At 42.1% G+C, this 121,896-nt stretch overlaps 3 protein-coding genes across 5 annotated transcripts; 1 reads left to right on the top strand and 2 right to left on the bottom strand.

Annotated features, from left to right (window-relative positions):
* Positions 1–236: 236 nt before the first annotated feature.
* On the top strand, positions 237–54,632 carry Cul2 (cullin 2). Of its 3 annotated transcripts, none has more exons than XM_060387414.1 (21): positions 237–399; positions 23,536–23,676; positions 26,926–27,028; positions 28,900–28,994; positions 32,403–32,508; positions 33,381–33,463; positions 34,260–34,356; positions 34,444–34,554; positions 36,636–36,798; positions 38,669–38,793; positions 39,740–39,847; positions 41,052–41,111; positions 41,526–41,750; positions 41,844–41,930; positions 42,243–42,395; positions 42,663–42,740; positions 45,939–46,005; positions 48,283–48,485; positions 48,815–48,916; positions 52,492–52,608; positions 53,356–54,632. In XM_060387414.1, the coding sequence occupies exons 2-21, from the start codon at positions 23,558–23,560 to the stop codon at positions 53,485–53,487; spliced, it is 2,334 nt and encodes a 777-aa protein (XP_060243397.1). In that variant the 5' UTR covers positions 237–399; positions 23,536–23,557; the 3' UTR covers positions 53,488–54,632. The 3 variants fall into 3 exon arrangements, with proteins under 3 accessions (XP_060243397.1, XP_060243396.1, XP_021508800.1); XM_060387413.1 differs by lacking the exon at positions 237–399 and adding an exon at positions 449–620; XM_021653125.2 differs by lacking the exon at positions 237–399 and adding an exon at positions 450–620 and having other exon boundaries at positions 41,622–41,750.
* A 16,037-nt stretch (positions 54,633–70,669) lies between these two features.
* LOC110544808 (ral guanine nucleotide dissociation stimulator-like) lies at positions 70,670–73,019 on the bottom strand. Its single transcript, XM_060388436.1, has 4 exons — positions 72,843–73,019; positions 72,500–72,696; positions 71,898–71,945; positions 70,670–71,449 (listed from the first exon to the last, which is right to left on the bottom strand). Exons 1-4 carry the CDS (start codon positions 73,017–73,019, stop codon positions 71,215–71,217), a joined length of 657 nt encoding a protein of 218 aa, XP_060244419.1. The 3' UTR covers positions 70,670–71,214.
* Positions 73,020–80,056: 7,037 nt separating this feature from the next.
* On the bottom strand, positions 80,057–85,420 carry LOC132655334 (ral guanine nucleotide dissociation stimulator-like). Its single transcript, XM_060388325.1, has 6 exons — positions 85,247–85,420; positions 84,905–85,101; positions 84,300–84,347; positions 83,630–83,838; positions 82,857–82,939; positions 80,057–80,302 (listed from the first exon to the last, which is right to left on the bottom strand). The coding sequence occupies exons 1-6, from the start codon at positions 85,418–85,420 to the stop codon at positions 80,057–80,059; spliced, it is 957 nt and encodes a 318-aa protein (XP_060244308.1).
* Positions 85,421–121,896: the final 36,476 nt, after the last annotated feature.

Raw genomic sequence — 121,896 nt, 5'->3', positions numbered from 1 at the left:
ATAAAACTATATACAAAAAAAACAAGAGACCTCTCATGGTTATTTGGATATCAATAGTTGCCAAATTTGGTGGGTTCTGCACCCCTTGATCTCAGGGAACTGCTGTTGCCTTATTGACAAATGTGCTGGGCTATGAATTACTTTGACAATTGATTGCAAGGCTTCGCTATTCTCGAAGCATGGCTCCCCACGCTTGCCGTAATCTGGACGGGACCATTGCATCCTGCGGGTGTGTTTTTGCAAGAGGCTGAGAGACGGGAGCGGAGGGTGTGTGTCGGGCAAAGCCCGGAGCCCTGGAGGACAGCTGGCTCCCCGAGCCCGCCACCTGCCCGTCCAACTCCCCTGATCCCGTCCCGCCCCGCGGTAGCAGCCTTGTCTCCACGGCTCCCTCGGGAGCAGGTGAGTGGCGGCGCCTTGCTCCGAGCACCCCCGTGGCCCTGGGGCGGTGGCGGTGGCCGGCCGGGGAGGTGGCCTCGGCGCACAGTAATGGCAGCGCTGTGAGCCGGGGAACGCGAGCTGACAGCCGCCGCCGCCCACCCTCCAAGCCGGGGGCTTCGTCCTTCACGCCTGCGGGTTGCCTCCCTCCCCGGGCCCCTGTCCTCGCCCTGCTTTTGCAGAAGGTAACCCCGCTGAAAGCTGGGGAGCCGGGCTGCGGGCTCAGGGAAACTTCCCTTCCCGGCGAATGGGTGGCGGGGATGGGGCGGAGGAACGGAGTTAGGGGCGACCTGGAGGAGGGGAGCGGGCTGAGAGCTGGAGGCGCGGCAAGATGGTGTCCTGTGAGTGACCTCGGCTCCCCGGACTGCTGACCCTTAAGCCAGGCAACCCCTGGACCAGATCCGAGGCCTCCGGATCCCCTGCCGGCCGCCCCTCCCTCGGCCTCATTTTCCTCCTAAGGAGGGAAGGTGAGAGCGTGCTCTCCGAGCTTATTTACGTGCGCACACGGAGACCAAAGTCTCTGTTGAAGGGGGTGGCTTCAGTCTCATACATCCTAGCCACGAGTATTTTCACTTTTGTTTCCGCAGACAGTGAAGATTGATAGCTTTGGGGAGGAGTATTCTACGTGCATGCTACACCTCCTGCCTCAACACTTATGGGCTGGTGAAATAAGAGCCTCAGAGTCTCTCCAGCACTTGTTTACACACTAGAGTCTAGACCCTTTCCTACCATTACGTGCATGCAAGTAGAACGTCTTTGAATTTGTATTGCTATCATAAGTTATCCCGTCCTCCTTGGCTAGTATTCCTGGCTGGATGGCAGTACCTTCTAACTTTCAAATTGAAGACAACTACTGAGTTGCAGATGTAGGTCAGTGCTACAATACTTGACTAGCATGCAAGAAGCCCTGGGTGCTACCCCAGCACTGCCTTCTGCAAAAAAAATGTGTGTGTGTGTATTGCTTATTGATTTTTCAATAGAAAACATCCATGCCCTATAACTTACTTCAAACCTACATTCATACACAATATGGGAGGTCACTTTATTTATTCTCTTCTCTCATCTCACAAAAGTGACCCAAGTCACCTAAAGTTTGGTTCTTTTGCCCATATACAGTATTTGGAAGTCCCTTCACAAGTGAGTTAATAGTAGTGCACAGCTTTTTTTGAATTACTGCCTCTCCCCTCATGGTATGTATGAGGTGTGGGAGGGTTTGGCGTGTGTGGCGGAAGGAGCACTGTCTGCTTATTTTGGTTTCTGAGGCAGTGTCTATTATAAAGCTCTGGCTGTATGGGACCCCCTGTGTAGATCAGGGTGGCTGCCTGAGCTGCCTGCCTCTGCTTCCCTACTACCGGGATTAAAAGCTATCACAACCAACTTTCTTTTGAGGGTCTTGTTGTGTAGCCCTGACTGGGCAGTTACTCAATGTGTAACCTAGCTAACTCCTTTCTTGGGAGTCCTACCTCAGCAGGTCCTGGGATTGCAGATTTATGCCACCAGGTCCTGCTTCCTTTACTTTTCTATATTTTATCAATATATTGTGTAAAGACATCCTTTATCCATGTCTTTTAATCTTTCACCATGTGTAATTGAGCACTAAATCTGTATACCATCTTTAAAGTTAGTTTTCCCTTAAAATGAACTGCTTTCTGTGCTCAATAGTATTGTAGCAGTATTGTAGGCCTTTTGTTGTTTTGTTTTAGAACTCTGCTTCCAGAGCACTAGGACTAATTGTGCACCACCCCCGTTTGCTTGCCTGCCTGTCCTTCCTTTCTTTCCTTCTTTCTTTTCTGGAGATAGGGTTTCTCTGTGTAGCCTTTGCTGTCCTGGACTTTGTAGAACTCAGAGACCAGCCTGCCTCTGTCTCCCTGAGGGATTATGAGAAATGGTTTCAGATACAGTGGTTAGGAAAGGCCAGTCTGAGGTGACCTTTGACATATTTGAAAAAGCCAGAAAGCAGGTCTTTGGAAGCTCTGAAGAAACTTTCTGGAAGAAATGCAAATGGAAAAGCCACGGGTAGGGTGGAACCAGAGTCCAGCCCAATAGAAGCAGCGCAGTGAGAGAGGTTGAGCCATAGCCAGGGGCAAGAGTTCGGTTTTTAAAACACATTTTAGATTTTGATTTACATTTTATTGATGTTAAAAGACCCTCCCCCTCCCTCCCTTGGGTCAGAATTGTGTCCTTGGAATATTAAAGGACAAGTATCAAGGTCTCAAGTTTTGAAGATACTTGTTGAACATCTTATGGTGTAGATAAGAGTAAAGTTGGTGGAGATAGGGTGTCGCTTAGGGCTCAACTGGGAGGATGATGGTACCATGTACAGGGACAAGGAAAGGGTTAGAGAATCATGAGTTTACATAGCATTGAGTTGGATTGTGTGTCTTGAGTTGACTCAGTTCAAGTGTTGTCCAAGTATGAAGTTTAGTGCCAAGGTTAAGGACTCATTCAGTTTGTTCTGTGATTTGAAGAGTTTTTTCAAACACCAACTCTAGAATTGGCAACTGGGATAGTGAAAAGTAAGACAAATCTGTGCCCTCATGAATAGTGGGAAGAGAAAGATGGATGCAGGGAGTTTTATCAGTCTTTAACTGATAGTCCATTGAATAAAAGTGAGACTCAGATTCAAGATTGGAAAGAGTCAATAGGGCATAGAATTAAAACCCTCTTGTGTCCCTGTTAGTTTTCCTTGGAGCCAAACAGGGTTAACTTTCTTACATGTTTCCAAAGATATATTTGTTTGCCTTAAGCAGGTGTGTAAAAATGGTAGCACATTTTATTCTGACACTTTGTATTTTTCACAATATTAAATATTATTTTAAAAGTTACAAACAGGACAAGGACACCTAAAGAAAGACTAGGGAGAAATGTAGGGAACTGCAGCATTCTCTAATCTGGTCTTTGCCCTCTTTGAGTATTTGACTTACAGATGGAAATTCTGAGAGAGAGCATGTGCTTAGTTAACCCAGGCAAACACATGTACCTTGTAGCTCAGACTGGCCTATTTCCTGCATCAGCCCCTTACCTGAATTAACAGGGATTACTGGTGTGTTCACATTGCCAGCTCAGATGTAGGTTTTTTGAAGAACATTTATTTATTTACAAGAAACTTGTACTTTTCTATATTGCCTGCCATTTCATGTGTGCCAGAAAATGTTCAGTAGTGATTAAGAGGACCCTTTTATGTGTACTATCTGCTACAGTAAATTTTTTATCACAGGACCAAACCCTGAGATTTAGTATTAAAAGGATTTAAAACTGGTAAAAATGAGGAAGATGCCTGGCCTGGTGGTTCAGGTAGGCCTGTGACTCATCCTAGCTGCTTGGGAAGCTTAAGTAGGAGTACAAGTTCAGGATCTGCCTCTGGTATGGAATAAGTTCAAGGTCAGTGGGAACTTGTTTTAAAATAAAGGGCAGTGGTGGCACACCCCAAATAAACAAGGAGTGAAAAAAGGGGTTTCTTTGTGTGTCAGCCCTCACTGTCCTGGCTGGCCTCGAACTCGCCGAGATCGCCTGCCTCTGCCTCTCCAGGGCTGGGTTAAAGGCTCCAGCCACCACCACCCAGCCTCATCTTACTTCTAAAGTGGTTATTTAGCATGCATGAGGCCCTGGGTTATACTCCTTAATACTGCACAAAAGCAAGGAAAGTTAAGAGCAGAATTTTGGAATGTTGGAAGTTGGGAATTAATTCAGTGGTATACTTACCTAGTCCTGTTGACTCGCCAGCATCAGAAAAATAATTGGAATATTAGGAAATAAAAGGTGACTGGTGTTTGAGGTGTGTGGCTGATTTATGTTTTGGGTATCCTTCCGTCCTTCCTCCTTCCTTTTTTCAGGCAAGGCCTTACTATGTAGCCCTGCCTAGCATGAAACTCTGAAGGAATCTCCTGCCTCAGCCTGTGATTAAAGGATGTGTGCCAGCACTCCTGGGCCTGAATTCATTCTTCTTAAATGACCTGTTCAGAGTGATCTACATAGATTGAAGTCTTAGTAATATATCATGTTAAATTGCAGAAGTTATAGCATAATTCTTGTGTTGCTGTATCTAAGAGTTTTGAAACCAGATGTGGGTAGCTTGCTTGTCTAGTGTGCATGAAGACCTGGCTTGGATCCCTAACACTGCTGGGCAGGCCTGTCTAATTCCAGCACTGGGGAGGTAGAGGCCTCAGAAATTGAAGGGCTGAGTTGTGTAAGACCTTACCTGAAAAAAGAAAAACAAAACATTTACATATAGTTTTTAATTGGGACAGACTTACTGGGTATTAGAACATAATGAGTCTTACTTACAGTTTTCGGACAGTTGTTGAGATTTTTTTTTTTTTTTTTTTTGAGACAGGGCATCTCTGTAGCCCTGGTTATCCTGAAACTCACTACATTAGACCATGTTGACCTCAAACTCAGATCTGTATGCCTCTAAAAGGTGACACCCACCTATGATTCTTTTAAAAAAAAATTGCTTGAATTATTTTTATTATTTAGTTTTTGGTGTTTAGAGATTGAGCTTCTAACACAACCTGATCTGGAAGTTACTAAGGGATGAAGAGTAGCCTTGAACTTTCCCCTTACCTCCACCTCTGATTGAGATTAAGGAGTGCTCTGCCACACCCTGTCTTGTTTCTCTTGTGTTTAGCTCTCTTGGAAAGTTGTTTACTGCTTTGAATTCTGTCAGCTGAAAATTTTAGAGGGGGGATAGAGTTTTTTTTTTTTTTTTTTTTAAGTTGCTTTATACTTTATCTATTTTAACTTGACCTGGTCTTGCTGCACTGCTCAGGCTTGCCTAGAATTTATCACTTCTCCCTGCCTGGGTTACAGGTGTGTGCAGCTAGATGCTTGCATTTTTACTATTCTGAAGAGCTAATTCATGCTCTTCTCTGCGTTGTATTTGTTCTTTATCTTTTTAACTTTCAGTTAGCCGTCTTAGGTGAGTCTGTATGAAAATAGTTTTTTTTTTTTTTCTTTTTTGAGACTGCTTATTCTTCCTCCCTCCAGAGTTGCCTGTAGTTTAGGCTGGCCTCAAACTCAGCCTCTTGAGTATTGTCACACATGGTTTTATAACCCATGGTTCCCACATGCCAGGCAGGCACTCTTACCAACTAGACTTCACCCTGCTCACAAGATGATTCCTGACTAAAAACTATTTAGTCCACATGGACTTTTTGTTGTTACTGCTGTTATTTTTGCCTCTTTGTTTTTAATTAATTTTTTAAATTAATTGCAATTTATTCATTTTGTATCCCAGCTGTAGCCCCCTCCCTCATCCCCTGCCTCTCTTTGTTTTATGAAGAAGATTAAACAGTCAATTTCTAGGTCAGAGAAACACAATTTTGAAAGAAAGTATTTAATACTTTTTGAAGTTATAGACAACAGTGACTATAAGACAGACATTAAATGTGTTGTATGTTATGCTTAAATCTCTTAAAAAATTAAGTGTGCAGGTGTTAATGTCCAGTTTGAAGGTTTTAGTTAAGCAAGGGACTTTCTTTAGACTTAAACATTGTTAGCCATTCTTAGTGTCATTAAATTATAGCTTCATTAGCATATGTCAGAATTTTCCATAAAACAGGTTGACAGTTTATCATTTATTTCTCTAATCTGCTATAAACTTAGACTTTGTAACATCTCCAGCATTCTAGAATACACTAAATATTTAATAGGTATCTACTAACTCAGTAAACTTTTTGTTCCAGTGTATTTGTTTTTAACTGGGTCTGTGGTGATGGGGAGCACTTGATAAAGCCTGCATTTATGTGTGAACCAGCAGTTTATACCCCATTATTTTTGCATTATCAAATTTTTTTTTACAAACTGAGTAGGTTGTATTTATGTATTTAGATATTAAGCAATGATTAACGAGTAGAAACACACAGACATACAACTGCAGCTCCAAAAAACTGTCATTAATTTGAAAGTGAGCAAAAGGATTTGGGGTATATGGAAGAGAGGAAAGGAATGGGTAATGATGTAATTATACTATAATCTCAAAAAAATTTAAAAGTTAAAAATAAAAAGATAGTCACTTCTTAATGCAGTATATAATGGTAGGGAGCCCTGCTCTTGTGTAAAGCCAATACAGCTTATTCCTAGTACTACCTGTACTACCTGACTCTATTTCTAGCAACATATGTAAACCTCTCCTTGCAGCAGCAGTTTTATTCTCATACTTTCTAGTGCAAGGCTAGCCTGCTTGCTAGCTAGTTATCTGTCCTATAGGGGCTGTCTGTGACATGAACTCAGTGGCCTGCTCTTTGATCACCTCTCCCTGGGGGGTGGTGCAGCCTTGCCAGGCCACAGAAGAATATGCAGCCATTCCTGATGAGACCTGATAAGGTAGGGTCAGGTAGTAGGGGAGGAGGACCTCCTAGGGAGAGAAGAGGGAAGGTGGGTGAGATTGGGAGGAGACAAGGGCGGAACCACAGTTGGATACAAAGTGAATAAACTGTAATAAATAAATGAATGGTTGAATGGATGAAAAAGTTTCTTTTGCATTATTATTTTAATGTAAGTTGCTTTTCAAAAGAAATGCCCAGCTTACCATATTTGTATATTTTGTGAGGAAGTGTATGGGCTACTTTTTAAAATCTTCTTATTTAATTATTTTTATTTTTATTAATAATTACAGTTTATTCATCTTGTACCCCCCTCCCCCGTACCTCCCTCACTCCTCCCCTCCCAATCCCACCCTCTCTCTTTCCCTCCTGAGTCCCTCTCCCAGTCCACTGATAAGGGAGGTCCTCCTCCCCTTCCCTCTGATCCTAGTATATCAGGTCTCATCAGGAGTGGCTGCATTGTCTTCTTCTGTGGCCTGGTAAGACTGCTCCCCCCCTCAGGGGGAGGTGATCAAAGAGCAGGCCAATCAGTTCATGTCAGAGACAGTCCCTGTCCCCATTATTATGGAAGCCATTTGGATACTGAACTGCCATAGGCTACCTCTGTGCAGGGGTTCCAGGCCATCTCCATGAGTCGTCTTTGGCTGGAGTATAAGTTTCAGAAAAGACCCCTGTGCCCAGACTTTTTGGATTTGTTGCTGTCCTTGTGGAACTCCTGTCCTCTCCAGGTCTTACTATCTCCCACTTCTTTCATAAGATTCCCTGCACTCTGCCCAAAGTTTGGCTATGAGTCTCAACATCTGCCTTGATACCCTGCAGGGTAGAGCCTTCTAGAGGCCCTAGTGGTAGGCTCCTGACCTGTTCCCTGTTTTCTCCCTCCTCCGATAGCCATCCTCTTTGCCTTTTTGAATGGGGATTGAACATCTTAGCCGGAGTCCTCCTTCCTAATTAGCTTCCTTAGATGTACAGATTTTAGTTTGTTTATCCTATATTATATGTCTAGTATCCACTTGTGAGTGAATATATACCCTGTGTGTCTTTCTGCTTCTGGGATACCTCACTCAGGATGATCTTTTCCAGTTCCCACCATTTGCCCGCAAATTTCATGATTTCCTTGTTTTATATCTCTTAGTAATATTCCATTGTGTAGTTGTACCACAATTTCTGTATCCATTCCTCAACTGAGGGGTATCTGGGCTGTTTACAGCTTCTGGCTATTACAAATAAAACTGCTACAAACATGATTGAGCAGATGTCCTTGTTGTATACTTGAGCATATTTTGGATATATGCCAAGGAGTGGTATAACTGGATCTTGAGGAAGCGCTATTCCTAATTTTCTGAGAAAGCGCCATATTGATTTCCAAAATGGTTGTATAAGTTTACATTCCTACCAGTAGTGGAGGAGGGTTCCCCTTTCTCCACATCCTCTTCAGCATGAGCTGTCATTTGAGTTATTCATATTAGCCATTCTGATGGGTGTAAGGTGAAATCTCAGGGTCGTTTTGATTTGCATTTCCCTGATGACTAAAGACGTCATGTTTCTCTGTCATTTGATATTCCTCTATAGAGAATTCTCTGTTTAGCTCTGTACCCCATTTTTTAATTGGATTACTTGATTTGTTGCTGTTTAACTTCTTGAGTTCTTTATATATTCTGGATATTAGCCCTCCCTTTCCCAATCTGTAGGCTGTCATTTTGTTTTGACGACCGTGTCTTTTGCTTTACAGAAGCTTTTCAGTTTCATGAGGTCCCATTTATTGATGATCCTAGAGCCTGTGCTGTTGTCTCCTGTTGTTCAGGAAGTTGTCTCTTGGGCCAATGAGTTCAAGGTTCTTTCCCGCTTTTTCTTCTAACTGACTTAATGTGTCTGGTTTTATGTTGAGGTCTTTGATCCACTTGGACTTTAGTTTTGTACAAGGTGATAAGTATGGATCTATTTGCATTTTTCTCCATGTAGACATCCAGTTAGACCAGCACCATTTGCTGAAGATGCAATCTTTTTTCCATTGTATGGTTTTGGCATCAAAAATCAGGTGTCCATAAGTGTGTGGGTTTATTTCTGGGTCTTTTATTGGGTTCCATTGATCCACCATTCTGTTTCTATGCCAGTACCATGTAGTTTTTATTACTGTTGCTCTATAGTACAGCTTGAGCTCAGGGATGGAGATACCTCCAGAAGAATCTTTTATTGTAGAGGATTGTTTTAGCAATTCTGGGTTTCTTGTTATTCCATATGAAGTGGAGAATTTTTCTTTCAAGATCTGTAAAGAACTGTGTTGGTAATTTGATGGGAATTGCATAGAATCTGTAGATTGCTTTTGGTAAGATGGCCATTTTTACTATGTTAATCCTGCCAAGCTATGAGCATGGGAGATATTTCCATCTTCTGATATCTTCTTTTAATTCTTTCTTCAGAGACTTGAAATTTTTTTCATACAAGTCTTTGACTTGCGTGGTTAAGGTTACACCAAGGTACTTTATGTCTTTTGTGACTATTGTGAAGGGTGTTGTTTCCCTTATTTCTTTCTCAGCCCATTTGTCTTTTGTGTACAGGAGGGCTACTGATTTTTTTTTTTTAGTTAATTTTGTATCCAGCCACTTTGCTGAAGGTTTTTGTCAGCCGTAGGAGTTTCCTGGTAGAGTTTTTGGGGTCACTCGGGTATACTATCATATCAGCTGCAAATAGTGATACTTTGACTTCTTCCTTTCTGGTATGTATCCCCTTGATCTCCTTCAGTTGTCTTATTGCTCTAGGAAGGACTTCCAGAACTATGTTGAGGAGATATGACAGAGTGGGCAGCCTTGCCTCGTCCCAGATTTCAGCAATTCCCAGGATTGCTTTAAGTTTCTCTCTGTTTAGTTTGATGTTGGCTATAGGCTTGCTGTATATTGCCTTTACTATGTTTAGGTATGTGCCTTGCATCCCTGATCTCTCCAATACTTTAAGCATGAATGGATGTTGGATTTTGTCAAATGCTTTTTTAGCATCTGAGGGCTTACTTCAAAAGTCTATATGCCACAAAATTTGAAAATCTAATTTTCTTGATCGATTCCACTTACCCAAACAGAATTAAGACTAGGTAAATCAATTAAATAGTCCTATATCCCCTAAGGAAATAGAAGCGGGCATCAAAAGTCTCCCATCCAACAAAAGCCCAGGACCACATGGTTTCAGCACAGAATTCTACCAGACCTTCAAAGAAGAGCTAACTCTAGTTCTCTTCAAACTATTCCACAAAATAGAAACAGAAGGAATACTACCTGACTCATTCTATGAAGCCACAGTCACCTTGGTACCTAAACCTCACAGACCCAACAAAGAAAGAGAATTTCAGGCCAATCTCCCTTATGAACAAAAATACTCAACAAAATACTTGCAAACCGAATAGAAGAACACATCAAAGATATCATCCACTATGACCAAGTAGGCTTCATCCCAGATATGCAGAGGTGGTTCAATATATGGAAATCCATCAATGTGATCCACCATATTAACATACTTTTTTTTTCTTAATTTGGAATGATTTTAGACAAATAGAAAACTTGCAAAAATAAGAGGCTTAAGTATCATCATTAACCAGCATTTGGTATTATCTGACAGCTTATCTGACCCAGGTCTGACATTGGTGGGATGATAAAAGGCATCTAATTTCTGCACTAGGAAGTTAGAAGAGATTCATTCCAAGCTGAAGGGACCCTAGCTACTTGTCTAGGCAGTTTTCAGCCACTCAACATGTGTGCTGGAAACTGAATTCAGGTCCTACTCCTTTTTGTTTGATTTACTTATTTTTACTCTGTTTTTGTCTGTATGCATGTATTTGCAACATGTGCATGCCTGTTGGATTCCCTGGAACTTGGCGTACAGATGGTTGTGAGCTACCCTGTGGATGTTGGGTCCTTTGCAAGAGCAACATTGGTAAACCATCTCTCCAGATTCAGGAAAATCTTAAATAGAAAGTACAAACCACAATAAAGTAAGAAAAAATTGAAGGTATACTGTTTTCAGCAGTAGTATAGTTTTTGTCTTTTAAAAAATGAATGCATGGATAGAAAAATAATATTGTGCTGGGTAGTGTTGGCCCACACCTTTAATCCCAGAACCAGATAGATCTCAGTTCAAGGCCAGCCGGGTCTACAGAGTGAGTTCCAGGATAGCCAAGGCTTTACAGAGAAACCCTGTCTCAAAAAAATAACTGAAACTGTGTGTATATATATATACATACACTTTGCTCAAGAAGAGCAAGAGGACACTACCTCAGCCCTGTATAGTATATTTGATGTGTACTTGTAAACATTGCTTTTTGTATTCATGCTGTTTAGATGTTATTACTTATATAACCACTGCTTATTTCTTAGACCAATACTTTCTTTTAACAGCTACATTTATGTGTATTCACATGTGTGTCACACTTCCTTTGGAAGTAAGAGGACAGCTTGAGTCACCTCTTTCATCACGTGGCAATGCAGGGATTGAACTCAGGTTGTTGGGCTCAGAGACAAGCAATCTTGCCCCCGATGAAGCAGCCCAAGACCTGCTTTTCTGATTTCTGAGGTCTAATAGACTCTCTCTTGTCCAGGCTAAGATTCTCCCTGTTGGCCTGGAGAGAGAGGAATTCTCTTCCTCTTTTTCTAAGATAGTTTTTACTCAGGAGCCTTGCCCTGAATTCACTATGTAGACTAACCCACCTCTCTCACCCTCCCAAGTGATAAGATTTCAAACATATAAGTGAGTATATATCACGTGTGTCTTTCTGCTTCTGGGATACCTCACACAGGATGGTTTTTTTTTTTTTCTAGTTCCTACCATTTGCTTGCACATTTTATGATTTCCTTGTTTTTAGTTGCTGAGTAGTATTCCATTGTGTAAATGTACCACAATTTCTGTATCCATTCCTCTGTTGAGGGACATCTGGGTTGTTGGCTATTATGAATAAAGCTGCTACAAACATGGTTGAACAAATGTCCTTGTTTTATACTTGAGCATTTTTTGGATATATGCCTAGGAGTGGTATAGCTGGATTTTGAGGTAGCATTATTTCTAATTTTCTGAGAAAGCACCAGATTGATTTCCAAAGCAGTTGTACAAGTTTACATTCCCACCAGCAATGGAGGAGGGTTCTCCTTTCTCTACATCCTCTCCAGACATAAAATATAGGATAAACACACTAAAATCTGTACACCTAAAGAAGTTATGCAAGAACAAGGACCCTGGGTAAAATGCTCAATTCTAATTCAGAAAGGCAAATGGAATAGACATTGGAAGAGGGAGAAAGCAGGAAACAGGACAGGAGCCTACCACAGAAGGCTTCTGAAAGACTCTACCCAGTGGGATATCAAAGCAGATGCTGAGACTCATAGCCAAACTTTGGGCAGAGTACAGGGAATCTTATGAATGGGGGTGGTAGAAAGACCTGGAGGGGACAGGAGCTCCACAGGGAGAGCCACAGAACCAAAAAAATCTGGGCCCAGGGGTCTTTTGTGAGACTGATACTCCAACCAAGGACCAGTCATGGAGATAACCTAGAACTCCTGCAGAGATGTGGAAGCTCAGTCTCCCAAGTGGATACCCTATTAAGGGGAACAGGGACTGTTTCTGACATCAGCTCAGTGGCTGGTTCTTTGCTTACTTCCCTTTGGTGGGGTGTGAGAGGCAGCCTTAACAGGCCACAGACAATGTAGCCAGTCCTCATGAAACCTGCTAGGTTAGAAGGGGAAGAGGGCCTCTCCTATCAGTGGACTTGGGGAGGATATGAGGGGAAAGAAGGGAGGGAGTGTGGGATTGAGTAGGGATGAGGGAGGGGGCTACAGCTGAGATACAAAGTGAATAAGTTGTAATAAATAATAAATTAATTAAAAACATGATTTCAAGCATGTATCACCATTTCTAGTTTCATAAGTGGCAAATGGAGAGGGCTGTTACTAAAAGGGCTCAGTGGAAGCCAGATAGATTTAAATTTTGTTTGCTAATTATGTGTAAATGCTTGTCTTTTTATCTTTGCTATGCTAGACTAGTGTGTTACTAATGATGGAACATACTCAGACAAGCCTGTTTATTTCTATTTATTAGCATTATTGGGTTTTTAGCATAGCACATGCAGATTTCTTTTTTTTTTAGAAAGAAAAAGTGTGAAAGAACTCCAGAGTGTGGAGAGTATGGAATTCAAGAATTATTTCTGGTGTTTGAAGACATGGTCTCATGGAGCCTAGGCTGTTTTCAGATTTACACTGCAGCTAAGGAGGGTGTTGAATTCCTAAAACTTCTGCTTCCACCTTCCAAGTGCTAAGATTGCAAGCAAACTCACTAGCTAGAATTTTATCCTTCAAAATGCAGAGAATAGTAGTATCAAATGAGGCTTATGAGGAATTGAGATAACGTATATTCAGAGCTATTATATATGTATATATAAATGTATATATATGTGTGTGTGTGTGTATCTGTATATTTACATATGTATATAGTAACAGTTTCTGAGATAGATGTGTTTGGTAACATTGTTGCTATAATTATTAATGGTGCTGTAATGGAAGCTGTTAAGCTGCTCCGTGTCCCTTGAAAACTGGTATGTGTGTGCACGTGCACCTGCATGTGTGTAAGTGTGTGTGTGTGCCTGCATATACATGCTGGCTTGTGTGTGCCTGTGTTGTCTGTGTGTGTGTTATTGAGGATGGTACTAAGAACCTTATGTTTGGTGGGAAGTACACTACCCCAGAGCTATACTTTTAGTTCATCAAATTTCTTTTTATAGCTGGTTATTAGTCCCACCATCCCTCCCTCTTCCCCCCTGTTCTCTTCTATTTCTCAGAAAGGGGGAGTCCTCCCCTCCCATCTGACCCCAGCCTATCAAATCTCATTAGGACTGCTCGTATCCTCTCCTCTGTAGCCTGGCAATGCCCCACAACCAGGGGGAAGTGATCAAAGAGCAGGCAACAGAGTCCATGTCTGAGACAGCCCCTGTTCCCCTTACTAGGGAACCCACATGGAGACTGAGCTGCCATGGGCTACATCTGAACAGGGAGTCTGGGTGCTGCCCATGCATGGTCCTTGCTTGGTACATCAGTACAGGAACTCATGGGCCCAGATTTGTTGGCTCTGTTTGGTCTTCTTATGGAGTTCCTGTCTGCTCTAGGCCCTCCTAGTCCTCCACTCTTTCCTCCGACTTCTTGTGCTCTGCCCAAAGTTTGACTGATTCTCTGCATCTACTTCGATCCCCTGTTGGGTAGAGTCTTTCAGAGGACATTTATGGTAGGCTCCCATCCTGTTCCCTCTCTTCAACCGCTTCCAGTGTGTCTATTCTGTTAGTCCTTCTGAATGAGAATTAAATATCCCTAGGGTCCTCCTTGTTTATCTTCTTAAGGTATGTAGATTGTAGTATGTTTATCCTATACTAAATGGCTAATATTCACTTATAAGTGAGTATATTCCATGTGTGTCTTTCTGCTTCTGGGTTACCTCACTCAGCATGATCTTTTCTAGTTCCCACCATTTGCCTACAAATTTCATGATTTCCTTATTTTTAATAGCTAAGTAGTATTCCATTGTGTAAATACAATTCCATTGTGTAGATACAATTTCTGTATTCTTTGATTGAGGGACATCTAGATTGTTTCAGTTTCTGTCTATTATGAAGAAATCTGCTATGAACATAGTTGAAGAAGTGTCCTATTTGAATGGTTGAGCATCTTTGGGGTATATGCTCAGGAGTAGTATAGGTAGGTCTTAAGTTAGCACTATTTCCAATTATCTGAGAAAGTGCCGTATTGATTTCTAAAGTGGTTATAGAAGGTTATATAATGTTTCACTACAAAAAGCAATGGAGGACTGTTCTTTGACTTGAGTTTTTAATCTTAGACATTCTGATGTGTGTAAGTTGGAATCTCAGAGTCATTTTGATTTGCATTTCCACCATTCAACATTCCTCTGAGAGTTCTTAGTTTATTTTAGTTTGTACCCCATTTTTAAATTGAGTTATTTAATTTCTTGAGTTCTTTATATATTTTGGATATTAGCCCTCTGTCAGATGTAGGATTGGTGAAGATCTTTTCCCAATTTATAGGCTGTCGTTTTGTTCTGTGGCAGTGTCCTTTGCTTTATAGAAGCTTTTCAGTTTCATGATGTCCCATTTATTAATTGTTGATTTTAAAGCCCAGGCTGTTGGTGTTCTGTTTAGGATTTATCTTCTTTTCCTATGAAATCAGGGCTCTTCCCCACTTTTTCTTCTAACCAATGTGTTTGGTTTTATGTTGAGGTCTTTGATCCACTTGGACTTTAATTTAGTGTAGGGAGGTAAATATGGATCTATTTGCATTTTTCTACATGTAGACATCCAGTTTGACCAGCACCATTTGTTGAAGATGCTGTGTTTTTTCCATTATTTGGTTTTGGTTCCTTTGTCAAAAACCAAGTGTCTATAGGTGTGTGGGTTTATTTTTCTGCGTCTTCAATTCTGGGTCCACTGTTCTGTTTCTGTGCCAGTACTATGCCATTTTTATTACTGTTGCTCTGTAGAACAGCTTGAGATCAGGGATGGAGATACCTCCAGAAGATCTTTTATTGTAGAGGACTGTTTTAGCTATTATGGGTTTTTTGTTTTTCCATATGACGTTGAGAATTTTTCTTTCAAGGTCAGTAAAGAATTGTGTTGGTAATTTAATGGGAATTGCATTGAATCTGGAAATTGCTTTTGGTAAGGTGGCCATTTTTACTATGTTGATCCTACCAATCCATGAGCATGGGAGATCTTTTCATCTTCTATCTTCTTCAATTTCTTTCTTTCTTCAGAGACTTGAAGTTTTTTCATACAAGTCTGTCACTTGCTTGGTTAGAGTTTTTATTTTTTATTTTTATTTTTATTTTTTTTGTGGCTATTATGAAGGGTGTAGTTTCCCTAATTTCTTTCTCAGCTCGTTTATGATATGTATACAGGAGAGCTACTGATTTGAGTTAATTTTGTATCCAGCCACTTTGCTGAAGGTGTTTTTCAGCCATAGGCGTTTCCTGGTAGAAATTTGGGGGTCATTTCTAATATACTTTGACTTATTCCTTTTAAATATGTGTCCCATTGATCTCCTTTAGTTGTCTTATTGCTCCAGCTAGGACTTGAAGTATTAGATACTGAGAGAGTGGTCAACCTTGTCTTGTCCCTGACTTTAATTCGATCGCTTTATGTTTCTGTCCCTTTAGTTTGATGTTAACTGTAGGCTTGCTGCATATTCCCTTTCCTATATTTATTTAGGTATGTGCCTTGTATCCCTGATCTTGCCAAGACTTTAAACTTGAATGAACATTGGATTTTTGTCAGATGCTTTTCATCATCTAAGGAGATGATCATGTGATTTTTTTTTCTTTCATTTTGTTTATATGGTTTATTACATTGATGGCTTTTCGTGCATTGAATCATGCCTGGGATGAAACCATGGTGATTGATAACTTTGTGTTCTTGGATTCGGTTACTGAGTACTTTATTGAGTATTTTTGCATCAATTTTCATAAGAGATTGGTCTGACGTTCTGTTTCTTTGTTGGGTCTTTGTGTGATTTAGTTATCAACGTGACTGGCCTCATAGAATGAGTTTGGTAATGTTCCTTCTGTTTTCTATTTTGTGGAATAGTTTGAAGAGTATTGGCATTAGCTCTTCTTTGAAGGTCTGGTAGAATTCTACATTGAAACCATCTGGCCCTGGGCTTTTTTTGGTTGGAAGAGTTTTGATGACTGATTCTATTTCCTTAGGGGATATAGTACTATTTAATTTGTTAACCTGATCTTTATTTGACTTTGGTAAGTGGTATCTATCAAGAAACTCCATTTCATTTGACTTTCAAATTTTGTGGCATATAGGCTATTGAAGTAAGACCTTTGGATTGCCTCAGTGTCTGTAGTTATGTGTCACTTGTCATTTCTGATTTTGTTGATTTAAGTAGTGTCTCTTGGCTGTTTAGTTTGGTTTTTCTCAAAGAACTAGCTCTTGGTTTCAATGATTCTTTTAATTGTTCTCCTTGTTTCTAATGTATCAATTTTAGCCCAGACTTTGATTATTTCCAGCTGTCTACTATTGGGTATGTCTCTTTTTTTTTCCCCCTAGGGTTTTCAGGTGTGCCATTAAGTTGCTTGTATGGGATGTCATCAATCTCTTTATGAAGGCACCTAGTGCTATGAACTTTCCTCTTAGCACTGCTTTCATTGTGTCCCATAAGTTTGGGAATTTTGTGCCTTCATTTTCGCTGAATTCTAGGGAGTCTTTAATTTCTTTTTTTCTTCCCTGACCCAGCTGTCATTGTGTAGAGAGTTGTTCAGTTTCCATGTGTGTAGGTTTTTGCTATTTTTGTTGTTGAGGCCCAGCTTTAGTCCATGGTGGTCTGATAGGATACAAGGTAATTATTTCAATCTTCTTGTATCTGTTGAGGCTTGCTTTGTAACCTACTATTTGGTCAGTTTTGGAGACAGTTCCCTGAGGTGCTGAGAAGAAGTATATTCGTTTTTGTTTGGGTGAAACGTTCTGTTAGGTCCATTTGATTCATGATACCTGTTAGTGTCATTTTGAGAGTGGGGTGTTGAAGTCTCCCACTGTTAATGTGTGGGGATCAAGGTGTGGTTTAAGCCTTATTTTTATTTTTTCCTTTCTGTTTTTCAAGATAGGGTTTCTCTGTGTAGACTTTGCTGTTCTGGACTCACTTTGTACACCAGGCTGGCCTGGAACTCAGACATCCCCGTGCCTCTGCTCCACAGTGCTGGGATTAAAGGTGTGTGCCACCACTGCCCAGAGGTTTAAGTTTTATTATTGTTTCTTTTACAAATGTGGGTGCTCTTGTATTTAGGGCTTTGCTGTTCAGAATTGAGATGTCATCTTGGTAGGTTTTTGTGGACATGTTTTCATATTTCTTAGCTATGTACAAAGCATTAGGCTTATGTAAAGGGGTAGCCATATTTATTCTACTTTTGTATATTGTAATTCATCATGTATATTTACATAGTGTTATAAATGGAATTTTGGTCTAGAAGTGTTTTCAAGTATAATATAATTTCTATATTTCTATATTTCTAAAAAATTTCTATACTTATGATTAGGGTTGGCTTTTTTTTGCAATAACTAAATATCTTTATTTTTTAAACTTCTTCCTTTTTTTCTTCTTTTTTAAATTTATTTCTTTTTGAGGGTTGTGCTCTGTGTGGCCAAATGTGGCTTAGAACTCATGATGCTCCTTTTTACCTTCCTCAATGGATATACTGGAAATTATGGATGTGCTGCAGGCATATGCTATCACACACTTGCCTTTTTGGTTTTTCGAGACAGGGTTTTTTTTTTCCCCCTGTGTAACCCTGACTGTCCTGGAACTCTGTAAAAAAGGCTCGCTTTGAACTCAGAGATCTGCCTGTCTCTGACCTAAGGGCTGGGATTACAGACTGGTGGTTCTTAATTTGAACACTAAGAAAACTGAGGCAGGAGAATTGGAAATTTTGGCTACACAGACACTTTCTCAGAAAAACAAAAAACAAAAAACAAAACCTTAGTTCATGGCCATACCACTCTAAATGCACTGCATTTTATCTGATCTCAGAAGCCAAGCAGGGTCCTCATTTTTAATCATTGGATAGGGAACCCCCTCCCCCAGAGTATCTGTGATCCTATGTTGTTAGTTATAATTATAATAAAATTGGATGATAATGTGGATTTAACATGGACCTCACCATGCTACTCAAGTCATATATATCTCACGGTCCATGTTCAATCTGTCTATTTCCTTTTTGGTTTTTTTTTTTTGTTTTGTTTTTTTGAGACAGGGTTTTTTTGTGTAGTACTGGCTGTCCTAGAATCGCCTTGTAGATCAGGTTGCCTTGAACTCACAGAGATCCACCTGCCTCTGCCTTTCCTTCCATGTTCCACTATGTCTAGCTTAAAAAATTTTTTTTTAAAAATGTTCATTGGTGTTTTGCCTGCATGTATATCTGTGTGAAGTTGTCAGAAGCCCTGGAATTGGAGTAACAAGACAGGTGTGAGCTGCCATGTGGGAGCTGGAAATTGAACTCTGGTCCTCTGGAAAAACAGTCAGTCCTCTCACCTGCTGAGCCATCCATCGTTGCAGCCCCTATGAGACCCATCTTAATATTTCCGAATTATTAAGAGAGTTGTTGCCAGGTGGTGGCGGCTCCTGGAGTTCAAGGCCAGCCTGGTCTACAGAGAGTTCCAGGGCAGCCGAGGCTACACAGAGAAAGCCAATATATTAAGCCGGCCTGGTGGCACACCTGTAATCCCAACACAGGGATTAAAGGGGAGGCAGAGGCAGGTGGATCTCTGTGAGTTTGAGGCCTAGTCTACAAAACAAATGAAAACAATCAAAAATTTAATAAATAGATTAATAAATAAAACAATGTGTCCCACACTGTAACTATGACTGGCTTGAAACTCATATCACTTAGACTATCTGTATTGTCTCAGCGTCCCGCCAGGATTATAGATAGGAATGTACTACCACATCTGGGTCTTTTATGGTTTTAGGGTTCATGGTGCTCATGAGGCCTCAGGTCATGTGTGTTAAACTCATGAAGTGGAGAATGAAACTCAGAAGAAATCTGAAAAAAAAAAAAAAAAAAAAAAAGAATTTTGCAGGAATTCAGTGGGACCCAATCTGATTGAGAACGGGAAGTGTGTTCTAGTATTTATTAAAGAACAAGAATGAACTCATGCATACATGTACTTAAACTGTGTTTCAGCCAGTGATGGACTGATAAGCAGTGGTGGTCCCTTGGATATTATATTGCCCCATGACATCATAGCCTTCTTAGTTTGTGTGAGTGTGCATTGTGATGTCCACCCTATAGAATAGACTAATAAGTACTTTGGAGTATCTCTCTTAAGTGATGCATGGTGGTATATGGAGATTGAGCCCAGGGCCTTTCACATGGTAGGTGGCTGTACAGCCTATATTTTTATGCACCTAGGAGGTGGGAAATAGGGTTGTGGTTGTGCTTCTGAGTGTTTCTTGGCCTGTTTTCTCATCCTTGTTTAAGTTTTCCATGAATAATCCATTTGAAGGCTTTGGAGAAAATGAAGCAATTAAAAAAAATGTTCTTTGAAGTTTTTAAAGGGTAAACAGATAGTCTAACATAATTTTTGCGTGTTCTTTATTGGATTAGCGATTGATGTTTCACTAGGTTGGTAAACCTTGGATGTTCTCTTGCCTTTGCTTCCACCTCTTCAAGCATGTATTATCACTATCACACACTTAGACCCATTCTCATCAGTAGTCTCATCGGGGAAGTGTTAGTCTGATTTTATAAAGACAGACTGCAGCCATTAAAATTACACACTAAGAATAATTTTCATGCATAGTATATGTCTCCCTTATCAAGAAAGTTTCTATGAAACAATTGGAAATTTTATTAAGTATATTCATATAGTCTTAAAAAGGAAGGTTAACAGAAAGAAAAAAGTGAGACACTTTAAATGTGAATGTGGACTCAAGGGAGAGTTACAGTCGAAAGTTTCTTAAAAGCATCTGAACATTGATACAGGCTGCATTTTATAGGAGTTCGGTGAATTATGTGGAGGGGAATGTTAAGGAAAAGAGCATTTTAGGTAGAGAAACAGGAAGGATTTATGATCCAGGTTAGTGAGTCAGTCAAGTGACCTCTAAGCAGAAAAGTGACAGGATTACTGTGTCAAAGAGCTTCCTCAGAGCAAGCTGTAATGCTAGCTGCCTCGCCTAAGCCTTCTCTGTATCCCTTCCTCCCTCCCTTCCTCCCTATCTTTATTATTATTATTTTACAGTTTATTTACTTTGTATCCTGGTTGTAGCACTGTTAATCTCTCTTCCTTTCCTATCCCTTTCCCCTAGTCCACTGATAGGGGAAGTCCTCCTCCCCTGTTGTCTGACCCTAGCCTATCAGGTCCCATCAGGACTGCCTGAATCCTCTTCTGCTAAGTCACCCCACAAGGGAGAAGTGATCAAGGAGCAGACAATCGAGTTTATGTCAGAGACCATCTCTTCTTCCCTTACTAGGGGATCCACATGGAGACCGAGCTGTCTATGGACTATGTCTAGGTCCTCTCCATGCATAATCTTTTGTTGATGCATCATTTTCTGCATTCCCCCCTGGGTTTAGATTTTTTTGTCTTTGTTGGTCTCCTATCCCCACTGGGTCCTCCTATCTCTCCTTCCATCAGACTCCCTATGCTCTGTCCAAAGTTTGGCTGGGTGCAGTCTTTTAGAGGCTGTCTGTGGTAGGCTCTCATCCTGTTCCCTCTCTTCTACTGCTTCCAATGTCAAGCCTGTTTTACCTTCTAGCATTCTCCCTAGGGTCCTCCTTGTTTATCTTCTTTAGGTCTTTAGGTTTTAGACGTTTATCCTATGTTATATGGCTAATACCCACTTATAAGTGAGGATATACCAGACGTGTCTTTCTGGTTCTGGGTTACCTCACTCAGGATGATCTTTTCTAGTTCTATCATCCATTTGCCTGCAAATTTCATTATTTCCTTGTTTTTAATAGCTAAGTAGTATTCCATTGTGTACATGTACCACAATTTCTGTATCCATTCTTTGGTTGAGGGACATCTAGGTTGTTTCCAGATTCTGGCTATTAGAAATAAAGCTGCTATGATCACGATTGAGCAAATGTCCATATTGAATGGTGGGCATCTTTTGGATATATTTCTAGGAGTGGTATAGGTGGATCATGAGGTAGCACTATTCCTAATTTTCTGAGAAAGCGCCAGATTGATTTCCAAAGTGGTTGTACAAGTTTACATTCCCACCAGCAGTGGAGGAGGGTTCCTCTTTCTCCACATCCTCTTCAGCATGAGCTGTCACTTGAATTTTTGATCTTAGCCATTCTGATTGGTGTGAGATTGAATCTCAGAGTTTTGATTTGCATTTCCTAGGTGACTAAGGATGTTGAACATTTCTTTAAGTGTTTCTCTGCCATTTGATATTCCCCTGTTGTGAATTTTTGGTTAGCTCTGTACTCCATTTTTAAAATTGGATTATTTGGTTTGTTGGTATTTAATTTCTTGAGTTCTTTATTTATTCTGGATATTAGCCCATTTTCAGATGTAGGGTTGGTGAAGATATTTTCCCAGTGTGTAGGCTGTTGTTTCGTTCTGATGACAGTGGCCTTTACTTTTCAGTTTCATGAGGTCCCATTTATTGATTGTTGCTCTTAGAGCCTGTGCTGTTGGTGTTCTGTTCAGGAAGTTGTCTCCTGTGCCAGTGAGTTCAAGGCTCTTCCCAACTTTTTCTTCTAACAAATTAAGTGTGTCTTGTTTTATGTTGAGGTCTTTGATCCACTTGGACTTTACTTTTGTGCAGGGTGATAGGTATGGATCTATTTGCATTTTTCTACATGTAGACATCCAGTTAGACCAGCACCATTTGTGAAAGATGCTGTCTTTTCCAATGTATGTTTTTGGCTTCTTTGTCCATAGGTGCTGAGGAAAAAAAAAAAATTAGGGAAACAGCTTTCACAATAGCCACAAATAAGATAAAGTACCTTGGTGTAACTAAACAAGCAAGTGAAAGATTTGTATGAAAAAAACAAAACAAAACAAAAAAACTTCAAATCTCTGAAGAAAGAAATTGAAGAAGATATCAGAAGATGGAAAGATCTCCCATATTCATGGATCAGGAATATTTGTGCTCAGCTCACTTACTCCAAAAAAAAATAAAGTGTTCTAAAAAGAGTGTGTTTGTGTGTATGTGTGCGTGCGCATGTGTAAGGGCACACTTATGGAGATCAGTCAACCTGTGGGAGTTGATTTCCCAGTACCAGGTATCAAGCTCAGGTTGGACTTCCTGGTGTGTTGTACACCATACTGTTTTTGTTTTCTTTGGAAAAGGTTTAGGTTAGGCTACTTTTCTGTAACATTGGTAGTTTTTTGTTCTAAAAATCAAATGACTCATACATGCAGCCTGTTTGCCAGTTTTAGAGCATTTTTTTTTTATCTTTAAATTTTTTGTTACAAAGTGTTTGCCTGGATATATGTATTCATACCATACATACATACATGCCTTGTACCCATGGATACCTGAAGAGCGTGTCACATCCCCTTGAATGGAATTACATGTGCTTGTGAGCAGCCATGTGGATACCGGAAACCAGGATCCTCTGCAAGAGCAGCCAGTGCCCTTAACTGCTGAGCCACCTATCTCTCCAGCCCCCTCTTAAAGTAAATGTAAATAAACTTTTTAAAGCATTCATTTTAGGAACATTTACCTTTCTGATGCTTTATATTCCCTTGTGTATAAATAATTTCCCACATGAAGAACCCAAATAACAGAATTTGTGGTCACAGTCTTCTTACTGCTTACTCATTGTCTTTGCATATTTTTTTATGTTGAGAATTTACTTAATTTTTTTCTGCAACATACTATATGAAGCGTATCAGTCTTTCAAACCACATACTGCTTATCAACAATTTGCTTAATGATTATAAAAAGGTGATAGCTAAATTTTGTGTTCCAGTGTTCATTTGTGATTCTAATTCTTTTATGTGTCATGTGACTCAATTATGTGGTACTTTAAATATTTATTTTTATTATTTTTAATTATGTGTATGTGTGTGTGAGTATGTGCACGTGTGCTGGTGCCTGTGGAGGTCAGAGGCATGGGGTCCCCTTGGAACTGGAGTTGCAGGCGCTGTGAGCCCTCCAACATGGGTGATGGGAATCCTGCTCTGGTCCTGGAAGAGTAGTAGTGCTCTTAACCTCTGAGCCACCTCCCCAGCCCCAATAAACATTACCATTCCTGTGGAATTCATGTTTACATTGTTTTTAATTAACAGGTTTCAACACTAACCTCGCACAATGTCTTTAAAACCAAGAGTAGTGGATTTTGATGAGACGTGGAACAAGCTCCTAACTACCATCAAAGCTGTTGTTATGTTGGAATACGTTGAGAGAGCAACGTGGAATGACCGATTCTCGTATCCTTTGGTTGAAGCCATAAGAAACAGTAAATTAAAGCTTGTTGAAAAATGAAAACAGTCCTCATTTAGAGAGGCAAATGGGATGGCCATCAGAAGAGGGAGAAAACAGGGAACAGGACAGGAGCCTACCACAGAGTGCCTCTGAAAGACTCTACCCAGCAGGGTATTAGAGCAGATGCTGAGACTCATAGCCAAACTTTGGGCAGAGTGCAGGGAATCTTAGGAAAGATAAAAGGGGAGATAAAAGACCTGGATGGGATAGGAGCTCCACAAGGAGAGAGAAAAAAGAAAAATCTGGGCACAGGGATCTTTTCTGAGACTGATACTCCAACCAAGGACCATACATGGAGATAACCTAACACCCTTGTTCAGATATAGCCCATGGCAGCTTAGTCCCCAAGTGGGTTTCCTTAGTAAGGGGAGCAAGGACTGTCTCTGACATGAACTCAGTGGCTGGCTCTTTGATCACCTCCACCTGAGGGGTGGTACAGCCTTACCAGGCTACAGAGAAAGACAATGTAGCCAGTCCTGATAAGACCTGATAGGCTATGGTCAGATGGAAGGAGAGGAAGACCTCCCCTCTCAGTGGACTGGGGGAGGGGCATGGATGGAGAAGAGGGAGGGAGGGAAGGTAGGATTGGAGGAGAGGAGAGAGGGGGCTACAGTTGGGATACAAAGTGAATAAACTAATTAAAAAAAAGAAGTATGAACACTAAAAAAAAAAAAAAAATGAAAGCAGGCTTAAAATGTTAGGTGTAATGGTTAAGATATATTTCTGTCAATTTTGTAGCCATCAGTTTATTGTAATCTTCCATCCAGCAGATCCCCAGCACCGAGTGTGTGTGTGTCACTACTGTGGTCTTTGAGGGTGTAGCAAACAAACCAAACTGCAGGCAGTTAACATAAACTGAGGGTGTAGCAAACAAACCAAACTGCAGGCAGTTAATATAAACGTAGGGTCTCTCTCTGGCTTTCACTATTTTCAAACTCACAGGTCTCACAAGTGCTGTTATTATAGATGTGAGATTCCATGCCGGGTTTTATCAACAACAATCTAGTGCCAGCACTTTTAGAAAGAAGATTTAGTGAAGAAAGATAACAGGGTAAAGTCATAGAGAAGTCTGGAGTACATAAAGGCTGCTGCAGGCGAGTGAAACTTCTCTGGGTTAGTCTTGGTTATTCTAACAAAGCTCATGAGAAAAAGTGAATTTGGGAGGTTCAATCTATGTCATTTGTCCCCTCTGCCTTGGCTGGTAGTAAGGTGCTCACAGCTTTGTGGAAACTTGTGACAGGAATCTGCTCATCTCGTGGTGGCCAGAAAGCAAAGAGGAAGGCCTTAGTAACCCAGTGTCTCCAGTGAACAGCTCTAACCAAAGTTCCCCCTCTGCTAGGCCCTACTTATTTAAGCCCCCACCACTTCCTAACAGCTTGGCAGAGAGGTAGACGTGGGTCTTTAGTAGGCATTTCTCAAATCCTAGGTGATAGTATTGTAGGTAGAGGGTAAAGAGCAAACTTGACTGGTGAAATTGTTTGCTAATTTGGTTGTGTCCATTTGTCAATTGGGAGTTTTATGTAAAAATGCAGCTTTATCCTGCACTCTTACGTGACTACAGTCTGCAGGACCTCACTAGTGTTCCCTGTTAATCTTTCTGGACTAAGTACTGCCCTTGTTATGTGGGACCTCTCTTCTTTAGAGAAGCTCTGATTTCATAAGACAAAACTGCTATTTAGCTGAACATTGATATAATAGAGAAATTCCTTTAGACTAATAAGAAATCACTTAATTTATTATAACTGTAGTTGTCAGTGAGAATCATTTGTTTGATGTTCTGTGTCCCAGAACATCAGAAAGTGCTGCTGCTGTTTCTGCAAGGCTTCTTTACAGCTTGCAGTGATCTAATGTTTGTCAGATAGTTAGGATAATGCTATTACTGTGGAGATTTGCTTGTATGTAGGCTGTGTACCTCCTGCATGCTTGGTACTGTTGATGGCCAGGAGAGAACATCAGATCACTGGGAACAGGTTTTGGATGGATGTGAGATGCCATGTGGGTCCTGGGAATTGAACCCGGGTCCTCAGGAAGAACATTCAGCACTCTTAACCACTGACACATCTCTCTAACCCTTATGAACTTTGCAGGCTCACAGTGGTAATTGGAACACAGACAAAAATTTAATTTTATCCAGCTTTTCTTTTGCAGCACAGTATATCTAGAGTATAGTATGCATTCCTCTGAATTCATCTTTTAGGTAGTTTTCTGTGAAACATTTTGAATCGTTTGGGGGACTCTAAAGAGAAAATAGATTTTGTTCTACATTTTACAGAAGTGCTGATTGGTCACTTATGAAAAGTGACTTTAAACACACAACTTACCTGGAAAATTACTCTCTAAATAACTCTTCATTTTGTCATATTTTCATGTGTGCATATATATGTGTGTATGTGTGTGTGTATACACATGCGTATGTAGGTGTATTTTTTTTTTCCCCTGTCTGGGCATTGTGGCTCACACCTTTAATCCTAATATTCTAAGAAGCAAATGCAGGCAAAACCCAGGTTTCTGAGTTCCTGGCCTGGCCCTATCTGGTCACAGATCAAGGTCTAGGCCATCCAGGGCTATATAGTAAGACCCTGATTTAAATCAATAAAAGTATTTACAGTTTAAAATTAGGGGACCACAAGCTACATTCAGAGGCTCAACATTTTATTTTGAAACACTTTTCCTATAAGTGCCTTGATTCCTGTCCCCTTTACCAAACATTGTTGGTTTTCCATAGAGAAAGTTTAAATTTTCAACTAATAGATATTCATATCCCTGTTTTCTTTAATATTGACTAATGCTTTGTAGTTTAAAGTTGTTGATGGTAAATAGTTCCAACATTTTGTATTCTTTAATAAGGTTTAATATTATGTATAATGTAGATCTGTGCAAAATGTATGGGTGCTTTCTGAGGCCAAAACATTGAATCCCTAGATCTTAAAGCAGTTATGAGGGGCCCAAAGTGGGAGCTGGAATTACATTTTGATCCTTTGCAAGAGCTGTACATTCTGTTAACAGCTGACCATCTCCCACCCCCCATACTGTATTCTTTTAAGTAGAATATTTAGTTTATAAAGGTTTATTGTACTACAGGGAACAAGTGTCCAGGTTACAGGGAACCACAGTATACAGCTTGTTGTTTCCTTTTCTTGATGCTGAATATAAGTATCATGTTTTGACTATGCAAACCTTAATAATCCATCTAGAGATATCTATGCTTTATGTGTGGCCTATCCTGAACCACTTGGAGAAAGACTTTATGTGGAAACAAAGATTTTTTTGGAAAATCACGTTCGGCATTTGTACAAGGTAAGGGATAATATAGCTGTGCTATGCATAGGTTACAGCTGCAGAGTTATTTAACCAGCTTACGGATTTCCAGTGTAAAATCAGATTCCAGGTTTTTTTTAATCTTTTTTTTAATTTTAAATTTCATTATAAGAAAAAAATGATACAAATTTTTAAGACACAAATTTCCCAGACCCAAATTTCCCAAACAATCCTAGCTGTATTTAAAATCTATGAACGAAGCATCATTACTTGCTTCACAGGGGAAATCAGTTTGGTTCTTTGGGGTTTATACCTGTTACCCAATGGAGCCATCATCACAGATCTCACTTATTTAAATGAACTGTTATATCCCTTACATGATCTTTAGATCATTGGAACTGGAAGAGGTAAATTTACAGCCTGAGCTGGAATCTTGCACGCTACCTTGATGGTGGGGCAACCATCAGATCTCACTTAATGGTCAAACAACACAGCCTCTGCCCTGAGAAGAAGGAAATACCCTTTTGACCCAGAAGGCTGACCACTGGCGGAAATATACTGATTCTAATGCATGTTTATTGTCCATTGTACATACTTTTTAGTGTTTTTTGTGTCTATGCATGTATCAGGTCATGACAGTGCTTTTGATAAGAACTTTAAAATTATTTCAGTGATTACTATGTTACATTGGGTCAAAGATTGACTATTATAAGCTGGTGAACTTGTCTATTTATAGCTAATAATCACATAAGACATTTATTAATGTTGGGATTTATTAAGTTAGGCTGTGATTGTTTTTGTTTTTTGAGACAAAATATCATGTTAACCAAGATGGCCTCAGCTATTAAGTAGCCTAAACTGGATGGCCTTGGAACTCCTGATCAGCCCTACCTCCCAGGTACTGAGAAGATGGGAAAGATATGTAGGTCTTTTGTTTGTTTTGTTAGTCTCACTTAGTATCCCTGGATAGCTTGGAAATCACAGAGATGTGGATTAAAGGTGCATGTCACCACGCCCAGCATAAAGTTTTTGAGAAATAGAACCTAAGCTGCTTACGGCTCAAGCCTATAATCCCATCACTAGAGAGGCTGAGATAGGATTGCTGTGAGTGCAAGGTAATCCTAGACTACACAGTGTTCTGGGCCAGCCAGAATACTGGCTATTCTGGAATACTACAAAGTCACATTATCTTTTCTGTTTTGTTTTGTTTTGTTTTTGAGACAAGGTTTTTCTTTGTAGCACTGACTGTCCTGGACTCGCTTTGTAGACCAGGCTGGCCTGGAACTCACAAAGATCTGCCTGCTTCTGTCTCCTGAGTGCCAGGATTAAAGGTGTACGCTACCACTTGGCAAAAGTCATATTCTTTTAAATAAGAGCTGAAAACTGGCTAACAGCTGGTAGATTGCTCACCTACTATGAAAACCAGGTCTGCTCCTTAGCAGTGCACAAACTGGTTGTATTGCTGCACAGCTGTAATCCCAGCAGGAGCACTGTTACAGGCCAATCTAAGCAACAAGAGGCCCTATCTCAAAAACTTTTAAAATAAGTTATGTGCAGAATATAATAGAATTTATTATTATTATTTTTGTGGTGCTGCAAATTGCACATAGGACTTTGCTCATGCTAGGTGGGCATGCTACCACTGAGCTACAATCTCAGCCCAGGTTTTCTATCACACTACAGTCGTTTGTCCTTTTATTTTGGAGAAATCTTTGAATAGTCACTTTCTATTCTAAGGCTCACATATTTTCCCAATTTCATTTGTACTAAATATAGTTAAAATATAATTTATGATTATGGGTGATAATGCTTGATTTGTGTAATTTTAAGGAGTTTGATTCCAACTATTTTATAATTTTACTATAATGAAAATGATTAGTACTTTCAAAAGCAAATGTTTTTCTATTTAGAGAGTTCTGGAGTCTGAAGAGCAAGTGCTTGTTATGTATCATAGGTATTGGGAGGAATACAGCAAGGGTGCCGATTATATGGACTGCTTATATAGGTGAGTGCTTTAACATCGACCACTTAGCAGGACTACCTGCATTCATAACTCATTTTAAGGTTTACTTTTATGTATATGGCTGTCTTACCTGCTTGTGTGTCTGTGTATCACTGGCATGCCTGATGTCCTCAGGCCAGAAGATGGCATTAGATCCGTTTGTACTGGAGTTACGGAGGGCTGTAGATGTTAGGAATTGAAAAGTGGTCCTGGAAGAACAGCCAGTGCTCTGGATCACTGGGCCTTCTCTCTACCCGAATATTATTTTTACTGTATATGATTCTAATGAGTTTAGGAATAAGTTATATTATCTTCCATTGGACTGTGGATTACTAGGGACAGGTACAGTCAGAGCATAGCCAGACAAGCAGGTGTGTAGCCCTAAGGAAAAGAAAAGCAAATGTTTGTGACTCTGTTTCTTCAAATTGTCTGGAACACATGTTAAAACTCCAGAGATGAGTGCAAAAGCTCAGATTGGATGACACTCAGTGGAGCATGTAAGCCATGTTTCTAAAAGATGAAGGTACATTTCAGGCTTTCTGAGGCCATTGCTAAAGTACTTGGCAGTTTTCTTTAAGGTCCCCATGGTATGTTAATTCAGCCATAGTCATGCTCCCTGCTCTCCTGTCGTTCTGTCTTTCCCCTTACTGCTCCATTCCCTGCACTTGCATTCCTTTCTCTGGATGAGTAGTTCTGATAGATTCTTTTTAAATTTTCCTCTTTCCTGCATGGTCTCAGGCTTAGGTCTTGTATTTCTGTGGTTCCTTGAACTGATCCTATTTGATTTAGTCTTGTAGACAGTTGCAATAAGAGGGGTTGACTGCTGCATAATGATGGAACTTAAATTTTAGGAAACACCATTGATTGTTTCAACAGCAAAGTTTGTATGTACAGAAGGTAGTACGGCTATGCCATCACTGAGCACTATAGTCTTAGGGAGCCGTGTGTAAGTAGTCCATCTTTGAAAATGTCTGTCCATGACTATTGCTGAGTAAAGCAGACATTTGTTTATTGATAGAGTAATATAAATAGCAAACACAGATATGAAGTTCCTGTTTCTCTTATTCTTGGGCCTAGGAGTCCTTTCTGGTAATCATTATGGCCTGATGGATGCAGCGTTTAATTTTGCCCTGTGCTTTGTGGCTTATGTCACAGATGTGCCCAAGTTTCAGTTTCTGACCATGGAGAAGCTGAAGACTCTCCACCCTGCTCTGTGGCAGTACCTACCATAGTATTGAAGCAGCCTCCAAGTCTCCTGGCTTTTTGCTACTCTTTGTCTTGCTGGTTATTAAGTATAGTTTACTTAATCTAAGTTGCCTTTGTAGAAACTGGACTTCATAATGGCACAGTGACTTTTACAAGGGCAAAAGACATAATTAAAGAATCGGTTTACCATAAAGTACAGGTTTATTGTGGCTTTAACTTTATTATGAAAGAGTGTTTCTTTTAAGTATCATGAGTTTTAATGAAGGTAACCCCCTGCTATATGGTAAGTATTGGAATTTGGAGAGTGAGTATGTACCATTGCTTATATGCATGAGCCTTTAGTGTAGACTGTGCACTATGCAATAGGAGTCTCCCTGTATGGTTTGGTAAAGAGCTGCTTTTGCCTTGTTAGTTTGCTTGCATGTAATTTGCTTGGTGGTCCTGTTCATCAAAATTAACTAAGAATTTAGTACTATTTTAATTATTATGCTAGTACTAGTTATGAGCACCTGCACATGTAAAACCAGATGAGATTGGTAGTGACTTTGACATCAGCCAGTTAGTTATGTCAGAACTGAAAAATCAGTCAGGCTTCAGGGCTTATTCATTATATTATAGTATAGTCTTTCTATATGCGTATCTTTTTAATTTTGAGACAAAGTCTTATGAGCCCAGGCTGACCTTGAACTCAATCTGTAATTGATTATCCTAGAATTACGATGTACACCACCCATGACTAGTTCGTGTTATCTTCCATGATTAACTAATCTGTCTGTAGCACTGAAGTAGAGCTGATGATGCCTGTGGGAGTCTCTGTCCTCTCTAGCACTGGCATTGTATAACTGATGAGGTCATTCTTTCTAATTGTATTGGAAGGGTGAATAGTAATGAGAGCCTTTTACAGATGACATAATTGACAGTATTAGGAGAAAACACCTATACAGTGTTTTTCTCCTGTCTTCTGGGTCTTGGTTTTTTGTTTTGTTTGTTTATTTTTTCGAGACAGGGTTTCTTTGTGTAGTTTTGGCTGTCCTGGAACTCTATAGACCAGGCTGGCCTCGTAAAGATCCACCTGCCTTTGCTCTCCAAGTGCAGGGACTACAACAGGCATGCTTCACCACCACCCTGCACTCATTCTTGTTTCTAGCCACAGTCTGGAGAAAGTGTATAGTGAAGTAGATGTAAAGAAAGAAATAACAGTTTCCTTAAATAGCTTTTGTTTTTCTGTTTTAGCTTTACCAGGTGCACAGTTATTTAAAAAGTTATATGAGATTATTTAATCTTCAAAATTATCATTGTTATTTGTTTTGAGACAGGGTCTTGCTCCCTGGCCTTGAACTTTGTCAGTTCCCTAATGCTGCGGCTGCTGATGTGTATACCAACTCTAGCAGCCGCTTATCTGTGGCATTCATGCCTTTTACAATCTGGCTCAGGCTGCCTGTTCAAATTTGTGTTCTAATGTTACCTTTTGCAGGCCGTGATGTTTAGTCTGTTTAAAAGGAATCTTCTTAGAACTTGATATTTTCCTGCTGCTATTTTTTGATTGGTACAAGAAAGGGTCCTTACTTTGCTACCCTTATATTTCAGAGAGGAACCAAACATTAAAAAAAAAAATTGTCAATGAAAGAAAAGGATTGTGCATGTGGTAGCAGATACTGCGTAGTTGGGAAAACATTGTGTTCTGTGTGGGAAGGTAGAATTAATTCAGGAGACCAAGGCAGGTCTGAAAGGGATGAGACCTGAATGAGAGCAGCCTGACATGATAATTCCAGCTGCAGGGCATTGCAGGCTATAGATTGGCTCTTGGTGTCTTTTATTCCCATCTCAGTCCTTTCCTTAGCTGGAAGGCATGGTTAGGAATACTGTGGGAAGCCATGAGCACTGCAGTGAGAATCAAGGCAGACTATACCATACCTTCTGTTTCCCAGTGCTGAAAGCTAAACCAGCGTAAATTCTTTTTGTCACTTTATTCCTGCTGTCTGAAATGCCAAATGGACTCTTGATGGTTTAGTAAGTCTTGTAGAAAGTCCAGGGTTAATAATTTACTGTTTCCATTTCTTTCTAACTTGTATATATTTTCTTTTGGAGTCATCACTGACTTAGTCTGTGAGTTTATGACCCTGTTAGATTACTGTTGTAGAGCTGTTATTTGTTTTCCTAACTGATTTTGACTTTACACCAGCGGTCCTTGCATTTGATTTTCAGGTATCTCAATACCCAGTATATTAAAAAGAATAAATTGACAGAAGCCGATTTACAGTACGGCTATGGTGGAGTAGATATGAATGAACCACTTATGGAAATAGGAGAGGTAAGAATTTGTTTAAATAACTGTGAACGTAAATTTGTATCTGTCCCATGGCATGATCAAAACCTGAGGATAACTTTGTGTCATCAGTCTGTCTCCCTTCCTCCCGTACAGGAGTTGCAGTAGTTGGGCCCTCTCTATCTAGTATTTAAACAATAAGGATTTTATAAAACCATTTTACTAAGATTTTTCAGTGACTGTTAAAGGCCTTGCACCAGTGAGAAGGCTGTGTGGGTAAAGTACTTGCCTGTTAACTGAGTAGGGCTGACAAGGTTTGATCCCTGGAACCCACCTAATGGTAGAAGGAGAGAGAAAATCAACTCCAGAAACTTTTGCTGACCTCCACATGTTCACCAACACACTAATAATATACAAGCACATATGCATATACACACAATAATAATAATGTTTTGCCGGGCAGTGGTGGTGCACACCTTTAATCCTAGCAACTCCGGAGGCAGAGGCAGTGGCCAGAGTGAGTTCCAGGACAGGCAGAGCTGTGACACCAAAAACAAAACAAAAACAAAAACAAAACAAAACCTTGTCTCAAAAACAAAAAATATTATCTGTCTTTAATATTATAATTTTGATGTGATGACTGCTTCTTTGAATGAGAAGTTATTTTTCCTTCAGATTTTTTTTTTTTTCCTTCAGATTTTTTTTAAGCCAAATTTGAACAAGCTTTCTTAAATACTGGCCAGGACCATAGGTTCGAAGACTCCCAGAATATGGCTTTTCTTCACTCAGTGTTTCCTTTATTTTAAAATATCAGCATTTCAGTTGATGGGTATTTTTATTTAAAAAGAAATCCTTGAACAGATGTTAAAGGGAAAGCTACCGAATTCAGCCTTGATGATGTGTGTTTTTCCTGGCAGCTAGCATTGGATATGTGGAGGAAGTTAATGGTTGAACCCCTTCAGAACATCCTCATCCGAATGCTGCTCCGAGAAATTAAAAAGTGAGTTTGGGTTTTTCTCCTCAGTGAGCTGATTTTAGTTTATTGACTATGATCTGTTAAGTTGATCTTTATTAGCATGTAGGGGTTTTTCTGTCAGTTCTGGTGAATTTTTAGTTCACTTTAATTTCTTTCATCAGTTTTTCACTTAAGGTTTTTCTGGTTATTTCTTGCAGCTAATACAAAATGGGATTGCTTTCTTGATTTCTGATTCAGGTAGTTGGCTATTAGCATACAGCAGCACTACTGATTTCTGTATGTTCTATATTCTGGAAATGAATACAGTTACTTTAATAGTGTTGTTTTTTGTACAAAATTTGAAGTATATTCTACGCCTCCCGCCCGTCAAGGCCATCTGTAAACAAATACTTTTTTGCTTTTGTTTTTCTAATTTGAATGCTATTTAATAGTTCTTTCTCCTGTCTGATTATTGAGGCTGGAATTTCTAGAGCTGTGATGAGGAAAAAGATCAGAGCAAGTCTGCGTCCTGTTTATCCCTTCCCCTGGAGGAAGGCTTTCTCTTCCACATTAAGCATAGTGTGATGCAGACTGAAGCCCAGATGCCTGGTGAGAGAGCTGAAGAACTGTCTCAGGATAGTCATAGCATATCATTCCCATCAAATCCCACGTGTGAGATGATTTCTAATTTATATTAGCAATAATAATGATAATGAAAAATTGTTTCAAGCTTCATGCATTTTTGACCTTATAATTTTAATCAGGGCATTAGGTTAGCAGCTGTACATCTGCAGATGTCTGTATTCTCAAGCATATTTTGTGTTATACTTTGTTGTTTTAGTGATCGTGGTGGAGAAGACCCAAACCAGAAAGTAATCCATGGGGTTATTAACTCCTTTGTTCATGTTGAACAGTATAAGAAAAAATTTCCCTTAAAGGTAAAAAGCCTATTTCAAAACATGATATGATCTCTAAGTTCTGAAATTGTTCTAGTTTTTACTAATACAATTTTAATTGATTTTCAGTTTTATCAGGGAATATTTGTGTCTCCTTTTCTGACTGAAACAGGAGAATATTACAAGCAAGAAGCTTCAAATTTATTACAAGAATCAAATTGCTCACAGTATATGGAAAAGGTAAAAGAAAAAACACCTCATCTGCATTTATGTGTTACACACTTGGCAATATTTTATTTAACAGTTATTATATTTAATATTGTAAATATTGTAGTGGAAAAGGTTCTGTTTATTCTTTCTCCTAAGGAAAAAAATGCTATTTTAGTTACAGCATTAAAATTAGTATAATATGGGCTGGGTAGATTGCTCAGTGAATAAGAGCACATATAGCTCTTGTAGAGAACCTGAGTTTTTAGTTCCCAGCACAATCACTTGTAACACTAGGTCCAGAGGATCTGATATTCTTTTCTGGACTCCATGGGCACCTGTAGTCTTATGTACATACCCATACAGAAATACATACAACACATATTTTTAAGAGAGTCTCTAAAAAGTTAATGTAAAGTAGATATTTTACTGCTGTTAAAGTGTGGTGACCAGGTGACAACTTGAGGGTCGGATTCACTCCTTCTATCTTGGGAGTTCTAGGAATCAAACTTAGGTCCTTAGACTTCTCTGTCAAGGTCCTGACTCACACTCACCATGAGGTTCAAGCACCAGAACTGCATAACTTAGCATGGTGATACATGCATGTAAGCCAGTATCTATAGACATAGGTGGGAAGATCAGGAGGTTAAGGTTTTCAGCTATAAAAGGAATTTCAGCCCAGCCCAGAATCCTATGACCCTGTTTCTAGTATAAGTAAATAAAATAAACAAAAAAGTGGAAAGAAAAAGTAGAGGGCAAATAAAATAATCTGATTAACTCTTGGTCTGCAGAGTTTTAAACACTCCAGGAGAAATTTGAAACCCTATTAATATTTTCATGGTAAGTAAGAAAGTGATAGTCATTTTATAAAGAGATATGAGAATTGTAAGTGGATTTTGCAGATTTCTGTTTCTTGATATTTCAAGGCCAAGTCTTGCTCTGTGAACTCTTCTGGTCTTCCAGTCACGGCCTCTTGCCTTCTCCTCCTGACTCCTGGGATTACAAATATGCTGTGTCTGCCTTAGCCAGATTTTGGGTTATAATGTTGAGGTTCAAACATTCTGCTTTTGGATAATTTCTCTTAGTTGGTTTAACTAAGAAGATAAAATATTCTAAGAGGACTAGCAAAAGAACACAGTGAAACACCTGTTGAAATCTAGAGATCTCTACTTTCTTGGCCAGGCAACAGTGGTGAACTTATTTAATTCCGGCACTTGGGAGGCAGAATTCAAGTTCTCTGAATTCAAGGCCAGCCTGATCTATAAACTGACCTCCAGGACAGCAAGGGATACACAGAGAAGCCCTGTCTCAAAACAACAACAACAATAATCTAGAGACTGTTATTTTCTCTAACTACTCATAACGCTCGGCCTTACAAGTAGCTGTCCCAGTAGAATAGGAATATGGTGTCCCTTCCCTGGGCTTGAGCCTCACTGACTGTTCAAATGAGATATCCAGATTTTCTTTTCTTTAGTTCCAGGCAGACCAACCAGCAATTTTTAAAAGGTCACATCTACATAATTTTCCTAGGGTCATTTAAGTCCAGAAACTTATTTCCTTAGCTTTACATCAGAGTGGTTTCCTAGTCCACACAAGCGCATTTATTCGTGCCTTGCTAGCATAATCTTCATATGTACAGTATTGTAATTTTGTTCTTTATTGACCTGCATTTTATTTGGATTTGGTTTCTTTTCATATGGGATAATCTTCAAAAATAAAAGGTCTTGGTTGACATATTGACTCTATAAAAGTCTTTAATGTGACAGTTAAGTATTAAACACTTAGCAGTATTGTTTAATACTTAACTGTAGTTCCTCTTTCATAAAAATAGAAACAAGGAAAAAGAATTTACTTCATGTAGTGATCTGTATTCTGTACTGTTTGGTGTTGGGTTCCCAGTATAGCAGATGATGTGGGCTCAGCGGTGAAGGTATTTCTTGTTGAGATGCAGTGGTGAAGACCTGAGGTGATTCATACATTTGAGTTGAAATTGGTTGTGTAAAGCTTTTCCATAACCTTAACTGCATTCTCCACGAGGCATCAAGATTTGGCTGATGTCAGACTTTGTAACATATTTCATGATATGATTCTAATATAAGGATGTATTTCTGTAGGTTCTAGGTAGATTAAAAGATGAAGAAATTAGATGTCGAAAATATTTGCATCCAAGCTCGTATACTAAAGTGATACATGAGTGCCAGCAGCGGATGGTGGCAGACCACTTACAGTTCTTACACGCGGAGTGCCACAACATCATTCGGCAAGAGAGAAAGAACGGTAAGTGTACCCAGGGGACTGGGAGTGGAAATTAAATGATAGACATGTCCATTTTTCTGCAGTTTTTGTCTTACCTTAGCACACATTAATACTCCCGGGTATGTTGTATATTCTTTTATGACTATAGGTTAAACTTTTGGAAAAGCATTTTCAATGTACAGTTTAAAGTAAAAGATGAGTTAGGAAGAAAAAAAGATTAATTAGGAAAATGTGTTTATGCTTTTATATTTCACAAGGGCTACTTTACTTAATGTGTTGAGAATTCCTTATATGCAATATGAAATAAAATCAGGAAGGATAAAACAGAAGTGTTCGATCTAACTCAGTTTAAAAAGCAAAAGTACACTGAGATACCAGCAATGAATGCTGAAAACATCTGTGGGCTTTGGATGTTGTTTTTGTGTGTGTGTGTTGTACTCATTTGCTGTGTACTCTAAAAGAATATAGGACATATTAGGAAGCATGAAGAATACCAGGAACTTCTTGTACCATGGGATGAGAGTATAAATTGATGCATTCATATTACAAAGCTAATTCTGATACTAAAGCAATATCTATGTATATTTCATGGTCCAGCGAGTCTCCTAGGCATGGGACTTCTTCCTCAGTGCAATGTATGAGTGTATAAAAACATATAAGGGTCTTCATAGCAATGTTTTTTAATGACTAGAAGCAACCCCCATGTCCAGTGATGCTTATACTAGGCACTATTACATCAGAGTAGAAATGAACACATGAAAACTAAACACAGCACAGGTGAACCTAATATCAGATAAAAGTTGGGAATTGTTTGGGAGCTCAGCCTGTGGCTCCGTTACCTTGCAGAGGAGCAGTAGAATTGATGGGTGAAGGGCATTTCTAGGTATAGGTAATGTCTGTCTTGTGGGTATTGTGTGTCATCTGTAATAATTCACAGAGCCGTATTATTAAGAATGTATAGTTGTCTGCATGTATGTTACACCTCAACATGTATACACTCAACACAGTATGCGGAGGCATCATTTCTCACCATTAAGTGTCACAGAAACATTTTTTCTTTTTCCTAAAGATTTTTTTATTTTTATTTTATATGCACTGGTGTTTTGCCTGCCTGAATGTCTATGAGAGGATGTCAAATCCCCTGGAAGTGGAGATACAGACAGTTGTTAGCTGCCATGTGGGTTCTGGGAATTGAATCCCGGTCCCCTGGAAGAACAGCCAGTGCTCTTAAACGCTCCAGCCCCTTCTTTCCTCTTAAAAATTTTTTATTTATTTATATTTTTTGTGCATTGATGTGCACCTGCATGTATGTGTATGTGTGTGAAAGTGTTAGAATTGGAGTTACCAAACAGTTGTGAGCCAATGTGTAGGTGCTGGAAATTGAACCTGGGTTCTCTGGAAAAGCAACCAGCTCTAACCGCTGAGCCATCTTTCCAGCTCTTGCTGCTTTGTTTTCTGTTTAGAAAAATCTGTTCACAAGATTGACACATCAAAGTACCTTTAGGGATTTATACTACAGATATTCTTGCCCATATTATTGATTACAACATAATTTCCCATTAAATTTTAAGTAATTGTAATAAAGTTGTGAAATATGTGGAATTGCTTTATGTACCAGTATAAAATACTTTTAAGATACTCTGCAGTTACCAGTAACACACATAATATACCATACCACTTGAGTAAAAAAGAAGAGGAAGATGTGTGCATTCTTGAAAGTTCATACATCATCATTACCTAGTAAGCCAGGATGTTGCTTTGGGCGGGGGAGGGGGGTAGTAGGTAGCTGGCACTGTGTGTGTTCAAGTGGTGATGGCATTCATCCTCAGCTTCCTATAACCCTAATTCCGTAAGAAGGTTGTTTGAGAACTTAATAAATTCTTCCTCTCAGACATGGCAAATATGTACGTCTTACTCCGAGCTGTGTCCACTGGCTTACCTCATATGATCCAGGAGCTGCAGAATCACATCCATGACGAGGGCCTTCGAGCTACCAGTAACCTTACTCAGGAACATGTGAGTCGGGGAGTTAGAGTGCTTTCTCGTAGCCAGGTTTATACAGGTTTTCTTTTGACCTTGTTTGGTTATAAAATAGGATTTTGTCATAAAAAACTAATAGATATTCTAATGTTTGAAATCTTGAACTTACTGAGCTCTCTTTAGGATTGTTGAATTGTGAAAAAAACCACTGTTGCTTCCTAACAACACTGATTACCAGTAGCATTTGTTAACCTTCCAAAAGGAAATTATTTGCAGTTTCTTTACAATTATGTTGCTTTGTAAGTGGCAGTTAAAATCTCCCCTGCTTCTATGTTTGCCATTCAAAATCATGCAGCCATGTGTCCTTACCTTCCCTAACCCTTATTTTTCTGAAAAGGCCTTTGCCAACCAATGACCTTGTATTGTTGCTGTTATTATGAGGCATGTTCAAAATTTTTTGCTCAGTTTGCAGATTAAGTGACACTGAACAAAAACTGAGCCTCATTTCAAGGTGGAGATGTAAAAATATGCAATTGCAGTGATCCTCAAATTCAGTCATTTTCTTTCAAGAGGGAAACTTTTGAAAGAGGTGGGGGAGTTGAGGGTCAGGGAGGGGTTAATTCTACCCAACTCCAGGATCTCATTCTCATTCTAGAAAGGTACAGGTTTTATAATCCTTCCTCTCAGAATCCAGTCTTTCTTTATGTAACTCTGTAGATTTAGGGATTCACCCTGTGACCCTTAAGGCATGGTATTCCAATGAGTGTGTGGGGTTATGTGGCAGAGGACCTGCTAGGCCTGGTGTTGGATGGCAGTTCCATTTTAGACAGAAGAGTCTTAGAATTTTAAGACCAGTGTAGCTAGAGATGCTAGGGAGTGGGGAGGCGTATAAGTATAATTTGAGGGTGTAAGCATTTATTCTTCAGCCAAATTTTATTCTTAAACATCTTAAAGCTTTATACTTTGTATTTTATGTTTTTAGATGCCAACACTATTTGTGGAATCAGTTTTGGAAGTACATGGTAAATTTGTTCAACTTATCAACACAGTTTTGAACGGTGATCAGCATTTTATGAGTGCTTTAGATAAGGTAACTTTTAAAAAATTTTTTATTTTTTTGTTTTTCAAGGCAGGGTTTTTCTGTATGTAGTTTTAGCTGTCCTGTAACTTGCTAGGTAGACCAGGCTGGCCTCTGAAATCCACTAGCATCTGCCTCCCAAGGGCTGGGATTAAAAGGAAGCACCACCACCGTCCAGCAATAAGGCAACTTTTAAACAAATAAATAACACATGCAGATGACATATGTACATGGGATTTTCTTTAAACTGTGATGTGGAGTTTCAACTGGGTATATTTATTAGGCATTTAAGTTTGAGGTCCTTAAGACACTGAAACCCAGGTTAAATTTGAGAGTTTTAAGGTGGTTACAGTGAACATCTATAGAGTTTCCTGTGTCATTATTACTCAGTTGTTGCTACACTGGTGTCCATGGTCTTAGTATCCTTTAGTACTGATAGTTTCCTTGTATAGTCTGACAGTGGCAAGGCTGGCATTTTACTTGGCATTTAGGCTGTATTCATTCTTGGTTTGAAAGACACCAGGAATTTGAGTTAGTATTTGACATTGGAGATTTCACTTATAGGTTGTGAGGTATTAAAATGTATTGATCACATGTCAGTAATGGGTAGCAAATAACATCTTATAATGGGGAAGGGCACAGAAAGTCTTACTTTATGATAATTTGGTTTGTGGAGTAGTCAGCTTTCCATCACTGTGACAAACACTGAGCTAAGCAGGAAGAGTTTTTTTAACTCTAGGTTTCGCAGGTTTCTGTCTAACTAATTGGCAGTGTTGCTTTGGGCTTCTTGTGGTAGGCCAAGATGTTCACCTTATGGTGACCCAAAGAAGCAGAGAGGGAAAAGAAGGATCCAGGGGAGCTACTGTCCCTTTTAACACGGAGCCTTATGAGTTCCTGGGGAGATAGCTCAGTCTCCAGCACCTATGTCAGAAGAGCAGTGTGATAGTGTAACCCCAGTGCTGGGGGTGGAAAGGGGTGCTGTTGAGCTAGCTCAGCCCAATGTGCCCTCTGTCCCAGGGACAGACGCTGCTTCAGAACACAAGGTACATCTTGCCTACACATGTGCATGCACATTAGGAGAACACTGCACATCCACACATGGACAGAGAGGGAGGTAGCTAATCCGTGCTGTGATAGACATGATTACACGATCCTCAGCCCTCTGTGTGCTCTTGCCTGCTCTGGTAACTAACCACTGCACTGTTTTCTTGTTTAGGCCCTTACATCTGTTGTAAATTACAGAGAACCCAAGTCTGTTTGCAAAGCACCTGAATTGGTAAGTTTAGTTGCCTAAAAGTAGTCTCATGCAAAGTCAGTAAAGGTTAGTAGACTGGCAAATCAATCTGTCTTGTATACTTTTTTTTTTAGACCACGACAATTGCCTGCACTACATATAGCTTCAATTTATGTATAGAATGCATTAGGCTATGTGCCCTTTCTTATTCAAAGGAGAATTCACAAAGAATAGCAAAAGAAAAAGAAATGCTTCTTATTATGATCATTAATTGCTGATTAGTTTTTTTGTTCTAGTATTTTGTATATTTAAAACTTACCTGAGCATGCATATTTTACATTCATAATTTTAAAGCATAACTTGAAGACATAACAGCTCACAGTATCTGTTGAGCCACTTTTGCCTTGTTTTTGTTTCATTGCTGGTAACTATTCACTGGCTTGTTTTCATGTTTAGGCTCTTACATCCTCTCTAAGTGACCTCTGTGTTGTCACCTTTGAAGTGTCTTTCCAAAGGGTCCTTTGTAAGAATTATTACCACTTTCTTTTTGAGCTTGCTAAGTACTGTGACAACTTGCTAAAGAAGTCAGCCAAGGGGATGACTGAGAATGAAGTAGAGGACAAGCTCACCAGCTTCATCACTGTTTTCAAATACATCGATGACAAAGACGTTTTTCAGAAGGTAAGCCAAACAGAGCTCAAATTACAGCTAGCAGCTTTGCTTTGCTTTGACTTTCAAGTCATAATTAAAGTAACCATTTACATTTTTCTGTAGTTCTATGCAAGAATGCTAGCAAAGCGTCTAATTCATGGGCTGTCTATGTCAATGGATTCTGAAGAGGCCATGATCAATAAATTAAAGGTAACAGAAATCTTTAGTATTATAATATCATAAAAATCATTATACCAACAGCCAAAGATGCTCACTGTATATAATGACTGCATCAATCAAAGCAGTCCAGTCATTAATGTGTGTGCATACAGTGGGCTGTGGAAGTGGTCAGACATAACTGTATTTGCATACAATGCTACATGTCAGCACAAAACTCAAAAGTCCAGAGATTCAGAATAATCTCCAAGTTCAGTATGATTAGAAGATAAGCTTCTGTTCTCCTAATTCACTCCTGGCTGATTATTCTCAGTTTAGGTTATATGCTTTGCAATTGTTTTCCAGCAAGCCTGTGGTTATGAGTTCACCAGCAAGCTGCATCGGATGTACACAGACATGAGTGTGAGTGCTGACCTCAACAACAAGTTCAACAATTTCATCAGAAATCAAGACACGGTGATAGACTTGGGGATTAGTTTCCAAATATATGTCCTTCAGGTATGATAGTACTTTGTTTAGTTTAAGAATCATTTTGACAATGTGATATAAAGGGTCAGCAAATGACTTCTGGTATGCTTTGTCAGCTAGTGAATTGTAGAATACCCATTATAGACTTGGAATAAAATGCGTCCTGATAGTAAGGGCCATAGCACTGTCAGCGTTCCGAGAAAAGAAAAAGGAGCTTCAGCAGCTTAGCATTTAAATGGTTGCCTGCATGGTAGATGTCTGTCTACTGAACTTATTATTTTGCTGTTCCTTTTCTAGGCTGGTGCATGGCCTCTCACTCAGGCTCCTTCATCCACATTTGCGATTCCCCAAGAGTTAGAAAAAAGTGTACAGATGGTAAGTGTGCAGGAAAGATACAGGTAAACAAAGGCATTATTGTAATGACTGTGTGTGTGTGTGTGTGTGTGTGAGAGAGAGAGAGAGAGAAAGAGAGAGAGAAAGAAAGAAAGAGAAAGAAAGAAAGAAAGAAAGAAAGAAAGAAAGAAAGAAAGAAAGGTGTATTTCAGTTTGGGGTCTATCTGTGATACATAGTAACCCTACCAGCTTCTAAGCACTCATGAAATTCATAAAAGTTTTTTTTTATTTTACGAAAGTCTTGGGCTAATCAGGTGGCTGTGTCACTGGATGATGGCACCTGCCACCAAGCCTTACACCTGATCGGGCTTCCAGACCCCACATGGTTGGACCCCACATGGCTGGCAGAGAACCAGCTCCCACAAGTTCTACTTTCACTTTTACACGTGACCCCTGGTACACACAACACTCAGTGTGCATTGTTTAGAGAAAAGAGAACACTTCATTGTCATTCTCTTTTTCCATTTGAAATTTGAGGCCATGTTTATGCTTCTTTTAATTCTGGTAACATTTTAATTTTCCTTTAATTGAGTGAGATACCAGAAAATAATATATCAAAGGTATGCGTTCAAGTGAAAAACCTCTTTAAAGTGGACAGAAATTCTAGAAGGCTGACCTTTTATAGGTTGTCCCCGACTCCATATATATGGACATGGCTGTGCACACACATACAAATACATAAATATAATTATGTAATAAACAAATAGATAAATATATATTTTAAAATAAAAAATAAAATGAAATATAAAATATGAACAGGGAATATAGCTCTTGCAAGAAGCTCTGAATTCCACCCAGCACAAAACCAAGTTTTCAGGAGGTGGGGCATCTATGTACCCAGCTAAAGGCTAGCCTGGAATACATGAGACCCTATGTCAAAAAAAGAAGAAAACATGAACAATTTGTTTTGGGACTGTTGTCTTTTACACATTCAAGGAAGGAGTTTTTTTTTTAATTTTAATTTTTTATATTAATTACAGTTTATTTACTTTGTATCCCAGCTATAGCACCCTCCCAGTCCCACCCTCCCTCCCTCATCTCCTCCCATGCCCCTCTCTAAGTCCACTGATGGGGGAGGTCCTCCTCCAATTCCATCTGACTCTAGCTTATCAGGTCTCTTCTGGACTGGCTGCAATATCCTCGAAGAGCTAGCCACTGAGTTCATGTCAGAGACAGTCCCTGTTCCCCTTACTAGGGAACCCATTTGGATACTGAGCTGTCATGGGCTATGTCTGACCAGGGGTTCTAAGTTATATATCTATGCATGGTCCTTGGTTGGAGATTCAGTCTCAGACAAACCCCTATGCCCAGACATATTTGGTCCTTGAGCTCCTGTCCTCTCCAGGTCTTACTAACTCCCTCTTCTTTGATAAGATTCCCTGTACTCTGCCCAAAGTTTGGCCGTGAGTCTCAGCATCTGCTTTGATACACTGCTAGGTAGAGTCTTTCAGAAGACCTCTGTGGTAGGCTCCTGTCCTGATTCTCAGGAAGGAGTTTTTAAAATTTCAAAGCTTTGATGAAAAAATTTTAAAGATTTATGTTCTATTTAATTGTGTTTGTGTGTTTAACTATATTGTCTGTTTGTAGTTTATAGACTTCAGAAAGGGCTGCAGACTAGCACCCACAGGCCAGTTCAGAGCTGACTATAATTCCACTTCCAGGGCATGTGATACTCTCTTCAGGCCTCCACAGGGACCAGGCAAACATGTTGTGCATACATAAAATGAAACACCTGAACACATAAAACTAAATTATGAACAACAATATAACCAAGTGGTAAAAGGAAATCTATCCCGCTACCATGACCTTTATTAGGAACCCCCTTTTACCTTAAAAAGGTTGCATCTCAGTACCTGTGTTACTTGCCTTTTACTTGCCTTTTGTTTAACTGTATTAGAATTCAGCTTATATTAATAGTTCTACACTGTTAGTGCAAGTTTATTGAATAAGTGAGGTGTTCTGACTTTTCTCCCTACTTGTGAAATATGTGCAGGTACCCACAGAGGTTGGGGGATCCCCTGAAATTGGAGTCATGTGCAGCTCTAAGCCATTTCTTGTAGGTGATGGGAACCAAAACATCATTTCCAAGAACAGTGTGCAAATAGTGGTTCATCTCTGTATGCTCCTGTCCATACAATTCTAAATGTAAATGTATGTCAACAAGACTATGGGTAGAGAAATACCTTGAGCCCCAAAGCTTTGTTCGTGTCATTGTTGACAAGAATGTTAAATCCTTAAAACTGTTAAATCCTTAACTGCACACATATGTTGGTTAAGCTTGTTCCTTTTGGGAGGCTTTGTGCTGGTAAATGTATGGTTTTCATGTTGAAATGTATATGATGGTATATTTGGTCTTTAAATAAGATCTTTAAAGTCCAGGTTAAGATTGTTAACAGTGATAAATTGCTATTGACATTATTTCTGATTTTATGCAAAGAAGTAAAGTGTGCAGATGCTGAGGTTTGGGGAAACTGGACAAGCTCTAAATAGAGAGCTGGGGTAGGACTGATGCTCAGTGGGCAAGGACTTGAGGACCTGAGTTAGGATTCCAGTGCCCCATGCTGGGCAGGGAGAAGACACAGGATACTGGGGATTCCTGCCTGGCAGTGCAGCTGAGATAGCTCCAGATTCAGTGAAGTCCCTGTCTCTAAATAATGTGGAAAAGCAATTGAGGAAGGCATACCTGTGGTCACTTCTATCCTTCACACACAGGGCTGGGATAACTAACATGCTGGCATGTCATAGCAGTTTAAATTATAGCAGAGAAATATTTTCAGAGATGTGTCTACCCTGCATGGCGGTCCGTTGCCTGAGTTATTCTGCCCTGTCTTGTTTACTGTTGTTTCCCATGGTGCTCTCAAACTCCTGGGCTCACACAAACGTGTCTCCGCTTTGCATGTCACTGGGACTGTTGGGTGCACATCACAGCACTTGGACACCCTGCATGGGTAGAACACTTTAAATGCACTAGTCTAGAGTGAGCAAGTCACTGCTGACCCTGCGCAGTCGCCAGAGCTTGGCACCAGTACACCTACATAGCAAGTGGGTTATTAAGGATCTGGAGCAGGTCCTTGGGACGAGGTATATCATTAGGTGGATTAAGATGCTTTTACCTTTTCAGTATTGTGATAAATAAGTTTCAGGACCTAAAAATAGCTTGGCATCTCTCTCTTTCAACAGTTTGAATTGTTTTATAGCCAGCATTTCAGTGGAAGGAAGCTGACGTGGTTACATTATCTCTGTACAGGTAAAGAATGTTTAATTACTTGTTTAATAATATTTACCTGATTGTGTTAATTTAGAACTACAATTACTGTATTCTAATTCTAGTTTTAAATCTAATCTACTTTGCACCATTTCCCTTTCTGGTATCATGTATAATGCTGATAATGATACTCATTTTAAGACATTCCTTGATTTTTATAATGAAAGTACATTTTTTTAGCCAGTCAATTTTAGATATTAAGGAATTTGTTTAGAAAAGCAGACTGATGGGTTAGATGGTTTTGAATACGTGTTCTCCAAAATTTTCTTAGCCTGATCCATTGATTTGCACTCTTGCCATGAAGTGTTAGAGTAGAAGCAGTTGTTGTAAGTCTCAGTGCTGAGTCCTGCCTTAGTCTCAGCTCCCTGGAGGAGGCCAGCACATACTCTCGTAGACTTGGAAGGCCGGCAGAGTAGCACCCACAGGCTGGTTCCCTACTCTGCTTCCAGGAGATCTGACACCTTCTTTAGGCCTCCACAGGGACCAGGCACACATACGCAGACATACATGCAAGGAAAAACACCCATGCACATAACACTAAGTTATAAACAGTGACAAAAAGGGAAATGATGAAAGGAAATCTTTCTACCATGACCTTTATCAGGAACACCTCCTTTTACCTTAAAAAGATTGTATGTCTCATTACCAGTGTAACTTGCCTTTTGTTTGGCTGGTTTAAGTCTTAGAATCCAGCTTATATTAACAGTACTGCACTGTTTGTCCACGTTTATTGGCTAAATCAGGTGCTATGATTTTCTCCCTACTTGTGGGATATGTTTGGTCTTTGCATTTTTATTTTAATTTCAAACTTATGTAGATGAAAATAAATATGATACACTTTGATTATATTTCTCTCTGTGCTCTATATCCTCCCTCTGAAATTCCCAAGAAGTTTCCTTCTTTTTTTGTTGTCTGAGTGTGCATATGTGTGACCCACTGCGTTTAATTTAATAAGAGTTGCAGAGTTGCAAGGATGAGCCCCTAGTTGACAGGGGCTATTATGAGCTCAGACACACGAAAGTCTGAAGCAGGTAGCTGCTGCAAGTTCATGGGTATATGTCATACCCAGAAGACAATATTCAGAACACTTTTCATCCTCCAGTTCTTATCCTATCAGTTTTGCTAGGATATAGATGTCCATTTAGGGCTGATCATTGGTAGTCCTTTATTCTCAAATTATTTTAATTGTAATTTGTGTTTGAGTTATACCTGGGTACGCATGTGAATGTGTTTACACTTGGTTTGCAATGGAGGTTAAGGGTCATCATTGGCTGACTTCTCCTTTTTTGCCCCTCTCTCATTATTTATTTCTTTATTTATTTATTTACTTACTTACTTTTGAGACATTATCTCTCACTAAATCCAAAACTCACCAGTTCAGTTAGACTGACAGCTAGGCAAAGCCAGCAGGCTTCGGGTATCTGCTTGTCCCGCCCAGTCATTGAGAATACAAACGTGTACCCTGGCCTACCTTTACATGACTGCTCGAGAGTCCAACTCAGGTCCTAATGCATTTGCAGCAAGCACTTTATCCTCTGATGGCTGTATTGTTTTGTTTCTAACTTTTAAAAAAATTGCCTGTTAATGGATGGTGGCACCTTGAATAATTCCAGCACTTAGGAGGCAGAATTAGTTGAATCTCAGTGAATTTGAGACCATGTTGCACGCTCTCTCTCTGTCTCTCTGTCTCTGTCTCTGTCTGTCTCTCTCTCTCTCTCTCTCTCGTGTGTGTGTGTCTGTCTGTCTGTCTGCCTGCCTGCCTGCCTGTCAGTGTCTGTGTGTGTGAAGTACACCCAGGCATGTCACATCAGCATGTGGACATCAGAGGAAAACTTTGAGAATCTGTTCTCTTCTTCCGCAGTGTGGGTACCAGGGTTGAACTCATGCCATCACACTTAGAGAATGCACATCCGTTGGTGGTAGTCCCTGGTTATCTTTCTGTCCTTTTCCTTCTTCAACCCAGTTTTGTTTTGCCTTGCCTCCCCTGCCAGTCCTCGTTAGCTTTCCTGTTGTTTTTTTATCTAGAGTCACTGCTTAAGCTCTGACAAAGTCAGAATAAGTGAGCTGTTACTACATGTTGTATCCAGTGCTCCAGCCTGACAACCCCCATGTCCTGCCAACAGGAATTAGAATGCCTGCACATTAATTTTAACATGTTTGCTCTTTTAGGGGAAATAGTCCAAAATATCAATTATGACAGCTTTGAAATGAAAGCAATTTGGATGATCATTGTACTGTCAATTTCTGTTTTAATTGTAGGTGAAGTTAAAATGAACTATTTGGGAAAACCATATGTAGCTATGGTTACAACTTACCAAATGGCAGTGCTTCTTGCCTTTAACAACAGTGAAACTGTCAGCTACAAAGAACTTCAAGACAGCACCCAGATGAATGAAAAGGAGCTAACCAAAACAATCAAATCATTGCTTGATGTGAAAATGATTAACCACGATTCAGAAAAGGTAATGTTCCCGAACCTCTAAGCTCTTTTCTGAGATATTGGCAGTTTTAAGGTTTGTGTCATACATGTGACTCTGTAAATTAGCTTAGTGACTTCACCACGAGGGCAGGCTTTGCCAAAAATGAACACAGTATGATTGGGGGGTCAGAGCCTCCGCGGCAACAGTTTCCTTTAGAAACAGCTCACTTGTCATAGTGTGCTTGCTGCAGCATTTTCAGACAGATAGTAGATATAATGGCTGCACCTGAAAGTAGCTTTTTTTCTAGATAGAAACTGATTTAAATTCTGGCAAATATGAAATCAGAAAAAAAAATTTTGTTTTAAATATAGGAAGATATCGATGCAGAATCGTCATTTTCATTAAATATGAGCTTCAGCAGTAAAAGAACAAAGTTTAAAATTACTACGTCGATGCAGAAAGATACACCACAAGTAAGTGCTTGTTTGAATGTCATTTCTTCTAAAAATACTTAAGCAGTGGATCGAATGAATCCATTTTATACTGAGATCAAGCAAACCTTTGCAGTATGATAAAGCTTTTCTGGCTTATTCTTGCTTGCATTTGTTGGCCTTACAATTAAGTGCCGGCTTAACCAGTATATTAGTATTTAGAATATAGACATTTTAGGTAATGGTTCTCTGGCTCAGTTATCTGTCCAGTATGAACACGTATCGATTGTAAATAGTGATAGGTTTTGTTGTGACAGTTTCGTGTGTGTGTGCAGTCTGTTTCTCTCATTCCTCCTACGGTGCTGCCACCCACCCTCTTCCCAAGCAGCTCCTTTACTTTGTTTTTCTTTTGATGACTCCATGAGTTTAATTAGGATTACTTAAAAGAACTTGGGCAACTTACCAGCATGTACACTATTGAGAAAAATACGTATTTCGTAGCAAACATGAACTGTTTATGAAGTAGAGATGGATGAATAAGGAAGAGAGAGTATATTAACATATGAGTGAGAGAATGAATGAATAAATAAATGCACGAATATAGGTATTGTATCAGAACCTTGGATGTGCTAAATGAATGCTCTGCAACTGAGCTGTATCCCCAGCCCCATATTTTATCTTAAAACATAGTTTGGGCTTGTGAGTGTAGGTCAAAGGTAGAGTACCCGCCTAGCTTATGGGTTGCTGAAAGATGGGAAGACAGGGACTTTCGGAGGGTTAGATTTTCTTTGCCTTTTCTCTAAAAATGCCTTTCCTGAAGTGATATGCTTTCAAGCTTGAAACTCATTTTTGTAAAATGTTAGGCAATGCTTACGAAATTTGTGCGTGGCGCGCAGCTTGCCCCGCAGTCTGCCTGGCGTGTGGTGCCAGCAGGAGGTGGGTTGAGGCTCTGACGAAGCACTGTGATTGGCTTTTTGACTGAATTCAGCAGTGATCATTGCTTTAGTCTGGAGTGGGCTTCATTCAAAGACTTTGCTCACTGTGGGATGAGAAGTAGCTCTCAGGCCCTTGGGATGAACTCCATGGCGAGGGCGGGGGCACGCATATTAATTGCCCTGAGTCTGAAACTCTAATGTGACCACAGTCTCCTTTTCTGTAGAATGAACAATCTCAGGGATTTGTCTTTAAAAGCTGTTGCCCAGTCCCTCGTCCTCCAGCACGGTCTGCCTCTGTATATGTCTCAAGCAAGCCCTTCTTATATTTCATTGGTGATCACCGTTTTCTGGCCTACCTTCCCTCTGTGCTCCGAATGAGCCAGAAGAACCCTCCTCTCAATCCCCAGCCCTAGCTATCTAGTTTGTGCACTTGTTGCTAATCACTGAACTCGTTACAGCCTCATCTGAAAGCATCTTGGCATAAAGGACAGCTAGCTACTAAAACAAGAGTCTTGTCCTTTTTCTGTTGCTTATTTTTATTACATTATAGTTCAGAATGGTGTAAACTTCAAAAGTAACCTAGCTTTATTCTTACAAACTATCTGTAACCTGCTAGAGGTGTTATAGGATGTCCTGTGATTTGGGCACAGCCCTAGCGTATGTTTTCTTGTTGTTGCTTTTTCCTAGTTTGTCTGGTACAGTATATATGTTTTCATGCATGTTTGGCAGTCAGGTCAATTTGGATGTGGTTTCTTGGAGCCATTCTCCCTCCCTCCCTCCCTTCCCTTCTCCTTCCTTCCTTCCTTCCTTCCTTCCTTCCTTCCTTCCTTCCATCCATCCATTTTATTATTATTATTTTTTTTTTTTTGAGACAGGATTTCTCTATGATAGCCTTTGTAGACTAGGCTGGCCTTGAACTTACAGAGATCCGCCTGCCTCTGTGTTGGAATTACAGTCATATACTACCACATTTGGCCGTCTTCCTTTTTATTTTTAGATAGCATTCCCCCCCGCCCCAACTGTAAAAGGCCAACTAGTTTAGGCTGACTGATATGCAATGGCATTATAACATGCCTGGGTGCATACAGAAAACATTTCACCTTCTAAGCTAACTCCCCAGCCCCTGAATTTTTTTATTTTATTTTATTTTATTTTATTTTATTTTATTTTATTTTATTTTATTGATTACACTTTATTCACTTTGTATCCCTCTATAAGCCTCTCCCTCCTCCCCTCCTGGTCCCACCCTCCCTCCCCCTTCTTCATGCATGCCCCTCCCCAAGTTCACTGATAGGGGAGGTCCTCTTCTCCTTCCTTCTGGATCTTAGTCTATCAGATCTCAGCAGGAATGGCTGCATTGTCCTCTACTGTGGCCTGGTAAGGCTGCTCCCCCATCATGGGGAGGTGAACAAAGAGCAGGCCAATCAGATTATGTCAGAGGCAGTCCCTCTTCCCATTATTATGTAACCCACTTGGACACTAAACTGCCATGGGCTACATCTGTGCAGGGGTTCTAGGTTATTTTCATGCCTGGTACTTGGTTGGAGTATGAGTCTCTGGGAAGACCCCTGTGTTCAAATCTTCTGGTTCTGTTGCTCTCCTTGTAGAGTTCCTGTCCTCTCCAGATCTTACTATTTCCCACTTCCTACATAAGATTCCATGCACTCTGCCCAACAGTTGGCCATAAGTCTCAGTGTCTGCTTTGATAGTCTGCAGGGCAGAGCCTTTCAGAGGCCCTCTGTGGCAGGTTCCTAGGTTGTTTCCTGTTTTCTTCTTCTTCTGATGTCCATCTTCTTTGCCTTTTGGGATGGGGATTGAGTGTTTTAGTGAGGGTACTCTCTCTTGATTAGTTTCTTTAGATGTACAGATTTTAGTAGGTTTATCCTATGTTATATGTCTATATGAGTGAGTATGTACCATGTGTGTCTTTCTGCTTCTGGGACAGCTCACTCAGGATAATCCTTTCCAGGTTCCACCATTTACCTGCAAATTTCATGATTTCCTTATTTTTCATTGTATTACAGTTTGTTTTCATTCCTTACTAATATCATGGGAATGAAGTGATCTCTCGTAGCTCTTGTGTGAATTTGACCAGTGCTCTGCTTTGGATTTTGAATGTACTTGGGAGATCACCTGTCACAAAGCTCCTGTCTGTGATTGTTTAAACATAGTATATCCTTTAGGAGGTGGAGGCCAGAGGAAGGTCTTTGAGTATCTACAAAAATTGTGGGACCAAAATAAGGGGACACTGATGATGGACTCTGACCACATACCAGAGTCAATAGCAACCGTTTTTAATATGTTGATGTTCTTAGGTATTTTATTATAGTTATGGAAAGCTGGATGAAAGCTGAATTTTTTTTTTTTAAGTTTGTTTGTCTCTGGGTGTTTTGCCTGCCTGCATGTTTGTTTATGCACCATATTCATGCTTTAGGAAAAGTCTGGAGGGACGGATTTGTCCACAGTGTGAGCAGCTGGGAACCAAGCCTGGGTCTTCTCAGAAAGCAGCAATGCTCTTAACTGCTAAACCATCTTTCCAGTTAATAGTTAGATAATTAGTTAATAATTAGAACCACTGATTGTAATATTAACTGGAATTTTAAAATTCACCAATAGGAATTTAAAACAAATTCAATGACAGTGTCCTATGTGGTGTCTCCCATCCATTTTTCATAAAAACAGGAACTGGAACAGACTAGAAGTGCTGTAGATGAGGACCGGAAAATGTATCTTCAAGCTGCTATTGTTCGTATCATGAAAGCGCGCAAGGTGCTTCGGCACAATGCCCTCATTCAAGAGGTAAAAGGGAAAAGCTCTTGGGATTTTATAGTGCACTGTATTAAAATTGAGACAGGACTAATACTGGCCAAATAGCATGAAGAAATATTTGTTTCTGTGTTAGGGCCAGCTTTGCTCTGTTTTGAACTAGAGAGCCTAAACTTGCCAATTTGTTAAATTGCCTGTCCATCTGGAGACAAGAACCAGTCCAGTGAGCGTTCGTTCATTTCCTTTACACACAAGTATTTGTGTGCAATGAGCATCCTAGGGCTATTCCTCAGTGCAAAGATCTCCATGTGCACACAAAGGAGGGTTGTGGTATTAAGTGCATCGGAGTAAAAGTAGACTGAGCATTTAAACAGACTTGGGGGCACATTGAATATGTAGGTGGTGATGCCATTGGTAATTTCACTTATGTGTCAGCTTTACTGTTTGGCCATACCTTACATTCTGCACTTTATTTCCTTTGTAATCCAAGCATTAGGATTTTACTTTAGCTTGCGCACAGGCTTACTTTTATCATCTTGTAGAAGCTGATAGCTCTGGCTAGTGCTCTCCCTGTGTGCTGCCTTGTTCTAGGCTAAAGCAAGTGTTGCAGAGTACTGTGTTCCTTCTTGCTAGTTAGGTCTGTCTGTTACAGAGCCAGGTGTTCAGTTCAGCATTCACACACCCACTGTTGAATCCTAAATGTGAGGTTCCATACAGCTGATTTGAAATGGATGCTTATGCTGATTAACTAGAATAGTCTGACTGCTGTCTCTCTCACAGGTGATCAGCCAGTCAAGGGCCAGGTTCAACCCCAGCATCAGCATGATTAAGAAGTGCATAGAAGTTCTGATAGACAAGCAGTACATTGAGCGCAGCCAAGCATCTGCAGATGAGTACAGTTATGTTGCGTGACACCCTCTCCTGGTGTGGGTGTGAGGTCATCGCCGTCACCATTCGGTGTGCTTCTGTGGGAAAAAGCAGGCCTGTGCCTCCATACTTTGGTCATTTGGCAGCCCCCGTTTTTCTGCTGTTTACAACATCACCAGTGCCACGTCATGAGCATCAAAGAAAATGCCTAGAGATATTTCAAGCTCATGTCATTATGACATTTCTTAAAACTTTATTAAAAGAATGAGTGAAGTATTGCTGAAATGTGGAATTTGGTTGGGTACCATGCTTTCTCCCCTTCACGTTTGCAGTTGATGTGTTTTTTTTTTTTTTTAATGTATCTTAAAAGGACATAAAATAAAAACTTAAATATTGTAATATGACAGATAACCTAATAATTGTATCTACATTAAAATGACAAACATGATGTTGCTGCTTGTCAAATAAAAAAAAAATAAAGAAACCATGCCTTTTCTATGTCATGGAATATCAGGTTGGACAGAAACAGGGCACTTGTAAATGCCTGTGAGTCATCTAAGCACCTACAGCATTCTGTCTCGACGATGAAGTTACACGGGCTCCTGTTTAACCATCAGTTAAAACTTCCAGGTTTTTGTTTTTGAATACGTAAAGTTGTATTTGGTGTAAAAAATGCTCTTTGTGAATTTGAGCTAAATGGCATAAGCAACTTTTGCATTTTGAGGATGTAATTCCATCAGTGGCTTTGGTGATGTGCAACACCACAGAAACGGAGCAGTGGCTACTGTGCAGTGACATCAGCCTGGCAGAGAAAGGACTGCATCGACATGATGGCTAATGCTTATCTCCCAGAGGTATGGGAGGCTGTGGTTACAGTGACTTCCTGCTCTCCCTGCCTGTTGCTGGCACCCCTTCTCCAATGCAGGTGACTCCCCATCAAAAGTTGATAGCGGTGCCCCTCAACACGCTGGTGTATTGTGCCAGGCACCTTGTATAGGGACATGAAATTTCATCCACTTGTTTATTGTAGATAACAGGGGCATCAACATACTCTGGTCTATCATATTATCCATCTGCCATCCCCATGTCATATTGCTGTTTTAAACCAGAGTGTTTATATCTCTAACAGATAAGGCCTTAAACCCACAATAATATAATATTCTGAACAAATAAACAGTACTTAATTTACATTCTCATGTGGTTCATATTTAAATTTGTTTAATGGTTGGTTGATTGCACCTTTTCATGTATCTCAAGCACTAAGAGAATCTACTGTATTTCTAATGACTTCTACTGTCTTTGTTATCTTGCCTTTCTACCTCTTGAGGATAATGGCAAAGCATGTACTATTGTACATTCATGGTCAAAAAACAAGGCCCCTGTTTTGATGACTTGTTGAGAATTTTCCAAATTTATAAGTATTAAATTAAATCGTAACCTGATGCTAATTGTCAAGAAATATTATATTGAAGAGTGGTCAGAATATTCGTGGCAAATTCAAGTTTTCTTCACATTTTCTCATTTACTGACAAGCAGAAGGAAGAAAGGAGCTCAGGTAAGTTGAGGTTCCATTGAAAAAAGTAGAAATGTATTCATTGAATTCTGTTCAGCCCATTCCCCCCTCAACAGGACCCCCAGGCAAGAGGGCCAGCTTGGCCTTGCTGACTGGAAAGATTACCTGTCAGGCTCTGCCCATAGCCACACCAGTGATTGTAGACAGAGTGAGTGGGTCATCTACTGGAAGGTAAGAGAACTGGGAAGGGGCTTGTTGCAAAGAAAAAAAGCCTTGTTACAAAGAAAGGTAATATAAGCAAATTTTTAAAATCACTTCTTACTCTATAAGATGATTCATGATACCATGCCTGAAGATGAGAGTTTGATTCCCAAGACCTATGTTGTATAGGGAGAAAAATAACTCCCATAAGCATTCTCTGACTTAACACACATGCATACATACATACCAATGCAGTACAAAGACTTTAAGTCAATACTGATATAATTACTGTCTTTGACAGTAGTTTACAAATAGCTCATCCATTCTTTTCTTTTTGAAATAACATTTTGATCACTGTGGGAATAAATTTATTCTGTAGCTTAGTCTAATTTGAAGATTTGCTTTGGTAAATTATCAGTGTCTTGTTTAACAATTGATCAGTTGTTTCACAATTGATACATTCTACAATGTTGTAACATCTGTATCTGCTTTTGAATACAAACTAGCAAGTGTTCCCAAAAAATTATCTTGTTTAAACTTCAGATAACCTTTAGAGGCAGACTGTTTCTTGTATATCTACATACAAACACTTTTTTTTTTTTTTTTTTTTTTGGTCCCTTCCTCCCTCTGGTTCTTTTCCGCAAGACAAGGTTTCTTCTGTTTAGCCTTCCACCTGTCTCTGCCTCCTTGAGTGCTGGGATTAAAGGTGTGCACGACCATGCCCATCTGGTCTATTTGTGATCTCTAAATGTAAGTAAATACTGATGGAGAGCCCCAGATACCACAGACTGGGACCTACAACGTTTCAGTCTCCATCTTCATTGAAGTTCTGATCAATTGATCAGTCTTTATATAATGGTCAGCATAAGCCATGGCTGTCTTCCTCTAAGAACTTTAATGAATTACCTGTTTTAGAGTGAATGGGTAGTGTGAAAGTTAAGTAGGCCTGGACACTAGTGGTAATGACAATGGCTGTTGCCAGAGGGACTTTCCCATGTTGTATTGGGTTGGGTGACCAGGCAAGAGACAAGTCAAAATGAAACCCAGGATTGGGGCTATGGGTATATTACTGAGCTCCAGCCAAAGAGAATTATGTTTTAGAATTGTTTTATATGAGTGTTTTGTCTGCAGGTATGTGTGGGTACCATGCATGTAGTTGGTGCCACAGAAGTCAGAAAAGGGCATGGGAACCCCTGGAACGAGTTACAGGCAGTCGTGAGCTACTGTGTGGGTGCTGGAAATCTAACCTAGATCGTTTGTAAGAGCAACAAATGCTCTTACTGCTGAGCTATCTCTCTAGCCTTAAGAATTCTTTTTTGTCCTCTTTAGTTCTATTTTGAGGAGAAGTGAAAAATTGCCTACCTAGCCTACTTAGGGAGACACTGAGTATTATTGGAGATAGAGAAGCGGAAACAGCAGCTCCATCACTATAGCCCACCCTACAAGAGCTGGAGATTTGGCATGTATTACGCAACTGACAGGCTGGTACTGGCTTCCAGATGTGGTCTGAGTCTCTTCTGGCTGGTTCTGCTCAAAGACTCAGCTTTTGTGTGGGGCGGGGGGGGGGAGGGGCGGTGAGAATCAGAATGGGCGGTGTCCATTCAGAATATCCAGCTGTAACCTCTTTGGAAATGCAGGTCCTATAGATATAGATTAAGGTAATCCTAATGTAAGAACTGTTATATCCTGGGATTTGACATCTAATGATACATTCTGGGATGATAAAGGCATGTGCTAAGTAATTCCAGGTGTTTCCAACATCTACTAGAATCTAGAAAAAAAAAAGTTATACAGGATCTTCCCCTGGAACCTTCAGCAGTAGCATGGTCCACCTCACAACTCGAATCAAGATTTCTGCTTTCCAGAATGGTGAGACAATCTGTTTATTGTTTGTCTTGTTTGAGACAAGCTTCACTGTGTAACCCTGACTGGTTTGTACTCACTATGTGACCAGGCTGGTCTCCAACTCAAATCCAACTGCCTCATGTCTCCCATGTGCTGGGCCTAAAATCTATGCTACCCTGCTAGGCTAATTCCACTCTCTCTGTCTCATTTTGTGCCTACGACTCTTGCCTGCATGAGTACTGCCTCCATGCAGTGTCTGCCCAGGCCAGGTGAGGGTGTTAGATCCTGGGATTAGAGTCTCATCTGGTTGTGAGCTGTAATGCAAATGCCGAGAATGTAACCTGTGTCCTCTACAAGAGCCACAGATTTCTCTTAACCACTGAGCCAGCTCTTTAGCCCCCAGTTTCAGTTGCTTTAAGGCACATTTATTGGGCCTGGAGGCTGGGCTGGGCCACATTTCCAGAGGAACAGCAGAAGGCCTCAGTGTGGAAGCCTGAGGTGCACCCAAAAGCAAACTGGCCTGCTGGTGATCTAGTGAGAACTGCCATACAGCCCTGCTTTGGTCAGCTCCAAACAAGGAGAGGCTCTAAAGACCTATGTCGTGGCCAGGCTTTTCCTAAGTCTTCTTGTCCTTGGGCCTATTGTCTTAAAGCTTAAACCCTCCCAGGCTCAGTCCGTGAGGCGCTTGCTACACGAGCTATAGAGAATGAATGAGGGCCCCACTCGACCTCCAGCCTCCACACGGAGGCTTGCAGTCACGTTAGTCGCGGCCTTTCCTGTTACCCACCCTCGCTCCCATGTAAATAACACAGAGGACTCTTAGATTTATTCAATAAGCCATAAGCTCTGTAACTGGGTAGATCGTCTTCTATTCTAAGCCAATTATGCTAGTCTAGCTATGTTCCAGCCATGTGTCCTTTTACTTACCATCTCAGTCTTGCCTTGGCCTTCTGCTGTAACTCTGTTCTCATGGTGACTTCTTCCGCCTCCTTCACCTCCTCTTCTCTCTTTTCTCTCTCTCCCTGAGACTGCCAGACTGAGAACAGAAGTCCTGCCTGTTCTCTTCTCTGCCCAGCCATTGGCTCATAAGCTTTATTAACCAGAGGTAATTGGGGAGAAATTTTTACACAACATTCAGCCAGATCTCAGAAATCAGCATCTGAATACACAAGACCACCCCCAACACACCAACCATATCACAGCGTACTTCCTGATACAAAAAGTTCAGCCAGCCATTCCAACACTGAAAAGGCTTAAGTCCTTGAACTTTGCAAAGCTTCCTGAATCTTGAATCGCTGTGTCCTTACATTGCCTCTCTAATCAGCTCTCACTGTGTTTTCGCTCCTGGCTTTCTAGGGACCCCAGCTGTGTGGACTGTCTCTATCCTGCATATCATCACACACACACTTTCACAGCCACTAGGTGCTAGGGTGTGAAATGATCTCAGTCCAAAGTGTTTCTCGTGTTTTCTCTCTTCCATCCATGTGGGAGGGACACCAACCTGGGCTCTAATGCACTCCCTCAGTTTCTGTCAAGTTGTCTAGCTACCTTCTGAGGCTGGAACTTAGTGCCCAGCCTGGGATATGAGCCACACCTTCTTTCCAGGGCACCTGCTCTCCACACTCCATTACCAACAGCTGTGTTTTTGGTGTCCCCAATGCCTAGACACTAGTTGAGTGACTTTCTGACTGGCATTGAATTTACTCTGACTCTGACACTAGGTCCTGAGTTGGCTGCAGGCCTTGCTGGAAGGAGATTTCAGGTATACTGATAGTATTCCAGTCCTGACTATGCTTGTCTCCAGACTGTCTTGCTCCTGTGTGCTTCATGCTCATTTGGGTCTCTGGTTCTCTGAAACAGCAGGACATGTGGTTCCTGCTGACTTGCATAGATTTTTTTAAAGAACTCTGCAAGCTGTGTTCCTCTTTGACAGTGGCTTCTCATCACTTTTTGCAGCAGGTAACAAACTCCTGGGAAGCACCTGCTCTTACAGACAAACTTACTGTCCACCAGCTTCCTCAAGAAGCACACGACTGCCTCTCAGTTGAGGATCACATATTAGTGGCAGGAGGCTGTGCTAAGATAGCTTTGGGCTGGGATGTGGTCCATGGCTTATGGCCTGGTACAAGTTCCATTTCTAGAAGAGTTTGTCTCTTTATCTTTCCCACCCTCTCCCTTCCTCCCATCCCTCTTCTACATCAGCTGGCCTCAGACTTTTAAGACCTCCTATCTTAGTTTACAAATTGCTGATGCTGCAATTATCCTGATACAGGGTTTTCTCACATGTGTGGCTAAAATGCACAAGTCATTGTGACCTCCAATATGAATGTTTTTCCCCCCCTAAACTGGCTTTAAGATTTTCTCTTTTCAGCCTGGCATAGAGGCTCGTATTTGTAATACCAGCACTTGGGAGGCCAGGGCATGTTGACTGCCATGAGTTCGAGGATAGCCTGGGCAATAGTGTGAGACCCTGCTTCAAAAAAGCTGATCAGGGCTGCAGAGATGGCTCCTGCAGAGAACTCGTGCTGGGTGTCTCACAACTGCCTGTAACTCCAGCTCCATCCAGGAAATCCAGTGTCCTCTTCTGAGTCCTCCTCCAGTCACCTGCATAGACCTAGTCATACATATACACACAGTTAAAAAAATTAGTCTTAAAAAAATTAATCATTTGGAGGCTGGAGATATGTTTGGAGATAAGGAGCCTGGTTCAGTTCCCAGCACCCACATGGCAGCTCACAACTATCTGTAATTAAAGTTCCAGGGGACCTGATACCTTTATACAGACATGTGCAGGCAGAATACCAATGTGCATAAAATAATTAATTAAAAGATTAATCTATTAATGAAGTAAATTTATTTTTTTCTTCCAGGACCTTTCAGGGTATAATAGTGGAACAAGGGCCTGGCTTCCAACCTCAGTTCAGAAAACAACAACAAAAGTTAAAAAACCAAAATAACTGCCCCCTAAATGGGTTTGGTGGTGCAAACCTGAAATCCCAGCACTCTGGGAGGCAGAGGCAGGCAGATCGATGTGAGTTCAAGGCCAATCTTATCTACAAAGTTAATCCAGGACAGTCAAGGCTATACAGAGAAAACAAAACAAAACAAAAAACAAAAAAAGAAAGAAAGAAAAGAAAAGAAAGTGAAAGAAAGAAAAGAAAAAGTGCCTAAAACATCATAGTTTTTGGTTATCATGAAAAGTGGCTTCCTGCAAGTACTCCTAAATCAGAAGGGTTGTCATTTCCTCAAGGCAAGGCATGTTTCAAATCAAGGCATGAGTTTGGTTCAAGCCTGGAGCTCTAGCTTAGAATTGTGTGTGAAGTATCCAGTAAGACAGAGATTATTGGAGGCTCTTGCAATGGCAGCCCAGAAGTGGGAGAGCCAGCAAAAACTGGCTCAAGAAGAAACTAGATTGGGAAGTCCTGTCATCACCTACCTGACCTGCACCAGGATGGAGATCTGTCTCCCTTTGGTGGCTGCAAGTAGAGTGTTGTGCTAGAGATATGAAATCGAATGGTAGTGTTTTTGTTATGTTGTTCTGGTAACCAATGCAGAACCAGACTACAGAGCCTTTCTTGTTCAAAAGGGCTGTAATTCCACATCCAGCCCACAGGGGCAACAATGCAAATGCAATGTGTTGAACGCGTCATCTCTACCTAGTACTTGACAAAAGTTGACTGAGAAAATGACTTAATATCACCCAGTGAGCAGAAACTATGGCACTGTGAAGAGCCTACATCAGTTTCCTGGCTCTGTGTCTAGCATTAGGGAAAGTTTGCCTTTGGTGGGCTGGTAGCCACAGGAAATATAACTGTGGTAGCCTGATATGGAGATGCACATGTGAATCTGGCACCTGGGAGGCTGACTCAGGATTGGTATCAAGGCCAGTAAGATTTGCTCTTGAATCCATTTCTATTTCCTTCCTCTTTTTCTCGTCTTTTTCCCTCTCTTCCCCAGGTCTTTCTATGTGGCTCAGCCTGGCCTCCTACTCACCAAGTATCCTAATAGGCAGGCCTCAGGAAGCAGTCTTCCTGGCACAGCCTCTCTGAGTTCTGGGATGAGATGTGCACACTACCACACCTGCCTTTAAAGGTATTTTAGTGAATATGGCACCAGAATACCCAAGAAGAAACCTCAAGGTTTTTGATAAAAATGTTTCAGAGCTTTCTTGTGACTGGAAAGAACTAAACGTCTAGAATTCAGGGAAGACCTTGATAAATCAAGAGTGAAGACAGGGATGTGGACAGGGGCTTGTGTTGCCAGTGGGACTGGAAATAAAAGTAACTTTTCTTCACCAGATTGTGGTTCTCTTCTAGGAAGCTCACTGCTGAGTGAACTCACCCTTTCCAGTTCTTTCTGAACTCTCCCTGGTTGGTTCAACTCAGCTCTTCTGGCTCAAACTCCTCTCCAAACTCACAGATACAATCTGGCTTCTCTTGGCTCCTCACTGAATTGCTCTGCTTGGCCTTAAACTAACTCTGGCAACTTTTCCTGATCTTCTGGCTCCTTCTTATTCTCTGGCTTCAACTGCCTCTGCATACACAAACTCCACTCCATTGCACCGCGCTACACTCAGCTGAGCTGACTGAACTGCCACGAACTCCACTGCCTTCCCACTGAGTGCCAACTGATGACCTCAGTCCAACGGACTGCCTCTCCCTAAAGCTGAGATGTGTCTGCCCAACACTAGGTCCAGCTGAGAACAATGCCATGTCCTTAGCCATTACTGCCACTGCCTGCGTACATGGCAGCAGGCCTCTATGCCTGGATCCTAAGCACCTTTCTCAGAATCCATTCTGAGCACTCATCTATATTTGTCCAGGCAGGAGTTTCCTCCTGCCTTCCTCTGGGATGGCCTGAATATAGTCTCCCACATGACCCATAATGTCTACCTGGGGCTTCAGGAGCACACAGACACTGCTAGGATCTGCAACATGGGCTAATGTGTTTTGTGTGTTTGCCCTTGAGTCAAATACTACAGCATAAATAAACATAGAGATTTTCTTAAAAATAGTATGACAAGAATTTAAAAGAACAACAACAACAACAAAAAAAAAACAAAACAAAAAAACCGAAAAAACCCCCACGTCCTCAGTAGGCAGATGCGCTACACAAAGGAGGGAGGTGAGAAAAGTGGCCTGTTTGCTGATGTGCGGGGAGACTCAAACACTCCCGCTGTGTGCTGTGAGCTGTGTCCTGTGAGCGACAGTACTGGCCAGGCTGCTACCGCACCTGGCATCTGGCATCTGGCATCTGGCACACACACTTGGTTCTGGCTCCAGAGTGGCTGGTTTCGCTGTTGTCAGAAAATTTGCCTCATGTTCGTGACCTGCTGATGTGTGGCTCTCCAGACCTAAGGATGGAGAAAGATGCAGTAAGGTTGGAGGCAGCTTGTGATGGGACGTGACAGTGAAGTTGCAGAAGGAGATAAGACTTCTAGAAGAGAGACTTGTCCAGAGATAGTGGAGACCCATGCCTGCTGGAGAATCTCAGAACCTGTCCTACAAAATGACATCTGCTCAGGCCAGGGTCAAGTGACAGCTCCTGCAAAGAGCAGCCTCTGGAACCTCCCAGAAGACCCTGTTCTGAACCTTCCTCACAGGGTCTCAGACACCTACTCCAGGCTTTCTCAACCTTGGGCTCTGGGGCTTCTTCATCCTTCCACTGGGTCAGAACCATATGGACATGAACTGCCAAACCTGAGAAGGGCATGTTCCAGAGTAAGTAGGCCACCAGCTGGCTCAGAGGGGTTAAGTCTGGGGGCTGGCAAAAATCCTCGGGGCGCATGTCCAGCCATGTCTCTAGGAAGGCACAGTATCACTAACTGAGTCAGAGGCCTGGTCTCTCTTTGCTTGTTCTCCCATGGGCCCTCAGGGAGGACTCCTATGCAGAGGATGCTCAGGCCATATGCACATGGGCACAGTGGGCAGAGATGTGAGGTCCAAGTGAGCAGGGTGTCTCTATACACCAGATGTCCAGGCTTTGATGGAGGACAGTTGGAAAAGCCTGCTTGGTATGGGCTAGGATGAAGATACAGTAGTGGTTTTCAACCTCTGGGTCGCGATCTCTTTCTGGTCCACTGACTCTTTCATAGCGATCACCTAAGACCATTGAAAAATGTAGATATTTATATTATGATTCATTTAAGTAGCATAATAGCAGTTATGAAGTAGTAACAAAATTAATGTTATGGCTGGGGGTCACTGTAACTTGAGAGCTGTATTAAGGGTTGCAGCATTAGGAATGGTAACAGCCACGGGTGCAGAGTCTCACAGGAGCCGTTCATAAGCTCCCCAGGGTCTCCTGTGCTCTCTTGTGAAGCTCCCCTGTGCTTGTGTGGACCTCACCTCCTGCAATTGTCCTCCCCTCGGAGGCAATGCCCCAGGCTTGGAACACGCTAATGGAAATCAGAAAGTGTATGAGACCCAAGCTTTGGCCAGTGCTTACCCTTGGCACCCAAATATCCTCAACTCTGGGAACTAAAGCTCTCCCTCTAGACACAAACCCTACTTACTTCTTTTTTCTGTCATCTACTTTATTAAAATGGCAAAAGAGTCCATAGCTAGAGGAGGCTAATAAGGTGTCAACTGCAAGATACTGTACTCACTCTCACACCCCCCAAACACTAAACTGAATGAAAGGCCAGGGCTCTGGAGGTTTGTTTGCTCTCTGAATTAAATACTAAGTGGCTGGGGATGTCCTTGCACACAGCAAGGGCTTTATTTGTGTTTGTGAATGAGTAAACTCCAAGCAGATCTTTCCCAGATATGTCATTCAAAAGGCAATTACTTTTAGGGAACCCTGATCTGGATACTTTAACGTTAGGACACACCAAAGGGGATCCAAAACCATTTTGCACATATGGGAATATTGTTTTGCCTGTGTTCTCAGATAATAGGGTTTCAGAGTAGCAACCTTGTTCATGACACCAGGGACAGTCAACACACGTGAGGACCTCAGCTCTGGTCAGCTTGTTATCCAGAGCCAGATCTGCAGTAAGTATTGCCTGCACTCATGCTGCTGGGCCCTAACAACTGGCTAGGAGACCACATAGGCTCAGATTCTGGCAGAGCACCCTGAAAACCTGCTAGGAGAGGATGAGACCTCTGTACTTGGTCAGTCACTTCCCAAACAGCAATTCTAGTACCTACTGGGCAGTGGCTAACCGTTGTTATGTGTACAGAAAGGCAGGGACAGAAAGAAGGGATTCCCACCCTACAGGGAAAGGAATTGAGTGGTCATCAAAATCTCTAGTTTATCAGCATTGATTTGTGGTACTTTGGCAGGCTCATCCAGGGTCAGGGCAAACTCATTATCACCCTGAGGAGGTTCATGGAGAGAAGTTCCAGACAGGGACACAGTAGTTACCTCCCAACAGACTCACAATCATATACGGAAGTTCTCTTCAATAGTGAAAGCTAAACATGCGTCCCGTATGGGGTCTCCAGTAGCCCAGGGGGCCTTTAGAGAGGTCACCTCCCCTGTATAGTTCTGCCCTGAGCTATGCTGTGTTACATTTGTATCCTCATAAGAAAATGACCAGAGAAGCAAGGTGCGCATGGTGGGCCTTTCTGAGGCCAGAGCCTTGTGTAGTCTGAATGCAGCAAGAGAACATCCTGCTCAAGACAAGACCTCCAGACGAGAGCTTGCTGGAACTGCCTCTAAGAAGTTGGCTGCTACATTTTTAGTTCTATGGTCAGATAAGTGAGATCATTTTTTGGGATCCCTTTTACCTGAACATCATCCTTAGACAAGATCTTCCCAAAGAATCCTTGAGATGCTGAGTGCTCCCCTCCCACTTGTCCAGAGTAGAAGTGTTACTTTACCCTCTCTCACCTCAACCTCCCAAGGCAGGACTAGGTGCATGCAGTGCCGTGGCTTCAAGGAAACATTTTAAAGGTGCCTACTGCTTAATTCTGTTTGTATCCTCAAACTTAACTCCCTATTACCCTAACCCTGTCTGTATTTCTTTTGCTCCTGTGTTGAGTGTGTGAGGAGGTAAGGCAGTGGGATGTCAGTGGCTCTGTGTGTATACATTCATGGGTATGCTTTGATCTCAAAACCATTTATTCCAGTGCTCTTATATAGGGACTGTCTTAACCAGATCAAATTCCTTTCCTCTTGTTCATTTTAGGTTCAATCCCAGAAGGTTGCTGTGGTGGTTTGAATAGGTTAGGCCCCATAGATTCGTGGGTTTGGCCACTATTAGGAGATGTGGCCTTGTTGGAGTAGGTGTGGCCTTGGAGAAAGTGTGTCACGGTGGTAGGTGCAGGCTTTGAGGTCTCCTACGCAAGCTCGTCCATTCTGCTGCCTGTGGATCAAGATGGAGAACTGGAGAGATGGCTCAGAGGTTAGGAGCACTGACTGTTCTTCCAAAGGTCCTGAGTTCAATTCCCAGCAACCACATGGTGGCTCACAGCCATCTGTAATGAGATCTGGTGCAGGTGTAGATGCAGGCAGAAGAATGTATACATAATGAATAAATAATAAAAAAAAAAAAAGGTGTAGAACTCTCAGCTCCTTCTCCAGCACCATATCTGCCTGCGTGCCACCATGCTTCCCATCATAATAATAATGGACTAAATCTCCAAAACTGTAAGCCAGCCCCTGTTAAATGTTTTCCTTTATAAGAGTTGCTGTGAAAAAAAAAAAAAAAAAAAAAAAGAGTTGCTGTGGTCATAGTGTCCCTCTCAGCAATAAAATCCTGCCTAAGACAGTTGGTGTTCTCAGTAAACAGCTGTCTCGGCCTGACTCGTCAGCTCAGCAGGTGGACGCTGGTCCTGGCACTGCTTTAGAATTGTCTCACAACAGACATGGTTCTGTCTCTTTCTATCTAGATAGTCCTTGAAGCATGTTTTTCAAATTGAAGTCTGATGTTTTTGTTTTCAAAGGATACCCAGAGCTAGCAGAGTAGAAACTCACAGTGACATGCCTGTTATTCAACAGTCCCTTGTGAACAGGTGATGAGAATGAATGGACTGCAGCAGACAGGCCAAGACAATGTCTAGCCCTGCAGCTTCTGTTGTTTGTGTATGCAGCTTCTGTATATGGATGTTCTGTCTGCAGGTATGTGTGCAATGCATGCTTGCACACCAGAAGAGGGCATTGATCCTGTAAATCACCATATGGTTTCTGGGAAGTGAACTCAGGACCTCTAGAGGAGCACAGTAGGGCAGCCAGTTCTCTTATCTGCTGAGCCATCTTTCCAGGCTCTGTCAGGCTTTTATTTTCCCCTCAAACAGGAATTCTCTGTATAGCCCTGGCTGTCCTGGAACTATCTCTGTAGATCAGGCTGGTCTTGATCTCTGATCTCCATGCCTCTGCCTCCCAAGTGCTGGAACTAAAGGTGTGCACTACCAAAGCCCAGCTCTGCCAGCTTCTTTAAAAGCAGTTTCTCTGCTTTTAAGATAAAGCACCGCAGGTACACTTCTTTCCCAGCAGCTGTGAGAGCAAAGTCGTGAGACTAGTTTACTCACTCTGAGGATAACCGAACCTGCCTGGGGCCTCAGCATCTGTGCACACTTCTTCAGAAGCAGTCTTTAGAGACCCCTTGGCTTTTCCTTTGGCAAATGAACTGGTAAAAAAGCAAACAGAAGTAAATGCTGACGTATCAGAGATGAGGTTGGTAACACTGGTGCCGTACAGCATGGAGAAGCACGCAATGAAGGCTGCCGTCAGCACCTACTGCGAACACAGTTCCTGACTTTCCCTGCATTTAAATGGCCATTATATGGGATTTTTATCCAGCCCATTGTCTCCGTATAGTTAGGAGGTGTTGGGGAAAATGTGACATGCTGAGATCCACTGCAGCGCCTCAAACATGCTAGGCAAATATCCTGTCACTGAGCTGCACTATGCCAGTAATCAAGGGTGTCATTTCTCGACACATGCCCCTCTTTAAAACATCCTGGATTTCCTTATAAATCATCTAGTTCTACTGTCCCTGTCAGCATCTGTGCGCCTTGATGCCCCTCCTCTTTTCTAATCCCCCATCTCCTTTCACTCTCCAGCATCCCATCTCTTCCTCTCTTCTCAGTGTTTATCTTTCCCTGTGTTCCCAGTGGTCCCTGCTGCAGAGTTACTCAGTGTTGATCGCCTTGTCAGCCTACCCTGAGATGACCTTGGCCAGTGATTAAGTGAGCCAGTGATCTTACAAGTTAACATTGTCTACAAATGTGTTGGGACCTCACAAGTAATTTACCACTTTAGACAGAAGACAATCATTAAATACTCCTAGGAAATCTGTGCCCTACAATTCTGTAGTCTTTCCTTGAAGTGTTTTAGTGGCTTTTGTTACAGAATTGCCCAGTTCTATGAACGTAGGGATCACAGACATCAGCAACTTTATTCTGAAAGTTTGCCAGAACAAAAAGCAGTGTAGGAAAAGACACTGGAAAGAGATCCAGAGAGACCTGAAATGGCTGTTGGGCCTCAGCACTGCCCCATGTGGAGGAAAATGACACAGTACAGAAAAGTGTCCAGTGCAGTAATTCGATTATGAAGGAGAGCATCTGAAGGCCAGATTTCACTGATACAGAGGCTAGGTTTGCATGTCTGTGCTTGCTGTACACCCGATAATGGCCTTTTTCAGTGACTGACTCTGAAGTGAGTCAGAGGAGGCTGCTTAGGGCTGCTGCTTCACTCGTCATCCTTGCGGGCACCATGGAGGCCCCTTGCTTCCCAGGACACAAGCCCTGTAGGAGCCCCAGACAGACAGGCAGGAGGAAGCACACGCTGTGAGAGAGGCTGGTGTCCTGAGCCTCCTTCTTGGGGAACTAGGGCTCTGATCCTGTCTCAGCCGGGGACCCTGCTGCCTCCAAATCTAGCTTAAAATAACCCCAAAGGCACGTTTAAGGCAGTGCGAAGACAGCAGTGTTAAGGATCCATGTTCAGTTTATCAAAGAGTGAACAGAGATCTATCCAACCATCCACACACAAAGTGAACTCAGAATGGACCATAGGTCCACATGTAAAACCCCAACCATAAAACTTCTAGAAAAGCTGGATGTGTTGATGCATTCTTTTAATTCAAGACCTTGAGAAGCAAAAGCAGAGACAAATCTCTTTCAGTAGGAGGTCAGACTGGTCTACATACAGAGTTGCAGCCCAGCCAGGGCTCAAATAAATAAATAAATAGCTAGATAGATAGATAAATAGATAGATAAATAAAATAATAAAATAAAATACCTTCTCTCCAAAACAAACTAATAAACAATCTTCTAGAACAAATCATAGATGTTAATCTCTGTAGCCTGGTAATGAACAGAGTTCTTAGTCTGACACAAAACATCCAACCTCATGAGTGAAGAAAGTGTCAAAATGATGGACCTACTAATACTTGTCCGCTGGTGCAGCAGTAAAAGGGGGTGCAGTGGAAAAGAGGGAACAGGATGGGGGCCAGCTAGAGAGGGTCCTCTGAAAGGGTCCACCCAAGAGGGAATCAAAACAGATGCTGAGACTTGCAGGCAAACTTTGGGCAGAGCTCAGGGAGTCTTATGGAAGAAGGGGTGGGGGATGTGAGGACCAAGAGGGGACAGGAACTCCACAAGGGGAATAACAAGGCTAAAAATATCTGACCCCAGGGGCTCCTGCAGAGACTGATGCACCAACCAAGGACCATGCATGGAGAGGACCTAGACCCACTGCTCAGATGTAGCCCATAGGCAGCTCAGTCTCCATGTAGGTTTCCGAGTAAGAGGAACAGGGGCTGCCTCTGTCATGAAGTCGGTTGCCTGCTTCTCGATCACTTCCCCCTGGCTATGTGGCCTTGCCAAGCCACAGAGAAAGATGATCCAGGCACTGCTGATGAGACTGGATAAGCTAAAGGTAGATGGCAGGGAAGGATAACTTCCCCTTTCAGTGGACTAGGAGAAGGGGAGAGGGAGGGACTGGGAGAAGTTAAGTGAGGTGGCTACAATCAGGATATACAATGAATAAATTGCAAAAAATAAAAAATGGAAAAAGAAAGGATACCCAAGGCTTGTTGTGGTATGTAGGTGGGCTCTGGTAGTGCCATATTGCCCAGGCTCTTGTTGATTGTGTTCTTATGCTGGCCTTTAGCCATCTGGTGTTGGCTCTGGTAGCTGTGCCTAGGTGAACCTGAATGTTTCTGGGGTCCTGAAGGCCTCTGCTGGCTATGCTGGGTGTGCCCCTCTGCTGCTCTGGGGTCTCTGGTGTCTCTGGGGGTTGTGCTCCAGGTGGCTCAGGCAGAGAGGAAGTAGGTGGATAGGGCTCTCAGCTGAGTGTTGCTCTCCTTGGGACGGCAGACGATGAGGTCGGAGACTGTGTACAGGTCAGCTCTGCTGGCTGTGTCTCCGGTGGGTCAGGCAGATCCTTATATTTCTTTATCTTGTCACAGTAACTCCACAGCTGCTACTGGTTCTGGCCCCTGCTGTGTTGAACTGGCATACTCTTGACTCCCTGTTTTATCTGCAAGCTGGATTCTAGCCTCAGTCAGGATGAGGGCCTACACAGTGGGCCCCAGCCCATCTCACCCTTCACAGACATCTCTTACTGAAGCTAAACTCCTATGCTATGAGGTAGACTTTATGAAGTATGGACAGTTGCCTCCAGAGAACTGAGACTTGTCTATTTTTTTCCAATAAAAACTGTCATGGTGACTGCTGGGTGGGGTCCCCTTCATTCCTAGGAGGCTATTCTGAGCAGATCTGTAACCCCATAGAGACCCTGCACAAGCTAGCTGGCCTCACTGGGGAGACAAGCACCTGGGCTGCCTAAAGTCACATGTAATGTACACCCACTGATGGCAGTCATCAATGCCATGACTAGCAGAGAGACACAAAAGCATGGGGGGGGGGTGCAGTTGGGTTGTTTCCAGGCCCTATCCAAAAACACAGGAGGAAATATAAAACCCTGACCATGTTACTCACTGTTTGTCCTCAACGTTGAAGAAAAGCTAAGCATTCCTTCCAGTCAATCAGCATGGTTTAAACAACATCAGTAGCATGAAACACCTCTGAAAACTCTGGCCACTCCTCTTCAAATTAAGTGCAGTATATGGGCAATGGTTTGTGTGTACCTGGTTTTGTGCTTGTGGGAAGCAGAGGTCTCATGACGCTGTGATTTGTCCTCGTCAGACCCTGACCCAGCACTGCTTTGTGGTTTCAGAGCCTGAAACTAAAGGAGAAACCCCTTTCAATGACACCTGGTCACACTGACTGCAAAGCTCATGACCTCAACTATTAGATCTCAGCTAACTGCAGTCAGCCTCAACTATCTGTATTTCTAGCACCACTCCCAGGCATAGACCGGTTTTTTTGTTTTGTTTTGTTTTGTTTTTCCCTCTTTTCCTCCAGGATGGTCTGTCTCCATGGAGCCTCTCAGAGAACCAGTGTCCTCTGCTTAGGTATACTGCATTATGGAAGCATGCTGAGTGAAAATCATAACCACAATTGAGAAAATGAGAAAGAAGCACCAAGAGTTTATTAAAGACAGTGTATTCACACAAAATTAAAAAGAACCAGAAGAGCAAAAAGGCTATTTCTCAAGGAGAAGCCAGCTGGATGTGGAGCTGGGAAAGCTGCTGGGTTGAAATGAGGTTGTGATTGTGTGTGTGTATGTGGGGGATGGGGGGTGGGGGGTGGGTGGTAGTGGGGGTGGGGACCAGAACTGGTGTTGTCTGCAGAACCAGTGTAAGGTAGACCCCCGTTGGTGACAGAGGGAGGCAGGGCCATTCTAAAGGGGTAGAAGGGTGGGATGTGGGAAAGGCACACTGTATCTGCCGACGTGGTGAGACACAGGTGCCAGAGCTGTATGGGGAGTGCTGCCTGGACTCTCCTGCCACATCTGGCTGCAACAGCAGAGGTGCCTCAGGAACCTTCTGGTGGTTTTTGTGCTCTCTGACTCTGGTGCACTAGCTGGTTCTGGCCCCAGAGTGCCTGGTTTCACTGCCGGCTAGCACACTTCAAGCTCTGGATCTTCGGATATGTGGCTCCACAGTTCTAAAGATGGAGACAGATGTGCTGCTGATGCAGTCATTGTGAAAGGAGGAAGTGGCACTGGGTTGCAGGAGGAGACAAGATCCCCAGGATGAGACCTCCTCTCAGCCTTTCCAAAGACAGAGGAGACCTATACTTGCAGGGAATCCAGACCCGGTCCTACAAAAGGACGTGTGCCCAGACCAGGGTCCAGTGACAGCTCCCACAAACAGGAGCCTCTAAGCCTCCCCCGGAGCACCAGGTGCTGAACCCTCCTCACACACAGGGTCTCAAGCACCTACCTGAGTCTATCTCATCTTTGGCCTCTGACTCACTAACCCCTTGTTCCTCCAAATAAGTTAGGAGCATATGGACACGAACAATAAGGTCTGAGTATGGCATGTTCACAATCAAGTAGGTTTTCATCTTTCTCAGAATGGACAGGCATGAGGAGTGGCAAAAGTCATCAGGATTCTTGTCCATCCATGTGTCTAGGAATATACAAATGGTCCTGGGAAAAGAGGAGAGACTCAATGTTAGTTGCCAGTCTTTCATTTTCCAACCCTCCCATGTCTGTATGTAGGGAAAACTACTGCATAGACGATATCTAGCCCTTATACATATGAGTATGGTGAGCAAGGCTGTGAGGTCTAAGTGAGCAGGGAGCTTCACAAACCCCTTTCTCAGCTTCCAATGGAGAACATCTGAGCAAGCCTGCCTGGCATGGGTTGGGATGAGGGTAGAGTTTCACAAGAGCACTTAAGGCCACATATTTCTCACCTGCTTCCCGATTGCAAGCACCCTGCCCATACAATATTTTCACCCTGCAAGCAATGCTTAGACATCCATATGTTACCAGAAAGAAGTAGTGTGACACCCATGCATAGGCCATCCCTTGGAATGCAAGGGACACCACATTGGAAACCCAAGCCTGTCCTCTTCTTCAAAAGCAAACTTACTTCTTTACTTGTTCATCTTCTTCACAATAAGGGTGGAAGTTATCATACCTAGAGGAGAACAGGATGAATGTCACCTGTAAAGTCCCAGGTCTGCCACCTAAAGAAATCTAGAAGGCAGATCGATTCCTGAAGAATAATCAAAACACAAAACCTGGAAGTTCTGTCTGGTCTCAGAATTATTAGTTTACCTGAATACAGTAGGTGTTTCAAATATGCTAGTGCAATGGGTGGACACAAATATCTCAACCCAGACATCTCAGTGGGCACAGCGTCCCTTGAGTTGCCTTCTATGGGTCTCCACTCTGGACACATCTCTACTCAGCACTCCAATAGGAGTTCTAGAACCTCCCTTACAAGTGGGAGAAGCGCTTTCATCAAGGCCTCAGCAATTTTGGTACAGGGATAGAGAGCTCTTTAAAGGTGCAGGGGACAGCCTCATTCATTCAGGTCTCGGCTCTGGGACCTTGGGCCAACCCTGGAAGAAGCATTTTCTGACTTCATGCTGCAGCGTCCTGACAGTACTCTAGACTTTATCAGCAGACAGTGCTTCCCAAAACCAAGAAGAGGATGTGCGCCCTCTGGGCTTGGAGGTGGGCACTCACCGCTTGAACAGCAGGTCCAGCACCTGCTGGGTGGTGGCAAACCTTCGGTATGTACACAGGAAGGCAGGGACAAAGAAGGTGTCCCCAGCCTGCAGGGAAGGCACCAGGTGGTTCACTAGCTTTTCCACCACATCTGCACTGATGCGGGACTCTCCACAGGGCTCCTTCTGGTCCTTTGGGGCAGAATCCTCCTTAGCCTGAGGAGAGATCAAGGTCGATGGTTCAAACAGGCACAGGTCTGCAACATTCTCATTGGTTGTTATTATTGCAAGTTTCCCTGGATCATTACACTGCCAAACAGACAGAGCAAAAGTAGGGGAAACTCTGAGGTTTCAGAGGTTACCTTGTCAGTGTGGCCTTGGCCCTGGCTGCCCTGGGTCAAGTCTGCTTCCTTCCGGGAAAATGGCCAGAGGCATTGGAGGCAGGAGTGAATCCTGTGTCTCCAGGCACCACCATGGCCTCCACTCTTGTCTCTCTTGAGGCCTGAGCCTTGGATAGTCTTTAGACAGTGAGAGAACATCCTGCTCTCTCTAGGGCTTCATCAAGTGGGCCTGCCAGGCTGGCTCTAAGCCGTTGGCTGCCAGAGTTCTATATACTGTTTTTTTACTGTCAAGGAAGTGAGGTCACTTCCTGTTGGTTACTTCACTGTCCCCTCTTCAAACAGTTCTTTTACAAAAGGCTCCCACGTGCTCCCCTACTTTACAGGTGTACAAGTAGAAACAGTCACACACATGCTTCCCATTCCTCCGTGCCCAGGAAAGTCTGGGTACAAGCAGCACCTGAGCATTGCAATCTGAGTCCCTGATGTTGAATGGCATCCATAACCTTAATCCTATAATCACCCCTAATTACCCTAGCCCACCTGTTAGGGTTTCCATTGCTGTGAAGAGACACAGTGACCAAGGCAAATCTTATAAAGGACAACATTTAGTTGGGGTTGGCTTATAGTTTTTGAGATTTTGTCCATTATTGTCATGACAGGTAGCATGGGCAGTATCCAGGCAGTCACGGTGCTGGAGAAGCCAAGAATTCTACATCTTGATCCAAGGGGAGCCAGGAGGAGATTGGCTTCCCAAGGCAGACAGGAGAAGGTTCTCATTCCATACTGGGTGGACCAAGAGCATAGGAGACCTCAAATCCCACCCCCACAGCAACACACTTCCTCCAACCAGGCCACACCTTCTACTAATGCCACTCTCTATGGGCAAAGTTTTCAAACACACGACTCTATGGGGGCCAAACCTATTCAAAGCACCACATTCTACTTTCTGGCCCCACAGGCTTATAGACAAAACATAATGCCAAATACATTTAGTTCAACTTCAAAAGTCCCTGTGGTCTATCACAGTCTCAATGATGTTTAAAATTTCAAAGCCTCTTTGAGATACATCCTAACTGTAATCTCCTACAAAATAAAAATCAAAAGAATAGGTCACATACTTACAACATAACAGGATATACATTACCATTCCAAAATGTCATAGTGAGAAAATACTGAACCAAAGCAAGAGCAAAAACCAGCTGGGCAAACTCCAAACTCTGCGTGTCCACATCTGATGTCCAACTCCTTTTCAGCTTTGTTGACTGTAACAGGATTCTTTCCCCTGTTAGCAGCTTTCCTTGGCAGGTATCCCACGGCTCTGTCATCTTTAACATCTTGGGGTATCCAAGGAAACTTCAGTTTCACTGATTCTTGTTCCAATGTCTGGGATCCACATGTGGCCTTCAGGGCTCCTCATAAAGTCTTGGGTCACTTTTTTTTAGCTCTGCCCTCTGTCACACTCTAGACTCTGGCTGACTCCACTCCATTGCTACCTCTGTTTTTGGTGCTCCCATGGTACTGGCATTGCCAACACACTGGGCGTTTTTGCTGCAACTAGGCCGCACTTTCACCAACAGCCTCTCATAGGTTCTTTTCATGGTGCAAGCCTCCATTTCTTTCCATGACCCCTTCAGTCCTGGGCCTTCAACTGTCCCTGAGGCTGCACCTTCACCAATGGGCTCTCCTGGCCTCTCACTGTGCTAAGCCTCAGCTACTCTTCATGACCCCTTCACACCTTCAAAAACAGCACCACTTGGGTGATTCTTACACACTACCAACTTCCACTGACAGCATGAGGTCTGTCTCTGGACACAGTTTCTTTGCGCTTTAGGAAAACATTTCCCAGAAGGTTTCTCCTCAGTGATGCTGGTCTCATCTTAATCACTGCTAATTTCTCATCTCCAGCTAACCAGAATCAATTGTCCCAGTAACCTCTTCTATTCTTGACTCTAAAGCCAGAGCCATGTGGCCAAAGTAGCCAACTTCTGCTGCTTGCTGGGGCTGGAACATTGGCACTTTGTTCCATTTATACTTTCACCACTTTTCTGTTTTCCTTCACTGCCCAAAGATTGGCTGTCCTGGAACTTGCTCTGTAGACCGACCCTGAACTCAGAAATCTGCTGTCTCTGTCTTCTGAGTACTGGAATTAAAGGTGTATACCACCATGCCTAGACGTAAGATTTTTTTTTATTTCCATTTCATTATAGAGCTTTATAACTTCATTTCAGATATAGTCAAGTTGACAACTGATTAGCCATAACAATTCAGCCCTTGTCAGTTTGACACACAATCATACTTCCTTATGTTTATATGAACTCAATAACAAGGTCATAATAATGCCTAACGTAACTATCCCTTGTACAACTGCAAATGCATAACCAGTAAGATTAGAGGGGTGAGATCTTACCTCAAGGTACCACTCCCTTAATTCCATTTAACAGCCTGGAACATAGGATTGAGTTCCATTCTACTTTCTGGTGCCCATTTAATCTTTGGGCCACCATTTTGTATTTTTTCTTTCGAAGCTTGCTTAGAAACTTGATCAAAACCTTCTTCATAAGAGTAAACTACAAGACAGAATATATGCTAGGCTCTTTTTGAGATTTCCTTTGTCAATGCAATTAATCTAAATCTCTTTACTTTAACCTAAGGCAGACTCTTCAGACAAGGACAAAAAGCAGCCACATTTTCCACCAAGGTAATACAAGAAAGACCTCTAGGCAACATACTAAAATTCTTTTCTGAAGCCTCTTGAGCCAGGCCCCAACAGCATAAATCAAGCTCACCACTGTCATCCATGCTTCTACTAGTATGGCCTATTGAGCCCCACTTAAAGCATGCCATGGTGTTCATACTCCAAAGTCCAAAAAAATCCACATTCTTCCAAACACAAATATAGTCAGGCCTACCACAACAATACCGCAGTTTCTGTAACCAACTTCCTAGTTAAGATTTCCATTACTGCGAAGAGACACCATGACCAAGGAAATTCTTACAAAGTGCAACATTTAATTAAGGGTGGCTTACAGTTTCAGAGGTTTAGTCCATTATTGTCATGACAGGAAGCATGGGCAGCATCTAGGCAGACATGGTGCTGGAGGAGACAAGAATCCTGCATTTAGATTCAAAGGCAGCCAGAAGATTGGCTTCCCCAGGCAGACAGGAAGAGGCTTCCATTGCACATAGGCAATTCATGAGCACAAGAAACTTCCAAGTCCACACCCACAGTGACACACTTCCTCTCCACAGTGACACACACCTACTCCAACAAGGCCACACCTTCCAAGTGCCACCCAGTGTGGGTCAAGCATTCAAGCACATGAATCTATAGAAGCCAAACCAATTCAAATCACCACCCCACCTTAAACGCTAGCTATGTTGCCTTCCATCTATGCTACCTCGTGTGTGTTCTGTGGAATGCGAGCACATGCACACCTGGGCCAGCCACCAGCCCCACAATGCCAGTGTTCCTGCATAGGAATTGTGTTTCCCAGGACCAGTTCCCACCCCTTGATCATCAGAGTACTCATGCCCAGAGGGTTGCAAGCTCTCTGTAAACAGCTGGCTCAGCCACATCCACCAGCTTACAAGACGGATGGCACCCTCCCCCCAGCACAGTCTCAGAACTGATTCACCCTCCATTGTTGCTGCTCCAAATTGCTGCTTGAGTGCTTGTGCCAACTTTCTTCAGGGATGGACTTTGAGTTGTAACCTGAGATAACCCTTTTTCTTCCCTAAGCTGCTTTTGGTCACAGAGCTTATCACAGCAACAGAATGAAAGTTGAGCATCACGCTTTCTCTGCCACCATCCTGTGTTCTTTGGCAGCTGACCTCCTCTATAGTTCCTCACCTTCCTCACTCCCTGGTGTCCCATCTCTTCCTCTCTACTCAGTGTTTGCTTTTTCTGGGGTCCCATTGGTCTCTGCCCCACAGTCCTTCCCTGTTCATCCCCTGGCCAGCCTCCTCATTCAAACAGAGGATCTGGGCCAACGATTAGCAAGTCAGCGAGCTAATGAGTGAATATCATGTGCGTGTGTTGGGATTTCACATGGAACTAAAGAATCAGAAACTTTTAGGTAAGTTAAAATGTGTCTCCTTCGTCTACTTGAAGTACCATTGTTGTCACTCTTCCTTTATTCCTCCTTGCCATGTTTTCATAGTTCTGTGTATCTAGGGATCACTGACATTTACTCTTTTATTCTGAAAGTTTGGCAGCAGGAAAAGCAGTTCAGGGAAAGACACTGCAAAGGGATCCAGAGAGGAGGCCTGGAGCCTGCAAGGGCTCCTCCACCACAGCCCAGCTTTCCCAGTGGCTGCTGAGACTCAGCACTGCCCCCATGTGGAGGAAGATGACACAGCAGATGAGAGTCCTTGTAAAATGACATTGCAGTGTACTTATTTTATGAAGAAGAGCATCTGAAGGCTAGATTTCACTGGGTAAGCCTAGACATGCAAAAATGATTGACTAGATGATACCTATATGTGTTCTCTTTACATCCCATGATAATCTCTTCTAGTGACTGAGTTTGAAGTGAGTCAGAGGTAGCTGAGACAGAGAGCGAGAGAGAAAGAAAGAGGGAAGGAGAGAGAGAGAGAAAGGAAGGAAGAAAGAAAGAAAGAAAGAAAGAAAGAAAGAAAGAAAGGAAGAAAAAATGAAAGGAAGAAAAAAGAAAATGTAACTTAGCTGCATTTAAACCATTTAAAAATGTGTAGCATTTTTTATAACCCACTTAAATTAAGGAGGTGACTTTGCGCAAAGTACTGACAGTTCATATTGGTTGAATTTTATAGCATGTGAGGTGTACCCTGATATATCTTACAAGAATGCTAAGTAAGGTCAGAGAAACTGTTGAGTGTTTCCTGATCTGTTAGTATGTGTGCATGCACAGAATGAGCACCCAGTAAGAAAACTGAACTACTGATGAATCTGCATCAGTGATGTAGACATTATACATGCACAAATGCAGGTGTGCAGGGAGGGAACTGTGAATTAGTCAATTTGTGGAACATCACAGTGATTTTATAGCTCTACTAGATGAGAGAGGAAAAGCATGAGCTGGAATGACTCATCATACTCCATGCATGAGCAAACCGCTGTGTCAATTAAACATAAACGTGGACTTCAAAAGGAGAGAAAAATTTTGGTAAAACATCTCAACTGTCTGAGCACTATCTAAAAGCTACAAAACATCCTCGAGCAAATGGAACAGCCTGCAGACCAGGAAACTTAGATCAAGTGTGGACAGATTTGTTACTGAGAAGTCCCCTTTCCCAGTGTTATTCCTAGCAGGACACTTGGCCCTTTGTCTGTTTGTTTCATAATGGTTCCAAAATTTCCAAGGAAATCTGCTAGTTGTGCGCAGAAGTTGAGCACTTTACTACCATGAGAAAGGGCTAGCATTTGATATCCAAAAATTAAAAAGAAACCATACATGAGAGAACATGTTTCAGGAATTACTAAAATAGCCATGAAAGGAGAACAAGTTAGGAAGAGGAGGGGTGTTAAATGAATACCTATGAAAATCAAAACAGTGTGATACTGATTAAAAGGATGTCAAGCATATAAAACAAATAGAATCAAAGAAACTACAAAAACTGTCTGTATATCAGTGACCAGCTAACTGGTGTGTATGTGTGTGTGTGTGTGTAGGAAACATTGACAACAAAGTGGAGACCAGTTTGTCAGCCTGCGAACAAGCCCAAATCCACATTCACATTTTCAGAGAGTAAACAGGAATCCATCCATCCATCCATCCGCACACAAAGTGAACTCAGAATGGACCATAGGTCCAAATGTAAAACCCCAACCATAAAAACACGAACCATAAAACTTCTAGAAAAGCTGGATGTGTTGCTGCATTCTTTTAATTCAAGACCTTGAGAAGCAAAAGCAGAGACAGATTTCTCAGAGTGAGAAGCCAGATTGGTCTACATACAAGTCCCAGTCCAGCCAGGGCTCCAAGGAAATATCCTGTCCCCCAAACAAACAAATTAACACACTTCTAGAAGAAATCATAGATGTAGGTCCCTGTGACCTGTTAATAGACAGACGGTCTTAGTCTGGCATAAAACATCACACCCCGTGAGTGAAGAAAGTGTCGAAATGCTGTGATGATGGACCTACCTATACTTGTCCGCTGCTGCAGCAGAAGCATGGATGAAGGGGAGTAACCCGCCACATTCAGTTAGACTAAGACTCCTTCCATAAGGTGGAACCATGCCTGGCACCTTCATTCAGGCCGAGAACATGTGGCTAGATAATTAAAATTCCCTAGGGGAGAACCTACTGCTCTTACTCTCTGAAAGGACTAAAGGTACCACAAGACCCTGGGAAGATGCACCTTTAATCTGGGTCACAGCACGCAACTGGCAGTCTGTATAAAGGACATAGAAGAAGAAGGGTCTCTCCCTCTTTGCCTGCTTGCCATCAATCTAGCTGGCAAATCAATTTCTTCACTGCCATTGGAGCCTACTTCTTCAGACTGCAGAGTATACTGAAGACATCCAGCTATTGGACAGAGAAACTGCTGGACTCTTGGACTCTCTGTTGTTACACAGCCATTGATGGACTAGCAGGACAGCCTGTAATCCACTCTAATAAGTACTCTTTAAAAATAAATAATTTTATCATATAACTACATATATGTACTATATGACACTTCTAAATACTATCAGCTCTGGTCCTTTAGAACTCTAATACAATATACAGGGGTATTTGGCCAGCATGTACTTTTGTGCATGTATATCTGTACACCATGTGCAGGCCTAATGACTATAGTAGCCAGAAGAGGGTGTCAGAGCCCCTAAAACTGAATTTTTTTTTTTCATGGCAGACATCTGTGAGCTGCCATATAGGTGCTGGGAATCAACCCTGGGTCCTTTGGAAAAAAAGCCACTCTTTAAACACTAAGCCATCTTCTTCAGCCCCAAATACAACCTTTAAAACATGTATTTATTTATTCCTTAAAGAATTTTTGAATATAAAATGTTTTCTGATAGGTGAATTGGCCTTCCAATCTGGTGACGTCTCCCACGCTGGCAGCCTTAGAGCTTTTGGAAGGGTCTGTATCTTTTGAGGTGTCTGAACTAGTCTGACTGGTAAGGCTACAGACTCCCTGTTTCACACCAGGGACCCTGAGGAAAGACCAGGAACCTACAGGAGACCTGCCCTGACTCCTCAGGCCTCAGGTATGCCTCATGCTGAAGGTCATGTGCCACATGGCCCTCCACTCTCCCTAGATCTTAGAGTAAGCCCCAAGTACAGAGACAATGTAGAGATTAGGATGAGCACCAGATACCACGCCACTTAGTCCCACACGGTTGCTTGTTTGCTTGGGCTCCGTCAGCTCTAACACTGGTCCCAAGTTTGCAGGCACACCCCAGGTGTAATGTGCAACATCCCGCCAGTCACACGAGATCATGGGGACAATGTGGAACTCTAGCAGCATCAGACCCCTGTGATGGCGAGTGCGCATCATATCCTTTGTTTAAAGCAGAGGAAAGCAGATTTTGGACAATACTGGGCTTGACCTGGAAGTGCCTCAGAGCATAACAGTCCTGGAAAAATCTCTTCTTATTCCCTAAAGCTTCCTGTAGCTCATGCCCCTTTCAGAATGTGGGTGCAGTAGCTGGAGGCTGCCTTGCTGACTGGAGATGCAGTATCAAGAGCTGTAGGCTCAAGCTTTGGGGAGACTAAGTTCAGCCTCTGGAGACTCTGGCAAAAGCACTGAGCTGGCTTTTGGTCCTCCCTCTGCTAAGCATCAAGTTCATGTTCTCTTCACTTTATTTTCTTCTATTAAATTTGGATCATGGCATAAGACAGATTTCACAAACCATCCATTTGCCTGGCAAATCTGTTTTTTCACTGCGTGAAAATGCTGCTTTGAGAGGCCGGGTGCCAGCATAGTAGCCTGACCATACTCTAGGCATGGGCTCCTTCTCCTTGCCTCCCTTCTCCTTACTCCCCTTCTTTTACAGATGTTATTTTCTGAATCAGTGTGTAGTTCAAACTCCCTCATGCATAGCTCTCTGAACTTCTGAGACCAGTGTCCTTGTCCTCCTCCATCTACATCCCCTCTGATGTCAGTCTGGATCTCCATCATCCATACCCCCACTTCTAGTATCCACATCCTGACGGATCCAGCCTTCCACCTTCTAGTGGCAAATGTGAAGTCAGCTCTCTGAGTAAGAGGGTATCCAAGTGCAGCTTCTGAATCCCAGACTGGTGAAAGGAACCACAGAGGCCACATAGTTGACAGCACCATAAAAAAAAAAAAAAAAAAAGCAGCCCTGGGAAGGAGGTATACAAATTGGTATGGCCGCACGTCCCTCTGGCTGTCAGATCCTTACAAGACCATCTGATGGTCAGGCAAGGGCTGCCTCCTGGATTCTGATAATGTTCCAGGATGAGCAAGCCTTGTGGTGTGTCGAGTTGGAATAGAGCTGGTTGGGGTCCTGCCTATTGCTTCTGTTCCTGTCCACACTGGATGTGCACAGCACTTTCCTATTGGTCTGGAGTCTGGACTGAATCTCTCCTCTCCTCTCTCCTCTCTCTCTCTCTCTCTCTCACACACACACACACACAAGCCTGTCAAGCTCCCTGATTCTTCTCTGCTTCCTTGCTCAGTAGGATGTGAACTGCTCAATGCCACCTTTGCCCTCCTTCCTTTGATGGGCTGAGGCCACTGAAGCTGAGAGTCAAGATACAGTTTTTCTTCTTTTGCTGCTGACAAGTACTTGATTCCAGCAATGATGATGTCAACTAAAGAAATACTGACCATTTGGAGAGACTGTTGAGCCTTGTAATCCATGAACAGAGTAATAGAGTACCTCTTTACTATAATTTAGATGGTCCTAAATTTATTTTGTAAATGTTCTTGGCTTTCACTGTGTACATTTAAGTATAATCTTTTGAATGTTTAGTGTATTTAGTTTAGTGTTTTATATTTTAATGTTTATTTTGATTAATTCCACTTTCATCTCTTTTACTGACAAAGATCTAAGATGCAGTTTTTATCTATAATTCACTCATGACTTCACAGTTTCTCACTCACTCTGAGAGTATGGAGGCTCACTGTTTTCATATCTAATTAATCAGTGACCTGAGAGCAGATTCCATTCCTGTTTGTGTGGGGGCACACAAATACCTTCACCATCATGCATCTCCTTTAGTATCTTGTCACTGCCAGTCCGCTGCTACTACTGGCTATGGCCCCCGCTGTGATGGACTGGCACGTGCTGACTGTTTCACCAGGAAGCCTGATTGTACCAGAGTCAGAATGAGGGCTCTTCTCAGCTAACTTCCTGCAAAAACAGGTCTACACATCCACCCCCGCCCCCCACATACTTCCTTTATTCAAGCTAAACTCCCATGCTATAATTTGGACTGTCTGAAGTGGGAATCCTTGTCTGGAGAACTGAGACTTAGATGACCTTTTCCCATGAGAAAGGTCATGGTGACTGATGGGTGGGGTTCTGTTCATTCCTAGGAAGCTATAATGAGGAGATTTGTGACCACTAGAGGTCCTGTACCAAGCCCACTCAGGAGATAAGCACCTTTGCTGCCCAAGGTCACATATGTTAGACATCAGTGGGTGGTGGTCATCAATGCAATTGTCCTGAGGCGAGCCATAAATGTATGGTGAGTGCACTTGGGTTTGCTTCCAGTTTATATCCATAAAAAAAGGAGGAAATGCAAATGAAACCTTGACATAACCCCTCACACACTGTACCAAAACATTGATGTGTAAGCATTGCTTCTAGAAAATCAGAATGGTTTAAGCATTCTCAATAGCATAAGACACCTCTGAAAACACTGGCCACTCCACTCTTCAACTGTGCATATAAACTGGATATGGTGGGTTTGCCCAGCCTTGTGCTCACAGGAAGCAGGGATCTCATGACATTGCAACTTGTCCTCAGCAGACCTTAAAACTGTGCTGTTACCCAGTTTCAAAAGCCTGAAATCTAAGCATTAACATCTTTCAAGAATGGCATAGGCCTGGTCTGTAACAACAAGGGCTTTCATCTCCCTACTTTCAGGATGGTCTGTCCCCTTGCAGCGTCTCCCAAAACCAGTGTGGTCTGTTGAGTACAAGCATGCTGAGTGGACAACATAACTACAATTTAGAAAATCAAAACCAAAGCTAACAATTTATTAAAACCAGTACTAAAAAATAAACAAAGCACTGAATAGAACCACATAAGTACAAAAGCGATTTCTCAGGGGAGGGGAGTGTGAAAGGGTGTGGCAGGGAAATTCTCGGAAGAAGAGGACCTGCAGCACCAAAGATGGGGTGTATGAAAATCACACTATCTGCTGACACGGGTTCTTCCACAGCTGCTATTAGGCATGTTGGCTGGATTTTGCTCCCACATCTGGTTGCAATAGCAAAGGTGTCACAGAACTTTCTGGTGGTTTTCTGCTCTCTGACTCTGGTGAGCAAGCTGGTTCTGGCCCTAGAGTGCCTGGTTTCTCTGTCAGATAAAACACTTCAAGCTCTGGATCTTCGGATATGTGGCTCCACAGATCTAAAGATGGAGACAGATGTGCTGCTGATGCAGTCATTGTGAAAGGAGGAAGTGGCACTGGGTTGCAGGAGGAGACAAGATCCTCAGGATGAGACCTCCTCCCAGCCTTTCCAAAGACAGAGGAGACCTATACTTTCAGGGAATCCAGACCCGGTCCTACAAAAGGACGTGTGCCCAGACCAGGGTCCAGTGACAGCTCCCACAAACAGGAGCCTCTAAGCCTCCCCCGGAGCACCAGGTGCTGAACCTTCCTCACACACAGGGTCTCAAGCACCTACCTGAGTCTTCATCATCCTTGATCTCTGACTCACTGGCCTCTTCTTGCTGCAAGTCGGTCAGGAGCATATGGACACGAACAATAAGGTCCGAATATGGCATGTTCACAATCAAGTAGGTCTTCAGCTTCCTCAGAATGGAGAGGTCTGAGGTCTGACAAAACTCCTCAGGGTTCTTATCTATCCATGTGTCCAGGAAGGAACAGAGGGTGCTGGGAAAGCAGATGGAAAGTCAGTCTATGGCCAGGCCTTTCTTTGTCTAAAGCTCCCATGGCTCCCTGAAGGGAGGATTGCAAGAAAGAAGCTATCACTGCCCCCCGCCCCCGCCCCACATGCTTATCAGTGTAGTGTTTGAACAGGGCTGTGAGGTCCATGTGAGCAGGGAGCTCCACACACTCTTCTCAGCCTCTAATGGAGAACAGCTGAGCAGGTCTGCCTGGCAAGGGTTGGCATGGGATGAGGGTAGAGTCTCACAGGGGCACTTAAGGCCTCAGGCTTCCCCCATCTCACCACTTGCAGGAACCCTGCCCATGTAATTCTTCTGACCCTGCAGGCAATGCTTAGACACCAGTATGGTATTAGACACAGGAATGAGATAACAGCATTGGCCTGTGAATGCAAGTGACCCTACACTGGAGCCCAAGCCCTTCCTCTTGATGCAAAGCCCCCTTACTTCTTTGCTTGTTCATCCTCTTCACAATAAGGACGGAAGTATGAATAGCTACAAAAGACAAGACAGCATGTAATCTGTACAGGCCCAGGTTCCCAACCGGAAACACATCTGGGGGCAGAACATCTCCTGGAGAAGAATCTCAATACACAACCTCGAAGTAGATCTGCCTACTCTCAGAATTATTAGTTCACCTGCATACAGTAGGTGTTTCAAATATGCTAGTGCAATGGGTGGACACAAATATCTCAACCCAGACATCTCAGTGGGCACAGCGTCCCTCGAGTTGCCCTCTATGGGTCTCCACTCTGGACACATCTCTACTCAGCACTCCAATAGGAGTTCTAGAACCTCCCTTACAAGTGGGAGAAGCGCTTTCATCAAGGCCTCAGCAATTTTGGTACAGGGATAGAGAGCTCTTTAAAGGTGCAGGGGACAGCCTCATTCATTCAGGTCTCGGCTCTGGGACCTTGGGCCAACCCTGGAAGAAGCATTTTCTGACTTCTTGCTGCAGCGTCCTGACAGTACTCTAGACTTTATCAGCAGACAGTGCTTCCCAAAACCAAGAAGAGGATGTGCGCCCTCTGGGCTTGGAGGTGGGCACTCACCGCTTGAACAGCAGGTCCAGCACCTGCTGGGTGGTGGCAAACCTTCGGTATGTACACAGGAAGGCAGGGACAAAGAAGGTGTCCCCAGCCTGCAGGGAAGGCACCAGGTGGTTCACTAGCTTTTCCACCACATCTGCACTGATGCGGGACTCTCCACAGGGCTCCTTCTGGTCCTTTGGGGCAGAATCCTCCTTAGCCTGAGGAGAGATCAAGGTCGATGGTTCAAACAGGCACAGGTCTGCAACATTCTCATTGGTTGTTATTATTGCAAGTTTCCCTGGATCATTACACTGCCAAACAGACAGAGCAAAAGTAGGGGAAACTCTGAGGTTCAGAGGTTACCTTGTCAGTGTGGCCTTGGCCCTGGCTGCCCTGGGTCAAGTCTGCTTCCTTCCGGGAAAATGGCCAGAGGCATTGGAGGCAGGAGTGAATCCTGTGTCTCCAGGCACCACCATGGCCTCCACTCTTGTCCTTCTTGACGCCTGTGCCTCTAGCAATCTTAAAACAGCAGAACATCCTGCTCTCTCTAGGGTCTCAGCCTAGTGAGCCTGCTTGGCTGGATGTAGGCGGTTGGCTGCCTGGTTACCAGGATTCTGCATTGTTGGGTCATGCTCAAGGAAGTGATGTCACTTCCTGGGGTCCCTTTCCTAGCGCATTTTCACAAAGTGCTTTTCCAAAGACTCCTAGGTGCTCTCCCACTTATCTCGTTCACAAGAAGACAGTTACAGAGGTGCTCTGTATGCTTCCAATGCCCCCATCAATGTCACCCCACTTTTAATATCTGAGAACCTATTTTTGAATGACATCTGTAACAGGAACCCTAAACTGCATCCTACTTATCCAAGTTTACCTAAAACCATAACCATGTTGCCTTCCATCTATGCTACCTCGTGTGTGTTCTGTGGAATGCGAGCACATGCACACCTGGGCCAGCCACCAGCCCCACAATGCCAGTGTTCCTGCATAGGAATTATGTTTCCCAGGACCAGTTCCCACCCCTTGATCATCAGAGTACTCATGCCCAGAGGGTTGCAAGCTCTCTGTAAACAGCTGGCTCAGCCACATCCACCAGCTTACAAGATGGATGGCACCCTCCCCCCAGCACAGTCTCAGAACTGATTCACCCTCCATTGTTGCTGCTCCAAATTGCTGCTTGAGTGCTTGTGCCAACTTTCTTCAGGGATGGACTTTGAGTTGTAACCTGAGATAACCCTTTTTCTTCCCTAAGCTGCTTTTGGTCACAGAGCTTATCACAGCAACAGAATGAAAGTCGAGCATCACGCTTTCTCTGCCACCATCCTGTGTTCTTTGGCAGCTGACCTCCTCTATAGTTCCTCACCTTCCTCACTCCCTGGTGTCCCATCTCTTCCTCTCTACTCAGTGTTTGCTTTTTCTGGGGTCCCATTGGTCTCTGCCCCACAGTCCTTCCCTGTTCATCCCCTGGCCAGCCTCCTCATTCAAACAGAGGATCTGGGCCAACGATTAGCAAGTCAGCGAGCTAATGAGTGAATATCATGTGCGTGTGTTGGGATTTCACATGGAACTAAAGAATCAGAAACTTTTAGGTAAGTTAAAATGTGTCTCCTTCGTCTACTTGAAGTACCATTGTTGTCACTCTTCCTTTATTCCTCCTTGCCATGTTTTCATAGTTCTGTGTATCTAGGGATCACTGACATTTACTCTTTTATTCTGAAAGTTTGGCAGCAGGAAAAGCAGTTCAGGGAAAGACACTGCAAAGGGATCCAGAGAGGAGGCCTGGAGCCTGCAAGGGCTCCTCCACCACAGCCCAGCTTTCCCAGTGGCTGCTGAGACTCAGCACTGCCCCCATGTGGAGGAAGATGACACAGCAGATGAGAGTCCTTGTAAAATGACATTGCAGTGTACTTATTTTATGAAGAAGAGCATCTGAAGGCTAGATTTCACTGGGTAAGCCTAGACATGCAAAAATGATTGACTAGATGATACCTATATGTGTTCTCTTTACATCCCATGATAATCTCTTCTAGTGACTGAGTTTGAAGTGAGTCAGAGGTAGCTAAGACAGAGAGCGAGAGAGAAAGAAAGAGGGAAGGAGAGAGAAAGGAAGGAAGAAAGAAAGAAAGAAAGGAAGAAAAAATGAAAGGAAGAAAAAAGAAAATGTAACTTAGCTGCATTTAAACCATTTAAAAATGTGTAGCATTTTTTATAACCCACTTAAATTAAGGAGGTGACTTTGCGCAAAGTACTGACAGTTCATATTGGTTGAATTTTATAGCATGTGAGGTGTACCCTGATATATCTTACAAGAATGCTAAGTAAGGTCAGAGAAACTGTTGAGTGTTTCCTGATCTGTTAGTATGTGTGCATGCACAGAATGAGCACCCAGTAAGAAAACTGAACTACTGATGAATCTGCATCAGTGATGTAGACATTATACATGCACAAATGCAGGTGTGCAGGGAGGGAACTGTGAATTAGTCAATTTGTGGAACATCACAGTGATTTTATAGCTCTACTAGATGAGAGAGGAAAAGCATGAGCTGGAACGACTCATCATACTCCATGCATGAGCAAACCGCTGTGTCAATTAAACATAAACGTGGACTTCAAAAGGAGAGAAAAATTTTGGTAAAACATCTCAACTGTCTGAGCACTATCTAAAAGCTACAAAACATCCTCGAGCAAATGGAACAGCCTGCAGACCAGGAAACTTAGATCAAGTGTGGACAGATTTGTTACTGAGAAGTCCCCTTTCCCAGTGTTATTCCTAGCAGGACACTTGGCCCTTTGTCTGTTTGTTTCATAATGGTTCCAAAATTTCCAAGGAAATCTGCTAGTTGTGCGCAGAAGTTGAGCACTTTACTACCATGAGAAAGGGCTAGCATTTGATATCCAAAAATTAAAAAGAAACCATACATGAGAGAACATGTTTCAGGAATTACTAAAATAGCCATGAAAGGAGAACAAGTTAGGAAGAGGAGGGGTGTTAAATGAATACCTATGAAAATCAAAACAGTGTGATACTGATTAAAAGGATGTCAAGCATATAAAACAAATAGAATCAAAGAAACTACAAAAACTGTCTGTATATCAGTGACCAGCTAACTGGTGTGTGTGTGTGTGTGTGTGTGTAGGAAACATTGACAACAAAGTGGAGACCAGTTTGTCAGCCTGCGAACAAGCCCAAATCCACATTCACATTTTCAGAGAGTAAACAGGAATCCATCCATCCATCCATCCGCACACAAAGTGAACTCAGAATGGACCATAGGTCCAAATGTAAAACCCCAACCATAAAAACACGAACCATGAAACTTCTAGAAAAGCTGGATGTGTTGCTGCATTCTTTTAATTCAAGACCTTGAGAAGCAAAAGCAGAGACAGATTTCTCAGAGTGGGAGGCCAAACTGGTCTACATACAAGTTCCAGCCCAGCCAGGGTTCCACAAATAAAAACAAAACAAAACAAACCAACCAACCAAACAAACAAAAAAACACCTTCTCTCAAAAACAAACTAACAATATTCTAGAACAAATCATAGATGTTAATCTCTGTAGAGCCTGGTAACAAACAGAGTTCTTAGTCTGACATAAAACATCAAACCTCATGAGTGAAGAAAGTGTCAAAATGTCAAAATGATGGACCTACTAATACTTGTCCACTGGTGCAGCAGTAGCATGGCTTCTAATCACTGTGCATTAGTGTGTCTCTCAACACTCACCAGAGAAGCCTCTTTTCACAGCAGATGATGACTAACATAGAGAACCATGACTGGTTAGGTGCAGAAAATATGTGACTGAAAAGCACTGGGCCATAAATGCAAAACCTTTATCTCACCCACTCTTTTCTAAGCTCAGGGATTGTTTCAGAAGAAGGGACAGAAAGATCAAAAGTGTTTTCCAGACACAACAGGAAATCTTTCCAAATGAACTCACAGCCTTTGTGATGTCATGCACAAGGCTTCACATAGCCAAGCCACACAGCCAGCCAGGCATGGAAGTTGGAAGCGGGCATGAAGCTCTACCTCTCACTGAAGAGCTGTTGGCCATTTCTGCTGGGAGGAGAGTCAAGTTCGTTAAGAACATTGTTGGGATCAGTAAGCAGGCACTTCTACAGGCAGCCCCAAGGGACCTGACAGACCAGTTATCAGGCATTTGTGAAGACACCCAGACCACCTGCTGACCACCTGGAACTACCTGCGCATGACCTGGGTCACCCTATAAGAGAACTGGAGCCCTCCTCCCACTCTCTTACTCCTCTCTTCCTCTCTCTCTCTCTCTCTCTCTCTCTCTCTCTCTCTCTCTCTCTGTAACCCCCCTTCCCCTAATAAACCTCCCACGTGGAACTGATCTCGTGGTGTGATTTGTGAACCCGCATGTAACCCTCACAGGCGCACGTGTCCTAACAAACATGATTGCTAGTAGGTTAACCATGCTTTAACGTATGGCCTCACGCTTGATGGGTGTGGACAGCACAAACTGGACCAGATGGATTCTTTTCCAAAGGGCATGAGCTTGTTACAGGAGGGACAGGTGGGTGCATCCTATAGAAATTAGGGGGAGGACTGGAGAGTGAATAGGAACAAAATACATTGTATGAAATTCTTAAAGAATTAGTAGAAATACACTTTAATTTTAAACTGCACTTCTTCCGGAGGTACTGTTGAAAGGATCAAATACTAAGCATAAACTCAGAAAAAAAATCATGCATAAAAATGGATAAAGAAGTGGCATCCAGCATACATTACAAAGTCTTGACCCTCAGAATGGAAACAAAGCATAATTATAAATAGCAAATATTTAAAATGGTTAGAATTTTCAGTAAATATAAACAAATGAGGAACCAACATGTGGAAGACAGCAGTCATGACCTGCATTAGTGAAATCCTCCTAAGCTCATAGTTACAGGCAGCACTCACATATTAGAATGAGAAGCTAAAACTGATGATACAAAGGCAAAGGGCTATTGAATCTTCCATACGTGCTAGTGAGTATAAAAAGGGCACGAATGCTTGTAGGAGCAAGGACATCATTTTCCAATGTGGAGATTTAAGGAAATACTGGAAACTTTGTTAGCAATCAGTGATAGCTTTCTTTTAAAGATATAGGTGTGTATTTTAAATTTTCTTTTATTATTTTTTTATTTTATTTTGTGTGTATGTGTGTTTCCCTGCATGTGTAGTATAATTATACAAGGTGTAATTTCAGTTTTCTTGTATCCATTGAAGTTTGCTTTGTGACCAACTCTGTGGTCAGGTTTGGAGAAAGTTCCAGGAGATGCTGAGAAGAGGTATATTCTTTTGTGTTGGAATGGAATGTTCTGCAGATATCTGTTAGGTTCATTTGATTCATAACGTCGGTTGGTTCCATTACTTCTCTGTTTAGTTTCTGTCTTGATGATCTGTCCATTGAAGAGAGAGGGGTGTTGGAGTCTCCTACTATTAATATGTGGGGTTTGGTTGTGATTTAAGCTTTAGTAATGCTTCTTTCACAAATTTGGGGCACTCATGTTCAGAACTGAGATGTCGTCTTGGTCATCATCATTTCATTTGATGAGTAAGAAGTGTCCTTCCCCGTCTCTTTTGATTGATTTTTGTTGACAGTCTATTTTATTACATATTAGAATGGCTACTCCATTCTAATACTTGCTTTTTGGGTCCATTTGCTTGGAAAACATTTTCTAGCCCTTTACACTGTGGTAATGTCTATCTTTGTTGCTGAGGTATGTTTCTTGTATGTAGCAGAATGATGGATCCTGATTTCACATCCATTCTGTTAGCCTGTGTCTTTCTATTGGGGATTTGAGTCTGTTGATGTTGAGAGAGATAAATGACCAACAATGTTAATTCTTGTTATTTTGATGTTGGTAGTTTGTGTGTTTGTTTGTATGTGCTTTCCTTCCCTTTGATTCTTTGCTGGTGTGGAATTATTATTTCCTATGGTTTCCAGTTTTCCTTCTAGTATTTTCTGTAGGGCTTGATTTGTAGATAGATATTGTTTAAATTTGGTTTTATCATGGAATGTCTTGTTTTCTCCATCTATGGAGATTGTATATTTTGCTGGGTACAGTAGTCTGGGATGACATCTGTGGTCTCTTAGAGTCTGCATGACATCCACCCAGGCTATAGTCTCTGTTGAGAAGTCTGGCATGATTCTGATTGGTCTGCCTTTATGTGTTACTTGGCCTTTTTTCCTTGCAGCTTTTAATATTTTTCTTTGTTCTGTACTTTTAGTGTTTTGATAATTATGTGGTAGGAGGATTTTCTTTTCTGGTCTAATCTAGCTGTTGTTCTGTAGGCCTCCTATATGCTTATAGGCATCTCTTGCTTTAGGTTAGAAAGTTTTTCTTCTATGATTTCATTGAAGATATTTTCTGGGTTTTGGAGCTGGGAATCTTCTCTTTTTTCTATTCCTATTTTTCTTAGGTTTCATCTTTGTATAATGTCTTTGATTTCCTGGATGTTTTCTGTCAAGATTTTTTTTTTTTTTGATTTAACATTTTCTTTGACAGTTGTATTGATTTCTTCAATTTTATCTTCTACAGTTGAGATTCTTTCCTCTACCTCTTGTAATCTGATGGTGGACCTTACCTCTGTAGTTCCTGTTTTCTTCTCTAAATTTTCCATCTGCAGGATTTCCTCAGTTTGTTTTTTCTTTATTGCTTCTACTTCATTCTCAGGTCTTGAACAGTTTTATTCATTTCCTTCACCTTTGATTGTTTTTTTTTTTTTCCTGTGTATCTTTAAGGGAAGTATTCATTTCCTCTTTAATGGCCTCTATCATCCCCGTAAGGTGAGATTTGAGGTTATTCTCTTGTGCTTTGGCTGTGTTAGAATATCCAAGGTTTTATTTCTGAAGTGGTTGTACAAGCTTTCCTTCACACCAGCAATGAAGGGGAGTTCCCTTTTCTCCACATCCTCTCCAACATGTGTTGTCACTTGAGATTTTGATCTTAGCTATTCTGGTCGATGTAAGATGGAATCTCAGCATGGTTTTGATTTGCATTTCCCTGATGACTAAGGGTGCTGAACATTTCTTTAAGTATTTCTCTGCCATTCAATATTTCCTGTTGAGAATTCTCTGTTTAGCTCTGTACCCCATCTTTCTCAGAAAATTTGGAGTAGCGGCACCTCAAGATCCAGGTATACAGACTCATACCCAAAAGATACATATACATATACTGGGCGTATACCCAATACATGCCATTCTACAAGGACATTTGCTTAACTATGTTCATAGCAGCTGTATTCGTAATAGTCAGATCTGGAAACAATCTAGATGTCCCTCAATGAAGAAATGGATAAAGAAATTGTGATACATCTACACAGGAGAATACTACTTAGCTATTAAAAACAAGGAAATCATGCAGGCAAATTGATGGAACTAGAGAAGATCATCTTCAGTGAGGTAACTGAGAACCAGAAAGACATGAATGGTATATACTCACTTGTAAGTGTATGTTAGCTGTATAATATAGGATAAGCATACTAAAATCTATAGACCTAAAGAGGCTAACCAAGGAGAGCCCTAGGGAGGATGCTTAAATCTCATTCAGATTGGCAAACAGGATAGTTACCAGAAGCAGTGGAAACTGCTAGCAGGATGGGAGCCTGCTAGAGAGGGTCCTCTGAAAGGGTCCACCCAAGAGGGAATCAAAACAGATGCTGAGACTTGCAGGCAAACTTTGGGCAGAGCTCAGGGAGTCTTATGGAAGAAGGGGGTGGGGGATGTGAGGACCAAGAGGGGACAGGAACTCCACAAGGGGAATAACAAGGCTAAAAATATCTGACCCCAGGGGCTCCTGCAGAGACTGATGTACCAACCAAGGACCATGCATGGAGAGGACCTAGACCCACTGCTCAGATGTAGCCCATAGGCAGCTCAGTCTCCATGTAGGTTTCCGAGTAAGAGGAACAGGGACTGCCTCTGTCATGAAGTCGGTTGCCTGCTTCTCGATCACTTCCCCCTGGCTATGTGGCCTTGCCAAGCCACAGAGAAAGATGATCCAGGCACTGCTGATGAGACTGGATAAGCTAAAGGTAGATGGCAGGGAAGGATAACTTCCCCTTTCAGTGGACTAGGAGAAGGGGAGAGGGAGGGACTGGGAGAAGTTAAGTGAGGTGGCTACAATCAGGATATACAATGAATAAATTGCAAAAAATAAAAAATGGAAAAAGAAAGGATACCCAAGGCTTGTTGTGGTATGTAGTGTTTTCCTCCTGTGTTTTTGGATAGGGCCTGGAAACAACCCAACTGCACCCCCCCTCCCATGCTTTTGTGTCTCTCTGCTAGTCATGGCATTGATGACTGCCATCAGTGGGTGTACATTACATGTGACTTTAGGCAGCCCAGGTGCTTGTCTCCCCAGTGAGGCCAGCTAGCTTGTGCAGGGTCTCTATGGGGTTACAGATCTGCTCAGAATAGCCTCCTAGGAACGAAGGGGACCCCACCCAGCAGTCACCATGACAGTTTTTATTGGAAAAAAATAGACAAGTCTCAGTTCTCTGGAGGCAACTGTCCATACTTCATAAAGTCTACCTCATAGCATAGGAGTTTAGCTTCAGTAAGAGATGTCTGTGAAGGGTGAGATGGGCTGGGGCCCACTGTGTAGGCCCTCATCCTGACTGAGGCTAGAATCCAGCTTGCAGATAAAACAGGGAGTCAAGAGTATGCCAGTTCAGCACCCTTAGTCATCAGGGAAATGCAAATCAAAACCATGCTGAGATTCCATCTTACATCGACCAGAATAGCTAAGATCAAAATCTCAAGTGACAACACATGTTGGAGAGGATGTGGAGAAAAGGGAACTCCCCTTCATTGCTGGTGTGAAGGAAAGCTTGTACAACCACTTCAGAAATAAAACCTTGGATATTCTAACACAGCCAAAGCACAAGAGAATAACCTCAAATCTCACCTTACGGGGATGATAGAGGCCATTAAAGAGGAAATGAATACTTCCCTTAAAGATACACAGGAAAAAAAAAAAAAAAACAATCAAAGGTGAAGGAAATGAATAAAACTGTTCAAGACCTGAGAATGAAGTAGAAGCAATAAAGAAAAAACAAACTGAGGAAATCCTCTGGTAGTGCCATATTGCCCAGGCTCTTGTTGATTGTGTTCTTATGCTGGCCTTTAGCCATCTGGTGTTGGCTCTGGTAGCTGTGCCTAGGTGAACCTGAATGTTTCTGGGGTCCTGAAGGCCTCTGCTGGCTATGCTGGGTGTGCCCCTCTGCTGCTCTGGGGTCTCTGGTGTCTCTGGGGGTTGTGCTCCAGGTGGCTCAGGCAGAGAGGAAGTAGGTGGATAGGGCTCTCAGCTGAGTGTTGCTCTCCTTGGGACGGCAGACGATGAGGTCGGAGACTGTGTACAGGTCAGCTCTGCTGACTGTGTCTCCGGTGGGTCAGGCAGATCCTTATATTTCTTTATCTTGTCACAGTAACTCCACAGCTGCTACTGGTTCTGGCCCCTGCTGTGTTGAACTGGCATACTCTTGACTCCCTGTTTTATCTGCAAGCTGGATTCTAGCCTCAGTCAGGATGAGGGCCTACACAGTGGGCCCCAGCCCATCTCACCCTTCACAGACATCTCTTACTGAAGCTAAACTCCTATGCTATGAGGTAGACTTTATGAAGTATGGACAGTTGCCTCCAGAGAACTGAGACTTGTCTATTTTTTTCCAATAAAAACTGTCATGGTGACTGCTGGGTGGGGTCCCCTTCGTTCCTAGGAGGCTATTCTGAGCAGATCTGTAACCCCATAGAGACCCTGCACAAGCTAGCTGGCCTCACTGGGGAGACAAGCACCTGGGCTGCCTAAAGTCACATGTAATGTACACCCACTGATGGCAGTCATCAATGCCATGACTAGCAGAGAGACACAAAAGCATGGGAGGGGGGGTGCAGTTGGGTTGTTTCCAGGCCCTATCCAAAAACACAGGAGGAAATATAAAACCCTGACCATGTTACTCACTGTTTGTCCTCAACGTTGAAGAAAAGCTAAGCATTCCTTCCAGTCAATCAGCATGGTTTAAACAACATCAGTAGCATGAAACACCTCTGAAAACTCTGGCCACTCCTCTTCAAATTAAGTGCAGTATATGGGCAATGGTTTGTGTGTACCTGGTTTTGTGCTTGTGGGAAGCAGAGGTCTCATGACGCTGTGATTTGTCCTCGTCAGACCCTGACCCAGCACTGCTTTGTGGTTTCAGAGCCTGAAACTAAAGGAGAAACCCCTTTCAATGACACCTGGTCACACTGACTGCAAAGCTCATGACCTCAACTATTAGATCTCAGCTAACTGCAGTCAGCCTCAACTATCTGTATTTCTAGCACCACTCCCAGGCATAGACCGGTTTTTTTGTTTTGTTTTGTTTTGTTTTTCCCTCTTTTCCTCCAGGATGGTCTGTCTCCATGGAGCCTCTCAGAGAACCAGTGTCCTCTGCTTAGGTATACTGCATTATGGAAGCATGCTGAGTGGAAATCATAACCACAATTGAGAAAATGAGAAAGAAGCACCAAGAGTTTATTAAAGACAGTGTATTCACACGAAATTAAAAAGAACCAGAAGAGCAAAAAGGCTATTTCTCAAGGAGAAGCCAGCTGGATGTGGAGCTGGGAAAGCTGCTGGGTTGAAATGAGGTTGTGATTGTGTGTGTGTATGCGGGGGGTGAGGGGTGGGGAGTGGGTGGTAGTGGGGGTGGGGACCAGAACTGGTGTTGTCTGCAGAACCAGTGTAAGGTAGACCCCCGTTGGTGACAGAGGGAGGCAGGGCCATTCTAAAGGGGTAGAAGGGTGGGATGTGGGAAAGGCACACTGTATCTCCTGACGTGGTGAGACATAGGTGCCAGAGCCCTATGGGGTGTGCTGCCTGGAGTCTCCTGCCACGTCTGGTTGCACATTCTCTTCCATTTTTATTTGTGAAAACCTCATTCCCTTAATTCTCTTCTTTTTATAGCAATGCCCTAGGTTTGAGCACTCTAGTAGAAATCAAAAGGTATGCAAAACCCCAACATTGGCCCTCCTGTACCTTTGTTATCCAAATATTCCTATTCTTTCTATACATATAGAAAGCCCACTCACTTCTCTGCTTGTTCGTTCTTTTCACAATAAGGGAAGAAGCATGCATACCCATAGGGGATCAGCAAGGGTGTCACTTACAAAGTTCTGTGTCTCACCTCTAAGATATGTAGGAGGCAGGACAACTCTTGGAAAGAAACGGAAGTTCAGGGGCTTTGGGACCTTTGTATAGTCTCTGAATTATTGGTTAACCTGCATACATTGGGTGCTTCCTATATATTTGAGCAATGAGTGAACCAAAACATTTCTATCCAGGTATTTCAGTGGTTGCAGGATCCCTCAGATTTCCTTCCATGGGTCTCTGGCCTGTATACAGTTCTGTTATGTACCCCTGTTATATATTCCAGAACTTCCTTTACAAATGGGAGAATTGCTTTGTTTGAGGTCTCAGACAATGGCCCAGAACAGAGAGCTTCATTATAGCACAGGGGACAGTCACAACATGAGGCTCTCAGCTCCTAACATCCCACTCCTCAGGACCAGAACTGGGGGAAGCATTGCCTGGACTGCAGTCCCTGGGTCCTGACAACAGTGTTGGACAATATACAAGCTGAGCATTCCACAGCACCAGCCAGGAGGGCCTTGGAGGTGGGCACTCACTGCTTGAACAGCAGGTCTGGCACCTGCCGAGTGGGGGCAAACCTCTGGTGTGTGTACAGGAAGGCAGGGACAAAGAAGAGGTCCCCACTTCATAGGGAAGGTACCAAAAGTGCACCAGCTTCTCCACCATGTTCACACTCATGCATGTTCCTATGACGGGCTCTTCCAGGGTCAGGTCAGTCTCAGACTTGCTTTCACTCTGAGGAGAGATCAGTGAGAATGGTTCAAACAGGCTGCGAAAATGAGGATTGGCCCATGGTCATTCTGTGTTATCCTGGACATTCTCACTCTCAAACAAAGAGAGGAATTTAGGGAAACTTGAGATTTCACAGTGGTGACCTGGTCTGTGTGGTGCTGTCCCTGGCTGCCTAGTATTTCATTTGTTTCCTCGTAGGAAGTCAGCCAGATGTGTTGGAGACAAGTGTGGACACAGTGATTCCAGATACCACCAAGGCCCCATGGTGAGTTTTTCTGGGGCCTGAAGACAGCAAGAGAACATTGTGCTCTCTCTAGGGTCTCAGACAGGTGAGCCTGCTGGGCTGGCTCTAAGCAGTTTTTCTGGGGTCTGAAGACAGCAAGAGAACATTGTGCTCTCTCTAGGGTCTCAGACAGGTGAGCCTGCTGGGCTGGCTCTAAGCAGTTGGCTGCCTTCTTACCAGGTCTGCATTGTTGGGTCATTATCAAAGAAGTTAGGTCACTTCCTGAGAGTCTCTTTACTGTTTCTAGAGACTCCTCAGTAAGGAAAACAGAAGGTTTTCCTTATGCTTGTGAAAAACAAGTAGAGGCAAAAGCTGGCAGGTAAAATTTACTTCCTTAATTTTTCCAACCTGTTGTCCTGGTACTGTTAGTGACGTGCTCTTACAGTCGTTTTGCTTTTGGGTGGTTCTAAGGTCCACTGCAGAGCCACATACATGTGAGGCAAGTGCTTTATCACGGAACTACAACCTTTCCCCAGTGCAATTATTTGGAGTGCCATTTTCAGTCTAGAGAACTGTCTGGATTTTCCTGTAAATTATCCATGTCCCCTTCCTACGTTATCTGGTGCTCTGTGCTCTGCCTCTCACTTCTAACTACTCATTTCTGTCATTCCCTGGAACCCCATCTCTTCCTATCTACTCAGTACTTGTCTTTGTTGTATTAGTTGCTTTTCTTTGCTGTGACAGAATATCCTGACAAAAAGCCATTTAAGAGAATTAAGAGTTTTACAGTCAGCCCATCATTAAGAGAAATCATACTGGAACTCAAGGTGGAACCAGAAACAGAAACAGTGGAGAAACACTGATTGCAGGCTTGTGTTTAGCTATCAGTTTATACAGCCCTCAAAGTGATAGCCTGCCTAGTGATGGTGTTGCCCACAGTGGCACAATTAACATCAATTCACAGTCAGCACAATTGCCCACGGACATGCCCTCAGTTCAATGTGATCTAAACAATTCTTCAATTGAGGGCTATCTTTTCAGATGATTCTAGGCCAGCGGTGCTAGCCTAGAGGTTGAGCAACCCTTTCACAGGGTCGCATATCACATATCCTTCATATCAGATACTTACAATTCATAACAGTAGCAAAATAACAGTTATGAAGTAGCAACAAAAATAATTTTGTGGTTGGAGATCAGCACAATATGAACAGTAGCAAAGGTTGTAGCATTAGGAAGATTGATAACCACTGCTCTAAACTGTTTCCAGCTGACAAGATTAACAAGGTCCTACAACTAAGCACATTTAAAACAGTGAAGCACTAAGTTACTCCTTCTATGGTCTTAAACATTTAAGTACATTACTCCTTTAGTACTAAGACACTTATGAGGAAGGTAAGTAGCTTCTTTATTATATAAGTCGTGGAATAGAGACTTGACCATTGCCTTTCATTAATGACAACTGGAATCTTGAGGTGTGGCCCTGTTGGAGGAAATTTGTCCTCTCCTAAGCCTCCACTACAGTGCTTTGAGAATTTAAAGCTTGAGTCATTTTGAGTTCAGTCTGTTTGGTGCTTGTGTTTCAGGACGTGAGTCCTCAGACTCTAGCTTCACCTATCAGGCCTTCACTCTGACATTTTGGACTTTAATTCTCTGAAATTATACACCCTAAAAAACTCTTTTTTTTTTCCCCTGTAAGTTGAATTGGTCATGATGGTTTTTTTTAAACAGTAGTGGGAAAAGAAATAATACATGTACCCAAAGGGGAGTGGGAAGATGGGTGAGACACGCTGAGCATGATAAGTCACAGAAATATGTATCTTAAGAGCAGGATAATGCTGATAATGATAAAGTTTTAAATTTCTTTTTCATTTTTGGAAGACTGCCAACATGTGTAGAGAAGCACAGTGTTTAAGTTGATAGCATTTACTTTTAAAGACATTTGCCATCATGTACAAAAATAAATAATGCTTATATAGAATGTCTCCTTTTTGATATGATACTTCAGTAGCCATATCAGAAATGCAAATGTATACAGTTCTCAGGCAATAAAAAAGTTGTCAGACTTCCTTACTATTGTCTCATTTATGAAAATAAAGTTAAATCTGAATTCTTTTTTGTTTTTTTTTCCATGACAGTGTTCCTTTGTGTAGCCCTGGATGTCCTGGAACTCGTTCTATAGACCAGGCTGACTTTGAACTCACAGAGATCCACCTCCCTCTGCCTCCAGAGTACTCGGAATAAGTGTATGTGCCAACACTGTCCACACTGTCCAGATTTAAATCTAAATTCTTTTTTTTGCTTTTATAAGATGTTTTATTTTATTTACTTTATTTTTTCATACCCCATTTTTTAATTGGATTGCTTGATTTGTTGCTTTTTAAATGTTTTTTTATTTTAATTTTTATTAATTACACTCTATTCACTTTGTAGCCCCCCCATAGCTCCCTTTCTCCTCTCCTCCCAATCCCACCCTCCTTCCTCCTTTTCCATGCATGTCCTACCCAAGTCCACTGATAGAGAAGGTCTTCCTCTCCTTTCTTCTGATCGTAGTCTATCAGGTCTCATCAGGAGTGGCTGCATTGTCTTCCTCTGTGTCCTGCATTGCTGGTTCCCCCTCAGGGGAAGGTGATCAAAGAGCAGGCCACTGAGTTCATGTCAGAGACAGTCCCTGTTCCTTTTACTATGGAGGCCACTTGGACGCTGAACTGCCATGGGCTACATCTGTGCAGGAGTTCTGGGTTATCTCCATGAAATGGTTCTTGGTTGGAATATCAGTCTCAGAAAAGACTGCTGTGCCCAGATATTTTGGTTCTGTTGCTGTCCTTGTGGAGCTTCTGTCCTCTCCACGTCTTACTATTTCCCACTTCTTTTATAAGATTCCCAAAGGACTCAAGAAGTTAAACAGCAACAAATCAACCAATCCAATTAAAAGATGGGGTACAGAATTAAACAGAGAATTCTCAATAGAAGAATATTGAATGGCTGAAAAACACTTAAAGAAATGCTCACCATCCTTAGTCATCAGGGAAATGCAAATCAAAATGACCCTGAGATTTCACTTTACACCCATCAGAATGGCTAAGATCAAAAACTCAAGTGACAACACATGCTGGAGAAGATGTAGAGAAAGGGGAACCCTCCTCCAATGCTGGTGGGAATGTAAACTTGTATAACCACTCTGGAAATCAATCTGGTGCTTTCTCAGACAATTAGGAATAGCAATTCCTCAAGATCAAGCTATACCACTCATAGGCATATATTCAAAATACACAATAAGGACATTTGCTCAACCATGTTTGTAGCAACTTTATTCATGATAGCCAGAACCTGGAAACAACCCAGATGCCCCTCAGTTGAGGAATGGATACAGAAATTGCGGTACATCTACACTATAGAATATTACTCAGCAATAAAAAACAAGGAAATCATGAAATTTGCAGGTAAATGGTGGGAACTGGAAAAGATCATCCTGAGTGAGATATCCCAGAAGCAGAAAGACACACAGCGTATATGCTTACTCATAAGTGGATATTAGACATACAATATAGGATAAACCTACTAAAATCTGTATACCTAAGGAAATTAATCAAGAAGGAGGACTCTGGCTAAAATGTTCAATCCCCATTCAGAAAGGCAAAGAGGATGGACATCAGAAGAAGGAGAAAACAGGGAACAGGACAGGAGCCTACCACAGAGGGCCTCTGAAATGCTCTACCCTGCAGGGTATCAAAGCAGATGCTGAGACTTATGGCCAACCTTTGGGCAGAGTGCAGGGCAATCTAAATTCTTTAGAAACATTAAAAATCACTTGGTAGTTGGAAAATTTGTAAAGAATTTCTTATTAGCTTGCTGAAATCCCAAATTTATATGGCTCTACATACTCATTTTTTTTCTTTTCTTTCTTTTTTCTTTTCTTTTTTTTTTTTTTTTTTGGACAGGATTTCTCTGTGTAACAGTCCTGGCTGTCCTGGAACTCACTTTGTAGATCAGGCTGGTCTCACACTCATGGAGATCTGCCTGCCTCTGCCTACTAAGTGCTGGGATAAAAGGCTTGAGCCACTGCTGCCCAACTGTACATACTTACGTTTTCAGTAAATTTTAAATGCTTGCTGCAAGAATCAGCTATCCAGTGGGTTCACCTGGAGGTAACGATGCACCTGATGAAAACAACCTGCATGGGATTTGAAGTCAGACTTGACTTTTATATCCTGACCCTGCAGCCTGCTTGCTATGCAACTTTCCCCCCCATTCGTTCTGTTATTCTTTGAAAAAGTGGAACTGTTGAGGGCTGAAAAAAGGAGTGTTTCAGCTGATCCGAGGTCTTTCTGATCTCTTCACCTCCCTACTCAGTCCCTACCACTTGCTCCCATCTCAGAACACTCTCCAGCATGACCTTCTCAGGAAATTCTCAGTTGAGCAAAGGCATCAAGTGTATGTGCTTCTGCCTCGTGATGAGAAAGGTGAAGTCATGTATATCTGTATTGATGGAATTGGAAAAGCAATAGAAATACTCCTGCTGCCCCAAACTGAGACCAAGGGTGAATGGAATTTTGATGGCTCTCACACTTTTTAGTTCCAATTCTCTAATAGTAACAGGTACCTTTTTCCTGATGCCATACTCGGCACCCCTTCTACAAAGAACCTAACAAGCTATGTGCTGTATTTTTTTAAGTATGACTGGAAACTTGTAGCAAACATTTGAGGCACATCCATGAGTGGATATGTAAATGGTGAGTAATCAGAACACATGGCTTCGAAGAGAGCAAGGATATACTTGTGTGAGGACAGGTAGCTCTCTTTTTGGTTGGCCATTCAATGGCTTCCCTGAACCTAAGGTCCATATTACTACACTCAGACAGATCAGCCTTTAGAATGCTAACCCCTGACTTTCAAAAAATACTAAGAAAATTCATGAGTGCTAGGCCAGCCTTACAAGATTTGTTTAAAAGAGCATCACATCCAGAAGTGGAAACAAGATGTCTAATTCCATGATAGCCATAAAAGTATAAATCTTGCTAGAAGAATAGACCCACAGTGAGAAACAAAGACTCAAACATGGCTCATTAGCTGCCAAACCACTGCAGTGGTCTAACTAGGCTCCCATAGACTCATATGTTTACACTTTTGGCCCATATGGAGTGACACTATTCAGAGGTGTGGCCTTGTTGGAGGAAGTGTGTCACTATGAGGGCAGGCTTTAGGGTGTCTTAGCATACTCAAGCTCCACCCAGTGTGGCACACAGCCTATAGATCAAGAGGTAGAACTCTCACTTTTTCTCCAGCACCATGTCTATGTTCAAGCTGCCATGCTTTCCACTATGATGAAAATGTTCTAAACCTCTGAATTAAGCCAGCACCAATTAAATGTTTTCTTCTATAAGAGTTGTCTTGGTCATGGTGTCTCTGCCAGAACTGGGACCTCAGACCTTAACCACCAAGTCCTCTCTTTACCTAGGTTTTGTTTGCTTTCTTATCTGATCTTTTCCTGTTCATAGACCCTTAACATTGTTTGTCTGATATCCAACTTTCACATCTTCAGCCCAGCTCTCTCTCTAGAACTCCAGCCTCCTGGAATCACCTTCGAGTCAGCAGCTGCGTTTGGTTATCGAGTGGGCATCTAACATTTGCATCTAACATAAGTTCTCAACATCATCCCCTTTCATTTATTCAGGTCCCTTCTCCTCCTTCCCATTTCTAGATTTTTACATTTATTTCTTTGGGAGGAGGCATGTCCGGGTGAGAGGAAGCAAAGTGTTACTTAAGGGAGATGGTTCTCTGTTTCTACCATGTGGGTTATGGATGGGACTTAGATCATTGGTCTTGCTGAAAACTGCCTTTTCCTGCTAAGCCATGTAGCCCTAGCTGGCTTGCATTTCTATTAGTCTCCACAGCACCTGTTACTATCCAGAACGTACATATGTCATTTATTTTTTTCTTATTTATTGCTTGTCTTCCTCTTTATACTTTAGTGGACAGAACATGTGTCACGATAAACCTTTCACACATCAGAGATCCTGTTTGTATTATTTTCAGTACCACTTGGTACTGATGGGGAGTTGGATCCGGATCCTGTGAAGGCCAAAATTAAGATGCTCAAGTATCTTCTACAGAATAGTAAAACATTTATATAGGACTGTTGCACACCTTCCTGTATACATAAATCATCTCTGGATTGATAGAAAACTTACAACAACAGGACTGCTGTGTGCACAGTAGCTAAATCATGATGCTTAACAATAAAGAGAATTAAAAGGGTCTTGTGTCGTGCTGGAGAAAATGGTTCAGTAGTTAAGAGCATTTATTGCTCTGAAAGAGAACCAGGGTTTGATTCTCAGCACCCACCAGCTTACTGTTTGTAACTGCAGTTCCAGGTTGTACAATGCCCTCTCCTGGCCTCCAAGGCCAGTGCACACAAATGGTGTACATACACACGTAAAAAGAAAATAAAAACAGCAACTCTTTTGAGGGGCAGGGGAGGGGAGAAAGTCGATACATGTTCAATGGAAATGCAAACTTTTAAAACAATCTTTGCCCTGCGTTCAGCTTAGGTGATGGATGCAGGACTCTGACACAGAGGGCTGGCTGTACTCACCACTTCTCACCGTAACCAGCCTTAGCCACTTGCTTTCCTCGCCCATGTAGCAATAGCCTCCTGCTGGCCTCACTGTACTCTCTAGTCAGTGCAGTAAACAGAGGAATTCTTTTAAAGTCCAAGCCACATCACATCACATCGCTCCACTGAAGAAAACGTTGCAGTCATCCCCGACTGAATTCTAAAGAAGTCACATGCTGACAATAATAGACACCAATTACCAGTAGGTTTCTGACTTTTTCTTCTGTTCCACCACTGCTTGCTACATTCTAGCTGTTTCTCCTTATTGTCACTCTCTGTGATTTTCAATTCTATCTTATTATTGTCAAAGGCAGAAGAGTCAAAGGCACAGATATGTTTTTATCTCCCACATCTCTGCCACACACATCAGAAGACTAAAAGTTATTTCTCATTCTCCAGGAATGAGTCTTACCTCTGTGGAATGATGTTCCCCAGCTGAGAATGCTCTGACCTTTAGTCTTATCTCAGAGCCTTGAGACTTACAGTACACTCTTCCAGAGCACGCTCCTGGTGGCCAGCTAACCCACACTCTCTCACCTCCTGCTAACCTGAGCACGGTTTATTAGAGAGGCCTGAGGCCTTTCCTGGTTACTCTTTAAAAGAACAGTCTATTCTTTTTAATTACACTGTGTGTGTGTGTGTGTGTGTGTGTGTGTGTCCGTCTGTGTGCGTGCAGGCATGTGTACCTGTTTTTGCTGTGGCATACACGTGGAGGTCAAAAAACAACTTGATTATGTCTGTTTTCTCCTTCCACCATGTGGGACTCAGGGGCCAAATTAAGTTCATTAGGATTGGTGGGTATACCTTTACCCATTGAGTCATCCCACCAGTCTGTGAGTACTTTATTCATTTGCTCGGTCTGCCCTTCCTTTCCCAGTTCTACCCATTTCACCACTTGTCACTGTTGGGAACCTCTAGTTCTTTTTTTTTTTTTTGCTTCCCTCTACTAGAAGGTATATTCCATGAGGTATTCATATTCATCAGTACACCTAGGCATATGGTCCATGTCATGGTGTACGGTACCTGCCCTGTTGATTTCTGCTGTGTACTTTCTTCCATGCCTTCACATTCATCCCTGCTGTCACCCATATAGCTTCATTTCCCAGCAGAACCTGGCTTATCTACCAAATCCTATTTTTGCTTTTCAGCCAAGTGAAGTACCCACTTTTTTTTCCCCACCCTTTTCCTGGCTGTATGCTTTCACAAGCATTGGAAGACTTTTTTGTTTGGTTGGTTTTTTTTTTTTTTTGGTTTGGTTTTGGCTTTTTGATACAAAGTTTTTCTGTGTAACTCCTGGAACTCCTTCTGTAGACCAGGTTGGCCTTGAACTCTACCTGCCTGTGCCTGACAAGTGCTCGGATTAAAGGCTCACCATCTGATGAGCATTGTAAGGTCTTAGCCCCACACTCCTGTAGAATGAGAATTTATTGTTGAGAACTGAGATCTTTAGTCCTTTGCTTAATCTGGCTCATAATGATTTGGAAGCACCAGCCATGACTGGTTATGCCTGGAACTTAGCCTTCACACGCCACTGGAAGAGGGAGAGGCTGGTCTGCTAATTGGATATGTGGACATTAAGAAAACAGAGAACATATTTGCTCTACCAATCAACACAGCTGTAAGTGTTTTGGGTAGATCCAATCATCCTTGTGCTAGTGGAAGCTACAAATGTAATTTTTGTTGTTGTGCTGGTTTTTAATTTGTTATATCATGTTATTTTAGTTCAAGGACCTCAGGAAGTATACAGTAAATTGGAACATTTAATCAACAATAACAGAAGTATTTTCCCTGTGCAACAAATGATAAAGTTCAAGTTGCCATTGCGTGAGCTCATATTATTAATAAGGAGCAAGAGGGAGCAACAGAGGGCATTCCTGACTCCAACACACACATTGTGAATTTTGTTGTTTTAAAAGCAAATGAACCTCATGATAATCTATCTCTTTTGTGTTTATTCATTTTCTTATGTAGTCAAAGGGCAGCAGCTCTCAGTAGGTCAGACAATGACTGTATAGTTCTCCAGATCGCCTTCTGTTTTAGTGGGCCTTTTCCCGGCAGAATAGAAGAATGTTGTACACAGTTGCTACCCTGCCTCGTCTCTCCTGCTGATGAGACGAGTACAGGGATGGACTTCCTGAGGCCGGAGTAAGGGCTCTTTGGCCCAGTGTTTTTCTAGCAACACGGAGAACTTGACCAGAGAGTATTTTACCATAAAGAGGTGAGTGATATTGATTGATATGTTGCTTATGGCACAGACTAAGAGCCAATGATTCAGCTATGTTTGGGGAGGTAGGCTTTTTGAAGACCAGTATTGCAAATTGCCTACACAGGTTCATATTTGCATACTTAGTTCTCAGTTGATGAACTGTTTGGAAAGGATTAGGAGGTGTGGCCTAGTCGGAAGAGGTTTGTCACTAGGCTTTGAGGTTTCATAAACCTATGCCAGGCCCAGTTTCTTTCTCTCTCTCTTTCTCCTGCTGACTGCATCAGGATGTAAAGCACTCCTTCACTGCCATTCCTGTCTGCTCCCAACCATGATCATTATGGACTGACACTGTGAAACTGTAAGCAAGCCCCAGTTAAATGCTTTCTTTTATGAATTGCCTTGGCCATGGCATCTCCTCACAATAGTAACCCTAACTAAGACAAGCATCTTCCCAGCTATTCTTCCTTTCCTTGATTTTTCTGGTCCTGCCTCCAATACCATTAGTCTCTTATACCAGTGGCTAATCTTTACAAGCTTATAGGATTGTTTTTAGGGAGATAGTTTATTTAAGCCTCATAAAAGTCCAGGCAGGCAGGACTTGTCAGCAGTATCTCCATTTTACAGATGAAACAAAACAAAACAACTGGAGCGTCTCAAACCATTCAACTTGGAAAACATAGCTTCCCAAGAGCCTCAAATTCCGTAGTTTTCTCACAAAATGTGACCAAAATAACTGCCCCACATAGTGAGGGTTTACTCTGTGACGAGCAGTGTGCTCAAACCTTGTATGTAACTGTCAAATTTCCCCTCAGAATAGTTTGTGAAGTGGTTTCCTCCCATCCCACTAAATTCATTGCTATTAAGAAAAAACAGTATCACTTTAAGAATCACATACTTGTAAGTGGTGCTTTAAAGCTGTGCCCATCACCATCCTCGTCTACCATCTCCATGGAGGATTCACGAAGGAATAGTTTGGTGGCCAGTTAGCTGGTTTAGCTGGTAAAGGCCATCAGGCCTGAGGACCTGAAATCAGTCCCTAAGTCCCCCACGGTGGTAAGAGAGGCAACTCCTATAAGTTGCCCTTGACTCCATGTAAGTGCTGTGGCATGTGGACACGCACGACAGATGCAAAAAAATAAAAGAAAGGAAAGGAAGGAGGAAAAGAAGAAAGATGCTTTGGTTAGACCTAGGGCCAGAAGTTTTCTAGGCAAAAAAAGCATTACTATTGGACCATAAGTGAGAATCCAATAATCATCCAAAACCAATTCAATTACTGAAGAGGCATAACCACTACAGAGGTAAGCAAAAGATAGCAGGCTGAGTGTAAAGTCCAAAGCAGGAAGATATCAAAAGAAATATGAGTTAACTACTCCAGATTGCTCTCATTCAGCTTGCTAAAACTCATTCTAACTTATCAGGGGCTATTAAGCTTTGAGTCTAAATAATCCCCGAAGGCCATGTATTGAAGGCTTGGTCTTCAGCCTGTGTTGTTATTAGGAAGTGATAGAGCATCCAGGAGATGATACATTTAGGTAGAAATATCAGGAGGTAGTAAGAAGAAATTAGGTTATTGAGACATGCTCTCAAAGAGGACATTACTACCTGGGGCCCTCCTGTCCCTTTGCTTTCTGGATGCTGTGAGATGAACGGCTGTATTCTATGATAGGCTTCCCCCACCCCCACCATCATAATATACAGCCTTGTCCCTGGCCCGAGTGCAACAGGGCTGAAAAGAGTGAACTGAAGACTCTGACACCATGAGGCCAAGTGAACTTTTCTTCCTTTAAACTGTTTCTAAGGTATTTTGTCTCAGTCTTGGAAATCTGACAGAGGGCTTCGAGAGTCCTTTGTCTGAACAATCTAAGCACAGGGATAGACTTAGATGTCTGTAACAACTAGCTCAGCTTGTCTACAATCTCTCTTTTGGGGAACATGGTGTCTCTATCTAGGTCTGTATGCCCAAGGCTCTCAAAGTGTGCTCTCCTCTCAGCAGCAGCCCCTGTGAACTCACTCTAAATATGAGTTTGATCCTCTTTCAGACCCTGCGGAATCAGACAATCTAGGGATGAGGGCCATTAGCTGCTTTAATAATGTCTGCAGGTAAAATATGAGGGTTTCTGAACTAGGTCTTAGACTCCCTACAAGGACCAGAAAACAGGTTTTATTTAACACTTAGCTTCTCGTCCTGTCCAGTGTGAGCACGCTGTACAAAGAAGCTTAGCTGTCTCACACTGCTGGTGTGTGAGAAGTCACTTCTCTGATAAATTCATCCTGTGGCTGAGGATTCTGCAGCCTGGGAATCTGAACAAGCCCAGACTCCAGAACCAGTGTCAAAATGACTTTCAGTAAAGGCTCTTCTGCTGTGTTCTACTGCTGTTCTGGTATTAGGAGCAAGGTCACGTGGAGAAACTGGGATATGATAGATCCGTGTCTAGGCTAGTGGGAAGACCACAAAAAGGCCTCTTTGTTTTCAGTCTGGATGACGAATTATCTTCAGGTTCTATTAATTGGAGTTTCCCATTTGTGGTCCATGAAAAAGATATGGAGCCTGGAACAGGCACTGCTCTTGCAAAGGACCTGCATTCAATTTTCAGAAACATATTGTAATTACTGCCTGTAACTCCAGTTCTGGGAGATCAGACACCTTCTTCTGGATACCGCAGGCACCTGCACTCATGTGCACATACTGCATAATTATAGCTAAATATTAATATGAAAAAAGAAGCAAATGGTGGCAGGCTCAGTGTTGAGAGAAAGCTTGATTTTGACTTTTTCTTGTTTACGCAACATCATAGAGTGAAGAGGTCAGGTCATGGGTTTCCCAGACAACATTTTTTTCCATAGGAGAAAGCCACTGTTTGAACAGGAGCCTGTTCATTAAATCAGACACCAGAAAAACTGGCAGCTAGCCTGGCAGGCAGGCTCCTCTGACTGAAATCTGAGAGCTAAGAAAGACTCCAAGTCTCATTCTCAGAAATCCTTACTTCTGACTCACAGGAACAACAAGAAATTTAAGTGACAGTGATTGAACACCAATGCACATCTGTCTATCTATCTATCTATCTATCTATCTATCTATCTATCATCTATCATCTAATCCATATCGAGGGAGGTACAGGGGAGAATACAAAGTGAATAAACTGTAATTAATAAAAATAAAAATAATTTAAAAAGAATAACCCCAGACATTAAAAAGAATGTGAAGCTGCAATAAGTTATTGAACTTCATTGTCTTTTCCAACATCTGTGTTTTTAAATTTTGTTCTAATTCATGCCTTCAATCACTGCCACCTTTCCTACTCCACTCAAGAGTGTTCCCTTCCTCTCTACAAATAGCCCATCTTTCTGCTCTTAGACACACCTATTCTAGTATCCTCTTTCTCCCCTTTTTATTAAGCTCTCTTCCTCCCATTTCATGGTGCTCTTTCACAACATAACCTCCTTAAAGCACGTTTATGTATATGTAAATCTAAATATGTGAGACAAACTGTGAAGGGTTTAGCTTATTTCACTTAACACTATTTCCAGCTGGTTTCTTGCAATTTCCTGAAAGTGTCATGATTTCATGTTTTCTTATGGTTGAATAAAACTCCATTGTGTATGTACACTACATTTTCTTTATGCATGTGTGTGTTGCTGGACATCTAGGTTGCTTTTATCTCCTAGCTGTTGTGAATAGGGTGGCAAAGAACTTGGATATGCAAACATGTCTGGATTTAGAGCCCTTTGGATAAATACCCAAGAGTAGTATAGCTCAGTCATATTGTAGCTCTATTTTTATTTTCTTAAGAACCTCCATACTGAAGCTAGCACTTGAGAGGCAGTGGCAGGTGGATCTCTGAGTTGGAGGCCAGACTGATTTACAGAGCAAGTTCCAGGGCTATACAGAGAAACTGTCTCAAACAAACAACCAACCAAAAGTACCTGCATACATATACTGGTTCCCATGGTGTTTGTATTAGTTACAGTCCTCCAGCCTTACATATGGCTTCCACATTCCCACCAGCAGGAGTAGTTACCCGTTTTTTTGATGGTAGCCATTCTGACTGGGCAAAGCAGCAAACTATCAAAGCAGCTGTGTTGAGGTGATCTTTTTGTGCACTGTGTAAAGATTGTCTTTGTATATTCAACTGCTGATTTCTGTACCAGCAGAGAGCTGAGTACAGGCCCAATTTTGGTGTTGTTATTCTTTGGCTGCATCATACTTTGTAAACACTCCCTCCAATACCTTCTGATCAGTTTAACAAAGAGCTGAATGGCCAATAACAAAGGATGGAAAAAAAATGGGACTTCCAGGCAGAGATAGAAACTCTGAGAAAGAATCTGAGGTGGGAGATTTGCCAGCCAGACTCAGAGGAAGAAACAGGGTGCCAAGACTGAGAGACTGAGGAAAGGTGACAAACCATGGGACAGAACGTAGATTAATATTAATGGGACAATTTAAGTTAAGAGCTAATTGGGGAACAAGCCTAAGATAAGGACAAGCTTTCACAATAAATATAAAAAGTCTCTGTGTCATTATTGGGGGCTGGTGGTCTAAGAAAGTTCAATTATAATTGCCATCCAATGGTAATACAGCTGTGATTTGTTTTTCCTTAAGGGCTCAGAATGTTGGATATCTTTCTAAGCATTTATTTGGTCATTTGTATTTCTGTTTTTGACAACTGTCTGCTCCATTATTCCACTGACTGATTAGAAAATTCATTTATTTGATGTTTTGTATTTCATTAATAGTCTAAACACTAACTGTCTGTCTGATGCCTCTTCACTCCATGTGTTATCTCCTTTACTGTGCAGTTATTTTTAATTATATATAATTCTACTGGTTGGTAAATCCTCAGAATAATTTCCTGTGCTGTTGGAGTTCTCTCTCTATGCCTGTATCTTAAAATGTTTTTCTCTGGGAGATCCAAGCCTTGGGTTTAGGTCTTTGATCTATTATGAATTGATTTTTTTTTTACAAAGTGTCAAGCATCTAGTTTCATTCTTCTACATGCAGAAATCCAGTTTCCCCAGCACATTTGTTGAAGAGGCTTTCTTATTTCCAGCATGTCTTCTGACACCTCTCTGGAAAATTATGTGGCTAGGACTGTGTAGGTTCTGCTACTACAGTAGATCCTTCACTGCATTCTCACTGTCACACATTTGAAAGGGGGTTTATTTACAACAATGGGCACTGTTGTTATTTGAAGCCTACAAAGAGAAAATGTTTTCTTTACCTAGTATATGCACAGAATCTCACTTGATTTTCTCAAGCTCTAAAAGCTGGTAGTGGGGTCTCTGAACTCTTTCATGGAGATCATTGAACAAAAGAGCAACAGCAGTGGCTCTGGTTTTCCACAAGAAGGTGGTGTTCACCTACAACAGGACTTCTGGCTGGGATGAGGCCTCCTCTAAGAGAAGGCTGTAATCATTCTATTCTTTTGAAACAAAGTGGTAACCGATACCAATGTACCTGTGTTGACTTAAGAAAGAACAGTTACCCTGGCAAGGCTCAGGGGTTTGCTCTCTAGTCCCAGCCAGACTTCAGCTCAAACTCTAGCAATCCTCCTGCCTCAGCTTCCAGAGTAACGTGGGGCCTTTCTGATGGGTTGGTAGGGGCTGGGAGTTCCCAGCCTTGGAGAAACTGGGGTATGATTATTCTTCAGAGAATAAACACATTGTTGTAAATAAATCGAACAATGTCCCCTTTCTTTTGCTTTGGTTTTCATGAGACAGGGTCTCTCTATGTAAGTTCAGTCTTCTCTTAAACCTGTGGTCCTCCTGCTTCTGTCTCCCAAGTGCTGAAGTACAGGGTCACATACCCATTTTGAATTATGGACTGGTAAGAACTCAAAGATGTAATATAAAAGAAGATCAGACGACTTGATACCAGCTCTGTTACCAGAGCTGCTGGTTTTGTTCCAAGGCTGAGTCGCTTGTAGGACTTTCAAGGGGGTGGAGGGGACAGTAGCAGACAGTATTCTCAACAGAGAAAAGCTGCTAGACTGTGTCTGTTACAGTTATTCTGTGCCTTCGGCTGGAGGCTCCAGGTTAGGGGCCTCTCAACAGTGCTTATCAAAGAATAGAGCGTTAGCAAGAACTAAGAGAATGAACTACAGCTGTGCTTAGAGAGCAAGCACCCTTGGCAGGGCTCAGTAGTAAAACTCCTGTCCATATGCCAAGGCTGTGGGTTCCATCCCCAGAACAATATAACAAAATAAAATGGCCCCATTGGATTGTCTTTCTTATTCCGTTTGGTTTTGTCTGGAATTCCATGCTGTGAAATGACTCATGAGGGAGATAGAACCCATCAAGCAAAACTTGTCTTTATTCCCAGAAAGAATGGATGTGAAGGAGCGTCCTTCAGACACCTGACAGCATGGGGTTGGGGGCTGGAGTTCACAAGTGTGCACATGTCTCAGAGCACAGGCACTACAGATTTTACTTAAGATTATGGTACCTCAGCTGTCTTAAGGTGAGGCTTCTGCTCTCTGCAGCCTGCCTGTAATTACCCACTAGTCAATCTACTTATGTTAGTAAGGGTGGGGCCACAGGCTGGGAAAGGCTCTTGCATACTTCCTTTGTGGCTTAAACAAAATGGGGTGTCCCATAACAGCCCCAGGCACATGGGTGGGACAGTCCTTTCTGAGTGAAAAACTTCCCTGTCCTCCAACAGCTGCCATGTGTGATCATGAGGAGCTCAGGGGAGTGACACTTGGTTCTTCTGCACAATGAATTTACTGTCCAGCTCCACTTGTGGTTCCAGACTATGCCACAGCACCGTCATCCATACTATTAAAAGAAATGATTACTAGACGCTGTCATCAGAGTACCATGGCGCTGAAAGAGATTGTAAAGTTACACTGACTCTGTGTGTTCCTTGCTGGACTTGCTGGGCACTGAGGAGGTCCAGGCTACCTGTCCTGTACTCAGACAGCACTAATTTTTGGAAAATTCTTTCTTTTCTTTTGTCCTTATTGTGCATATTTATTGTACATGGTATTATGTTACATAATGCATTTGCATCCTACTAACTCCTTCTACCTGGTATCCACGGCTCTGTGACCCCTACAGTATGTAGATGATGCCTTTCTTTTCCTGAATGCCTTCCCTTCTCACATTTTGTTTGAATTTAATATTAAATGCCTTTACCGACTTGAATAAATACTTTATTTCCTCAAAGATCTTCTTAAAATGTTTAAATTACATTTTTATTTACTTCAGATGTGTGCATGGGTGGGTGGGTGGGTGCATGCCTCAGTGTGTGGAACTCAGAGAACAAGTTTCAAGAGTTGGTTCTTCTACCATGTGGGTCCAAGGGATAGAGCTCAGGTCATCAGGCTGATAGGTGCCTTTATCCCTGAACCAATTCTCCTGCTCATCAAAGACTGTTTTAAAGAGCAAACTCAGCAGTAGATTTATACCCTAATAGTCTTTTCTGTGCCATTTGCGGCAGAATAGTCATAATTTTGGACTAGACTTCTTTCTTCATGTGTATGAGCATATAATGTACATGTGTTTGAGTGTGTTCATATTATCAGTACTGTGCTGGCCTGAAGGTGATATTAGGAATCTGCCTGGATTGCTCTCCACTATATTCACTGAGGCAAACAGTTAAGCCCTAAGCTGTCTCTCCTGTAGGTCCTGAACCTGGAGTTTGAAGACACATTTACATCAAGTTGCAGCATTTTAAAGGATGAAGTTCCTGAAAGATGCAAGGAAACCAATGGCTGATTTTAAAGACTTTCTTGAAACTTAAAAGCAAGAAAGCAAAGAAGCAAACAAAAAACCCTTGCTCAGTCTGCTTTATTGGATTTCACAAAAAAGTCAAAAGCACTTGTTTTAGTGTCTGATTTTGGTTTTGACACTGCCTTTCACAGGACCTGGAAGAAATCTTTTTTTTTTTTTTTTTTTTTTTTTTTTTGTTATTTACTTATGTGTTTGCTTGTCTGTATGCATGTGTTTGTAATACCTGCAGAGGCAAGAAGTGGGTAATCAAGTCCTGGAGTTTCTATAGGCAGTTGTGCTGGGAACCGAATTCTGCTGATCATCTGCAGCAAATGCTCTCTCCAGACATCTCACCCCACCGTCCTGCTGGAAGGCATCTTAGAGGTCTTCCCCTCCCTCCCTCCCTCCCTCCCTCCCTCCCTCCCTCCCTCCCTCCCTCCCTCCCTCCCTCCCTCCCTCCCTCCCTTCCTTCCTTCCTTCCTTCCTTCCTCTTTCTCCCTTCTTCCTCCCTCCCTGGATAGGGTTTCTCTGGGAGGTCATCTGTTAACAAATGACAAGAGGCGACAGGCTGGAGAGATGGCTCTGAGCCAGTTAAGATGACTGGCTATTTGTCCTAGAACCCGCGTGGTGGATCACAACCATCTGTAACTCCAGTTCGAGGATAACCTACACCCTCTTTTGGCCTCTGTGGGCACCAGGCACACACGAGGTGCTCATATACATGTAGGCAAAACCCCCACCTCCACACTCCCGGCAAAGACAGGCAGAAGTCTAGAGAGGTTTGGTGATGCTCAGGTTGCTACTGGCTCTGTAAGCTGACTCCCAAGCTAACACTGCTCCATTCCACCATTCTACCCCTTCCTTACTGTGATTGACAGCTCCCAGAATCAGGTCTGAGAGCTTGTGTCCTACCACAGTGGAACAGAAGAGCTCACATATTTATGTGTAAGAACTTCCCAGGTTTCCTACAGCGATGTGTTACTTTTGTAAATAGAAATCAATCAATCAATCAATCGTTTGGTGTCCTCTACCCACCACGACCCCCTTCCCCTTCGCACTGTAAATCTGAGTTAAGGTGAAGAGGGAAGCTGTTGGGGCGTGGGTAAAGCCGAACCACAGCCTGCCAAAGTTGTCAGTTCTTTCAGACTCGGGAGGGGAAGGGCTGTGGGACCAAAATGCTTATTCTTTCTCTCTCTCTCTTTTAATAGGTTCTGAACAGCGTTGGCTCACACCCCTGAGTTGGGGACCATCTGTGCTAATCAAAGCTGTCTCCCAGTTTCATGCAGATGGCTCTCTTGTTCCTTTAGTGGGCAGAGAAACGGGAGGTGGCAGCTGGGCAGGCAGGCGGGTGGTGTGCTCCTGAACTTGAAGGCAACTGGGTCTTGTCGTTGCAGCCTAGGCGGGACGGAGCCCCAGAAAGCCCCTGAGGGCGAGTGCTCAAGCCGGGGAGGAGCCACTCAGGCGTCTGGGTCGGGCTGAGTGAAGTAAAACAGAGCGGCGCTCCTTGGCGCCTCAGCACCATTACCTTCAATTATGATAATTGGTGCTCTCCAGCGTGGGCATTCCCCCGGGGAGCTCACCGCAACTCAGCCCTTTGCTTCCTTACTCAGGGCTGAAGGCTGAGCTCCTGTCTTCTTGCTCATTAGCCCCTGGTTCATAGTCTTCTTGGACAACTTAGCATGTGTTTGTTGTGGTCTGGTGACTTGGGGGACGAACAACGGCTATTTTCTGCATTTTCAATGAAAACTTAATATCTACAGGTTCCTTTCTTTCATTCCAATAAAACAGAAACCAGTTGAGACATACATAGAGGGAGACAGACATGCAGAAAGAGAGAGAGAGACAGAGACAGAGACAGAGAGACCGAGAGAGGAGGGAGGAAGTGAAGGGAGGAAAAGAGGGAAAGAGAGGGGCTGAGACATATATGTACACACAGATTCCTGGAGTCAGTTCTCTGAATGGTTACTCCTCACCCTCTTAACTTGGCCAAACCTTTATTTCTTTTTCTATGCCCTGGCTGGACTGGACTCTGACTGGGTGATGGGAAGTTTCAAGACCTGAAAATACTTTGGTTGTTCCTTTTCCCTTGACCTCTGGTAATATTCTTTCTCCTGTGCTGTTTCCTCTTAGAAGGGGTTACTTCCAGAAGTTAACCTAAGATAGTTAACCTAAGATTAAGAAATAAGAATAGAAGGCCCTCATTCCCATCCCTTTCTTCAAACTTACCTTAAATTTAGGTGGTCTGGGGCTAGCAGCATAGCTCAATGGTAGAAGGCTTCCAACCTGTGAGAGCCTGAGTTAGATCATCCCGTGTCACCAAATAATAATAATAGCTAGGAATCTTTAAATATAATAAAACTGGGCAGTCCCTTAAGATGAGGCAGGTGGATTATAAGCAGTTTGAGGGCATGACTCACCTCAGTATTTTTAATGACTAGAGGCTGGGGAGGGAGTTCAGATGGTAAGTGCTCACCTAGAATGATGGGAGCTTTGATCTTCAACATCACATAAAGCAATAAAAAACTAATCCCACTTGGATGTGGAGGCAAGAGGATGAGAAGGTCATCTTTGGCTACATATTGTGTTCAGGGCAGCCTGGGCTACATGAGACCATGTTTCAAGAAAAAAAAAATACGGGGCATGTTTGTGCAAGTATGTCCTTAATTAATGGTGACTTTGTTGTGTAATGCTTCTGATAGTGAATAAGCAACACAGAATGGGAAGCAGGCTTTCCAAAGGCTTCTTGCTGTAGGTGGGAGATCCCTGTGAATTTCCCAGGTTAAGAGGCATGCATTGCAGCTGACTGGGAGGAGCTAAGCTTCTTGCATAATGGCAAGTTAGCTGACCAATTTGTTTTGCTGGTTCTTGGACTGTTACCAGCCATGGAAGCAAACCTCTCCTGGCAAGTCTCATACCCTTTAGAGATAGCATCATCTTGTTCCAGCTGGAGGCTGGATTGGCAGTGGCACTGTTCACACTTTAAATCCTCAGCTCAAGGATTTAAAGTTCACACTTTAAATCCACCTGGAAGTCCCAAACCATCAGAAATGCATTCGATGATTAAACATCACTTTGAGCAAAGACTTTGTTTCTAAGAAAATGCCGTTTTGAAAATGACGTAAACGTTCACTGGTATTTGAGTCTGCATTATTAGGAATCACAGGCAAGGGAGGTTGGCACTGCTGGCCAGCTCTTTTAATGGGACAGAATTCTGAGGCATGGAGAAAGTCATTTGTTTTGCACCCTCTTTACATACACCTAGTTGTGGAATGTGTACAGTTTCATACCTTTCACGTGTTTCCTACTTTCAACTTACTTCTTCACTTATGAAGTTATGTCTATTCTGTTCAAAATTGAGTCACCAAGAGTAATTCATTCAAAATAAAATTTATGTAGGATGTCAGTGTGAAAGCATCAACAGGAATGGAAAGAATGATGGAAATATCTGAGCAAGCATGTGTGTGTGTGTGTGAGAGAGAGAGAGAATCTGTGCAGGGAGGAGCTGCTAAGCATTGAATCAGGGCCTTTGTTTATATAAGGCACGTGTTCTCCCAGTGAACTGAATTGCAGCCAGATAGAAACGTTTGCATATCGTGAAGGACTTTATAATCTCTTTGAGGAGTCAAATGGAAAAGGAGGTTGGGTAGCTGTGTGAACTTCTTTAAAGAATTCCCTTATGCTTCTGAGAGTTTATGAGATCTAAGTGGTGCAGACGAGGCACATGGGTTGGAACCCTGAGGAGACTATAAAGTTGGTGCATTTTGCTCAAGTGTTACTGGCTGGCAGGCAGTGACAACTGCTCACTGATGAACAGGTACCTCAACACCCCCACCCCAGAATCCCATAAACCCACACTACACCTGTGGGAAAAGCCAGGGAAATTATTCACTTCAAATCTTCATGTATCTTAGGAAACAGATAAAAAGTGCTTTTAACTCTAGTCAACTAAAAAGACAAGAGCATTGGAGATTGCTGTTAGATTGTGATAGACAGTTCACAAGCCAAAGTGGCCCTGGATTCTGGAAAGTTCTGCATCATGACCTGGTTACATTATTCATCTTAACTAGTGGCAAACACTGAAATGATAAACCTATATGTACAAAACTGGGCAGTGGTGGCACATAACTTTAATCTAGCACTTGGAAGACAGAGGCCGGTGGGTCTCAATGAGTTCAAGGCCATCCTGAACTATAGGGTGAGTTCCATGTCTGCTAGGCTACACAGTGAAACCTTGTCTTAAAAACAAAACAAAACAAACAAACAAACAAAAAAACAAAACAAAACCAAACAAACATAAAACCTTGTGTACTCGCAATGGTAACGTGGAGTGAGTAGAATTCAGTGACTGATCTTTTTCTTTCTTTTCAGGGTGGTTGGTTTTGTATGCAGACAACTTGCCTTACAGTGCAGAGCCACCCCACTTCTCACTCATGGTTTCTGGTTCACAGCTTTATGTAAGGGTGGCAGCCATGTTTCACATGAGCAGAATCTCTTACCCTAGGTGAACAAGCTATAAAATGAACAATTTAGGGTGGCCTCTCCATTAGCTGAACCTGTATCACTTGAGTGTGAAGATAACCTTCCAAATTGGGAGACCAGAAGGCAAAACCATCTTCTAATGACCTCCAGAAAAGGGGCTGATGACCAGGTGACTGAAAGTGAAAGGTGTTAGAAAGCAAGAGCTAGGAATAAAAGAACGAGCTTGATGACAGAATAATGCAAAGCAGACCTTGTGAAGATCAGGTGCAAGCCTTCTCATTTCTGGTTCCTTAGCTGGCTTCTGGAGAAAGACCTACTAAATATTAGCTAACTTAAGGAGTTTGCTGTTTGGCTACAATAAGCTTATTGTAAATATACAACTAATAGGCAATTTCTGAGTATTGCTCCTGGGCCCAGAGCCAGTCAAAGGACCCTTCAAATGGTGCATCTCAAAAAGATTAATCCTGTGGGCAGAGACTAAAGGGGGCTGTGGGGTTATAGTGAATAAGCTCTCATCCTTGAAATTAAGGCAAGAACTTGTAATGTGTTTTTCAAAGTCAATAATATTCTGTTTTCTATTTGATCACCAAACCAAAGAGTATGTTCAGCTCTAAATCCCCCCAAAAGCCCCTTTCCACTGTCCCAATCACAGTGGAATATATCTACATTTTTAGCTTCATTTCAAAGACATCATTTAAAAAAGATGAATGTTTAGTGTTAATGTGCATTTTGATACTTTGTAGATAATAAAGCAAGATTATACTTTATTGTTGTTTAGTTCTCAGCAACTATGCTGTGAGGATTTGAAAATGGTTCAGTTCTGGAGAGAAAGCATCCCAGCTGAGCTTCCTGGTGCATTGCTGCCTTAGCTGCTTGGAGGCTGATGCAAGAAGACCATTTGAGCTCAATAGTCTGAGACCAACCAGGTAATGCTCTGACATTCCAAATTAAAAAGGAGACCAACAGAATGAGTGGCTCCACATCACCAATCAAAAAATGCAAATAAAAGAGTAGTCTGTTTGTTTCTATAGGTGACTTCATTTCTGTTAGGTGGCTATTACTGAAAGAATAAAAGGCATCAAGTGTTGGTTAACATATGGATAAAGCAATATTTCTTGTATGCTGTTAATGGGAAGGAAAATGAGCACAGCCTTTGTAGAAAATATCATGGAAGTTCTTCAATGTATTCAGAAAGTACTACTGGAGGCTGGTGCGTATCGTTAATTCCTGGGAGTGGGCAGCAGAGGCAGGCAGATCTCTGTGGATTCAAGTCAAGCCTGGTCTACACTGCCGAAGCCAGCCAGGATGACCAAAAATTACAAAAGGCATTATTGGGTTGAAAATATATGCTCTTCCAGGAGGATATGAGTTTGATTTCCAGTACACATATGAGGTGACAGATGAACACCTGTGCCACCAGCTCCAGGGGCCTCTGATACTTCTGGCTTCTCTGGGTACCTTCACTCATATGTGTGCGCACACACACAATTAAATTAACAAAAACAAAAATGTACTACTGTATTCCCTAAAATTTCGATGCACACCAAAGGAAATAAAATCATTATGAAAAGAGAGATTTGTGCTCCCATTTTTATTGCAACACAAGCGTTCATTAATGGATTAGTAAAGTTAAATTCCCAGGAACCACGTGGTAGGAGAGCATCAGTTCTCATCAGTTGTCCTCTGACCTCCACAGACACACATAAAAATAAATATAATGTAATGAAGAAAACTTTTTAAAGAAAGAAATTAAAATAGAACCATGTTTTCCATAGGCTGAAATGGTTAGGGTGAAGAGTCACTGAGAGGTCTTGATCAAAAGACACAAAACCGGATAGATTGAATGAGTTGAAGAGACAGGCTGAACCGTGTGGCAGCTATAATCAGTGACAATAAATCATAGTCATCAAAAGTTCAGAGAGGAGAATAAGTGCTGTTGTCACAAAAATAATAACTGTTTGAGGTGATCCATGTGTTAATTAGCTGTAATTAGCCATTCCAGAATATATATTAAAGTATACATATTATATTATATGTACATGTACTTTATTTAAAATGCTGCATAGCATGAATACATGCAATTTTGCCTGTCAATTAAAAAAAAGTAATCTCAAAAATATTGTAGTGAAAAACACAAACAGCAGCTACAGAATATAGATATATATATGTGTGTGTGTGTGTGTGTGTGTGTGTATAAAATGGCAAATAGATGTGTAAAGTTCCACTGCAAAGGTCTCAATTTCTCATCTTAGTAAGATTTCAGTTTGCCCAATACGGTGTTGGAAGACATCACCCTTGGGCCATTAAAGACGAGTGGGAAGAGTCAGAGTATGGACAAAAAGAAATGTTAAGTTTCATCTGATGTCAGTAAGGATCTAAATGTTTGTCTTTCCCATGAAAATATCAAAGCTTTCTCATTTCAATGGCTTAGACATAAATGAGTTTTAATCCTAAAAAAATAATAGAATGTTACCCACTAAAGGAACAGGTGGGTCCATGTTAGTTCTCCATTGGCTGGGAAATGATTCAAAGTGATTCTTCAACTCTAGGAAATTGATTCAGCATTTGAATTTAAAACAAAGACAGATTTATTCATTATTTGATATTAGGTAGATCAAATCTTCAGGCCACTGGACACTTCCTGAAAGGTCATTGTCTTGATTGGTGGGTGGAAGGTGATCATCACATTATATGACCCAACAGAACAAAGGCTTCTGCAGAGACCAAGGATGGCATAGAATATAGTCACAGTTGATGCCGTTTGATTGATTATGCCCATTGCCAAGTTCCCAATGATTTTTAGGGAAGATTTTATTGTACCACAAATTTAGTAATCTGTCTTATTTGTTTATTTACTTAAAAAAAAAAACTTAACTCAGTAACAGCTCACTGTTTTCTGTAAGACACCGAAGCATTTCTTGATCCTAAAAGCATTTCTTGGACTGTAAACTGAGTTTAAGTCTCTGACTTTTCTTTCCAGATCTTATCATATTCCCTCCCAGACTCTGCAACCAGCCTTTTTCAGGCATCCATCCCTTTACCTCTTTTTCCATAATGGAAGAACAATGAAAAACCAAAACAGATCAGGTTTCTCTGTATAGCCCTGGCTGTCCTGGAACTCACTCTGTAGACCAGGCTGGCCTTGAACGCAGGCTTCTGCCTCCTGAGTGCTGGGATAAAGACATGCACTACCACTGCCTGACCAAAACAAACAAACAAACAAACAAACAAACCAACAAACAAACCAAAAACCAAAACCAAACAAACCAAAACCAAGCAAACAAAAAAAACTTTTAAATAAAAACTACTATTAGAGACTCAAAGTGAATTGTCAGTAGGCAGAAAACCATGTAAGAGGAAGCGGCGTATTCCATCATGACACAGCCATTGCTGTTTGAATGTGAATGAAGAAGCTGAGTGTAGAAAAGTATTTTTCTGAGTCATGTGCAGAGCACAAAACAAAACTTCTCTACAGAGAAGCAGCTGTCCTTAAACATCTTAAATTGAATTAAAAGTATTGTCTACTCTTGACTGTTGATATGTGCTCATAATTAACATCTTCTCCTAACCCAATTTTTATTTCCTCATTGATTCAAATGCTCTCCATTAAAGCTTTTGTTTCTTTTAAAACCAGTTTTTATTCACTTAGGAATTTTGACCATAGCAATAAAAACAAAAAAGTTAAAATCATTGTCTGAGCAGTGAATCTCAAATTCTTATTCTGAATTATATATGAACCAATATATACACATAAACCTCTAAATGTAGATACTAATAACATTCTGTGTAATTCTAAAAGGCAAATATTAATTTGATAAATACAAGTGCTTAAGAGGGGTCCTCAGATTTGCCAGCGAAAGAACTGTGAATAAGAGAGTTTTATGGACTGGGGATGTCTCTTAGTGGAAGGACAT

The sequence above is a fragment of the Meriones unguiculatus genome, chromosome 7, assembly GCF_030254825.1.
Source record: "Meriones unguiculatus strain TT.TT164.6M chromosome 7, Bangor_MerUng_6.1, whole genome shotgun sequence".
Taxonomy (NCBI): Eukaryota; Metazoa; Chordata; class Mammalia; order Rodentia; family Muridae; genus Meriones; species Meriones unguiculatus.
The sequence above is the reverse complement of the archived record's forward strand: the minus strand, read 5'-3'. Positions and strand labels throughout refer to the sequence as shown.

Bases quoted from the DNA above. Each gene is read 5' to 3' on its own strand.
- Cul2 (XM_060387414.1), top strand. From the start codon at position 23,558: ATGTCTTTAAAACCAAGAGTAGTGGATTTTGATGAGACGTGGAACAAG. The intron at 32,509-33,380 runs GTAAGAATTTGT...TTTTCCTGGCAG, and splicing joins CACTTATGGAAATAGGAGAG to CTAGCATTGGATATGTGGAG. The intron at 38,794-39,739 runs GTGAGTCGGGGA...TTATGTTTTTAG, and splicing joins GTAACCTTACTCAGGAACAT to ATGCCAACACTATTTGTGGA.
- LOC110544808 (XM_060388436.1), bottom strand. From the start codon at position 73,019: ATGTTCTCTCACTGTCTAAAGACTATCCAAGGCTCAGGCCTCAAGAGA. The intron at 71,946-72,499 runs GTGAGTGCCCAC...GTTCTCCTCTAG, and splicing joins CTGGACCTGCTGTTCAAGCG to GTATGATAACTTCCACCCTT. The intron at 71,450-71,897 runs GTAAGTTTGCTT...CTCTTTTCCCAG, and splicing joins GAAGATGAACAAGTAAAGAA to GACCATTTGTATATTCCTAG.
- LOC132655334 (XM_060388325.1), bottom strand. From the start codon at position 85,420: ATGTTCTGCTGTTTTAAGATTGCTAGAGGCACAGGCGTCAAGAAGGAC. The intron at 84,348-84,904 runs GTGAGTGCCCAC...TGTCTTTTGTAG, and splicing joins CTGGACCTGCTGTTCAAGCG to CTATTCATACTTCCGTCCTT. The intron at 83,839-84,299 runs GTAAGGGGGCTT...CTGCTTTCCCAG, and splicing joins GAGGATGAACAAGCAAAGAA to CACCCTCTGTTCCTTCCTGG.